The sequence below is a fragment of the Pituophis catenifer genome, unplaced genomic scaffold, assembly GCF_029215685.1.
Source record: "Pituophis catenifer annectens isolate HBS135680 unplaced genomic scaffold, rPitCat1.0.hap2 SCAF_14, whole genome shotgun sequence".
In the NCBI taxonomy this organism is placed as follows: Eukaryota; Metazoa; Chordata; class Lepidosauria; order Squamata; family Colubridae; genus Pituophis; species Pituophis catenifer.
Genome location: NW_027256894.1, coordinates 1,151,624 through 1,269,599, shown reverse-complemented (window position 1 = coordinate 1,269,599; position 117,976 = coordinate 1,151,624). Strand labels below are relative to the sequence as shown.

Sequence of the window (117,976 nt, the reverse complement as noted above, 5' to 3'; positions counted from 1 at the left end):
AAATACATACGTGGTTAGAAAAGATGATAGGAAAAAATGTAAGATTTTAAATCTGAACTTTTTATTAGGTATAATATCAAAAACCTGATAAGCAAACTATATATTTAATATTGCACATCTTAGTACCAACGAGGATTATATTTGCACAATATTGGAAAAATGAAGAAACACTGCAAGAGGAAGAGATAATTAGGAAGATACTAAATTGTGCATAAATGGAAAGACTTGCGCTGAAGATTAAACAGAAAGAAGACACAGAATATTATCAAACATGGACTTTATTTTACCAGTGGTTGGAAAAAAAAGAGGTGGAGATTAAGAATGTAATCTGTATTGTTAAGCAAATTGAATAACCCAGACAACATGATGTTTATTAAGCACTAACAAAATGTAAACAATAGAAAATCAATAAAATCTTTTTTTTTTATTTTCCTGGAATGTACAGGTAGTCCTCAATTTACAAGAGTTTGTTTACTGACCGTTCAAAATTACAACAGCATTGAAAAAAGTGACTTGTCATTTTTCACACAACCTTTGCGGCATCCCTATGGTCACATGACCAAAATTCAGGTAGTTGGCAACTGACTCATATTTACAACTTTGCAGTGTTCCAGGATCATGTGATCACCTTTTGTGACTTTCTGACAACCAAAGTCAATCGGGAAGCCATTGACCATGTTACTAACTTAAGAACTTCTGTGATTCACTTAACATGGTAAGAAAAATGAAACTGGGATGAAACTCAGTTAACACGTCTCACTTAGCAACAGAAATTTTGGGCTCAATTATACTTGTTATTATATCCGTACTCCTAGATCTCCAGAATTCAGCTCCCCAAGGGGTTGCTTTTGTTGGGCAAATTTTAGAGTCCCGAAATCTCCTCTTCCACCCTGGAGCTGTTCAATTTAGGCAAAGAAGGTCAGATATCAGTGAATGAGGATTAAGTGTCCAGCAGGCCCTGGATGCTGCTACAGCACAAGAGGGGAGTTATGATTTGATTGGGGTTAGAGCTGAGTTTTATTTCTTCATGTATTTATTACATTTTTATCTGGCCTTTATAAGTAATTCAAGGTGGTGAACATACCTAATACTCCTTCCTCCTCCTCTTTTCCCCACAAAAAAACCCCACCCTGTGAGGTGGGTTGGGCTGAGAGAAAGTGACTGGCCCAAAGTTACCCAGCTGACTTTCTTGCCTAGTTTGTTATCTTAGTAAACTGGAAGAGCTAGCTTGTGTAAGCAGCCTCTCTTCCATAAGTTAATTGAAAAAAGCAGGTTAATCACAGAATATCTCCTCTAATTTTTCTCTGTGGGGCGGAGGATGGATATTTGTCGGTTTGTTAAACAAGGCCTAAAAGTTGTTCCTGTTAAATCAGCTCTACAGTTTATAAACCATGGAAGGAACTGAAACTCAGTTCTTTCTAAGGGGACACTGACTTTTGTGGGGAAAATAAGTTTGCAAATGAATGAGAGAGTTTCAGAGAAAAACTAGTTTTAACAGAACATTCTCACTGCATCCCCTGAATTTGAAGATGCAAAGGTTTCTTCTAAGACCATAACTCATAACTATAGGCAACAGAATTAACCCGAGATCTATTATATTACTTGTGAATGCACAAGTGCGCATCCTTTACTCCACTTTCTGAAGTGTATGAGTGCCCGGGTGTGTCTCCCATTCTCCTTTTGGAAGAAAGAGACCCACCCCCTCAGGTGTGCGGCGTCTTGAGAGACCTCTGGTTATTTGCTTTGGGTTCTGAGTTTCCGTGCAAAACGCCCTGTCTGAGCCGAGCCCTTCTTCATAAAGACCCTGAACTGGATGACGCTGAGGCTGACAAACGGCCCGGCCATTGGACGCACAAGATGGTGGGCAAAAAGGTTAAGCTGTTGGGGGCTTCACTGCACCTCCGCCGGCAGGTTTTCCCAGCCTGGCTCGGTCAGCCCTGCCTTCCCGCAGCTCAGCTCTTGGCAGCCTCCCTGGAAGCCTCCGGGGCCGCAAGCAGCGCAAGGGCACGTCAGCCTCGCCTTTTAGGGACACCGCGTCCCCCGCTAAGACCGACCAGAGGCGGCGGCTTCGGCCTCTCTCCTTAGAGTCCTGCGACTGAAGCCTCGCATGGCAGCCTCCTCAGCCCACCGTTGCGGCAAAACACTTTTACGCAAACAACGCAAAAAGCGGGGAACCGAACGCCCGAGACTCCGAACGCAAAGCAACGCGCCAGCCTCGGGCACTTCATTCGAATCCACAGCGGGCCTTCTGCGCAAGCGCCTTCGGAGAGAGGGGCGGGGACGCTGCCAACCTTCTGCCCCGCCCCACGAGGGGGGGAGAGGCGGAAGCAAGCGAGGCGCAGGCGCAGAACCGCCTGGCTGCTGCTGCTGCTGCTGCTGCTGCTGCTGCTGCTGCTTTGGGGGGTGCTGGGGGGGGGGAGGCGGCCTCCCTCAGCCTCGTCTCGTCTCCGGGCCGCGCAGGCGCCCCCGAGTCCCCGACCCGAAGGGCCGATCCGGAGGGGCGCAGGGAGGCCGAGCCTTCCGGCCATGAAGCCCCCGCGGGTGCCGGACCCGCGGAAGCTGCTGGCCGGGCTGGCGGCCGCGCGCGCCGACAAGGGAGTCCCGGCGCTGGACGAGCAGCTGCAGGAGCTGGAGAGGTTAGGCGCGACCCCCCCCGCCCGCGGCGACCCCCCCCCCCCGCGGCGCCCGCCTGACCCGCCTCTCGCCCGCAGGAGGCTGCAGTGCCGGGCCCGGCAGACCCGCGAGCGGCGGCTGCGGAAGCTGATGGAGCCCGCGGAGCCCCCCGAGCGCGCCTTGACCCTCCGCGCGATGGAGCAGATCCGGTAAGGAGAGCCGCGCGGGGACCCAGTCCAGGCCCGTCCAGCCCCGCCTGACCCTCCGCCTCCCTCCGCAGGTTCCTCCGCCGCGCCTTCCCCGAGGAGTGGCCGGCCGGCCGGCTGGCGCAAGGCTTCGGCGTGACGCGCGAGGTCATCCGCCGGGTGCTGAAGAGCCGCTTCTGCCCGTCGGCCGAGCGGGGCCTGAAGCAGGACGCCCGCGCCGGCGCCCGCCCGAACCCCGCGCCCGCTGGCGGAACCGCCCCGGGGGCGCTGAGCCTGCCGCCCGCCCCGGAGCTCCACCCGGGCTGCGGCCGGAGACGAAGGCCGCCTCCCGGGACTCCCCGCCGAGGAGCCTTCGGTAGCGGCGGGCAGGCGGCCCGAGGGAGCCCGTGGCTGAGCGGGGAAAGAAGCGGCGCGGCGGAGCTTGGCGGGAGAGGCAACCGAGGAGGCGCCGTCGGGCCGGCCGCCTCTTGACGCTGCGCCTGGGCAGGGAGGGGGCCCGGCTGCTTCCCCTCTTGTCCCCTCAAACCGCTTCCTGGCCGGCTGAGAGCCAAAGAGCTTCGTAAACGAACCGGCCGAGGATGGGAAGGGAACCGCAGAGCGAGGAATGGAAGAGGCTTTTGAAACAAGGTGGGAATAGTTCCAGACAAACACCGATTCCCCCCCCCCCCCACCCAAGGAAGCATTATGGCAAGCGACAGAGGAGCCCCTGCGCTCCCTTGGAGGGAAAGCACCCAAATAAACTCCGTGATCCACAACTGTCAAGCGTCTCTTTTTTAATTCCAGCTTCAGTAAAGACCAATGTAGTCCATGTTTCCAGGGTCCCATGGCAGCCTTCTACCAACCTGGGATGGCTGCACCTTAAGCAAGACCTGGCAGTCCTGGGAAGAAGCTCTTCAGGACTGTTCCTGTATGCCACTTTAGAAGGGAATGATTTTTATGTAAACCTTTGTTGGGAGGTTGTGCTTAATCAGAAATACAGAAGTATACAGAATAATAGCGGTGCAAGGGACTTTGGAGGTGTTCTAGTTCAGGGGTCACCAACCTTTTGGACCTCAGGGACCACTAAATTCATAATTTTAAATCCCATGGACCACTAATACGAATCCAGTGCACCGCTCGCTGAAACACCTGGACTCCCAGTGATGGGATGGGGTCCTTCAGGCACTTAGCTTGGCTGGCTGTTTCTGCAACCTTAAACACTCTCTCAGTACCTTTTGCTTTCATCTCTCAGTATCTCTTTCGCATCTCTCATATCAGTATCTCTCATCTCTCAGTATCTTTCTCATCTTTCTCTCATCTCTCTCAGTATCTTTCTCTCATTCTGATTCTCCAGCGCGACCGAGGTATGCGCAGCACCAACAAGGGCTGGAAGAAACGCCCGCGAGACCCAGTAAGAGATCAAGCTTCACTTCCACTCTGGAATATGGAGCGAATCTCCATCCCTCGCCTTTCCCTTCTCAGGCGAGGCGAGGAGTGACTGGGTGGGTGAGGGGCGTGGCCAGGTTGTGGTGGGATCATCCAACAGGAAGCCACAGCAGGGGGACGAAAGAGCCAGGGGTTGCCATCATCTTGCTTCGGCCTGCCTGCGCCACCTCCCTGCCTTGCCGCAACAGCACCATTACCTTGTTCCGGCTGGTGAGGGCTGCGCTACCCCTTGCCACCACCTGAAAGTTGCAAGTTCCATGTACCTCCCTCTACAGCGGAGATTTCCAGCCCCACCACAAGCTGCCTGGCCGGTCCCATATTCCAGAGCTCTAGTCACAGGACTGGCCATTGGTCATCCCGGAGCAGCTCCTCCACCCGGGTGCACTGCAGACAACCAAAATTTTCTTGCGGACCACCAGTTGATGACCTCTGTTCTAGTCCAACCCCCTACTTGAGCAGGAGACTCTATACCCATGATGGCGAACCTATGGCACGCATGCCGGAAGTGGGATGCAGAGCCATTTCTCCAGGCACATGTGGAGTCCAGATGCACAGATAACAGTGATGATGTTACCTAGTTTGGTAATGAAACGTCTACAAGGAAACAGGCTCAGAGAGCAGCAAAGAATCAGATATCTTGATGATCTTGAGGGTCACAGGAAATAAAACATGGCATGGAAAAGAACATCTATGCTGTTGCCAAGAAAACAACCTGGATCTCCCTGTCTAGTCTGTGCCTAGGAGCTGAGCTCGGCTGAATTCTCCATTTTATACTGAACCGATGAGAAAGAATACTTTCCAATAACTTCAAAATGAAATGCACCTCATTGTGTACAAGTAGTAAAGATCTCATAATTTCCCTTTACATATATATAAATAATAAGATTCTTTCCCCCCCCCCCTTACTCTTTCTTTTTCTCCCCCCCCCCCCTCCCATCATATTTCTATGGCTGCACATCTCCCAGCAATGACTTTTGGCAGTGTATAAAGTAAAAACCAACAGCTAGAACAGCAATCCAAAGAATGAAACCTACATTTATAGAACAAAACCCAACTTACCTTCCACCTAAATGCGTAATGTAGACAGGAAAACAAGAGGCAAACAAGATGCGCAAAGACTGCGGTGACCACTTCTGGCGACTCAACTCATAAGTCTAAAATAGACACACACGGCCCCTATCTTGGCACAGCTGGATGGAAGGCCATCTAGCAAGGCTTTGGATATTGCCAACATCCCAAGATCTACAGTACATAGGGATGGCCATAGGAAACTAAACATGTAGGGACCCATATTTTCTTGTGATAGTCCTGAAATGTAGGCAGCGTTATAATCACCAAACCATCAAGGGGCGATGGGCTGAGGACTCAACCACTTAGGCTTCTCCTGCATCAATAGTGAAACTATTGGAACTAAATAGGGCCTGGTGGCTCAGCAGACTGATAGCATTGTGATTAACACCAGCTGTCTGCAATTACTGTAAGTTCGAATCTCACCAGGCTGAAGGTTGACTCAGCCTTCCATCCTTTCTAAGGTAGGTAAATTGAGGACCCAGTTTGTGGGGGCAATAAGCTGACTTTGTATAAAATATACAAAAGTATGAAGGCTATTGCTTAACGCATTGTAAGCTGCCCTGAGTTCCCGGAGAAGGGCGGCATATAAATCAAAATTTTTTAAAAAAACTGATACCATATTTCCCCAAAAATAAGACCTACCTAACCAGAAAATGATTTTTCAGGATGCTCTTAATAGCAATAGCACTTAGACTTATATACCGCTTCACAGTGCTTTTACAGCCCTCTCTAAGCAGTTTACAGAGTCAGCATTTTGCCCCCAACAATCTGGGTCCTCATTTTATCCACCTTGGAAGGATGGAAGGCTGAGTCCACCTTGAGCCCTACCCCCAAAATAAACTCAGTTAAGATGCCAGACAGTTGCATTTTAGTACTGTATTTCCCCCAAAATAAGACCCAACCAGAAAATAAGCCCTAATGGGTCTTGGAGCAAAAATTAATATAAGACCCAGTCTTCTTTTTGGGAAATACAGTATAAACCCATTACTTTATGGCGCAGAAGAGGCTGTACTTCTTGAGAATGCTCAGGAAGATAAATCTATCTCAGCATCTACTTCTGTCCTACTATCGCAGCACCATTGAGAGTGTCTTGACATACGGCATTCTTTGTATGGGAGCAGCTCTCTAGTGGACAAAAAAGCTCTACAGAGAATCATTAAAACTGCCCAGAATATCATCAGGCTCCAGCTACCAGCCCTGGATGACATCTTCGCATATCGCTGTTTGAGGAAGTTGCATAACATTCTCAGAGACTCGTCCCATCCTACTTACAATCTTTTTGGACTGTTGCCTTCTGGCAGAAGATACAGAACAATTAAAACTCGGACCACATGTTTTCTGAATAGTTAATCCCAGAGCTATAATTGCACTCAACAATGAATTAAAGGGCCACCATCAGTGAGCTGTTGGACAGCATTACTTGGTCTGTTGTGTGGGTGTTTGGGTGGTTTAGGGGTGGGAAATTTGTGGTGGGTGGGGGTGTGTTTGGGGATTGTTATGTGTGTTGGACCTGATCTTTGGGTGTTAAGTGAATTTCGTTGTATAGGTATACTCAGGGATGAAATCCAGCAGGTTCTGACAGGTTCTGGAGAACAGGTAGTGGAAATTTTGAGTAGTTTGGAGAACTGGCAAATGCCACCTCTGGCTGGCCCCAGAGGGAGGTGGGAATTGAGATTTTGCAATATCCTTCCCCCAGAAATGGGAGATCTTTTGCAGTATCTTTTCCCTGCCACACCCACCAAGCCACACCACGCCCACCAAGCCACGCCCACAGAACCAGTAGTAAAAAAATGGGTTTCACCACTGGGTATACTGTGTAAACACGTATAATGACAATAAAGTTATTATTATTCAGTAATGGTTTAAAATGGTTTTGGTTTCAAAATGCAACAGTTTAAAAAGATTGAAAACTGTGTGGTTATAGACTCCTGCACAGCTGAAACAGAAAGAGGATTGCTAACCTTTGACCACTCGGGAAGGAATAAAGAAGTGACCTCTTGTCCAAATGAAAGCTTATTCCCGCTTCTGTGAAAATGAAGATTGGCTACCAGGGGAGATGAGTGGTAAGGAGAAGGACTGGATGTTTCCTTCCCCTTCCAAGCTTACCTCTTGATAGCCATCACTGATGCGTTCCTTGCCTTCTTCACTGACATCGCTTTCATCCTCAGATTCTACTCTGAAAAATTTATTTGCAACACAGAATGTCCAGGGTTACCATAGGGACAGATATAAACACTTTTGAATGATTCCAGCTTTACTGATCAGACAGAGGTACTTGGCCAACCTGGATTTCAGGTTCTCATCCCTTTGGGAGAGAATTTTGGGGTGAAGGGGGGGGTGCCAAAACATTGCAGATGAAGAGATTGTCCATTTACCAAGGGAGGATTCCCTGCAAGATGCCTGAAGGTGCACGATCTCATCATGGTCTTCCAAAGAGTGTGAAATTTTGCTGTGGGATTAGAGAATACAATCCATTGAGACGAATCCCCCATCAACAATGGATATCGATCCAGACCCATGTCAGAAAAAGTAATCAACAAAGATTACTTTATCAGTACGTAAAGCTCAAAACTAATCTTAAAGCTAAGATCAAAACTAATCTTAACAGTTTAACAATCTTAAATCTAAAAAATCTTATATCTGAACATAGAAAGAAAGGGATTAAGATGCTGTCTTTCAGGGTGATTCCTGATATTTCAGAGAGAACCTGGAGAACCACTCACCTGTTTTCACTTTGGCAGATGAATCCAACCTGACTAGACGTGTCTGATCAGCTGCTGACGGAGGTGTGCTACCACCCAGCCAGTGACCTTGATGTCCCTTAGGATGTTCTCCAAAGTCATTTCTGCTTCGTTCCTGCTAGTCCTTACTGGCCTTGTATTCATCAGCGGAACCAATTTTGCAGAAAGTTCTCAAACTTGTAGGTTGTAGGCTGCCTGTTCTGATGCTCTGAACCAGGAATGAAGTTGTCCCTTGGAGAATGGTCTCCAGAGGTGGAAGACTGTCCTTTTCCCTTTTCTCGTAGCAGAGCAAGGGCAAATGCAGAGACTGGAGAAGTATGGAAACCTAAAAGTGGCTCACCTTTTGTTTGAGTGACCCAGTTGGCATCCTCCATTTATAGGTCCATCCTTCCTTCCCTCCCTCCCTTCTGTCAACTGTCCAATTAGCAAATCCAAAACAAGGAAACACTCTTGGGAGAATTGAATTCCCAAAAGTAAAACTTTATTGGATACACCATGTTGGTACTGAAGAAACAAAATGAGCTCTAGATTCCCGTGCAAATGCTTGGCCAGTTAAACAATATTTCTCCTCCTCCCTCTCCTGATGATCACATTGTCCAATTATGAGACTTTCTTTTGTTGTGGGAACAGTCCATCTCTTTCACAAGCACCTGCAGCAGTGACCTTGACACACAATATCCATATACATTCCCAGCCTTCCATGTCCCCCCTTCCCTCCCCCGATTTCGTTGGCAAGTTGAAAATCATTAGGGTTTGAAAGAAGCAAAGCAATTCAATCTTGACATGCTGGCCCCCTGAAGGAAAAGGGCACCTGGAAAATATTAAGCATAGATTCATTGTTTTTTTGTTTTTTTTTTTTATTGCAAAAGTTTTACAATTACATTTTCACCCCTTTTTTCACCCCCCCACCTCCCTCCCCAAACTTCCCATCCTCCCTAACCCTCCCTAACCCTCCCCCCCCAGACTTCCCTATTACATACTCATAACTAATAACACTAATATATAAACCTGAACCCATCCCTCCCCCTATATAATTTTTCCTCTTTGTCTCTTTACATTAAAATATTTCTAATACATTATTTTCAAATAAAAGCTATTTGATACTTTCTAGTTTGGTATTTGTTCTGAACATATTCTATCCACCTTTTCCATTCCCATTCATAAGTCTCTTGTGAACAATCTTTTAAATACGCTGAAATCTTCGCCATCTCTGCAAAACTGGCCATCTTCAAAGTCCATTCCTCGATAGTAGGCAAAGCTTCATTCTTCCAATATTTACCTATCAACAATCTTGCTGCTGTTATCATATACAATATTAGTTTTATTTCACCCCGTGTAAAACCCTTAACTATACCCAATAAAAACAATTGTGGAGAAAATTGAATTTTTTTCTTCAAAACATTCTGCATGACCCACCAAATTTTTATCCAAAAAGCCTTAACTTTCCTACAGGTCCACCATATATGATAATACGTAGCATCCAAACATTCACATCTCCAACATTTTGGCTGAACATTAGGGTACATACATGACAACTTTTTAGGATCCAAATGCCATCTATAAAACATTTTATAAAAATTTTCCCTCAAATTCTGCGACTGTGTGAACTTAACATTCTGAACCCAAATTTTTTCCCATGTTTCCAACATCACTGGTTCTTCAAAATTTTGTGCCCACTTAATCATACAATCTTTAACTAATTCAGTTTCTGAGTCCCTTTCTAACAAAACATTATAAGCCTTTTAATATGCATTGGACCTTTCTCTCTTATATGTCTAACTAATTCTTCCTCATGCAGTATAATACCAGTTTTTTGGTCCTCTTTCCATCTCATTTGTAATTGATTATATTGTAACCAGGTTAAATTAATCCCTTCGTCCAACAGTGTCTGCAATGTCTTCAGCTGCCATCTGCCCGCATCTGTAAAAAGAACCTCTTTGTATAAAAACCCCCCGAGTGACATTATATTTGTATTCCACAAGGTATGACCAAGATCCAGCCATAGCGGTATTTTATAATCCCATTTGAGTCGGTGCTTCTTCCAAACTCTCATCAAAGAGTCTCTGAGTATATGACTTTTAAATACTTTATCAACTTTATCATCATAAAATAAGTAAGCATGCCATCCAAATTCAAGATCAAAACTTTCTGCATTCAATATTCCAGCCTTTTTATTTCCAAACCAATCACTTGTTAAAGTTAAAGCTGCTGCATCATAATATAACTGTAGGTTTGGGAGTTTAAGGCCTCCTCTTTCCGGAACATCTTGCATAATTTTCAATTTCACTCTCGGCTTTTTCTCGTTCCAGACAAACTTATTCACACCAGACTGCCAGACTTTCATTGTTATTTAGGTGGTCTTAGCTTAATCTTAGGTATAAAATATGAGGGTATTTTTCATGGAACCATTTTACTAGCCTGTCTGTGCTAACATTGTGAGCACCCATTGGTACTCAGATGGAACCCGAACTAAGCCCCTGAGCAGACTCTATTTGTTGGATAAATTCTGGCCAAAATTTTGCTGTAAACTGCATCCCCAGGTAGGAAATAATGCACCTTGGGACTCCATGCAGCCAGTAAACATGCTGCACAAACATATTGGCCAGACTCTGAGCTGAGGGAAGCTTTAGACACGCAATGAAGTGTGCTTATTGGGGAACAGGTCAACCACAATCCAAATTACAGTGCTCCCATTACTTTCCAGTAATTCCACTATAAAATCCATGGCAATTTCCTTCCATGGTCTGCTGGGGTTGGCTACCGGTTGTAGGAACCTAGGAGTCTTCCCTGGCAATCACTTCAGGGATGCGCACGCTGGGCATCTGGTCACATAGTTTTCTATGTTTTTCTTCAGGCCACCAAAACACTCTTTTTGCCAAGTGAAGGGTCTTTACAAACCCAAAGTGATCAGCCAGCTTTACATTGTGGCTTCTTTGTGGGAGCTGATTCCTCTGGCTGGCTGGAACATACAGTTTGTCTCCCTTCCATGTCAGGTCCCCCCTCATCAGATCGGATTTGTGGGTTTTGAACCATTTGTTTTCCTTCAGGGCTTCCTTTAGTCATTGGGTCAGTGTACTGTCGGCTGGGGAGTAGCTAGCAGCCACCATCTTGCTGAGACTGCCAGTTACCAGGAGGAGATAATGGCACTATTTCCTCTTGGGTGCTTTTGTATTGGGGCATCTGAGAGAGCACATCAGTGAGGAAGGGAAGAGAAAATTGAATTAAAGTACTGAGCCCATCGCACTTGCCTAAGGGACACCTTTCTTGGGGTCTTTAAGCCTTCTAAGTTCTTGTGGTCAGTCCGTACTTCAAATGGAATCTTACTGCCATCCAGAAATTGTACACCAGGTACACCAACATCCTTTATACAGGTGTTCGTGCAGCACCTCATTGATTAGTTACATGAATACTGCAGGTGCTCCCAGCAGCCTGAACGGCATTACCCAGAATTGGAAGCACCCTAAAGGACAATTGAAAGTGGTTTTCCACTCGTTGCCCTATTTTATTCTCACTTGGTAATCCACTTCCGTCAAGTTCATCTTGGTGAATACCTTTCCTTGGCCAGGTATCTCAGCATGTCCGTCATAAGGGGGAAGGGGTACATTGTTTTAACAGACACCATTGATCCCACAAAAATCCACGCATAATCTCGGAGGCGTGGCCAGCGTCAGGAGGCGTGGCCAGCATTGCAGCGGTACGATGGACTCTTTGGGGGCTCCCATTGAATCATCAATATCCCCACTGTCCAAGGGTCCTCTGTGACCTAAGTCATCCTGTAGGGACGACCAACAAGAATAGCACGTACTGGTCAACACAGGGAGATTGCAAACTCCCTGGAGAGACCGGAAGAAGCTCTTCAAATCAGACACTGGAAAGCGACCCAAAAGTTCCTAAAAAGCTGGGGCGGCCTGTGACATCAAGGTAAGATAGATTCAATTTTATTCATCTTAGAAAGTTTCTCTTTAATCCACCTGGAAGATCTGTGGGGTGGAGAAGATTGGCTGAGAGTGAGGAGTGGGTACGGGTGTGTATTCACACCCACATCTGGAAATTTGGGCGGCAAGGAATGCGCGACTGGAAGCCTATTAAGCACTTACTAAATTTCCATTGAAGAAGATTTGGGGATTTTAAAAATAATTGGATATTAAGGCTTTGAATGGACTGAATGGAATATACTTTTTTTTTTAATGGATTGTTACAAATGCTGATTGCTTAATGATTTGAAACAACTTTAGAGAAGTAAAAATACTGAGCTGAAAAGTTAACCTGTAGTGCCACCTAGTGGCAGAAGAAAAAGTAAAAAAAGAGACATACCATATTTTTCAGAGTATAAGACGCACCTTAATTTTGGGGGAGGAAAACAAGAATTCTACCTCTGCCTACCAGCATTTCAGGTGGCGCTGCTTTACGCCGCCCTCCTCCTCCTCCTGCAAGCGAGAGGTGCCTCAGTGACTCGGCTGGGAAAGAGGGCGTCGATTACTGACAAGTTCTTTTCCAGAAAACTTATCAGGGTGCTCCTGCATGGTTCAATAAAGCACATGATCTCCACATACGTTCTCGGCATTCCATGTCCCCCTTCCCTCCCCCCAGTTCATTGGCAAGTTGAAAATCATTAAGGTTTGAAAGAAGCGAAGTGGCTCAATCTTAACAGAAACTTATTTTCCCCTCTTCTCCAGCTTTTGTTTTCTTCTTTTAGAAATTATATCATCTTGACTCCTTTGCAAAAGGAGTTTTCCCTTTTTATAAAATTTCTCGATTTATTGTTCAGGGATTTGGGGGAAAAATCTGGCTTCAATGGGCCTTGAAGGTGGCTGTCAATGAGATAAAAGCAACATTATGCAGACAGGCCAGGAGAAAGTTTGTGCCAAGGTTAGAGAGCAAGGGGAGAAAGCCTTGCTCTAATCTTGGCACAAATATTTTCCTGGCCTGTCTCCATAATGTTGCTTTTATCTTGTTGACAGCCTGAAGTCAAGATAAGCCATTGTAATTTTCTTATTAATCTTCTGTGCCTCCCCTCTTTGGTTGTGCTTCATCATTGGAGGTTTTCGAGATGAGACTGAACATCCTTTTGTCTGAAATGGCGTAGGGTCTCCTGCTTTAGCAGGAGCTGGACTAGAAGACCTCAAAACTCAAAAGGTCTTCTAGTCCAGCATCTCTCTTGCTCTTTTTCTTTCACAGAGGCGACTCATGTACTTGTGAATCCTTATTTTCACATCCCACGAGGCAGCCTGAGTGTGTGTGAGATATCTTAGGCAATGAGGCTTGGAGAACTGCAGAGGACAGGTACCAGAGGCAGGAGAAGCAGGCTAAGAGTAGCAATGGAGACAACATAGTTCATGATGTAAAGTTTTCTGCTGACTCCAGAAAGGGAGGAAGGATGGGTGGATGGAGAGCGCTTCACCTCAGTTGTGGGGAGAAAGCACTTGTGGTTGTCCAAAGGAAACACCAAACATTTGTTGATGCTCTTTGGGAATAACCACCATCCCACCAGCTTCTTAGTCATAGATTACAAAAGAAACTTAAACAGAAACATGTCCTCAAGACTCATCTTTAGATTGGTTTTTCCTTCTCTTTCTCCCTCCCAAGAAACAAATCAGGAATAAATCAGGATGGGAGGGGGGGAAGTCCAGCTTTGAACTCAGAACAACCCACCTCATTCTGCCAAGATTTTCCCCCCATCAGCTGCTGTTTTAACACAAAGATAAAAATTATAATATTTTTTCTGGGTTTTGGACACAAGCCAAACTGAAAGGAAGGATATTACTATGTGTGTACAGCAAGTCTAATGCTCATAATCCCCCCCCCAGGCAGTTTCCCCATAACATATTCCACTGGAGGGGCCACTTCATCCCTCACTCCCATCTCCAGTCAGCTGCCATTGCCAATATCTAGTATTTCCCTACCTTGGCAACTTTAGGACTTCAACTCCTAAAATGACCCCTGGTTGGGGAATTCTGGGAGTTCTAGTCACCCATCTTGAAGGTGCCAAGGTTGAGAAACTTTAGCCTAGGCAAATCCAGAGATGAGACATGGCTATCCCAAAGCAACTATTCCATCTTCATATGGGACATTTTGGACATTCCTATCAATAAGAACAGTTATCTCAAAATTCAGCAGGCCTTGCCTTTTGCTATCAAGGAAGTTTTTTGCTAAGGCATTCCAGGGAGATAGCTATCCAGCTTGTGCATAAGATAGCTAACAGTTTGCATGCCAGGCACTTCTAGTGTCAAAAGGCTCATATTGTTCAGAAGATGTTCCTGGTCTTTTGTTAAAATTGCTTTCTTATCATTTAAATTGTTGATTCAACTCTGGAGCAACAAAAATAAAGGAATTTCCTTCAGCTTGAACTGAGAGAGGCAGTTTAGTCTAGAGGTCATCTTATCAAAACGGTTTTAATCTAAAACTGAGGGAGGGGAGATAATCTTCACAAGCTTTAAAACCTAATTCCAAGCAAAAGCCACTAGCTCAGGGGTCCCCAACCTTTTGGACCTCAGGAACCAAGTAGTTCATAATTTTAAATCCTGCGGACCACTAATACGAATCCAGCACGCCGCTTGCTGAAGCGCCTGGACTCCCAGTGACTGGATGGAGTCCTTCAGGCTCTCTCCCTCCTCTCATTCTCTCTCTCTCTCCCCCCTCTTTCTGATTCTCTCATTTTGATTCTCTCTCTCTCTCTCTCTGATTCTCTCTTTCATTTTGTCTCTCTCTTTCATTCTCTCTCTGATTCTTTCATTCTCTCTCTCTGTCTCTCTCATTCTCTCACTCTCTCTCTGATTCTCTCTCTCTCTCTCTCTCTCTCTCTCTCTCTCTCATTCTCTCTCATTCGGTTTCTTTCTCTTTCATTCTCTGTCTCTGTGTCTCTCATTCTCTCTCTCTCTCTCTCTCATTCTCTTTCTTTCATTCTCTCTCTCATTCTCTCTCTCTCTCTCTCATCTCATGGGCCAGCCAGTGTCTTGGGGCTGAGACCGAGGTGCATGAAGCATCAACAAGGGCAGGGAGAAGTGTGGGAGCGAAGCACTACTTGAACTTGCGCAACATCAGCATTTGCCTCAGTATATTTGTGCCAGCTGGTGGCCCAAAGCAGCCCTCATCTCCTGCCATTTGGGACCCAGAGCAGTAAATGGCAACTGGTCCGGGGAGCAGCTGGATTTTGCTGTTCATTGTGAACGACAGATCGGCCCCCTGCAAGCTCTCATCTCTTGAGGAGCGTTCTCTGAAGCGGTGCGGGAAACTTTGGTTGGGCTCCTCGAGAGACGAGAGCTTGCAGGGGGCCGATCTGGTGTCCGCAATGGAGAGCAAAATCCAGCTTCTTCTCTCTGCTATAGTGAGGCATCAGGATTCTGCCTTGGTATATTGCGGAGCAAGACAGCCCTTGTTTCTTGTCACTTGGGACTCGGAGCGGTAAACGGCATCTGGTCTGGGGAGCAGCCGGATTTTGCTTTCCATTGCGGATGCCAGATCAGCCCCCTGCAAGCTCTCATCTCTCGAGCCCAACCAAGGTTTCCAGCGCCGCTTCAGGGAGCGCTCCTCAAGAGATGAGAGCTTGCAGGGGGCCGATTTCGGGTCCGCAATGGAGAGCAAAATCCAGCTTCTCCCTGGACCAGTCGCCATTTACCGCTCCGAGTCCAAGCGGCAGGAGACGAGTGCTGCCTTGCGCCACTGGCTGGCGCAAATATACCAAGGCGAAATGCTGTTGCCGTGCAAATGAAAACAGTGCTTTGCTCCCGCAGCTTCCAGCACCGCCCAGGGGCCATAGCTTGAGGATGAGTGCAATATAAAAAATGCAAAAATATGAAAATTTCTCCGCGGACCACCAGTTGGTGACCACTGCACTAGATAACAAATCACATATGGAAGTAGGGACTAAACAGAGTTCTAAAGAAGCTGGCAGATGTCATCTCAGAACCATTGCACCATATCTTTCAAAAATCCTGAAGCACTGGGGAACTACCAGAGGATTGCAAAAAAAGCTGATGTGGTTCCCATCTTCAAAAAAGGAAAAAAAAAAAAAAACAGACCGAGGAAACTACAGACCAATCAGACTATCATCAGTATCCAGGAAGATACTGGAAAAGATAATAAAAACATGTAGAAATGAGTAAAGTAACTCGGGGTCAGCCCGAGTTTGTTAAAAACAGATCATGCCAAACCAATCTTGTTTCATTCTTTAACATAGTGACTAAATTAGTAGACCAGCAAAATGCTGTGGACATAGGTATACTTAGATTTCAGCAAGGCATTCGACAAGGTAGATCACAACCTAATTTTTGGTAAGCTAGAAAAAAGTGGGATAGACAGCATCACCCACCAGATGGATTTGTAACTGGCTGACAATACTCAATGAGTAGTCCTTAACAATACTACGTTTACATGGCGGGAAGTAAGCAATGGGGTACCACAAGGTTCCATCTTGGGCCCAGTACTCTTCAATATCTTCATAAATGACTTAGATGAGGGAATAGAAGGGGAATTTAGCAAATTTGCGGATTTGGTGATGCTTATCGGTCCTTACTACGAGTAGCTGTGGGACACTCTGATCATTGCATGATTCACCTTGTACCTGCTTACAGGCAAAGACTTAAAACCAGAAAACCAACAATTAAATCAGTGAAGACCTGGACAGAGGAAGCAAAGTGCTTTGACTGCACTGCAGTGGTGAAATCTAAAATTTGTTATTACTGGTTCTGTGGGCGTGGTTTGGGGGTGGGGGTGGGGGTAATGTGACTGGGTGGACATGGCCAATTTCTTTTTTTTTTTTACTTTTAAAACCATTTTTTCTACAACCTCTTCAGCAAAGAGGTTGTAAAAAAATGCTTTCAAAAGCCTCTGCCAATCAGGGTTTTTTTCTTATAAAAGCCTTTGACAATCCCAGCTGAGCCGAGTGATCATCAGAGGCTTTTTTTTTTTTACTTTTAAAAGCATTTTTTGGCCAAAGAGGTTGTGGAAAAAATGCTTGTAAAAGTAAAAAAAAAGCCTCTGATGATTGTGCGGCTCAGCTGGGCATGGGGGGGGGGCAGGGATTTTTGCTACCGGTTCTCCAAACCACCCGCCTCCTTTGCTACCAGATTGGGTGATCCGGTCCGAACCGGGAGCATTTCACCCCTGCTGCACTGATTGAAATGTTTTTGAAAGTACCTCTGCATACTGTAACATCATATGTCAGTTTCTGTGAAGACCTATGTGTACCCACCAGGAACTTGCGAATATACAGTAACAACAAACCTTGGTTCACAGCTAAACCTACATTCACAGCAGCTTCGTTGTTTCAAAGAGGAAGCCTACAGAAAAGGTGATAAAATGCTGTACAATCAGGCCAGAAATTTATTAACAAGGGAGATCAGAGCAGGAAAAAGAAGCTACTCTGAAAAGCTAAAGAATCAGTTCTCAACAAATGAACCAGCAAACATGTGGAAAACTCTTAAAAATATCACCGGTTATGGCAAACCTCCTTTCCAAGCTGAAGGAAATCAACAACTGGCAGATGACCTGAATGTGTTTTACTGCAGGTTTGAAAGGAAACTACAGCCACCTATCTTCACAACCCCCATCTCAGCACACCAACAACAGCCAAACGTCCTACAACTGACTCCATCCCATGTCAAGCCCGTTGTTTCGCTCGACAACGCAGGGAAGGGAAGGACTGGTGGAGAAAGTGGACCTGCCTGAATGCAGAACAGGGTGTCGTTTTACAGGGTGTGGTGACGATGGCACTGGGGGTAGGTGGTCGGAGCCGGGAGAAAGGAGAACATTGGAGAAAGGAGCGGAGGGGAATGATGTTGACGGGGATGCCGTCATGAGACCGACGCAGAGGAAAGGTGGCTCGTTGGAAAGAGGGCATAGCAGGTGGGCGGCACAGCACTACAAAAAGCCTTTGAACTGTTTGAGCTCAGCGTTTCCTCGGATCTAGCTTACAGCAGCATTAAAACATCGTTACCAACTCGGATATTACTCGTTTCAGCGTGGCTTGTTTATGCTGACAAAGTTTGTCCAGGAAGGCTGAGATCCCATTGGGTTCACAACCCCTAGTGATCACAAAAAAGGAAGTGAAAGACCTATTTCACAAACAAAAACCAGGAAAAGCTCCAGGCCCAGACAAGATAACTCCTTCTTGCTTTAAAGTCTGTGCTGACTAATTGGCCCCCATCTTCACCCATATCTTCAATAAATCACTAGAGATGTGCTATGTTCCTTCTTGCTTCAAATGCTCTACTATCATCCCAGTGCTGAAGAAGCCCACCATCAAGGAACTGAATGACTACAGACCTTTAACATCTGTAGTTATGAAAACCTTTGAAAGGCTAGTGCTGTCTCACTTGAAAACCATCACGGATCTGCTATTAGACCCCCTGCAATTTGCATACTGAGCAAATAGATCAACAGATGATGCTGTTAATATGGCTCTGCACTACATCCTACAACATCTCGAATCTCCAAAGACCTACGCAAGGGTCCTCTTTGTAGACTTTAGTTCAGCATTCAACACCATCATTCCAGACATTCTTCTAACTAAGCTAAATCAGCTAGTGGTACCTGAACACACTTGTAAGTGGATCATAAGCTTCCTAATGAACAGGAAGCAGCAGGTGAAGCTAAGCAGAATCACATCAGATACCTGTACAATTAGCACAGGGGCCCCACAAGGCTGTGTGCTCTCTCCACTTCTCTCTCTATACCAATGACTGCATCTCAAGTGATCCATTTGTTAAACTATTGAAGTTTGCAAGATGACACAACAGTGATCGGTCTCATTTGAGACAATGAATCTGCATACAGACGGGAGGTTGAACAACTAGCCTCATGGTGTACCCAGAACAATCTGGAACTGAACACACTCAAAACCGTAGAAATGGCGGTAGACTTTAGGAGAAACCCTTCCATACTTCCACCTCTCACAATACTAGACAACACAGTATCAACAGTAGAGACCTTCAAATTTCTAGGTTCTACCATATCGCAAGATCTAAAATGGACAGCTAACATCAAAAACGTCATCAAAAAAGCACAACAAAGAACGTTCTTTCTGCGCCAACTCAGAAAGCTCAAACTGCCCAAGGAGCTGCTGATATAGTTCTACAGAGGAATTATTGAGTCTGTCATCTGCACCTCCATAACTGTCTGGTTTGGCTCTGCAACCCAACAAGACAAATCTAGACTTCAGAAGATAATTAGAACTGCAGAAAAAACAAATTACTACCAACCTGCCTTCCATTGAGGACCTGTGTACTGCACGAGTCAAAAAGAGGGCTGTGAAAATATTTACAGATCCCTTGCATCCTGGACATAAACTGTTTCAACTCCTACCCTCAAAACGACACTATAGAGCACTGCACACCAGAACAACTAGACACAAGAACAGTTTTTTCCTGAACGCCATCACTCTACTAAACAAATAATTCGCTCAACACTGTCAAACTATTTACTAAGTCTGCATTACTATTAATCTTCTCATCGTTCCCACCACCCATCTCCTCCCACTTATGACTGTGTGACTGTAACCTTGTTGCTGGTACCCTTAAGATTTATATTGACTGTTTTCCTATGACTATCATTAAGTGTTGTTGTACCTTATGATTCTTGACAAATGTATCTTTTCTTTTATGTACTCCGAGAGCACTAAGAGCCTTGGTGGTACAGGGGTTTAAGGCACCCTGTTATTAAGCTTATTAAGACCAGCTGCCTGCAATTACTGCAGGATTCGAATCTCGCCAAGGCTCAAGGTTGACTCAGCCTTCCATCCTTTCCAAGGTAGGTGAAATGAGGACCCAGTTTGTGGGGGCAATAAGCTGACTTTGTATAAATGTACAAAAGGATGAAGGCTATTGCTGAGCACATTGTAAGCCGCCCTGAGTCTTCGGAGAAGGGCAGCATATAAATCAAATTAAAAAAAAAAAAAGACAAATTCCTTGTGTGTCCAATCACACTTGGTCAATAAAGAATTCTATTCTATTCTATTCTATTCTATTCTATTCTATTCTATTCTATTCTATTCTTCTATTCTATTCTAGATACTAAGCTGGCAGGAATGGCCAACACCCTAGATGATAGGCTCAAGATCCAGGTGGATCCTGACAGGCTTGAACCCCGGGGCCTATCTAACAAAATGAAATTCAATGTAGAGAAAAGTAAAGTCTTACACTTAGGCAAGAAAAACCAAAAGCACACATATAAACTGGGGGAAACCAGGTTTAATAGCAGTAATGGTGAGAGGGATCTTGGAGTCCAAATGGACAACCAGTTAAATATGAGCCAACTGTGTGGCGGCAGCAAAAAAAAGGAAACACAATCCTAAACTGCATTAACAGAGGGATACAATCAAGATCAAGGGACGTACTAATACTCTATAAAGCCTTAGTAAGACCACACCTAGAATACTGCATCCAGTTTTGGTCACCACACTATAAAAAAAGATGTTGAGATTCCAGAAAGAGTGCACAGAAGAGCAACCAGGACGATTAGAGGACTGGAGACTAAAACATGAATGGTTGCAGGAACTGGCCATGGCCAGTCTAGTGAAGAGAAGGACCAGGAGAGACAGGATAGCAGCCTTCCAATATTTGAGGGGCTGCCACAGAGAGGAGGAAAGGGGTCAAGCTCTTTTCCAAAGCACCTGAAGGCCAGACAAGGAATAATGGATGGAAACTGAGCAAGGATTGATTCTATCACATGTAAATGCCTTATTCTCTAATATGTAAATAGTATATGAACGGGATATCAGGGGTTAATTTATTCTTCACTTCTTAATGTATTCATATTTCACCACTCCCATACCTAGCTCCACCCATTGTATATATAAGGAGCTGCACACACTCTCTTCTTTGCTTCTATCTGTGAATATTCAGTGAATATAGAATGCCTTATGTAAATAAAAGAAAATATATTTGAACTCTTAACTCTTATATAATTTATTGAGTCTGATCCTGAAAATATTGCAACAAGCTGGTAGCAGAGGATGGTTGAATTGACTCAATAAAAACTTAAATATGTCTAAGAGAGATAGGCCCAACACCAGGGCATACAGCAAAGAAATGGAAACGGATCAAGAAATAATAGATGAGTCCACAAATGCAATTTCGAGAGAATCCGAAGAATACACAACTGAAGACGAAGAAATAATAGATGAAGATGATGACCGAGAGGAAATTAAAATAGAAAACAACGAACTCAGGTCAGAAATATTAAAACTGTTAAAGAGCCAGAAAAACGATGAAAGCCTCATCGCGAACCTCCAAGACATGTTGAAAAACAGCGGAGCAGCGAGAGAGAAGCACATCGCTACCGAAAAGTCAAAAGACTCCAAAATAGTAAGTGATACGACTACAGAAAAGAACGCTATAAAGAAGAAAAATGGTGATCCCGCGCAAAATTTTGAATGGCAGCCATCTTGGTTTCAACAGACCTCCAGAGTGAGCGAAGCAGAGCCAATCAGAAAACTTGATTCAAAACTTCTGGCGCGAAAGGCACTACTAGATAATGAAAACGAAAAAGAAAAATCAAACACCTCAGAAGAATCAGAATCAGAAAGTGAAGGTGATTCAACAGATACTCAAATAAAGTCAGCAATGAAGACGCTTTTTGCTGCATTTGGACCAAAACTAAAAATTACCAAAAAGTCAACCAGAAAACGAACGAGCAAGCCAACGTCTCAAAATCTACCCGCTGCCATCCTGACGACGAGAGCACCGACGCCTGAACCAAGAGAGCCCTGCAAATACCGTCCCACACCGCAGACCGATGCAAGCACCAACGCTCTCAAGAGAAGAAAAAGAACAAACGCCATCGTCAGAACCCCTAAGATCGAGCCGGAGACCGATTCATCTGAGGAGGAGCTGAACGAGCGAGCCGCAACGACGAGAACCTCTCACGACGACTCCAGGAACGAAATGAGCAACGCGCATGCGCGAGACTACGCAGACGGCCCGGGAAGACAGGAGTTGCTGAAAGGACCCTGCAGACTCGTTGCGAGCATTCCCACGCCGTTTTGTAATTTCCACCATTTACAAGACCACGGACTACCTCCGGTTGTAAGTAATGGACCTAATAATGTCGGAAACTTGCCCAGTGACTTCCCAAAGCTGAGAATAGATGGCATTAATTTACAAGAATGGTATCAGCAGCTCCAGGTTGTCTTTATGAAAGAAAACTTACTGTTTTTCATCACTAATCCCCCAAAAAGACCTTGGACTTTAAAGTTAGACTGCTTACACCATAGAGCATTTTTCTTATTAATTTCTAGTGTATCTCCTGCCATGTATCACAGCATTAAGCAAAATCTGACTGTCTCAGAAATTATTCAATGCATGTTCAATTTGTTTCACAGTGATAGTGTAGCTACCACCACAAGAATGTCTAAAGATTTCTTTTCTTCTAGGATAAAACCAGGGGTTTCCATAAGTGAACATTTAATATCTTTAAACAAAATAAGAGCTGAACTGCATTTAAGGGGGGAGGTGATTTCAGACCAAACAATGAAAAGTGTTATCATCAACTCACTTGACCCATCATGGAACAATTATATGTCACATTTAGACACAATCAATCTAGGATACTTATCCATAGAAAGTCTATCCAATAAGTTAATAGCTGAAGACAATTCAAGGAAGAGTCGCTCTAACAATCACATAGAACACAAACCATATAGAAAAGTAGCTTTCCAAGAAAGATATAATGAAACATTCAGATGCCACAATTGTGGATCCAGGGAACACAATAGAAGAGATTGTCCCAAAATTACAAAAGAAAGACATAGGTCAAAACACAGAAACAAATACACCTATAGACAGTCTTCCATTGATAGACATAGATATAGAAGCCCACCAAATTACAAAGAGTATAGAGGGGGCAGAGATAATTCAAAGGACAGAAAATCTGGTTCACTAAATGGACTAAACAAGCAAGACAACACTAACATACAGCAAACTGAGGATAATAATTGGCTTATTGATTCTGGAGCAACCAATCATACTACTACTAATAAAAATATATTATCTTCATTTATAGAAGATAAATTTGTAATAAAGGTAGCTAACCAAGAAAAGGTCCAAGTATTAGGTAGAGGGAATGTAACCTTACCTGGTCTAGGAAAAATAGAGGGGGTATTACTGATACCTGAGATACCTCATAACATATTAAGTGCCATAAAACTAAGCAGAGATTCTGATATTAATATTGTGTTTTCAAAAGGAAAAGCAACTTTGGAGAAAAATAAAACAGATATAGGTACAGTAATGATTAAAGGAGGCCTACCTTATTTAATAACTAAGGAGAAATGGTTACACAACATTGATTCAAATATGGAAGATTGTATTGAACCAGATAATGGAAACATTAGCAACAGTGACAATGATGAATGTAAAATAGCTCATGATAACAAGGATGCACATAATGAGAAAAAACCAAAAATAGGTAAGCCAATTCATGATGAGTGTGCTCATGTCTTACATAGGAAGTTAGGACATGCCAGTTTTCCTGTAGTACAGAAAATGACTGAACACGCAGAAGGTGTTAAAATAAAAAATTGTGAAAACTATTTGGAATGCTCAGTATGTAAATCTACAAAACTAAAAACTAGTCCCAGGCCTAGAAAATCAACAAGGTCAACTAACAAAATTTTTGATTTAGTACACATGGACCTGGTTGGTCCACTAACTCCATCAATCATTTATAAAAAACGTTACTTCTTAACTATTGTGGATGACTATAGTCGCTATGGATTTGTTTACACATTAAAACACAAAGATGAAACCTTTCAGAAATTTAAAGAGTTTTACAAACGCATAGAAACACAACACAATATCAAAATAAAACAAATAATGACAGATAGGGGATGTGAATTCATGTCTAAGGAATTCTCCCAATGGCTGAAGGACAAAGGAATGTTACATTACACATCTAGCCCATTTTCCGCGTTCCAGAACGGAATTGCAGAAAGGAAGAACTCAACATTACAAACCATGATTAGATGCACATTGGAAGATGCTGGCTTAAGCAAACAATTCTGGTCAGAAGCCCTACAATATTCCAATTACACACAAAATAGAACTTGGTCCAGCATTGTAAATAAGACACCATATGAAGTGATGTATAATAGGAAACCAAAATTAGCACACATGCACATATTTGGAGTCACCGCAGACGTACACATACCTAAACAATTAAGAAGAAAGGGAGAAAATGTGTCTAGAAGACTTAGATTTATGGGATATGAGACAGGTACAAAAGGATACAGATTTTATTTTATTTTTTTATTTTTTTTTATTTTATTTTGAATTTGTATACCGCCCTTCTCCCTGAGGACTCAGGGCGGTGAACAGCCAAGTAAAAACATCAAGTACAAATATTAAAATACAGTTAAAATATACATATATAAATTTGGCCCCATTAATTAAAAACAATAAACAAAACACTTAAAAACACTTAAAAAATTAGGCCAGCCCGGCTTGCTGAAAAAGGAAGGTTTTAAGGGCACGGCGGAAGGCACCGAGGTCTTGGATTCTCCTTATCTCTGGAGGCAATTGATTCCAGAGGGTAGGTGCCCCCACAGAGAAGGCCCTCCATTCATTGATAATAATAACAAATTTATAGTTTCCAGAACAGCTGTGTTTCATGAACAGGCCAACTGGTCTAAAATACATCTTAATGAAATATTCCCAAGCAACAACACAGATACAAAATCCCAAGAGAAAAGAACTGTAGAAAAGCAAAATGACAACAAACATAGAAACAAAACTAAAACATGGACAAACAGTCAACACAAAATAAAGACAGATACATTAACAAAAAAGGAAGCAAGATATTTGCATGACAATAATAGTAAACCTGAGAAAACAATTAGAAACACTAAAAACCAAATGCCAAACAAATACAAAGATTATATAATGCATATGGATGGAGAATCTACGACACCTAACACATATGAGGAAGTGTTAAAACTTCCTCCTAAAGAAAAAGAAAAGTGGGAATTAGCAATGGCAAAAGAGATGGAAAGTTTACAAGGATTAAATGTATTTACACCTGCAATTGCACCAAAGGACAAAACAATTATTGGCACTAGGTGGATATATAAAATTAAAAATTTAGAGGAAGGCAATACTCTATACAAGGCTAGATTAGTTGCACAAGGTTATGCACAAAAATATCCAGAGGACTATACTGACACATACTCCCCCACAGTAAGAACTGAAAGTGTCAAAACGGCTCTAGTTGTAGCATCAGCACTCAATCTCGATGTATTCCAGTATGACATACAGACTGCGTATTTACACGCAAAATTAGATAAGGAAATATATGTAAGAGCACCTCACAGTCAATACACAAACAAGAATGAGATTTGGTTATTAAACAAAAGTCTATATGGGTTAAAACAATCTGGTAAACGATGGTATGATTGTTTAGTGAAAGTACTTAAAACTATGGAATTCAATGCTACTACTGCTGATAATTGTTTCTTTGTTAAAAAGGGTAATGATTACATAGAATTTGTATTGATCTATGTGGACGACATTTTATATATAGGTAAACATAAAGAAAGAAGAGAAACATTTGTAACAAAGTTAAATGAACATTTCTCATTGAAATCTTTAGGTAAAGTAAATAAGTATCTTGGTGTTCAAATTAATAAAACTAGAAGGGGATTCAAGCTTTCTCAGAAAGATAAGATCATAGAACTTTTGAACAAATGTAATCTAAATGATGCAAAACCCTGTGACACTCCAATGCAAACTGATTTCCTAAGAAATGCTGATGAATTCAAAGATAACACGTTCTATAGATCAATCATAGGTTCACTTCTTTACATTTCTAATTGGACAAGACCTGATATCGCTTTACCCCTCAATTTATTGTCCAGACATGTCAGCAAACCAACAATGTATCATTGGGAAGCTGTTAAAAGAATATTAAGATATTTAAAAAATACTTTAGATTTTTGCTTAATGTTAGAACCTAATAATGTCAAGGAACCGAAACTCACATGTTACGCAGATGCAGATTGGGCTGGAGACACTTCATGCAGAAAAAGTACATCTGGTTACTTATTTCTCCTGAACGGTTGTCCAGTTTACTGGTACACTGGCAAACAAGATTTAGTGGCCACTTCAACGACAGAAGCGGAATATGTTTGTTTATCTAAAGCAGCAAATAACCTTGTATGGTTTAATGATCTAATTTCTGATGTTTGGAAAAAACCTGCCCTACCTTTTGTCATGCATGAAGACAATAAAGCAGCCATTGAAATATCTAGATCTGACGCCATTGGACAGAGATCTAGACATATAGACATAAAATTTAAACATGTGAGACAATTATCTCAAGATGAATTTATTAAAGCAGTGCATTGTGAGACATCAGAACAATTAGCTGACATATTGACAAAGCCTTTGCCATCTAAACAACATAAATACTTGACTTCCAAGTTATATGTATTATATTGTTCTGAATCTGAGTGTAATAAATGTAGTATATCGAATCGGCATTTAGAGGGGGATTTGTCACATGTAAATGCCTTATTCTCTAATATGTAAATAGTATATGAACGGGATATCAGGGGTTAATTTATTCTTCACTTCTTAATGTATTCATACTTCACCACTCCCATACCTAGCTCCACCCATTGTATATATAAGGAGCTGCACACACTCTCTTCTTTGCTTCTATCTGTGAATATTCAGTGAATATAGAATGCCTTATGTAAATAAAAGAAAATATATTTGAACTCTTAACTCTTATATAATTTATTGAGTCTGATCCTGAAAATATTGCAACAGATTCAACCTGGAGATAAGGAGGAACTTTCTGACAGTGAGAACAATCAATCCATGGAACAGAAGTTGCCTTCGGAAGTTGTGGGAGCTTCATCACTGGAGGCTTTCAGGGAGAGACTGGACTGCCATCTGTCAGAAATGGTGTAGGGTCTCCTGCTTGGGGGTGGGGTTGGACTAGATGACCTGCAATGTCCCTTTAATCTGATGGAACCATTTGAGCAGCCCAGAAGGTGGCCCGGCCCCTCAGTCGAGCGCGCAGGCCCCACCCCGCGGCTTCCGGGCCTGCCTAGCTTTCTCTGCGCAGCGGCAACGACCGTCGCCCGCCTCGGGCTGCCGGGCTCTGTCGCGCGGGGGGGGCGGGGGGGGGGGGAATCGCCCCGCCGGCTGAGCAGGGCCGAGGCTGCCGTCCCCGACCGGCTCCTCGCAGCGAAGCGTCCGCCAGCCGATGCCTGCCGGAGGAATGGCGCCGGGGCCGGGCGGGGAGAGCGGCTGGTTCTGCTTGGGGTTCCGCTGGACCGGCGGCGCGGAGGGCGGGCCGGAGCCGCTGTCCGCGGAGGGTCTGGGGCCGGTGCGCCGCGTGAGGCCGAGCTGGAGCTTCGCGGCGGTGGTGGCGGCCGGCGGGCCGGGGCGGGTGCGGCTGCAGGGCGCAGTGGCGGCGGCGCTGCCGCGGGACTGCCTGGACGCGCTGCCCTCCGAGACGCACGTGCTGCTGCTGCGGGAGGCCGCGCTGGAAGCCTGGCCCGCCGCCACGGCGCCGGACGCGCTGCTGGAAGGCCGGCCGGACTGGCGGAGGGAGCTGCGGGCAGAGGAGGCGGCGGCGATAGGTGGGCGACGGCCGGGAGGGGAGGGGGGGGGCGGCCGCCTCCAGCTGACCCGCCCTTTCTCCCGCAGAGCTGCCCCTGGTGCCCGGCGGCTACGTGGCCCCCCGGCCGCCCTTCTTCACAGCGCTGCCCGCCGCCCTCCGGGCGCGCCGATTGCTGTTGGGCCTGGAGCACGCGCTGCTGCTGGCGGTCGGCGGGGCGCTCTTCTCGTGGGGCGGCGGCAGGTGAGCCCGGGCAGGCAGGCGGGCGGGGAATACGCGGGTGAGTGGGGGGCGGGCGGAGCGGGACCGAGCGCCCTTCCGTCTCTGCGCAGGCACGGGCAGCTCGGCCACGGCGACCTGGAGAGCCGGCGGGAGCCGCGGCCGGTGGAGGCGCTGCAGGGCTTGTCCGTGGCGGAGGCGGCGGCGGGCGGCTGGCACTCGGCGGCCGTCAGCGGTGAGCGGCGCGGGAGGGGGACGAGGCGGCCTCTTCCCTGGGCTGGCGAGCGAGGACCCCCCCCCCGACGGCGACTCACATCTCCCCCCCCCCAGATGCGGGCGACCTGTACTTGTGGGGCTGGAACGAGGCCGGACAGCTCGGGCTGCCCTCCAAAAAGGCCAGCGAGGCTGCAGTAGCAGCTGCCGCCGAGGAGGCCGGTTCGGTCCTGCGGAATCGCCCCCTTGGCGAGCGTAGCGTTTCCCCGGGCGGCGACAGGCTGGACGTGGGGGCTGCGGACGGGCCCGGAGGCGTCGAAGCGCCCTTTGTCTCGGTGCAGCCCTTCCCTGCCCTGCTGGACTTGCCCGAGGAGGCCGAGGTGCGGTGGGTCAGCTGCGGGTCCCGACACACGGCCGCCGTGACGGGTGAGCGGCCCTCCGGGGTTAGGAAGGCGGGCAGGCAGAGGCCGGCGCGAGCAAAAGGGCCACGCCGGGACTTGGGGGTTCCGCCCCCGCAAAGGCCCTCCTCGCAAACCGGGGGAGATGGTCGCTCCGGGGCTCCCGCGTGGGGGGAGGGGCTCGCGACAGCAGCCCTTGCTGCAAAGGGAAGGCCACACCCTGCTCCTTTCCTTTTCAGGTGCCGGCCATCTCTACACCTGGGGCTGGGGTAGGTATGGTGCTTGGGAGGGTGGGGGGCTTGGCCAGAGGTTTTGTGGGGCCAACAGTTGCTTTTGTTCCCAGGGAAATATGGCCAGTTGGGGCACCAGGATGTGGCCACCTCTGACCGGCCAAGGAGAGTTTGCTACTTTGTGGAGAGGAATCTCAGGGTGCAGGACGTGGTCTGTGGGCCATGGACCACGTTTGTCCAAGCTGCAGCTGCTGAGAGTGGGCCATGAAGAAGCCATGTCCAGCAGGCGTTTCTCTGGAGGCCTAGCAGCCTCACAAAGCTCCATCTTGATTCAACGGTCCCAAGACATCCCATGAATGAGAATTGGGGGAGGGGGGCAGTGGCCACCTCAGGTTTCCTCTGAGGTGAGCAGCACAGATGTTTCTTAAGGCAGCGCAGCCATGTTTACATATAAGAAGCACAACATTAAACGCAGAATAAAATTATCTTTTATAATTGGGGTACACCCACCACTCAGAGCTGTTCTGTTGAGCTGAGACACATTCTCCTTGTTGCGCTCGATCTGGCCTTTGGAAGGGGTCTTGGCAACCACACGGATGGGGGTCCGGACAGGCTGCAGGCAGAGAGGGGAGTGGCACTTTGGGCAAGGACAGCCAGAAGATTAAAGGAACGGGCACAGGAGGGGCCATGTTTAACAAAGCCATGGTGGAGCTATTCCGGGAATTTAGGACTGCCAATCTCCATCCTCCTCCAACAATTGCTCTGAAGGTATTTCCAGTCTTCCAGCCTCCCAGTCCCTAGTGCCATAGGTGTGCACCATGTGGGTTCCATGAGCTCTGGTGCTCTCACCTGGGCACAGCTGAGGGCAATGTAGGAATGTCCCAGCTATCATGTTGTTTTTGCCTTCTGCATAATTTTGTCTGCATTCCAAAACCTTGAGCTGCAGAAGGCCTGTACCACAGCTAAAGGGCTGGATTTGGGCAGCAGCCCACCCAAGGAGGCTAACCTCTATTTTGGCCAAGACCTCTTGCCAAGTACACCCGGAGCCTGTGTAGCACTTGGGTGCTGCAATGGTGTCAGGCCAGCTGACAACACACCAGGACCTTGAGCCCCTTCAGCTTCTCCAGGAAGCAATCTCTGTGTTCTCTCATTTCTAAGCAGTTTACGGTATTCTGTTACAGTTCTCCCCTAATTTTGTAATTTTTCCACTTCCACACTTCGCCACTTTTGCACTTGCCCAGGTCCCACTGCTGAGCTTCCTTTAGTTTCTCCTGCCTCTTGGCCTTCAGACAGAGCTGGAATGGGACGGGAGGCTGCCTCCCTCCCTCTTTACCTTGCCTCCAGACAGGGGTGGGTGGCATCCGGGGGAGTTTAACACCGAACCTCTCAGGGCTGAGTGGATGGTGCTGTCGTGGTGGTAGTGTTGAGCTGCAAGAAAAGTCCAGGTGTTAGGAAAGAAAGTGGTCCCGATGACTCATGGCGATATTGCGTGGTAAGAGCGATCGCTCCTTCCCACTGCCACTTAATGCTGCGTTTTGGGGACCCTTCAAGGCGTGGAAGCCTGGAGGGTTTCACGGATAATAGTGTGGCTTCGGTGAGTCGAGTGGTGGAGCGCAAACCCACCCGGCGGGACCGATATCCACTGTCAAACCAACGAGGCGTGTCTGCCTGTTAATGGCAGACCCGAAGCCATGATAGCTAACAAGACGGGAAGCAAGAAATTCCAGGAAAGAGTGTCTGAGTGCTCTCGTAACCACTTCTTCTAGAGCACGCTTGAGATCGGCACGAATTTCGCTGGCTGGGTCGGATCGAAAGATCCTATAGGAGGAAAAAGCGGCGATCGAAAGAAAGAGGAGGATTTGACAGCTGAGAGGATCGCAGACAGGCCGGCAAGAAATAAGGAGAGATTGGCAAGCGGCGCTACCTGATTTGGATGTAACTTGCTGTATGGATCGATCGAGAGAGCTCTGAAGACGTAGGAAAGAGATTTTGCTGATTGGAAAGGAGAACGACTGGAAATTAGGACCGGAAGTGCAACCATACTTGATACCAACGAGAAGAACAACGAAGAGCTAGAGAGGAAAGAAGGAGCACCAGGAAGAGATAAACGGAACAATTAAACTCATTTGCATAAGACTTTGAAGAAGCGAGAAATAAAACTGGTGATATCAAATTATTATACTTTCCTGCACAGACTCTAATAAGTGTGGTTTCTGAAGGGACTAAGAAGAACTGAATAAAAATTTGTACCTACATAGATTATTATTAGTTTAAACTTACAATATATTTATATCTATACTCCTTTCTTTATGTATTTAAAGTATTAATATAACATAGTTAATTAATATATTTACAAAGTTGAATATAAATTTTATTGCATCAAATAATTAGTATATTATAAGGTTATATATTTGCATAATCATATTAGGACCTATTCTCTTTTCTTGTTTTCCTTTTTTTTGTATGTTATGTGCATAGATAAGATAAGCAAAGGGCTAACATCTTAGTAAACTGCGAACTTACTAAAACCTTTCAGATCAGCAAAGGAGTGAGACAGGGATGCCCAATGTCACCACTTCTGTACATATAGCACTAGAAGTGTTGCTAAAAAAGATTAGAGTGACCAAATTAAAGGGCTAAAAATCAGGAAGGAAACATATAAAGTCCAAGCGTTCGCGGATGATGTTGTCCTAATCATGGAAGAACCGGTGGAAACAGGCATACAAATATTGGAAGTACTTGACAAGTATGGAGAAGAAGCAGGGCTCAAATTAAATAAATCTAAAACCAAAATGCTTACCAAAAATATGATGAAAGATCAGAAAGAAGCTCTGGAGGAATCCATGGGAATACAAATTGTGAAGAAAGTTAAATATCTGGGAGTGTGGATCTCAACAAAATATTCGGCCTCAAAGAGGACAACTATGTCCCTTTGGTAAAAAGCATAAAACAAGACCTAGAGAAGTGGGAGAAGCTCCAGATATCCTTTTTAGGGAGGATAGCGACAATTAAAATGAGTGTCTTACCTAAATTGTTGTACCTGTTTCAAACGGCGCCAATTAAATTAGATAAAAAAATTTTAAGGGAATTTAATGCCATCATTAGGAAATTTATATGGGGAGGTAAAAAGCCAAGAATAGCAATTAAGAGTTTACAAGATAAAAAAGACAGAGGAGGGCTTGGACTACCGATTTGGGAAACTTACCATAAAGCAACAATTCTAGTTTGGCTAAAAGATTGGGCGACCTTGGCGAACAAAAGAATTCTAACGTTAGAAGGGCATGATCTTCAGAAAGGCTGGCATGCCTTCCTATGGGAAACAGGGAAAAAAAACAAAAACATACTTTAATAAACACCAATTGAGGGATATATTGAAGCTAACCTGGGAAGAAATAAGACGAAAACACTATACTAAAATCCCCAGTTGGCTCTCAACTATGGAGGCGATAATATACCCAAACGTTAACGATAATATACCCGAACTTGGTAAAACGGTGAAATATAAAGAAATATTAGATGAGGCAGGAAATCTCAAAACAATAGAACAGTTAAAAGAACAAGGCACTCATATAGAATGGTGGACATACGCACAAATTAAATCAAGGTATAAAAAAGATAAAGAACAATATGGTATAGAAACAGGTAGCAAAGATTTTGATAAGATTTGGATGGGCACGGACAATAAATTACTGGCTAAATTGTACAATTATTCGGTAGAATATGATTTGATGGAGGAGGTGGTTAAAGACCCAATGTTAGCATGGGCCAAAAATACTGGGAAAAATATAAATTTGGAAGAATGGGACCAAATATGGAATAACAATGTTAGACTCACCAAGGCAACCACCTACAAGGAGAACCAGTATAAGATGATTTACAGGTGGCACCTAGCACCAGCTAGGATTGCCAAAATTTATCCCAATTTAAGTCCAAAGTGCTGGAAGTGTGGGCACCAGCAAGGCACTTTTTACCATTGCTGGTGGACCTGCCCTCAAGCAAAAAAATATTGGAAGATGATTGGCAATTGGTTGTCAGAAATAACAGGTGAAACCTTTGAATTAGATCCTAAAATATTCCTCCTGGGAATTCTGAAGACGGAAATGGCAAAAAAGAAGAAATATCTAGCAGTGCACATAACAACAGCAGCAAGAATCTCTTTTGCTCAACAATGGAAAGAGAAAAAAATACCAACTAAGGAACAAGTGATCGGTAAAATAATGGAATGTGCCGAGATGAATAAATTAACGTTGGAAATCAATGACAGAGAAGATACTGATTATTATAGCGTGTGGGACAAGTGGTACGGGTGGTTAGAGAAGAGGAAAATGAAATAAAAAATGAAAGAGACAAGATTGAGTATAAGAAATAGTTAAATGGTATAGTAAGATGAGATGTACTGCAGATTGTAGAAAGTAAAATGAAGTAAGGATAGGTTATATAGGTAAGTAAAAGATATGACATATATATTTATTAATTCACTTTTAAAGACCCATTATATATATATATGCATTAAGAATGATATAAGTAAATATTTATGAGTAGTATTTTCCAAACTAAGATAAATAGGATATACCATGTAATTGAGTAGCAAAGATTATATGTACATACATCTGTATCCTTATTTATTTTCTTTTCCTATACTATGTAACCGGATGGACAAAAATTGTACTATTATAACTTCTTAATAATAAAAAATTTTGAAGAAAAAAAAAAAAAGGAAAGAAAGCGGTCCCTGGTGCAAAGCAAAAAATATCTGATGGCCGTTTCCAGGGAAAAGTACTGCTAATCAGTTCTCACTTTCAGATCTGCATGTCTCTACATTGCAATACCTTCAGCTGCACAGAAAATGGATTAGAAACCTGAGCAAGGGCATAATTTTATTGTGTCTCACACTGGTAGACTCAGAATAAGAGAGTTGAAAAGGGACCATGGAGGTCTACTAGAAGGAGCAGGAGACTCTATACCACTCCAGACAAATGGCTGTCCAATCTCTTCTTAAAAATCTCCAGTGATGGAGACCCCAATGGAGGCGAGCTGGTCCTGTCAGGAAATTCCTTAGTTCCAGGTTGGATTCCTTCTGATGAACCTCCACCCACTGCTTCTTGCCCTGCCCTCACGTGCTGTGGAGAGTAGGTTGATCCCCTCTTATTTGTGGCTGCTGCCTCTCGGATATTGGAACATTGCTATCCTCTTACCCCTAGTCCTTCTTTTCACTAGACTAAACACACCCACTTCCTGCAACCGTTCTTCATGTTTTAGCCTCCAGCCCCCTAATCATCTTGGTTGCTCTTCTCAATTGTACCTTGAAATGTGTCCCTGTGCAAGGATGGATTGTATGCTTCTGGTGGAACCGGGTGCTGAGTTGCAAGAGGGTGGGGGCCTTTCCCAAGGAACTTGGAGGCAGATCAGCCTTGAGTCATTGGTGTGCAGAAAGAGGCCCAGCAGGGATCCTCCCTAAATCTTTCCAAGATGCTTTAGCCTGGCAAGATTTTCTTTATGGGTGAACAGCAATAAAGAAACTACCCTGAGCAAGCCATCGTTTCGTCCTTGGTACCTTGCACCTGATAATGCTGTTGGGAGGCATTTGTATCCTAGAGATGCCCTCCAACCTCCCCCGTTTTTTAAAACTACATTTGTTTAGAAAAAAAACCTTCTAACTGGGATATATAGCAAGTAACAAAGCCACCCCCTTTCTGGGGGTGGACCTGAGGTATCTTCAGGCACTCAAAAAGGGCCAGGAGTCTCCAGGCTCCAGAGAAAAAAGTCCACAAAGGGAAAAGATGACACTAAAGAGGAAAGGAAAAAAGCTGTCCTGCATTTATATATGCGAGGTAAAAAGGCAAACCCTGACTTCTGGGCAACCCCACTTACCTTTCGTGCTTTGCCAGGTGTGGCGATGCCCAAAGCCCGTCTCTTGGTAGGGGTGCTGCCATAGAGCATCTCCTCCTCCGTCTGTCGGGACTTTTTGAGTTGCTGAAAGACAAGGGAATGGAGTAGGCTAAACAGGACCTGAGATATCTGAGTGATCTCAAGCGAACTTTTTTAAAAAAAGGATTTAATTCATCAAAGAGATGGACCAGCTGCTTAGCTATCACACTTGGAATCAGAGGGCAGGTCAGAAGTTGGGGGAGGAAGACGCTGCAGGAGGGGTTGCAAGGCCTCCCAATTCACCATCTCTGTGCCAAGTGCTCTCAGCAGCACAGCTGGAACCGGCTCTGCTTCAACATGGGGAAAGGAGCCTTCTGGCATCCGGTGGTGGAGCCCTCCTCTGCGTGTCCCAAAGCCCACAAAAGACGGGATCACTGTGAAGAGACCCCAAGGTCTCTGATGGGTTTAGAGCTTTGGGAGGCAAAGGAATATCCATCTTAGAGCACAGAATCATAGGAGTGGAAAGGACCGCGGTGGTCTTCTACGTCCTGTGCAAGCAGGGATCCTAGACCATCCCAGACAATGCTGAGTCGCAACATCTTTTTTATATTGTGGCAACCAAAACTGGATGCAATATTCCAAGTGTGGCCTCGCTAGTGCAGTATAATGCAGTACTAACACTTCTCACAATCTTGATTCTATTCCACTGTTGATGCCGCCTGGGATTGCATTGGCTTTTTGGGTAGCTGCCAAACACGGCTGGCTCATACTTGGTCTACTAGGACACCTGGCTCTCTCTCACATTCACTAGGTGCCACCCATTCTGCACCTGGGCATTTGGTTTTCCTTGCCTAAGTGCAGGACCTGACTTTTCTCCGCCCTGAACTGCTTTTTGTCCCAGGTGCAGTTGGCGCCTTTGACACATCACTTTGCTCGCCTACTTCCTTTTCTAATTGTTTTCGGAAATTACTTGTTAGCTGCTTTTCAGCTACCAGGAGCCTTTGGATTGAAAGACTTTGCAGCACCAGGTGAGTCTCCTTCAGCATTAGCGAAAAAGTTTTAAATACAAATTTAAGAACTTAACTTTCTTTTTTTGGAATAAACAGAAAAAAGGTGAATAAAGCATTGATTTAGAAAGTCACAAAACAGGACAAGGAAAAGTTGAAATAAAATTTTAGAATTAATTATAAAGAATCTTTCCCATGAGAAAATGCTTTCATTTTGAATTCTTCGAAAAAAATAAAACTCTAAAAAATTGGACACTGGAAAGAATTAAAAATTACAATTAAAGGAGAACACTCAAACCTGACTTACTAATGTAGAATGAAGCAAAATATTTTAATATTAGATGTACTGAAGGATATTTTTGAACAATGGAGCCATAAATTAATATCTGCCTCTAGATAGACTGTGCTTCAAAGATGCCATGTAAGAAGAACAAACATTTCTTGGCATGATTGAGACTGATCTGAAAGTGGCTTTAAAAATGAAAGGTTACAAGAATGACAAGGAAAAGGATGCTTCACTGGACATACAAATGAAATCCGCTCATGCTTAATAATTCAAAGAATGACAAACCAAGACAGTAACCTGGGTAATTTTCCTGTATTGGATTTAGAGGATTGTTAACATTTTGAAGAATTTTGTGAGAAGGGACAAAGAAAAATGGAAAGAAATAATGTTTTGGATATTATTGGAAGACCATGATTGTTAAAAATAAAGGTTGAACTAGACATGTTCTTCTCCCTTCAATGAATCTTCTGGCTTCAGGACTGAAGTGACAAGACCTGATGGATTTGTTTACTTTATGAGTAACTTGATGGGTAGGATGAGGGGAGAAGAGATTATTTGCATATTTGCGAAAGTTAACTAAAGGGAAAATTGTTTCTTTACATATTACCTTTATTCTTATTTTGTATTTTTTCTTTTTTATCTTTTTTTCAGTTTATATTTGTTTTTAACTTTTTATGGTTTAGCTTACATGTAACTGTAACCTGTCCAGAGTTACACTATGGCAAGATGGGCGGCCAATAAATTGAGACCTCAACAACCGCAATCCTGGCACCACGGGCGATGGGGCTGGGGAGGATATGGGTCTTGGCATGGTGGAACATAGGCTGTGGGTTTGTGGAAACTCAGTGTGTGTGTGTGGGGGGGGGGGGAGTGCTTCAGGGATTCAGTGTGGCGAAAGCATGAACACACAGTGGTCTATGGCAGGGGTCACCAACCTTTCGGACTTCAGGGACCATTAAATTCATAATTTTAAATCCTGTGGAGCACTAATATGATCTGCCTAATGACCGTCTGGGTGGGTGTGGCTAGGTGGTCATGTGACTGGGTGGGCGTGGCCAACTCCTTGCTCCCCACCCAGGCCCTTAGGGCCCCAACAGGAAGCAGTTGTTGGAGCTAAGCAGCCACCACAAGAAAGAGTTGGCAAAACAGCTCAGTTCAAATTGGATCTGACTGAGGAGGCGGCTCAGCAGGAGCACATCACTGAGGACTACGAGCATAGGCTTTCCAAGTAGAGTGAAGACCTGCAGGAATGCAAGGCCAGGTACATGCGCCTGGAGGCTCAGTGGGCTGAGATGGTCAGCCAGTTCCAGGCCATGATGCAGTCCCACTGGAACAAGGCCCTCCGGCTCTTCATCACCAACAGTGCTCCCTCCAGCCTTTACCCAAAGCCCTGCACCAGGAGGCCAAAGCAGACCCAAAGATGGAATTTCTGCCCCCCTCTGACCCACACAAGACCCAGAAGGGGGCGTAGTTTGAGGACCCCTGATTTAGTGCAATATTAAAAATGAAAATGATTTTTCTGCGGACCACCAAAATTTTCTCACGGACCACCAGTGATCCACCCACCACCAGTTGGTGACCGCTGGTCTATGGAGATTCTCAATCATCCAGGTTATGGTTGTCCCAAAGGTCTGTTTTCAGAAGGCCACTGGACTTTGTTTTTCCTTGAAGATGTTTTGCTTCTCATCCAAGAAGCTTCTTCAGATAAGAAGCAAAACATCTTCAAGGAAAAACAGTCCAGTGGCCTTTTGAAAAGCACTTTTGGGATATTAAGTCAAGGACTACTTTTGATGGGTTTACATTTGGTTTTTCTTGCCTAAATGTTGTTGCTTTTCCCTCCATGTAGATGCAGAGGACTTACACATTGAGTGCAGTTGATCAGCCAGTTACAAATCCATCTGGTGGTGATGCTGTGGGCCGCAGCATGCCAGAAACCTGGCCGTGCAAACAAGCAAAGCCCCATCCACAGGATGCAAGCAGCACACGAAACCATGCGTGAAATGTGTGGGAGTAGGTATACAGATGAGAAGCCAAACTTCAAACAGCCATGTTTATTGCAGACAATGACTCAGTAAAACCAACATGCAATTTCCGGCTGATAGCCCCTTTTAAAGGAAAACTATCAGCCTTTAACCAATAACATTAAAGTATGTCCCACACCTGCTCACCCCTGCACGGACATAACACCCCTTCCCCCTTCCTCGGGGGAACTTTGTATACCACAAACATAATCATCCAGATACATTGGTCTACGGCGGCTTCGCGTCGACTGGCAGCTCTCCTGTATTTCTGTCGGGTCCTCGCACATTGACTGCATTCTCGACGATTCTTCAACTACATCAGATGGCTTACAAATACTGTCTCTCCCCCCTGAACATATCCCTCAGTTGGAGATGGGGAAAAACGAGATGAGCTCCGTGACACTGGACCCTCAATAACAGGTGTTTCATTCTGCACTGACCTCAGCCCCTCAGATACCCTTTCACTGCGTTGTCCCTTTCGCTCTTCTGGATTCCCACCCGGTTCCCCAGCTCCCTAACAGCTGTCCCCCTCACTCGGCTCCGAAACTGATCAATATGTTGGCACCACAGGCGCCCATTCTCGAGTTCCACCTGGTACGAACGGGGACCCGTAACATCTGTAATCTGTGCTGGCACCCATATGGGTTGACCAGTATAATTCTGGGCGTATACTAGATCACCTTGCTCAAAGGTCCTGACCATACTTTCCCAGTCTGTGAGGATTTCTGTCGAATAATCGGGGTGTATTCTATCTAAATTTATTTTCAGCCGGTGACCCATAAGTAATTCGGCTGGGCTCTTTCCGGTGGCTACACAAGGAGTGATGTGTTGGTTGAACTTATCAAGTTTCTCCTGATAGTCCCCTGGACCCATTCGAGTCAAGGCCTCTTTCGTCGTTCGCACCATTCGCTCCGCCTGCCCGTTACTTGCGGGGTGAAATGGCGTGACCAGGGCATGACGTATTCCTCGGTTTACTAGGAATACCTCGAATGCCGTTGCCATAAATTGCGGCCCATTGTCCGATACCAACACGTCCGGCAACCCATGTGTCGCAAACATTTTGTTTAATACTCTCAGAACAGCGTCCATCATGGTTGACCTCATTATGGCCACCTCTAGCCATTTGGAATAGGCATCCACAACAATTAAGAAGGACAACCCCTTTATTGGCCCTGCAAAATCAAGATGTATTCTAGACCAGGAGCCTTTCGGTGTTTCCCAGTCCCGTGGTGCTGCAAGAGGTGGCGGTCTCGATTCCTGGCATGCTTGACACAACGCCACCCACTCTGCAACATCTCTATCTATATTTGGCCACCACAGATAACTACGGGCCAACGCCTTCATCCTTACAATTCCCGGGATGGCCTTCGTGTAGAGTCTCTAATAATGATTTCCTTAGCCTTGAGGGTATCACTACCCAATTCCCCCACAATAGGCAATCCTTCTGCACTGAAAGTTCGTATTGCCTTGCCTGGAATGGCTTAAACTCTACACTCCCTGTCTCTTTAGGCCATCCCCTCCACACCCAGTTTAACACTTGCATGATCGTTTGATCTTTTCTCGACTGGGTTGCCACTTCTGCGGCCGTAACAAGAACAGACATGGCATGGTCTCAATCAGCAGTACTGATGCTGCTGGAGCTGGATCCTCCACTAGATTAGGTAGCGGACATCATTTTAGGCCATCAGCATGGCTCAGTTCTTTGCTGGGTTGATGTATAAATTGATAACTATATGCTGCTAAGAACTCTGTCCAGCGTGTCATTCTTGGGGACAGGACCTGCGGTGATTGCCGGCACCTTTTCCCCCAACAGTCGATGTAGTGGTTCAGTGACAGATGCCTTTTGTCGCAAAAACACACTATAGAAATTGAGGAGCCCTAAAAAGGCCTGGAGTTCCATCTTATTCCTTGGTGTTGGCGCAGCCTGTATTGCTTGTACTTTGTCCTTGGTGGGGTGCAATCCAGATGCATCGACCAGGTATCCCAGGAACTCAACTTGATTTACTGCTACTTTACACTTTTCTTCCTTTACCTTTAGTCCAGCCTCTTGAAATCTTTGTAGCACTAGTCGTAGTCATTCAAATGATTCCGTTTTATTGGTAGCCGAGATGAACACGTCATCAAAATAGGGCACAACCCCAGGGATGCCATATAACAAACGTTCCATCAGGCTTTGAAACAACCCTGGGGCCATGCTCACCCCAAACTGTAGGCGGTGACAACAGAATTCCCCTCCGATGCATTATGATTGTTTGGGCTTCAGCAGTGGCGTCATCTACAGGGAGCTGCTGATATGCTTGAGCAAGATCTAACTTTGCGAAGATCTTACCCCCCCACCCCCCCCCCCAATGAATGCTGCACCACTGGTAACGGATAAGCATTATGTTGAAGAGCTCTATTCAACGTACATTTATAATTCACACAAATTCGGACTGACGCGTCTGGTTTCACTGGCGTCACAATAGGGGTCTCCCACTTGGCGTGGTCCACTGGTTCCAGTACACCTTGCTGAATCAATTTATCTAGTTTGTCACAAGTGTATCAGGAAAAGGGGAAACGAAATGGGAGGAAGGGGGAGGAAGGAGAATTAGAAGAATACGGGGTTGAAACTCGTTTAGCAGCTAAAACTAAAGGGACCAATAGATAGAGATGGATCAAGGAGTGAGACTTTTGACAGTAAATGTCAATGGCCTCAATGCTCCGGCAAAGAGGAGACGTATACTAACTAAAATTGTGAAAACTAATGTGGATATAGCCTGTATGCAAGAAACGCACATCAAACTGTTACATGTTAATTTACTGAAATGTCCTAAAGCAGGGAAATTGTTTGTAGCAGCCTCAGAGGAGAGAAAGAGAGGCGTTGCAATGTATGTAAAGGAATATCTCTCCCCGAAACAACTTTTCGTAGATGAAGAGGGACGAATATTAATATTAGAGATGGAAATATTTCAGAGTAAAGTTTTACTGATAGGAATTTATGCCCCAAATACTAAACATAAACTGTTCTTCTGGAAAACACAAAGAGAAATCCGTGACTTGGAATATGAGCAGGTATGTCTTCTGGGCGACTTTAATGCAGTTGTTAATAGGACACAGGATTACAAAACAGGGGAAAGTCAAAAAAGAAACGGAGGACAAGTTGGAAAATCTTACCAGTCATTTGTAACGAAATGAGAGAGGAATTAGGACTGAAAGACACATGGCGTGAGCACAATCCGACCAAAGAACAATTTACTTATTATTCATCTAGTCATAAATCGTGGTCCAGGCTGGACATGATTTGGTTGACACAAGAATTTAATTCTTTAGTAGCAGAGACTAGAATTATGCCGAATGACTGGGCAGATCATAATCCAGTACTAGTTATACTAAAGAAAGAGGAGAAAAATAGAAGGAGGTGGATGATGAGATCAGAGATTTTAAAAGAGGCTGAATTTATACAGAAGCTTAAGATAGAAATACCCCTTTTCTTTCAAGAGAATAAAACACCGGGAATGCCACTTCAAATAATCTGGGACACCGCTAAAGCTTTTATAAGAGGGCTTAGCATTAAATATATGGCCAATAAACATAAAAAAGAAGAACAAGAAAGAGGTGAGCTAATAAGTAAATTAATAAAAGCTGAGGAACAATTACAAGATAGCCCACTTTCTGCAGGGGCAAAAGAACAGATACTACTACTAAGACATCAGCTTAATCTCCTGGAACTGGATAAATTGAAAGATAAAATAAAGATAGCAAAACAAAAACACTTTGAATCAGCTAATAAATTAGGAAGATGGCTTACATTCAGATTAAAAAAAGAAAAACAGATTAGACGAATCGACCAATTAGAAGACAAGGAAGGGAATTTATTAAAAGATAAAAAAGGAAAAGAAAAAATTGTAGTGGACTTCTACAAAGAACTTTACAAAAGGGAGGAGATTTCATTAGGTGCAATAAAAAATTATATAGAAAATTTGGACTTACCCAAGATATCTAATTTAACGAAAGAGATACTAGAGGAGGAAATTACCTTAATGGAGATTGAAAAAGCAGTAAAGAAACGGGGGAATCAAAAAATGCCTGGCACAGATGGACTTCCAGTGGAACTATACAAAACAATGTTTGAGGTTATGGGAGAGCATATGAAAGATCTATTTAATGAAGTAGTGGGAAAAGCGGAAATTCCCCATTCATGGAGAGAGGAAAATATTAGTTTGATTCCTAAGGAAGATCCCCCCTCATCAGATATTAAAAATTATAGACCAATTTCCCTTCTGAATTCAGACTACAAAATTTTTATCACAATCTTAGCAAACAGATTAAAAGGGTTTCTGAATGAATTCATACATATGGACCAAAATGGATTCCTACCATCACGACAATTACGGGATAATATGAGATTTATGTTAAATATATTGGAATACTATGAAGAACACCCAGGTAAACAGGTCGCATTAGTCTTTATAGATGCTATGAAGGCATTTGATAGAGTTAATTGGGACTTTATAATATTACAACTAGAATATATGGGCTTTGGGCAGAGGTTTATAAATGCGATTAAAGCCATCTATTCTAAACAAATGGCCAGATTATTGATAAATGGGGACTTGACGGAAGAATTTCCTATTGGCAAAGGCACAAGACAGGGATGTCCCCTATCTCTCTTACTTTTTATCTTATCATTAGAAACTCTATTACATAAAATAAGGAATGAAGAAAAAATTAAAGGCCTTAGAATTGGACAACAGGTATACAAAACCCAGGCCTTTGCTGATGATATGGTTTTTATCCTGGAAGAGCCTACAGAATCTTGTTTATACTTATTAGAGACAATTGAAGAATTTGGGACGGTAGCAGGGTTATTAATTAATAAAAATAAAACAAATATATTAACTAAGAATATCCTAGAAGAATCTAAGAGAGGTCTACAGGAGGTAACTGGACTAAAAGTAGTTAATAAAGTTAAATACTTGGGAATTTGGCTAACTGGCAGATGTTCGAGTATACAGGAGGACAATTACAATAAATTACTAATTCAAATAAAAAAAGATTTAGATAGATGGGGTAAAATACAACTCTCACTACTAGGACGAGTAACAACCGGAAAATATAAAAAGGGACTTATGGTATTTGGCACTACATATCATTACAGCGGCGAGACTGACATATGCTCAACTCTGGAAAAATCAAAATATCCCAACAGAGGAGGCTATTATAAAAAAATTTTTAAAATGTGCGGAAGCAGATATGCTAATTAAAAAATTACAGGATAGAGAGCAAACACAAGTAGCTTTAGCTTGGGACAAATTCTATAAATGGTTAGAAAAGAGGAAAGTATAACCCACATTAGATGAGGAATGGTATTTAATGAGAAATTTATATTATATAGGGTAAGTGTGGTCGGATAGACCTAATTGGTGTATTAAGGTATATAAGCTGTTCTGTCTTCTCCGGAATATAATTTAGAGTTATAGTACCGAATATTTGTTCATTAAGGTACTATATGGAAGTACGTATGTTTATTGTTGTATTGTTTTTTGTGTGTCACTTTATGTTGTGTTGTTTTTTCTTTTTAACTGAAATGTAAATAAAGATTATTATTTTTTTTAAAAAATTATCTAGTTCAACTTTGGGCTTTAGTGCAAATGGCACCCTCCCCAGTTTCATTCTTATTGGTGCCACCTTGGGGTCCATACCGAAGGATATCGGGGTACCCCTATATTCTCCCAACTTTCCATCAAACACATCGGCAAACACTTTACTCAACTCTCTGATGGTTTCTCCCTGGATTTTATGAATCCCAGTAATCTCTAACCCCAATGCTGCAAACCAATCCAGTCCCAGGAGGTTAGGCAGTGCACCTTCAACAACAACCAATTTAAGTGGCCCGGAGAAGTCTTTATATTCTATGTGGAACATTCCGCTACCCTTAATAGGGATGTTATTTCCTTGATAATCTCTCAAACGAATACGACTACGTATAAGCTTCCGCTCGGCTCCGTGTGGCACCAATTTCTGTAGTCTGCCAGGATACAATTGTTGTTGCCGATCCTGTATCCACTTCCATCCGGGAGGGAGATCCCGCAATAAGGACAGTAATGTAAATTTTACTACTTCCCGGAATCCCGGTTTGATTGCTCACCCTCTCTGAACGACAAGCATCCGTATTAATAGTAAAACACTCATCCTCTGGGGTTCTTAAACCTTGATGGCCCATGCTTTCCCCCCCATTTTGAATTGAAGTCTGTCCAATTGGGGGGGCAAGCAACGCGGCACGGCAAACTTGTGCTAAGTGACCCTTCTTCCCACACCGTCTACAAATGGTGTTTTTATGGCGACATATAGCTCTTGGATGGTTTCCGCTGCACCCTATACACGAGAACAACTTTCGATCCTCTGTCCATCTACACTCCTTGCTAGTCGCTCTCAACCGATGGACATCATCATGATTTTTTCCCTCATCTTCAGTGTCCTCCCGTAATTCCGCCTCTCCCTGATGGACAGTTTCCCCCCTTCTAGCCCCCAGGGGGCTGCGTGACTTCTGTATTTCTTCCGTCGATCTATTCGATGATTCAGCGGCTTGCGCCTCCTCTACTGCTGTCTGTAGCGTTAATGTTGGTTTCGCCAATAATCGCCTCTGTAACCGAACCCCACAGACCAATCTGTCTCAAAGGGCTTCATCTAAGTTGCTAAATTCACAATAGATAGCTGCTTTCCTGAGGGCTGCCATATAACAACTGATAGACTCACCCTCTGCCTGGTCCCTATGGTAAAAAGCATGTCTTCTAGCAATACAAAATGGTCGAGGAGCATAATGTTCCCTCAATTTGCTTAATAATATGTCCCAAGGAACTGTCTGCAGGGGTTGGGGCGCAATGAGGGCCCTTGCTGTCTCAAACACTTCTTTTCCACAAATGCTCAAAAAAAGTGCTCGTTTACGATTGTCTGTGTTATTTGTATAGTCATTAGCTTCCAATATATATAGTCAAAAAGGATTAGATAAGAATCCCACATCTGTGTTTCAGGATCAAACAGAACCAACTGTAGTGAGTTAGCCATTCTCTTTCCAAAACAACAGTCTCCACTCACACGTGCGTCTTTTCTCTCTACATTGGCTCAGGGCCCAGCGATCCCATCCTCGTCGCCAATGGAATGTGTGAGAGTAGGAATACAGATGAGAAGCCAAACTTCAAACAGTCATGTTTATTGCAGACAATGACTCAGTAAAACCAACATGCAATTTCCGGCTGATAGCCCCTTTTAAAGGAAAACTATCAGCCTTTAACCAATAACATTAAAATATGTCCCACACCTGCGTGGCACCTGCGTGGCAGAAGAAAAGTCTCTGCTCACGCCTGCACAGACATAACAATGTAAATCATGGTTCACGGAAAAACCTCTCTCCGCAGAACAGGTTCCTGGTGCCCAAAAGATTGGGGGCCACTGATCTAACCTACATTTTTCTATCTTATCAAGTAGTAGGTTGTGATCTATTTTATCAAATGCCTTATACTGTAGCTGGTTATGTTGCCAGACATGTTTAGATAAACTTGTGTGGGTATCTATTTTGCTGTTTCTTTTATTTTTCTGGATTGTTGCAATGCATTTGTAGTTATCTGAATAAATTAGTTATGCAGTTGTTACTTTGCTAAGGTAGCTTGTGTTTCTAATTTGCTGCCATTTCCTCTGCTGAGGATGTCCAAGTCAAATTCTTGGTGACAATACTGAAGCTGTGGCCACTGGGTTTTTACCCAAGAATTGCCCCTCAAGTCCTCCAGGAGAAGCACAGATTGACCCTTTGGTGTCCCCCATTCAAGGAAGCGATGGCCTTCAAGATGTGGGTCCCTTCTCCTCGGAATGGGACGGCTTGGCCGGCACCACCAGCTCAGCGCGAGCACCTGGGTGCGGCCTTAACACTACCGCCATCTCAACATGGGAAAGCCACGGTGGAGACGCTACGGGTGGTCAAGCAAGCCGGCTGTAAAGAGGGTGATGGCCTTTCTTTACTTCGAGAGAGAGGCGCATCGGGACACCTTGCCCAGGGGTGGTTTGTGGCTTGAGGAAAAACAAATGTGCAGATGGGACGTGCAGAGGTGGTGGCTTCAAAATGGGGAATGGGAAGCAGCCAAGTCTTCTCTGCAAGGGTTTTTTTTTAGCCACAAAGCACTCCACCAACTGGGAGGCCCCGTAGATCATCTATCCAGCACCAGAACTCACCGCCGCTGCCCTGGCAGTCTGCCCCCTTGCTCTCTATCCGGGGCCCGCAGCGAATCGCCGGTGTTGAGATATCCTGCAACAAGATGGCGGCAGCGAGAAAGCTGCCCCCTGCTGGCCGCGTGGAACTGCCGACGTTGAGCCGCCCCAGACCCCACGTCCTTCTGGACAGTCACCTGATCCGGGGAGCCAATAGGGGGGAAGAAGGGCAGGACTGTGGTCAGGAGTTGGCGAAGGAGGCCTCGCCCCAGGCAGGTTAGTTGAGTTAGTGAGGGTCTCTTGTATTTAAATGGCATTTCAATTTCTGCAGATTTCTGTGTTTCTGCAAGCCGCTCGGTGTCACCTGAAGGTGGCCACATAGATTTTCTTAATAAATTAATACATCAATGATGCCTTTGGATTTTGGTTGACCAGGCTGAGCTCCCAACTCCCACAGTTGCCGCTGGCTTTCCCTTTTTCCTTTCAGGCTCCTCCTCCGGCTCCCGAAGTGTTGCATGTTGAAAATCCCTAACTATATGTACATATTTAAAGTCATGTAAGGGTTAATCATCTATACATCAATTGTCCCACCGACTCCTCCTTACCATTTGACTCCTCCTACTGTGTATATATTCTGATGTCCTGAACAGTTCCTTTGACTTGCCTGATGATCTCCTGCAATAGAAACAAAGAGATAAATACTGTTTATGTTCTCATGACTTGCATCCTGATTATTGGGCCTGTATAAAAGAAATAAAAGAAACACGAAGTGGGGGAGGGAGGGGAAGCAGCGGCGGCGGCACTTGAGGGTCTTCCCTCCCCCTCCAACCCCAACCGCCTACGGGGAACTCAACCCAGAAAAAGACCTGCCGGAAGCCCAGGCTCCTGGCGCCCGCCCACCTTTATGACGCCACAAGCCAAACACGCCCGAAAGAGGGAGGGGCGTCTCCTTCCTGCCCCGCCCCCTCTCCCCGATTGGCTCTATTTAAAAACGGGGCGGTGCAACGGATGCTGGGAAGTGGAGGGAACGTTTGAACCGCTCTGGGCGAGAGGTCGGGGCGGCGCGATGAAGGCGGCGGCGTAAGTTTTCCCCGCTCCTTTCGGAGGGCCGCGGTGGGCGATGCGGCGCGTAGCCCGAGGCTTCTTCCCCGACGGAGCTGCTTCACCCGGGGCTGCTCCGGCCTTGGCCTGGGGTTCCGGGGGAGCAGCGGTGCGAAGGAGTTGGGCTGTCGGCCGTCGCGGAGGAGAAGCCCGGCCCGACTTCCCTGGCCCTGTGGGAGTTTAGATGGATAGAGGGCCTCTTTCTCTGGGAAGGGAAATCCCGGCTCGCCTTCTACCATGCGTATAGCCAGGCCTCTTTATCCGCTTTAATGCCTGTTTCTCTTTTATCCTGTTCCCATAAAGCAGTTGCCAGGAAAGGGACAGGTCCCGCTTACTGGGATTTTGAATTGCTTGCTTCTAGGCAGATTTTACTGGCCTGTCAGTTTGGGGGAGTCAGGTTAAGGCTTTTGGGAAGTGTGCTACATTTGCAAAAGGCAAGGCTTGAAGCTGTGTATGATTACCTTCCCCAAGTGATGCTTTCTAGATGTAGAAATAAAATTCCTATCTCCCCCCCCCCCTTTCACAACTGGTGTATTTACTACTTTATGTGTTCTTCTAAACGAAAGCAGTGGGATCTGGCACAATAGTCAACTGCTGTACAGGTATAGGAATGGAATCATCAGCCTTTTCAGATAAAGGGTACAGTATTAAGGTACACACTGATAGGATTTTCACAATTAAAGAGATTTGGCCTTTGTGAGACAGTAGAAGAATGGTGGGTTTTAAATCTACCAAAATTCTGGTGGAAAATAGACCAATCTTCCCAGCTTTCATTTTCCTTCGTTTACTGTCTAAGGATTTTCTCTGTGGATTTGGATTTTCTGTTCACAATAGTTAATCCAGAAATGTGGAAAAATTGAGCAATTTTTTTCTTGCAAGAAGAGTGATTAAAGCAAGAGTGGTGACAGCACTCTCAAAAAGAAGATTTTGCATGCAGTTGTTATGGATATTAGAAGGCATCTTCTAAGTAACATGTCCACACATTCTTCACATTGTTCATTAATATTAATAAAGTAATACCACTTGTATTAGCTGCTTTTAAAAGCCTCTGTGGCTGCTTTGGTCTTCCTCTGCATTGCTGCAATAGAGCATTTCATAGATCAGTTGAGTTGATTGCCTTGTGTAGTGTGCATCTTTGATTTTATTTGTAACTTATCTGACATTTATTAACTTCCAGAAGAACTAAAACTCCTAGGAAACATGCATTTAAAAAAGCATCTAACAATAGTTTGAAGGATCCTGTTGGGGTAAGTGGCTGATTTACAGCAGAATTAGCTCTTTAATCTGTTCTTGCATATTATGGAATTTGACTCTGAAAGCTGCTTGCTTCTTTATTTTATTAATGCATTATTTCCTTGATTCTGGGTAAGTGGTTTTTCACCCAGCTATGATAAGGTTGTTTTAAACCCCAGAAACGTCTGGTATCAAGGCAATTTCAAAGATTGCCAACCTAAAAAGATCGATGCCTTAATCGAAGCACATATGAGCTACAAACCATTGGACTGATCTTCTGATGCTAGTTCAAATGGTCCTCAATTTAGGACCAGTTGCTTAGCGGCTGTTTAAAGTTACAATGTATCCCCCAAAATGGGACTTACTACTGGTTTTAAAATTCTAAAACTAATAAAATAATAGGGTTGTTTTATGGGTGCTGGTTTGCATAATGACCATTGCAAAAAAGGTGGTAAAAATCAGGTAGTCGTGTGACCCAACTTAAAACTGAAATTGTGGGTTCAATTGTGGTACGTTGAGGACTAGTTGTAAAGACTTTCCATTTTGATATTTGCTCCGTAAACAAGGAGGACAGTCTTAAGCTGGTGTATCTAAATAGGGCACTTTTTTCTCTGTTCAGGTATATTGCCGGGTCCGTCCAGTCGGTGTATCAAACCAAGAGTGTTGCATAGAAGTGATCAGCAGCACGACAGTCCAAGTTCACTCACCTGATGGGTACCGTATTGCCCGTAATGGAGAATATAAAGAGGTAGTTTTCGTTGAAAATGTGCTATTGTTAACTATGGGTTTCAATCTACAATTTTATTAGGATTGTGTCATTTAAGGCAGCTGCATTTATCATAGTCTGTATGCATAGGATTGGAATTCCTTTTTGAATTACCGTATTTTTCAGTGTATGATGCACTTCCCCCCCCCAAAAAAGTGGGTTGAAATGTCTGTGCGTCTTATAGAGTGCATGTTGCTGAAGCCCCACCCACCTGGCGGCCCCCACTCTTCGGCCTCTGCCTCCTAGCAATTTGACTCCTTGCAGCAAACAGCCTGGTCAGCTTCAGCACAGCCTTTGGCACGAGCAGCTGATTGGCGGTTGGATCTGCCTCCCAGAATACTGGCAATCAACTGTTCCAGGCTGCAGGGATTGCTTCCGGGTGCCCCATTTTTGGCCCATTCCAGGTGGCGGGGATAGGCGGCAGCGGTGGCATTGCCTGCTACCTGGAACAGGCTGAAAACGGGACGTGAGGAGGCCAAAAATGGGGTGCGAGGCGGCAATGGGCAGCAGTGATCCCCGCAGCTTGGAACAGCTGATCGGCAGTATTCCGGGAGGCACTTTGGCTTTGAAACAGAGATGAGCACCACCCCCTAAAGTCAGGAAAGACTACCACATATGTGCATGGGGAACCTTTACCTTTTAATCATACTAAGGTTCTTCACTAAATCACTAAAAAGTGATTCTGTTGCTGGAAATACATAATGCATGAAGAAAAACGTGCTTTTGGGAAGACTGTTTAATCTACCAAATAGCATTCAACATTATTACAGGAAAATAAAAACTTTAATATATTTTTTTTGTACTAGTTACTTTTTCCCAAGAAAATAGGAAAAGGACCACAGTTATTATTGTTGGAGCATTAGATAAATTGACCATGAAATAGTTGTGCATTCAAAACTTTGATGCAGTATGAAAGTAAATGAGAGGATTAGGTGAAACAGCAAATAAGAAACTGCTGGTTAATTGCTTCCTAACTGTTAAACTTTTTTTCCAGGTTCAGTATTCATTTAAAGAAGTGTTTAGCACAAGCATTTCTCAGAAACATGTATTTGATGTGGTTGCTAAACCTCTAGTGGAAGATCTTATCCGTGGAAAAAATGGTATGATGTAATTAAGTTATTAAGACTGAATTTCTCTGGACTAGCAATATGAATCTTCCCCCCCCCAACAAAGAATTACATTAGTTCATATAATTGATTCAAAATTCCTGCTTCCTATTGCAGTTTTTAATTTAATTATACTGACAGCAAGTTCAAACAATGCAATTATAGTAATATAGCAATAGCACTCAAATCCACAGTGCTTTACAGTACTCTGAGCCATTTATAGAGTCAGCCTCTTGCCCCCAACAATCTGAGTCCTCATTTTACCAATGTTGGAAGGATGGAAGGCTGAATCAACCTTGAGTTGGTCAGGATCAGTATAGCCTGCAATACTGCATTCTAACCACTGTGCCACTCTATATTATAGTATTAAGCAGCTTGCAAAAATTGTATTATATTAACAAGATACAGGTATTTTTCACTTACTGACCAGTGACCGTTAAAAGTTACGATAACATTGAAAAATTAGACTTATAACTGGTCCTCAAAGTTGTGTCCATTGCAATGTTCCAGGGGTCATGTGATTTAGGTGCTAGTAATGGTTATAGTAGACTTCAATCAAATAAAATATATTTGCAACCTTCACAGTTTGCTTCCAATGAACAAACTTAATGGGAAAGTCAGCAGAAAGTTGCAACTCATAGTCCTGTGATGTTGCACTTAAGAACCACTGATTCATGTAACTGGTCAGACCTGATGTGAGTTGGCATGATCACTGATGTTGTGTTCAACAACTGTGCCATTGAAAGATGGACTTGCTGATCTCAATTGCAGTTAGTAAATAAGGACGTATCAGTAGTGGAAATCTGTTTCTGTACTTGGAATTGCCAAGCACCACTCCATCATTTCCATTTTACTGTCAACTTGGTCCATTTTTGTTTCCACATTTTTTATTCTCTGCTAGATTTCTATCATTGCTTGTTGAATAATCCCAATTTTATCATTCATGTTTTAATATCACCTTTCATTTCTCCAATTTCATTTTTAATTTCTTTATGATGTGTTTTCGTCTCTTCATGATTGTCCACTGTTGCCTCTTTTAGTCTTCATCATTGTTTCTTGGATCATTTGCAGCGTAACTTGCATACTCTGAAAATCCAATGCTGGATCTGATTTTCCTTTTCCCAGCATAGTCTCTATCGTTCTTTGGTTTGAAGGTGACGCTGTTATGTGAGTGGGATTTGTGACTATTTTTCATTACTATACTACAGATATTTTCTCAATTCAATTGCTTATTATACTTATTCAGATATTTATTATAATTATTCAGATTATTCAGATATATTAATTCATTGCCTTCTATCACTCCAATTTTTATATCTTATATTTATTAACATTCTTATATTTTTTCCCCCCCGGGCCACTCAATCTCTGCTTATTATCTATCTGCTGCAATGTTGCATCAGTCTTATTTTTCTTTATACTCAGTTCTTTAATCAAATCCACAAGATGGCGCCTCTTCTTCCTTTCTTTAACCTCTATATGTCCAATATTCCATTGTTCTTGTTTGTAATATTCCAGAAGTTCCATCCTTTCTAAGGTAGGTAAATTGAGGACCCAGTTTGTGGGGCAATAAGCTGACTTTGTATAAAATATACAAAAGGATGAAGGCCATTGCTTAGCGCATTGTAAGCCGCCCTGAGTCTCCGGAGAAGGGCAGCATATAAATCAAATTAAAAAAAAAAAAAGTTATAATAATATTCAGTTTCCAAAACTAGAAAAGGGTTCAGTAATTTATGTTAAATTTCTCTGTGTCAGTGGTTCTCCACTCTCTGCTTCCTACTCATGCAGCAATCATTGCTCCAGATCAACCTTAAAGGCCGATTCCTTCACCGTCGGTTTTAAGGGGATTGCCCCTATCCGCTCGAGTGATTACTTTTCACTTGGTGTCTTCAGAGCTTCCTCTTTAGTTTACCGATCTCTCCGGGATCGATAATGCCCTTAACGGGCTCGTGGTGGAGAATTTTCGGGATTCGGGTATGAAGCTTCGTTCCCTCTCCCGCCCCATGATGATGTCACCGTCGGAAGTCCTCCAAGCATCCCAAGATATTTTTTTAATGGACAGTCCAAACATAGCAAGAAGGGCCCACCTTCTTCCAACTGGGTAACCTTGAGGCAGCATCTCTTTTATTTCCTGAAGCATTGCCCCTTTCATTCCTCCCTCCCCACAGTCTGTCAGTGTAGAGTAGTGAAACACAAGCTAAGATGGTAGCCGACAGGTATAACAAATATTCCAGTTTGAGCAAGATGAATCTTTGGAGGCTGGGGACAGCAAAAAACATCACTTCCTGTCCAACCTGGAGTTGGGAAATGGGCCGTTTCAGGCCTCCGGAGGGCCTCTGAGGGGGTGGGGAAGGCTGTTTTCGCCCTCCCCAGATGCATAGAGAGGATCTGGAGCCAGGTGAGAAAGAAAAATGAGCCTTCCCCACAGCCCCTCTCAGGCCCTCTGGAGGCAGGAAACAGCCTGTTTCCCTACTTCTGGTGGGCCCAGAAGGTCCGAAAATCAGCTGGCCGGCGTGTGCATGTGCCACAGGTTCACCATCATGTCTCTAGAACCTTTGCTTTTTCTTCCAGTAATTCATTTACTCTACATTTGTCACATATGTAATTTGGGTACTCCATTGGCATAAATACATATATGAAACATATTGTACAAGTCATAACAGTCAGTTTCTTTTTCCATGAGTATGTTTCTTTTCCCTGGTTCTTTTAAGGATTAATTTTTTAAAGGATTTTTTGTAATTTTAAAACTTACAAAATGTTCAAGAAATGCATAAGATATTTCCCAGAAATAAATAAATAAAATTCAATATAAAATTTAAAATTCTAAAATATTGTTAAAAATTTCAAAACTTAAAAATTTTTAGTTATTTTTTTTAAAAAATAAAATTTCTGGAAGTTCTTCCAAAATTAAAAACTTTAAACATTTTAAAAATTCCCAAAACTTTAGAATAATTTTTTTTCTTATTTTTATTAAGCCAAACATTTTATTCAATGTTAGTCTTTTGGTCACTCCTATAGCTAATGTTGAGTAGGACTTAAATGCAGGTTGTCCTCTAGATTTAACTTGTAATATGCAAATGTATAAAAATAATAAATTAATTTGAATTGATATTAAAAGTGGAAAAAAATAGTTCATATTGAAAAGTTAAGAAAATGCAGATGTTATCATACAAAGGAGGAGAGAATAAATGCTGAGTCGGTTATCTCTTGACAGATCACACCAACTCAGCATTTATTATCTCTTTCTTTGAGTGTGGTAAGAGTGGTAAGCACCCCTGGGGATGGTTGGTGGCTTGAGGGTGCTCTTTCCAAAACACTATTTTTGAAAGGGAGGGTTGTGGGGTTTTTTGTAAGCCGCTCAAGAGTCACTTAGTGAGATTTGATTAATAAATAAATAAAATAAATAATGAAATAAAATATAGCTTCCTGACTCCTGTTTAAGGTATAAGGATTTCTTAATTTTTCTTATTATTTTAATTTCTTAAATTTGAATGTTCTCCCTGTTCTAGGCAAATTAAGGAACATAACCTAAAATTATTTGCCGTATCAAGAATAAGATAAATGTGAATAAGATGCTCAAAATTAAATTGTGAGGTGTTCTATGTATTCCATTATTTACATAAATTGATACAAAATTGAAATGAATTTCTCTATGCAATTGTCACTACACAGATGCTGTTTGCATGGATACACTTATTTAAGGTTACCATTCAATTCTTGCTACAACTGAGGGCTGGAAAAGTTTCAAAAATTTAACTCTTCATTGGACTCAGCTTGAGAATTATCGTTTGTTCCCATTGCTTAGATCTCAGTTTCAGGACCAACATTTAATAGTACAATTTATATACACATAGACTATTAGGTTGTGGATTTAATTCTGATTCTTCTACCAATGCAATGTATTATTTATGGCATAATGTACTTTAAAAATAGCAAGTAAGTCATACGTTCAGGGAGTAAACTAGATTTGCCATAATACTATTACAGTGTAGAATAATAAGGCTAGAAGGACTTTGGAGGTCTTCTACTGCTTGAGCAGGAGACCACCTGCCAAGTTTTTTTTTTTTAATGTTGGATTTGAAGTTGGATTTACTTCATAATGCTTTATTTTATTCAACTTAAAACAATTTCATGCAATAAAGGTAGGAAAAATCTGATTTACATCGGTAGATTTTTAAGAAGAGATTGGATAGCCCTTTGTCTGAAGTGGTGTAGGGTTTCCTGCCTAAGCAGAGGGTTGGACTAGAAGACCTCCAAGGTCCCTTCCAACTCTGTTAGTCTAAGTTTCTAAGATTGATTTGTGATGGTCAACATTTAATTTAGCAAATTATTTTTTCCCCTCAAGAGTTAGGGAAGAAGACTTGGGTAATTACTCAAAATTTAAATATTCCAAGCCATTTTTCTTTTAAATTCTAATTTAATTAAGTTATTTTAGATTGTTAATACACTTATATGTATCCTTTCCCGTTCTTGCTTAGATGCAATAACTAATTAAAAAAACAACATGAACAACTTATTTCCTGCTATACTACTAACTATTAGCAATAATAGTGCATAATGGAAATTTGTCAAAGAAGGGTTACCATAAGTAGCTTAATCATAGTGCTCAAAACTATGAATAAAGTTCCCAGAACACATATATACCGTAATTTTGAGCTCAGGATTACCTTTTCAAATTTGAAAAGAGGATTGAATATGGTAGTAAAAGATCTCATTTGTAAGACTGAAAAATTAAAAAAAAAAAAACTTGGAAGAAGGCATTAGGAAAAAACATATCTGATTCATTGCCAAGACGACCGCATGGATCTTCTTCAGTCTGTTCCTTTAGAATGAAATATGCCTAAATTACACTGCTCAAAAAAAATAAAGGGAACACAAGCAGAAGACATCCGAGATCTGAATGAATGAAATAGCCTTATTAAATACTTTATTCGTTACATATAGTAGTTTTGTGTTCCCTTTAGATGTTTGAGCAGTGTATAAACTACTGTATGTAAAGAACAAGTATTTAATAAGACTATTTCATTCATTCAGATCTCGGATGTCTTCTGCTTGTGTTCCCTTTATTTTTTTGAGCAGTATATATTGCTCAGGGCTTGAAAACATCTGTTTATAAACTATCTCTAGTGCTGATGCAGTTTTGAACACTTGGCACAATTTTTAAAAACTACTGCAAGTTCTCTTTCATGCCAATTTCTTCAAAAGAAACTTAAGAAAATAATTTTTCAACCTCCCCTTGTTTAATGTTTTTCTGAGAATTAGGTTTTAGACCAGAAGATCCATCTCATAACTCTTTCTTCATGCACATTGATTGTACTTGTTAACTGCATTGCAAAGTCCATTGACAACTGATGATTTGGACATCTTGGTAACTTGTGCTATGTTTAAAAGTTTCTCATTAGATGGCAAAAAATGATGGTAAAGTATTTTCATACAGTATATAACAAAATTGTGTCTCTGTGCTTTTGAATTCTAGGCCTCCTTTTTACATATGGAGTCACGGGGAGTGGAAAAACACACACTATGACAGGATCACCTGGTGAGGGAGGTCTGCTTCCTCGTTGCTTGGACATGATCTTCAACAGCATAGCACCTTTTCAGGCCAAGCGCTACGTGAGTTCAGTCTCCAAGTCTTGGGAATTGGCAGGTTAGCACAAATAAATACAAGGGCTTAAAAATTGACAGCCATAAGACCCTGAGGAAAAGAAGGAGAAGAAAAATTGGGAAAGAGAAGGGAAAAGCAAGTGGAGATGAAGAATCCCCCCTATTTCCACAAACAGTTTTCTGAAAATAGGTTGTTCTGAAGGTAGTATCTGATTGTATTTGATGCATTTTGAACTTGTTAAAATTGTGGTAGTGAGTTGAGAGAGTGAGGCAGGTCTGCCAGCCTCAAGTAAAGTCATCCCTTTTCAACTGAACTCAAGAATTCTGGCCAGGATCGGGGGCTTAACTGCTTTCATTACTGTCGCATAACTAGTTAAATAACACTTTCTGGGTATCTCTTGGCAAGGAACTCCTTATTTTTCCTGTGACCTTTAATCCCCAGGTCTTCAAACTTGATGATAAGAATGGAGTTGAGGTACAATGTGAAGTGGATGCTTTACTTGAACGCCAGAAAAGAGAAGCACTTCCAGTTCCCAAGACACTGGGCAAGTAAGTGGCTCTGACTGACTGGGATAATTCAGGAATGTTATAGATGCTTCATTGAAGCAATAACTGCAGATGATTCTCACCTTGGCAGGCGACAAGTAGACCCTGAAATTGCTGACATGATCAATGTGCAAGATAATTGTAGACTGGAAGATGTTGATGAAGACAGTGTCTACAGTGTGTTTGTGTCTTACATTGAAATCTATAACAATTACATTTATGATCTTTTGGATGAATCTCCGCTTGATCCCACAAAACCAAAGTGAGTAGTTTTTCTTCGATCGGGAACTATGCTAACAAGCCAGTTATAGTAAATGCATGTAAAATTGTGGTTCGGTGATTTAGATTCAAGGAACGGTAATGTATATATAGTAGATTATAGATAGTGGTTGATGGCTTGGGAAAAACAGGCTCTGTCTTAGCCCCTCTGGAGACACCAGTGCTTCAAATACCCCTCGACACTCCTGTCTTCAAATACCCCTCAAATACTCCTCGACACTGTCCGGTTCTAAGCCTATCTGAACAGTAGCATCCTACTGTTTTGAGCTCTAAATTCGGAGAGATGTAGCTTTCCCATGTTCATAGCCTTTGGAAATAGCCTTTTAAAAGTCTGCTTTATCAAAAGACATTGCTAAGTAGGACTTGCTTTTAAGGCTGTTGTTTCTCCTGCTGACACTCTGGTTTAGCCTGGTTTAATTATCAGTTGTTGCCAAAATTTGGACAATTCTTTAACAGGGCACAGGAATGTTTTCTGAGACTTAGTAGCTGTCATGATAACAGTGGTTCTTAGGAAAATGCTCTTCAGCTAAATATTTAGTAACAAGGAAAGTCACTGGGGGAAATTATTTTCTTTGGTAGGTGGAACAACTGTGGTACTCCACTGCGGAATGCTGACTTCACGTATGTGGACATTACCTTCCCTACCTTTGTAGTAATCAGTGGTTGCTTTCTACCTTGTAAAGCTTGTAATGTGACTATTGCTTGCTAGTAGTTTGCATGGACAAGAGAATATGCTTGTATCCCTGTGTGTAATCTGGACAGTCTGTGTTTCCCTCTGTCCTCTTCGCTTGCCTGGATAAAGCTAATGGTAATGGTCAATTAGTGGCAAGCTAATGGTAGCTGTCAATTAGTCTCAGCAGAAACTAGAATGCATCTAAGTCAACATTGTCTTAAGTAACTGTCAAATATTGATATCTGATATCAGCGGCTTGCTGAGGCAGTTGCCATTAACTGAAGCCCCCCCCCTTGTGCATGCAGAAACGGTTTTATGTCAATCTATGCCTCCCATGGGCATAAGGCCATTGGTTGCTTTCCTGCATATGTTATAGGCTTAATTAATGCTCTTGAGGCTGATTTCAACTGTGTTATTGTAATGTAGGTGCTGATGAGTCAATACGAAATGCTTGCATCTACCGCTGGTCGTCTTTTGGCTGAATTGTTTAAATTATTAAAAGGAACTAATTGTTTTAGATAACTGATATCATTGGAATATCCCTGTTGCAGGTTTCCTCAATCCAAAATTCTCCGTGAGGATCAAAATCACAACATGTATGTTGCAGGTTGCACTGAGGTAGAAGTTAAATCTACAGAAGAAGCCTTTGAAGTGTTTTGGAGAGGTAAGAAATGGAGTTACTTCCTGAAAATGTCACTTTAAACACTCCATGTTAAATCACTTTGAAGACAGAGTACTACTGAGTAAAAGAGCCATGGGGCGTGAAAGGAAACATGTTTTATTCAGCATCTTGTTTCTGTATTAGTCAACCAGATAATTGGCTGTCCCCTGAAAAGCCCCCAATAGGACCTGGCCACTGTATTGAAGCCCCCCTAAAAGTCATGCTGAACTGTCCCATTGATCTGCTTTGTCCTTTTTAAAGCCTTGTGATTCAAGTGATTGTCATTATAAAATAACTCATCTATAAGGTGCAGCATTTCTCTTTTGTCTGTATTTGCAGGTATGAGTTTCAGTGGTAATTTACAAGTTTGGAAGGGTGTATTTGTAACAGAATACATATTCATTAACTGTAATTCTTTTCCATTTAGAATTTTCTAGAAGCTTGTGTCACATTGGGTCATTATTTCAGAGATATTTCCTTACCTAAACAGAGAAACAGAATGCCCACAGATGGACAAAAAAGCAGTGGGAGTGACTTCTAACTTTATGCTGATTTCCCCATTGAATTTTCTTATGGAAAGCTGATGATGCATTGGAAATCTCCCCCTGTCCCCATTTGCTTTGCTTTTGAGAAGTTTGCAGAGAAAAAGTCAGTGGGGAAGTTGACAAGAAGTTGTGAGTTCAAGGCCAGCCCAAAATGGCTGCTGCTGGATGGGGGAGGTGTGATGTGTGTGAAAGGTGCAGCATGGATTGGGAAGGTTGCACGAAAGTGGGCATATGTTGGGATGCATATGGTGTGTCGTGGGTCAGGGAGGTGTAAGGATCGCCTCTCCTTCTAACTTAAGAAAGTGAGAACTCTTGAAATGTGGTTGTTCAAAAGGATTTCTTTTATTAAGCAGAAGTGACAGCCATCCAGTTAAAGCAAGATCTGAATACCCTTAGGCAAGGCAGTAGGATTAAAGTGGTAGAGACCCCTCCCTTTAAGTCAGAATGCAGATTTTAGCCAATACACAAGTGTGAAGATGTTTTCTTTACTAGTTTCTCTGAGACCCTGAACACACATGCATTCCCACCATTATCCTTTAAAATGAAATAACCCACATGGCTATCATAAAAATTCCTGCAGGTAAAGGGGATCTCAGGGCTCTTTGGTGCCAGGATATAGGTTGTAAATTATCTGTTGACACAGGCAATGCCAGTAAATCGAATCCAAGTGTCCCCCCTCCTCCAATTGAATGGCAGTATCACTTTTAGGGATCTGACATGCTACCCACCTTAGAAAGTGAAAGGGTCCACCTGAAAAAAACAAATATACACAAGATTTCATGATAGTACTTCAACAAGGTTTGTTAGGGTATTGGGAGTGAAATTTTCTCAGTAAGATTGGAGCCCTAACGTGGTGTTTAGCAACCCATTCATTGTGTGCTGATGGTAAATGTTTCCAAGCAACTAAATACTGGATTTTCCCTCTGTGGATTCTAGAGTCAAGGATTTCCTTGATTTCAAAGTGTTGTTCACCTTCAATCATGATGGGCACAGGTGGTGTAGATGCAGGTGGTCTGAAGGATGAGATTACTTCTCGCTTGAGTAAACTAATATGGAATACTGGGTTGACTTCAGTGGTGGGTTTCTCCCGGTTCGGCCCGGTTCCCGCGAGCCAGTAGCGCTGATGATATGACATCACCGAACCGGTTCCTCCCCCCCTCCCGCCTACCCCCCCCCCCACCCACCTGCATTATTCTTACCTTTTATTTGGCCCCACTCCCAATCTGTTGCTGCCTCCTGAGTCCCAGCTGATGGCTAGAGGGGAAAAAAACTGTTTAAACTCTTGACCTGGGCCTTCAAATGGCCGCCTTACAGCTGATCAGTGTTAAAAGAAAACAAATGAGTAGACCGGTGTCTGCAAAAATAAATGAGTAGACCAAGTGTGGGATTCTATTTTGGTAGAACCGGTTGTTAAGTAGTTAAGCCAGTGGTTCCCAAAGTGGGCGGTCCCATGCCTAAGGGGGGCAGCAGGGGGGCGCTAGAGGCAAAAGGGGGCAACGGGGGCGCTAAGTGGCAAGGAGGGTGGCCCCCACCCTTTGGCCTGTGCCTCACAGCAGTTACCTCCTTGCAAGCAAACAGCAAGAAAAAACAACTCCTTTCAGTTTCAGCATAGGCTAATTAGCCCATTGATTAGATCTGCCTCCTGACTCTCAGCTGATTTGCTCTCAACTGTTTTGCGCAGGGCTCAGCTGCTTGCTGCAAAGAACTAAATTGCTAGAGCAGATTTTTTTTTCTCCTTATGCAAATCAAGCTGAAAACGAAATTGAAAATAAAGCAGGGTGTTGGCTGTTACGTTGGAAAATTAGGCAGAGGTAGATTTCTTTTTCCTCATGAAAAAAGGTAGGTGCAAACAATGGGAAATTTAGGGCAAAAGAGGAGAGTTCAAGATTTTAAAACACAAAAGAAAAAAAGCTCTATTTAACTAGGGAATTGTAATAATTGAGATACTATTAATTGTATATTGTGTTGAAAGCAGAAATGGTTAAATTGTGGTTTGGAGGAATATATGGGGAAAATTATTTGGTTTATTATTGGTAAATATAATTAATTGATTTGTAAGAAATTGAATTGCATGGAAATAATTGGAATATTCATGTTCATATTGATTAATATACAAAAAGATAGTTATAAATTGATTTATATTAAAATGTTGAATTTGTATTAAACAACTGTAATATTACATAATTAACCAATGTGAGGATAGATATAAAAATAGATGACAATGGGAAGGGGTATAATATAGAATAGAAGGAAAAAATTGAATTTGATTAAGATTAGAGATGAGGATGAAGGGTAATATTGGTTTTTTTAAAAAATAGATGAATAAATATGGCAAAAAGGAAATATAGAAATTGTAAATTTAATTGAAATGACTAAACACTGTTTAAATTTGTGAACCGGCCAAATACTCTGTTCAAAGAAAATACATTGTATGTTTGTATGTGTGTTTCTAATTATTGCTATTTATTCATATTTGTTCTCTTTTATTCTTTAAAGTTTAACAATTCATTCTTTATCTTAATATAAAGAATATATTTGTTTGGGGTTGGCTTTCTTCCCTTTCATCTTTTTTATTGTACAGCAATCTTTCTCCTCAAACCTACTACCTCTCTCTTTTCTTTCCTTCTTACTTTCTCTTCCTCCCCCTTTTCTTCTCCTCCCTACTTCCTCTTCTTTTCTCCTTCTCCTCCTCTCTTCCTCCCTCTCTTACCCTCACTCCTACTCTAATTTCCCTTCCCTTCCTTTATCTCTCTCTATTGCTGTATCCTTTTATGCATATGGACTACTCAGAGGGCTGAAAAAGTTATTTCTGACTGGTCCTTGCACTTTTGGCCAGTCCTCGAACTTACGACTGTCCTCACATTTTACGTTTTTGCCCTATCTTGTCACCATGGTGAAGAGAAGCAGTTGTGAAATGAGTGACACAGTTGTTAAGAATGCTACAATGGGCATAAATGATGACCAGTGTGAGGACCGGTCAAAAGTGTGAAGACCTGTCAGAAATCACTTTTTTCAGCCCTCTGAGTAGTCCCTATACACATAATCATGGCCACCCAGTCACATGACCAGCTAACCACACCCACCCAGTCATATGACATGCCCACAAAATAAGCTAGGCCCACAGAACCGGTAGTAAAAAAATTTAGGACCCACCCCTGGTGGACTTGCCTGAGTGTCTTTGGAAGAAGTAGTTCAACTGCTACTGAATTTATGATTCTAGTGATGGGGAAAGGTCCAATGAACTTTGGCCCTAGTTTTTCGATGGTTGTAATGATTTCAGGAATTTTGTAGATAAGTATACTCTGTCTCCAATATGAAAAGGTTTGGGTTCCATCCTTTTCTTGTCAGCTTGAACTTTAAAAGCTTCTCTAGCTTCCTTTAAAGCTAGTCTAACCACTGGCCACGTGTTTTGCAAATTATCCATCCATTCCTTAAATGAGGGGATGGTGGGTTCTTCTGTGGGTAGTTCAGGCATGGGGCTGAAATCCTGGCCTGTTGCTACTCTAAAAGGGGTAAAACCAGTGCTTGAATGGACAGCATTATTAAACGCAACCAGCAAAAGGCAAAAGTTCGGTCCAGTTATCCTGTTGAAAATTAATGAAACATCTTAAATATTGTTCTAATACCGAGTTCAAAATTTCAGAATTTCTGTTAGTACACGGGTTATATGCCGAGCTTAACCCCTGGCCACTACCAAGTAAGTCCAAAAATGCTCTCCAAAAGTTGGAGGTGAATTGAATCCCTCTGTCGGAAATGATCTTTGTAGAGCACCATGAAGTCGATAAATGTGTATTAGGAATAATTTATTAGAAATAATTTGGCTAAACTTTTAGCAGTTGGGATCTTTTGGCAGGGTATAAAATGTGCCTGTTTTGAAAATAGGTCTGTCACGATCCAAATAACAGTATTTCCCTCACTGTTTGGCAATTCTACAATGAAATCCATAGCAATCTCTCCAAGGCGCTGAAGGTTCAGCTACCTTCTGCAATAGACCTGGGGATTTCCCTTGTAGTCTTTTTTGCTGCTGCACAAATGGGGCAGCTAGCTACATAGCTTTCTATGTCCTTTTTTACTGATGGCCACCAAAATTGTCTTTTAATCAGGTGCAAAGTTTTCACAAACCGAAAATGTCCAGCTAATTTGGAGTCGTGGCACCATTGAGCATAGTCTTTGGCTGGCAGGAACATACAACTCCCCCCACCCCCACCCAAGCCAAGTCTTCTTTCATCAGACAGCTGGATTTTTGTTCAAAAACCATTCATCAGTGGCCAATGCTTGTTTAAAATTTTGGGTGGTGTCATTGCCCGTCAATGTCTCTTGTTTTGCCTGGGATCTGGTGACTAGCAGCTAGTTGATTGTTTTGTACTATGGGTTTGATTAATGGCTTTGCAGTATTGTACTGCGGTTTTCTGGATAGCGCATCCGCCAGAAAGTCGTCTCCCCCCCCCGGGAGATATTTTAGAGTAAAATCAAACCGTTTAAAGTACTGAACCCACCATACTTGTTTTGGGGAGAGTTTCCTTGGGGTCTTTAGGGCTTCTAGATTTTTATGATCAATCCAGACTTCAAAAGGGGTCTTACTGCCTTCTAGGAAGTGCCTCCAGGTTAACAACGCCCAACAAACTGCATAAGCCTCTTTCTCCCAAATAGCCCACCTTTGCTCAGTCTCTTTCAACTTTTTGGATGTATAAGCGCAGGGTTGTAGTTGGTCTTGCTCATTCTTCTGAAGCAGGACCACACCTATTGCCACATCGCTGGCATCTGCTTGTATGACAAATGGTTTCTCTGTGTCTGGGTGTTTTAGAATTGGTTCTGCCGAGAACAGCCGTTTTAAGTTTTTCAAATGCCGCCTGGCATTCCAGTTCAATGGCTGCTTTGGTTTTGGATTGTCCTCCCTCTTCGTTTTTAAGAGCTTGGTGATGGGGAGGGCAATCTGGACGAAAGCAGGGATAAACTGGTGGTAAAAGTTGGCAAAACCCAGGAAGCTCTGTAACTGTTTACGCGTGCGTGGAGGGTCCCAATCAAGTACAGCCTGCACTTTTAGAGGATCCATCTCAACCCCCTGGTGTGAAATGCGGTACCCCAAATAGTCAATCTTCTCTTGGTGGAATTCACATTTGGAAAGTTTAGCATAAAGTTTGGCAGAGGAAGTTTGTTTAAAACCACCCTGACTAGTTTTACATGTTCTGCTTTGGTCTCGGTATAGATTAAAATGTCGTCCAAATAGACCAGGACCCCCTTATATAAATGCTGATGCATTACTTCATTTATTAACTGCATAAACACTGCAGGAGCTCCTTGCAACCCAAAGGGGAGCACTTTGAATTGGTAGCAGCCGAGGGGTGTGTTAAATGCCGTTTTCCACTCATCCCCTTGCTTAATTCTGACCTGGTAGTAAGCCTCCCTTAAGTTCAGCTTTGAAAATTTTTTCCCTTTAACGAGGTGTGTTAGCATATCTTTCATAAGGGGGAGGGGATACATGTTCTCCACACTGATCATATTCAGATTTCGAAAATCAACACATAGACATTTTGAGCCATCTTTTTTCTCTCTAAATAGCACTGGGGCTGTGATTTTTGGTCGGGCTGGTTTGATGAAACCCTTGCTAGCTTTTTCTCAATAAATGTTCTCAGCTCTTCCAACTCCCTCGGTGACATGCTGTACATCTTGGGTTTAGGGAGTTTCGCGCCGGGTAAGATTTCTATCGCACAGTCGGAGGCGTGGTGTGGGAGGAGCTCATCTGAGGCTTTTTCACTAAAAACCTCAGCCAAATCCTTGTATTCTATGAGTATGCCCTCAGTTGGTATGGCATGACCAGGCATGGCTGTTTCTTGATTCTCTGCCCCCTCCGTTCCTTTATGTGGATTCTCAGGAAAAGTCACATTCATCTGAAATTTTATGATGCCTTTTTCCCAGTTGATTTTTGGGTTCCATTTTTTCAGTCATGCAAGGCCCAGAACCAATGGCCATTCCATGCCAGGAGCCACTATAAATGTAAGCATTTCTTCGTGGCTTCCGATGCCTATATGTAGAGGCTCGGTAGCAAAAGAAGCTGGTTCCCCTCCTGCTATTGACCCATCTAGTTGGCAGAATGTGATGGGATTTTTCAGTTTTCTTACGTTAATCCCTAACTTCCCTATTAGGGTTGGGCTGATCAAACAACGGGTGCACCCTGAATCCACTAGAGTAGAGATATTTATCTCCCTGTCCTGGTTTGGGATAAATAGTCTTAAGGGGAGGGTAAGCGGCTTAATTGGTTTGCTTACCAGTGGTTCATCACCTGGATTGCTTCCGAATGAGTGTGATTCCTCCTGTTCAGATGCCAGGGTTTCCTCCCTAAAGAGGTTAGAGGATGGAATTTCAACGGTCTCCCTGCTCCTCAGGGCAGTCTCCTTCCTACGCCGACCCGGTTTTGCAGGGTTCTCCCCTGGTGGGTGGTTCCAGGCGGGTGTTTGCGAACGACACTCTGCAGCTCGGTGCCGCTTTTCCACACTTGAAGCAGGCTGAAGATCTCAGAGAGAATGCGGTTTATGGTTTGAGGGGCTCGTGCTTCCATTGGGGTGCGGATTTCTTCCATGCTCGCCCCGCTCGATACTGGTTTCTGGCCATATCGATCTCAGCTTCTTCGGCGGTGACATACCTTTCATGTAGGTGATTCGGTGCACCTCGGGCCATGTAGGCATTGTATAGATCATCACTCAGCCCGTCCTTGAAACAGCTCACCAAAATATCTTCCGGCCAGTGCACACGAAACGTGAGGTCCCCGAATTCTTCAATATACTCTGCTACTGGCCGTCGCCCCTGCTTCATCACCTTAATGCGGTCGCGTGTTTTGCGATCCGCTAGTAGGTCCTCAAACCGACATCGCAGGGCCATCATAAGACGGTTGAAATCCTGCAGTTCTGGCGCGTTGGCGTTATGCAGGGTTGCCATCCATCTGGCAGCGGCACCCTCTAGGGCTAGGGTCACAACTCGCACTCGGGAGCCTTGGGTTTGGAAATCACACCCGTACTCTTGCATGTAGGTGAGCACGTGTGCCACAAAGAATCCTAATTGCTGCGGATTCCCATCAAACTTCACCCCAAGGGGGGGGAGTTTCTCTTTCCAGTTGCGGGACTCGGAGGTGGTTGGGAGTGGGCGCCGGTGTGCATGCAGCCTGAGGGGGAGGGGTTGCTGGGTCTTCTCCCACTGCTGCTGCACCATCTGCTCGATAGGCAGGCTCCAGGAGGGGGGGTGCCTCCCGTGGCATCATCCGCAACTGCTGCCCTTCCCGCACCCTTTGGTTGTTGTCCTGGCTCCCTTTGGATGTTGAGGTTTTCCAAAGTTTCCATCAACAATTGGGTTATATGCCTCTTCAGACAGTCCTCCCTCAAGGGTGCTTCGGTCAGTCCCCCCCTAGTCAGCAAGGGCTTCTAGTTCCAGTTTCCACCCCAGTTTTCGGTTGCCATGGCTGAGGGTGACTCCTCTGGTTCTCTCATCCCAGCCATCTTTCTTCCCGATGCCAATTGACCAGCGGGGCTTTTCAGGATTCTCCAGGGTTACCTCATCCTCTCCGATGGGGTGTATGAAACAGGCATCTGACTGGGTGGCGGTTGATGTCTCCCCCCAGCAATTGGTTTCTCCCAGCTCTCTGCTTTGTTCAGACATGGTTTGCAGGGTCCCCTCAGTAGAGTGAAGATTGCTTCTCTGGGTTAACCGTTTTGCAGATCGTGCTTTGTGTAAGGATCGCCTCTCCTTCTAACTTAAGAAAATGAGAACTCTTGAAACGTGGTTGTTCAAAAGGATTTCTTTTATTAAGCAGAAGTGACAGCCATCCAGTTAAAGCAAGATCTGAATACCCTTAGGCAAGGCAGTAGGATTAAAGTGGTAGAGACCCCTCCCTTTAAGTCAGAATGCAGATTTTAGCCAATACACAAGTGTGAAGACGTTTTCTTTACTAGTTTCTCTGAGACCCTGAACACACATGCATTCCCACCATTATCCTTTAAAGTGAAACAACCCACATGGCTATCATAAAAATTCCTGCAGGTAAAGGGGATCTCAGGGCTCTTTGGTGCCAGGATATAGGTTGTAAAATATCTGTTGACACAGGCAATGCTAGTGAATTGAATCCAAGTGTCCCCCCTCCTCCGATTGAATGGCAGTATCACTTTTAGGGATCTGATAGGAGGGCATGCAGGATTGCATGAGTGACCAGTTCCAGTGGGGAGAGGTTGGGGAGGTTGTGTAAGTAGGAGAGACTTACCCAAGGAACTTGCGACCTTCACTGCCAACTTCCCCGTTGCCTTGTGGGAAGCTGTCAAGGAGAGTTAGAAATGATCATGTGACCACAATGAAGTCGATGGCTGAATATCCATAAGTTTCCCAAATTTCGTTCCCACGGGAGTAATGAATCCCTACATTTGATAAGTTTGCCTATTTAAGGTATCTTGGTTTAATAATCGTTGCTCTGTTGTAAACTGCTTTGCCCAGTTAAAGATTACAAATAAACAGACATGAGTTTTAATAGTATATGGATGGATGGATGGATGGATGGATGGATGGATGGATGGATGGATGGATTGCATTTGTGTGGCTGCTTATCTCCCTAAACTCACAACAAACAGCAATCCAATAAAAAGTTAGAGCAACATACATACATGAAATAAATAAAACATAAAATAAAACAAAAACAACTGTGTTCATCAGCAAAATCCATCCTTGCATCAAGCTTATCAAAGCCATTGTAAAAGCTGTCCCCACTCCCCCACCCCACAATTGCCAATCTGCCAAGCACAGTGGCCCAGCCATGCGGTTAGGGCCTTCCTAAAAACTAGCAAGTTGGGGCCAATGTAAGTTGGGGGAGGGGAAGATGTTACAAAGATCATGAAAATAGCCTAAATGTTTTTGCCTTTTCTTGATAGGGAAGGTGCTCCTATCTTCTGTTGTTGGATTTTTTTTTTCATTCATTCCAGGTCCACAATATTCTTTGAGAGATAATAGCTAAAATTCTGCCCTGACTGCATTATGATAGTTGATCTAAAAAATGTTTTTTTCCCTTTTAACAGGCCAAAAGAAGAGGCGCATTGCACACACTCAACTGAATCGAGAATCTAGTCGTTCCCACAGTGTATTTCTAATTAAACTGGCTCAGGCTCCTCTCAATGCAGATGGAGATAATGTTCTGCAGGTAAAATCAAGGTTGGCTAACAAAGAGATGATTTCTTTCTTTAGTCAACTTTTCAAAACCTGAAAAGTTCGACCAGTAGCAGAAGTCATAAGTGTTGCTGAGAAACCTGGCTGTAACTTAAGCTTTTCCTTAAAAAGTCCAGAAATTCTCAGCTTGATGTATGTATATGTAGTTTCCTGATTGAAAACCATAACATCTCTTCTCTTGCAGGAGAAAGAGTTAATATCCTTGAGCCAGTTATCCCTGGTTGACCTAGCAGGGAGTGAGAGAACAAACAGGACCAAAGCCGAAGGAAACAGACTCCGTGAGGCTGGTGGGTGCTTTGATACCAGTGAATGGGTGTGTGTCTTCTTTCAGTCAAAGATTTCTGGTTTGGATTCAAGTGGACCGTTCCTTCAAGCAAGCAGGAGATACTCTTTTAAATTGTCCTTCCCAGCAGAAAGAAACAGGGCTGACTGACATGTGAGGGAAGCCACAAAAGGGCCCACCAGAAATATGGACGTTTCTTTGAAAGATTCTTCTTTAGCCAGAAGGTTTTTCTGGCTCTTGGTTCTGTATGTTTTTTCTGTTATACAAGAGCTAAGATAGGTCTTGTTTCTTATTGTAAGCGATAGATAAATCTTGGAGGAAAATTAATATGGAATTCCTTTAGTTTTGAAAAACTATTCAGGTGGAAAATATTATTTGAACTTTAATTCTAATATAATATTTTAACTTTAATTGCAAAGGATTTGAAACATTCTCAGTCCCTGCTTTTACTAGGCAAAAGTAAAATAGCATGTTTATCTATACATTATGCTACCTTCCAGGCCTCCTTTCTTCAAAGATGGATATGCATTGGGAAGATTGTTAGGATTATTTGGGTGGAGTTTACCTTGTGAAATAGAGTTCCTTTCTAGTCATGTTTAACTTGTGGTGTCTTCTCAGAGTTAGAAAAACGAATAGTTTTCTGGGCAACTGTATGGAAGTGGTTTGGCATAGTCTTCTAGAATTTGTTGTACTTTCTAGTTTAGTCTAGTGTCTTGGGATTTCCTCATAATCCAGTGCTGAACCTGCCAAGATTGGCCTGGTGTGGCCCCTGTCATAAACCTTCTCCTTATACTTTCCATAGTAGTAATTTAGCTAAGGCTTTTGACCACTGTCCAAAGTTTAGTTAAAATGGTCCTTATATTGGAAGTGGAAATTTCCCTTTCCCTGTCCTTTGCAAGGATATTGAAAATGCAAAGTGGCTGTTTCCTTTTCATAGGAGAGGTGATCCCATGTTCTTTCAAAAACAGGAAATTAAGAAATTCTTACAAAGACAAACTGTTTTATGAGTAGGCATCATATCAAATGGTTGTCAGACAAGTGCCATTCACTCTTCCAGGTAATATCAATCAATCACTGATGACATTAAGAACCTGTATAGAAGCTTTGCGAGAGAATCAAACTTATGGAACCAATAAGGTATGTAGTTACCTATTTCTGTAGTTTTTCCTCCTTTCCTCACTTTCTCAGTTCCTAAACTCTGAAAATGTTTTGTTCTGCTTAATTCTTCAGATGGTCCCTTATCGAGACTCCAAATTGACTCATCTTTTTAAGAATTATTTTGATGGTGAGGGTAAAGTCCGTATGATTGTCTGCGTGAATCCAAAGGCAGAAGACTATGATGAGAGTTTGGTAATTTAAGTTTGTTGTTTAACTTCAGATGCTTGAATTTATAAAAACTGGTAGCACACTCTACTTTGCTACTCTACCTTGCTGCTGAGGTAGCTGTCCTTTATAGAAACTTTTTAAAGTGCTGGAATATTCTTCCTATTCACATTTCAGAATATGTGTGCTGTTTATCAAACTTATATGGTAGCTCATCTCACTCAAAGTGACTTTTAGTGGCAGACAATAAAATCAAAATTAAAAATATTCAAAAAAATCAGTTAAACATTAAACATGGATAAAAATAGAGCAAAGTCACTAGGAGAGATAAGTATAATATAGTGGTACCTTGGTACTCGACTGCTTCAAAACTCGTTGAATTTGGTTCTTGATGCAAATTGATGTGAAAATGTCCCAGTACTCGACCTTTGTTTAATACTCAACGCACTACTAGGGGAAGAGGGGGATGGCTATGGGGAATGAACAGGAAATCAGCCATGCTGGGAAGGTTGGTGCAAAAGGACAGGGATGGCCACAGAGGATGGACTGGAAGTCGGCCATGCAGGGAAGGTTGCTGACATAGGAAAAGAGACAGGCAGTCTGTCTACATACCAAGGAATGTAGATGATGAAGGGGTTACATTAAGTCTCATGGTTTGTTTGGGACTTGTCCTCTTTACTACCCATCACACCAAAACGAATTAATGTCAAATACCAAAGTACTACTGTATAGCCAGCACAGACTCCCTCTCCCCAGGGGATCCCCAGGCTTGCAGAAAATGCAGGTTTTGAGAAACATTTACAAGAAAACAAGCTCAAAGAGCACCAAGGAATCGACAGGTTGTAGTTCAAGCCTGAGCTACAAATATACTCTTCCATTCTTCTAATACTCTTTTTTTTTTAAAAAAAAAAATATTCGATAGCAAGTCATGAGATTTGCAGAAATCACCCAAGAAGTAGAGGTTGCACGACCTGCTGACAAGCCTCTGTGTGGACTAACTCCCGGTCGGCGATTTAAGAACGAGGCTTTCAGAGAGGAGCTCTCCCGACAGCTGGAAATCCGAGGTGGACCAGTTGATGGAGGTAAATCTTTAGGTTGAGACTAATAGTTGAGGGTCTTGCCCCAAGAGAGGCCACTGCACCTCAGATAGTGAGTCTCTCCTGGTGAAGTGGGGACAAGGGAGGCAGATGGGCTTGCTGATTACGTACCTGGCTCCCTGTCAGGTGTCGGCTGCCCTGCCCAAGCTACTCAACATGATTGCCGAGGTGACAGTGGAGACCCCCAGGCTTATGGTCATGGGGGACTTCAACCTGCCATCTGTCGGCGAAACGTCTGAGGTGGCTTGGGAGTTCATGGCTTCCATGACGGCCATGGACCTGACCCAGCTAATTCATGGACCCACTCACACAGGAGGGCACAGTCTGGACTTGATTTTTGTCTCTGGGCAGTGGATGAATGATCTCGAGATAGGGGCAGTAGCGATTGAGCCCTTGTCATGGTCGGATCATTCCCTTCTTAGGCTTGACTTTCTAACCGCTACACCCCGCCGCAGGGAGGCGGAACAAACTAGATGGTTCTGCCCCAGGCGCCTGATGGATCCTGATAGGTTCCAGATGGAGCTTGGGCCATTTCCTGAGGCTCTGACTCATGACTCGGCCGAGGAACTGGTGGCTGCCTGGGATAGGGCGGCCGCTGGCGCTTTGGACCGAGTCGTGCCTTTGCGGCCTCTGACCCGTCGCCGAGTCTGCTTGGCTCCTTGGTTCTCTGAGGAGCTGAGGGAGATGAAGCGCCGGAAAAGACGCCTAGAAAGCAGTTGGAGGTCTAGTCGGTCCGAATCTGACCAAACACGGGTAAGAGCTCATATTAAGACCTACCTATTTAATTATTTAATTTATTTTAAATTTAAATTAAATTTAAAAATTTAATTATTTTTCCGCTCTTATCGCATCGGCAGATAACCGCCCAGCCGCCCTGTTTAGGGTGACCCGCTCCCTCCTCCATTCGGAAGCACGGGAGGATCCCTTGCAGGGTTGTGCTGAGGATTTTGTTCAGTATCTGCACGATAAAATCACTCAGATTCGGGAAGGCCTGGTCTCCGACTGTGTAGGTACAGACAGGATGATGGAGGCCGGTCTTGAGAATGACATTTGGGAGGAGTTCAATCCTGTTGCTCCCGAGGACGTGGACAGGATACTGGGGCGGCTGAATGCGACCACATGTTTATTGGACCCGTGTCCCTCCTGGCTGGTACTGGCCTCCTGGGAGGTTACGCGAGGCTGGCTCCAGGGTATTATCAACGCTTCCTTGGGTGAGGGTGTCTTGCCGTCAGCCTTGAAAGAGGCAGTGGTGAGGCCCCTCCTCAAGAAGCCCGTTCTGGATCCAGCTGTTTTGGCTAACTATCGTCCGGTCTCCAACCTTCCCTTCCTGGCGAAGGTTGTTGAGAGTGTGGTGGCACGACAGCTGCCTGGGTACCTGGATGAAGCTGTCTATCTGGATCCACGCCAGTCCGGCTTCAGGCCTGGGCACAGCACGGAAACGGCATTGGTCGCGTTGGTGGATGATCTCTGGAGGGCTCGGGATAGGGGTTGCTCCTCTATCCTGGTCCTATTAGATCTCTCAGCGGCTTTTGATGCCATCGACCATGGTATCATGCTGCGCCGGTTGGGGGGGCTGGGAGTGGGGGGCACCGTCCTACGGTGGTTCTCCTATCTCTCCAACCGGACGCAGTCAGTGTTGGCAGTGGGGCAGAGGTCGACCCCGAGGCGCCTTGTGTGTGGGGTGCCGCTGGGATCGGTCCTCTCACCCCTTCTGTTCAACATTTATGTGAAGCCGCTGGGCGAGATCATCCGTGGCTTCGGGGTGGAATTCCATCAGTACGTTTTGTTTTTTTTTATTGTAAAAGTTTTACCATTACATTTTCACCCCATTTTCACCCCCCTAACCCACCCCAACCTCCCCAAGCCCCCCCTCCCTAGCCCCCCCTAACCCTCCCCTCCCCCCCGGACTTCCATAGAATGTACCCCATCATTATCCCCTTTATATAAAAAAAACCTTGAACTCTAAACCCCCCCCAACCCCCATATCATTTTTCATCTTCACATAGTTCAAATATTTCTATCTTAATATAATATAATATAATATAATACTATCTTAATATAATACTACTTTCAGTGAAAAGCTATTTGATACTTCCTAGTTTGATATTTGTTCTGCACATAATCTATCCACTTTTTCCATTCACATTCATAAGTCTCTTGCGAGCGGTCTTTTAAATATGCTGAAATCTTCGCCATCTCAGCGAAACTGGCCATCTTCAAAGTCCATTCTTGAACAGAAGGCAAAGCTTCATTTTTCCAATATTTACCTATCAACAATCTCGCTGCTGTAATCGTATACAAAATCAATTTTGTTTCATCCACTGTAAAACCCTTAACTATACCCAAAAGAAACAATTGTGGAGAAAATTGAATTTTTTTCTTCAAAACATTCTGCATAACCCACCAAATTTTTATCCAAAAAGCCTTAACTTTCTTACAGGTCCACCAGATATGATAATATGTAGCATCTGTGCAATCACACCTCCAACATTTTGGCTGAACATTAGGGTACATACGCGACAATTTCTTAGGATCTAAATGCCATCTATAAAACATTTTGTAAAAATTTTCCCTCAAATTCTGCGACTGTGTAAATTTAACATTTTGAACCCAAATTTTTTCCCATGTTTCCAACATCACTGGTTCTTCAAAATTTTGTGCCCACTTAATCATACAGTCTTTAACTAGTTCAGTTTCTGAGTCCCTTTCTAACAATACATTATAAAGTCTTTTAATATGCATTGGACCTTTCTCTTTTATATGTCTAACCAGCTCTTCCTCATGCAACATAATACCAATTTTTTGGTCCTCTTTCCATCTCAATTGTAGTTGATTATATTGAAACCAAGTTAAATTAATCCCTTCGTCCAACAGTGTCTGTAGAGTCTTCAACTGCCATCTGCCCGCATCTGTAAAAAGAACCTCTTTGTATAAAAACCCCCCGAGTGACATTATATTTATATTCCACATAATATGACCAAGATCCAGCCATAGCGGTATTTTATAATCCCATTTGAATCGGTGCTTCTTCCAAACTCTCATCAAAGAATCTCTAAGTATATGGCTTTTGAATACTTTATCCACTTTGTTGTCGTAGAATAAATAAGCATGCCATCCAAATTCAAGGTCAAAACTTTCTATATTCAATATTCCAGTCTTTTTCCTTCCAAACCAATCACTTGCTGAGGTTAAAGCTGCTGCTTCATAATATAACTGTAGGTTTGGAAGTTTAAGACCTCCCCTTTCTGGAACATCTTGCATAATTTTCAATTTCACTCTCGGTTTTTTCTCGTTCCAGACAAACTTATTCACTCCAGTTTACCAAACTTTCAATTGTTTATCACTTTTAAGCACCGGAATCATTTGAAACAAAAACAGAAATCTTGGCAAAACGTTCATCTTAACTGCTGCTATTCTCCCAAGTAAAGACAGCTGCAGTTTTTTCCACATCTCCATATCTTTCTGTACAACTCGCCACAGTACTTCATAGTTATTTTGAAACAATTTAATATTTGATTCTGCAACCTGAACTCCTAGATATTTAACCTTTGGTACAATCTCAAAACCTGCCTTATTTTGAAATTCATGTCATCGATCTTGTGTCATATTTTTAACTATCATCTTAGTTTTTTTCTGATTCAATCTAAAACCTGATACTATACCATAATCTTGTATAATGTCTTTCATCTGGATTATTGATTCCATCGGCTGTGTTAGGGTAACAACCAGATCATCTGCAAATGCCCTTATTCTGTAATCCTCTTGCCTTATCACTATACCTTTCAAGTTATTCGAATCCCGTATTGTGTTCAACAAGACTTCTAGTGTTAAAATAAATAACAATGGGGATAACGGACAGCCTTGTCTGGTCCCTTTTTCAATATTAAACTCTGATGTCAAACTTCCATTAATAATAATCTGTGCCTTTTGTTCTTGGTAAATTGCTGAGACCGCCTGTATAAATTGGTCTCCAAATCCCATTTTTCTTAAAGTCTTTAGTAGAAAATTCCAGTCCACTCTATCAAAGGCCTTCTCCGCATCCAAAAAAACCAGCACTGCAGAGATCTGTTTATTCTTCTCAAGATATTCCAATAAATCTATAACTTGCCTTACATTATCCTTCATGTATCTGCCTTCTATAAATCCCGCTTGGTCATCGTGAATCACCTCTTGGATTACTGGCATCAATCTGTTGGCTAATACTTTTGCATAAATTTTATAGTCATTATTTAAAAGAGATATTGGTCTATAATTTTCCGGTTTTTTTAGGACCTACTTGTTCTTTTGGTATCAAAGTGATATATGCTGATTTCCATGATGGGGGTATTTTACCCCCTTGTTGTATATTGCAAAATAAATCTCTAAGTTGTTCCACCATTTCTGCTTGTAAAGTTTTATAATACACTGCAGTCAATCCATCTGTTCCAGGAGCTTTAGCTGATTTCAGTTGTTTAATTGCTGCGATTATTTCCTCAACAGTTATAGGATAGTTCAATCTTTCTTTTTGTTGGCTAGTAATTTTTGAAACTCTTTTCTCTTCTAGATATTTTTCTATAAGTCCATTCTGTATATCATCTTTAGCATATAATTTAGTATAATAGTCTACAAAAACTTCTTTAATCAATTTTTGTTGAGAAATTTCTTTCCCTCCAATATCAATACTCTCAATAGTCCGCAAGCTCTGCTTCTTCCTTAAAGTGTAGGCCAACCATCTTCCCGGTTTATTAGCATTACAAAACGTATTATGTTTCGCATATTGTAAATTTGTTGCAGCTTGCTCCGCCAAGAGCATTTGAAATTGATCTTTCAAAAGTTTTATAGCACCAGATATTCTTTCATCTGTTGGGTTTTTAATGAGTAGCTGTTCCTTATTCTTTATTTCTACTTCCAATTCGGATCTTTTCTTTTGTCGATTCTGTTTGTGTTTAGAATTCATATAAATGAGTACCCCTCTCATATACGCTTTACTCGCATCCCATACAATTTCAATTGGGGTGCCTTTATTCAAGTTCATCTCAAAAAATTCTTTCATCTGTTTTTTAAGTTCTGTTATATTTTTTTCATATCTAAACAAATTTTCATTTAATCTCCATGACCTTCTCTCAGTCTTTCCCATCTCAATTTCTATCCATACAGAACTATGATCGGTTAAAGTTCTTGGAAATATCTTTGTTCTTTTTGTTTTAACAAGTAAATCGTCTGATAACAAGATAAAATCAATCCTGGAAAAAGATCTATGTCTATCAGAGAAAAAAGTATAGTCCAATTCTTTTGGGTTATAAATTCTCCAAATATCTTTTAATTCCAAATCTTCTTTCATATCAAAAAAAGTCTGTGGTAATCTGATCCTTACTTTCGCCAAACTCTTTTTATCTAGTTTAGAATCGATTACTCCATTCCAGTCTCCCATTATTAAAATAGATCTGTAATCCCATTGCAATATTTTATTATGTAAAGTCTTATAAAAATGATCCTGTTGTTGGTTCGGAGCATAAATTCCAATCAAAAGAATTTGACCGCTTGCCGTATGCAATTCAATTGCGATAAACCTACCACCTTCATCTGCTTCTATAATTTTAGCAGACAATCTTTTATTTACATAAATAACCACACCGTTCTTTTTTTCCGAAGTTGAAGCTATAAAATGTGTTCCTAATTTAGAGTTTATCAAGTATTTGTGATCTTGAGTTCGAATATGAGTTTCTTGTAGACAAATTATGTCATTATTAAATTGTCTCAGATATGTAAATAACTTCTGCCTTTTTTGTGGTGAATTTAATCCGTTAACATTCCAAGATAAAAGCCTAATTGTCATCTTGACCTTTCTGAAGCGTTGAGCTGCCTTGCCTCGCTTCTTCTGAGGTCTTCAGCCTCGCTCCCCCCATGGCTTCACTTTGTGTGGTGCTTTTAGCTCCCCTTTTATATTGACTTTCTTGTTGTTGTTTTTCTTTTATTTGCTTAGAAATTGCACGAGTTATGCGCTGGTCCTTAACTTCAGGGGTCCGAGCTAGATCCAAAGCGGCATCTCTTGTTGACAAAATTGGTGAAGATTCTAACAGGGATTCCTCCATAAAACCTCCTCCTCCAACAGCTCCCTGCATTTCCACTAATTCCATCTGCTTGGACTGTTGTTCCATCTCATGCTGAGGTTGCTTTTCCTTGTCACTTTTTGTCTCCAACATTGTAGATGTACGTGGGGATGATGATCTTTCTTTAAGAATATTATAATAAAAATATTCCGCCTTCTGAAAAGTATTCAATCGATGGCTCTCTCCATTATATTTCAAAATTATACCAGTTGGGGCATCCCACCGGAATGGTATTTCTTGCTTTTGCAATTCATTCACTAGAAACCTATATTCTTTTCGATCTTTTAACATCTTAGGTGGTAATTCCTTGTAGATTCCAATTTGAGCTCCCTCCACTTGCACAGAGGATAGAAAGGATCTTTGCAAAATATCATTTCTTATTCTTCTGTCAGTAAAATATATCACCACATCTCTGGGCAATTTTCTTTGTCTAGCCACCCATGAGTTCACTCTGTAAATTTTGTCTATTTTATAAACCACGTCTGCTGGATCAATTTGTAACAATACAGCCAGGGCATCCGAACAAATCTGTCTCAAATCTTGCCTATCATTCTCTTTTATTCCTCGAAGCCTTATAGCAAATTCCATGGATCGAAACTGTATCATTGTAATTTCATTTTCAACTCTCTGCACTTTATTGTCCACATCAACAATTTTAGAATCAGTATCCTTCATTTTGACATTAACTTCTGATTTAAATTCTTCCAGTTTGGAATCCACTTTGGTAATGGTTTCTGCCAAATCAGAAACCACATTTGACAATTTGTCAGACACCTTGTCATAATTCTCTTTCATTGCCTCTTTAAATTCATTAATTTCTTTCTTCATTTCCTGTTGTGATTTTTGAAATTTATCATCCAGAGCCTGGGTAATAAAATCTTTCAAACTTTGAACATCAAAATCCTTTCCCTCACTCTGCTGACTGGGAGGGGGCTGCTGTTCCGGTTTGTGAGTGGGAGATCCCTCCCCTGCAGCCTTTCCTTCCTGTTTCTTTGAAGCCATTCTGCCAAGTAAATTAACTTTTCTGAAAAAAGGAAGTCTTTTTTTTCCCCCCCCCCCCTTTGCACCTCCACAAAGTCCTTTAAAAAAGTCCCCCAGATTTGATCAAATTAGAAATTAAGTAAGCTGGAGCAAGCTCAGGTTTATTTTAAAAAGGAATTTTTCTTCCACTCGACACTCAGCTGTACATCTCCACCCCAGGCCATCCCAACGATACCCTTGAAGTGATGTCCTGGTGCTTGGAGGCCGTGCGGATCTGGATGGGGAGTAACAGGCTTCGACTCAACCCCTCCAAGACCGAGTGGCTATGGCTTCCGGCGTCCCGATATAACCAGCTGGCACCATCGCTGGCTATTGGGGGCGAGTTATTGGCCCCCACGGAGAGGGCTCGCAACTTGGGTGTCCTCCTGGATGCACGGCTGTCTTTAGAAGAGCATATGACGGCCGTGGCCAGGGGGGCTTTTAATCAGGTTCGCCTGATTTGCCAGTTGCGTCCCTTTCTGGATTGGGACTCCTTACGCACAGTCACTCAGGCACTCGTCACTTCCCGCCTGGACTACTGCAATGCTCTCTACATGGGGCTCCCCTTGAGGTGCACCCGGAGGCTCCAGCTGGTGCAGAATGCGGCTGCACGGGGGATTATGGGAGCGAGAGGGCGCTCCCATGTGACACCTCTCCTGCGTGAGCTGCATTGGCTCCCGGTGGACTTCCGGGTGCGCTTCAAGGTACTGGTTACCACCTTTAAAGCGCTCCATGGCATCGGACCTGGGTATTTGCGGGACCGCCTTCTGCCGCCAATAGCCTCCCACCAGCCAGTATGCTCCCACAGAGAGGGACTCCTCAGGGTGCCGCCAGCTAGGCAGTGTTGGCTGGCGACCCCCAGGGGGAGGGCCTTCTCTGTGGCAGCACCTGCCCTCTGGAACGATTTGCCCCCGGAGATACGAAGGATATCAGATCTCCGGGCTTTTCGCCGTGCCCTAAAAACTTTTCTCTTCCATCAAGCAGGGCTGGCGTGAAACCACCCCCCCCACCCCCCACCCCCGTTTTTGAGATATTAGATTTTTAATTGTTTAATGGGTTTTAGTCGTAAGGTTCTTAAATTTTTGGCCAAAGAGTATAATTCTTTTAAATTTTTAAATTTTGTATTGGATGTTTTTTACTTGGCTGTGCACCGCCCTGAGTCCACTAGGAGAAGGGCGGTATACAAATTTAAATAAAATAAAATAAAATAAATAAATAATAACAATAGAAATTTCTCCTAGCAATTGCCTTATGCAGTTCTGCCTTTACTAACCATGCAGACTCTGATCTTTGTGGATAGTCTAAGTGGCCTGTTTTGTTTGTCTAGAGAGAGGCCCCTTGGTCAGAGAATTGCTCCTGCAGAACTTCCCTCCAGTGCCTTCCTGTGAACTTCTGGACATCAATGATGACCAGACCCTGCCTCGGCTGATTGAAGTGCTTGAAAAGCGGCACCACATTCGGCAGAATCTGTCAGAAGAGTTTGCCAAAAATGGTAAGTACTTGGCACCAACTTGTTTTGTCCTGGCTGAAAGTGAATAAATTGTGAGGTTCCTCATGGGAGGGAAAGAATTGGGTGATTGCTTACTGAAATCAGCAAATACACAGTAGCCTGGAAAATAATTAGAAGAGGTGGTAAATCTTCCACAAAAAGGTCTTAGAATGTGTGTTTGTTCAAGATCCTGTACCTGGATTTTCCATGTTACACCTGTTGTAAATTGGGGGCCTTTGCATACCTTAGGGTTGTGCATCAGTTATGCCCATTCTTGGATTGGAGCCTTTGCTTACAATCACTGATGCCCTCATGACTTCTCTGGATTACTGCAATGCACTGTACATGGGGCTGCCCTTGAAGAGCATTCAGACGGTTCAACTAATGCAGAGTGCAGCTGAATTGAATGGTATTGAATGGTGTCAGATATTTGACACATATAACATCATTGCTGTGTGAGCTGCATTGGCTACGAGATGCAACTCAAGGTGCTGGTTGCTACTTTTAAAGTCCTTTAAGGCTTGGGCCAGATTACCTGGTCTTCTCCCAGTCATTTCTACCCATCAACTCAGTCTGGCAGGTTGGGCGTGCTACGGTTCCGCCAACCAAGGAATGAAGATGATAGGTATTAGGACGTGTGCCTTCTCTGCGGTAGCCCCTCTCCTCTGGAACATTCTCCTTTCAGAAATGCGGATGACTGCACCCCTGTTGGCCTTTCATAATGCCAAGGAGACCTGGTTATGTGCCCAGGTCTGGGGCCCCAAGAATGTTAAGGACACATTTCATGGTTATAGTAACATGGCAATAGTTTTACTCAGTGACCATATATATTTATTTTATATTGTTTTAATGTTTCTATGATAAACAGAATCACTTGTTTAGATAGGCAGAAATCAAATATCTTTTTCTGTTTTAGTTCTATGTGTAAAGAACATGTTGCAAGAACTTGATGCCAGCATTGTATCCAAGGAGAACTTTGCACAAGTGAAAATAGCTGAAAGAGAAAAAATTATAACAGGACAGAAAACTGAGATTGAGCGACTAGAGAAGAAAGCAAAAACTCTGGAATATAAGGTTTTTATTTACTGTTTGAAGTAAAATCTTGGATTGCTGAAGTAGTTCTCCATTTGTTGATGGATTGTAATTTCTTGACATGAGGCAGACCTGAGAGTTAGCAAGCTTTTAAGATAGTGGGCAGCATCATGAATTCTGTGCAATACCACAAGGGCTAACAAATTTTGAACACTAAAAGAGATACCCCAGTTTACCCAACAGGTTTGAAAACATAATTTTTGCAAACAATGGTTAACTACTGTCTTGTGATGGTTGCTAATTACTTTTATGATATCAGTTGCAACGCAGGATCTCGCTTTGCCAAAAAAACAAAAAAGTTGTGCTAAATTTTGTGGAGGTGAGTTTTCAGAATAGCAATAGCACTTAGACTTATATTTGCTTCACAGTGTTTACAGCCCTTTCCAAGCGTTTACAGTGTCAATATATTGCCCCCAACAATCTGGGCCCTCATTTTACTTTTGTTGAGAATTGAACTGCTGGCAGCCAGCAGTCACCAGAAGTAGCCTGCAGTACTGCATTCCAACCACATTGCAATCTCTCATACCAGATTGACATCCTGGAGAAAACAACAGCAATTTATGAAGAAGAGAAGCGCAACCTGCAGCAGGAACTAGAAAGCAAAAGTCAAAAGCTGCAGCGTCAGGTTTCAGACAAGCGTCGACTAGAAGCTCGTTTACAGGGCATGGTGACAGAGACGACAATGAAATGGGAAAAGGAATGTGTGAGTATGACTGGTTTACTGAACCACAGGGCTGGGAAGAAGCAGTTTCCTTTTCACAGTAGAAGACATAGCTGGAAGGGTTTAATGCTAACTCTGGAAAGTCTGGCTAACTTACTTGATTGCTGGATAGGCAGCTAAACACTATAAGGTATGTCTCTGTGATTAATTTTTCCCACATAAGAGTGGGGACATTAAACTGTAAATGCAAAGATGTACAATGCTGCTTTGGGCTGTTCGTTAAGCATTTCTGGGAACATCTTATGTTCATTCTTGCATAGGGGGCAAGTTGATCTTCCAGACTGCATTAGAGAAGGTTGAGGCTTTGTGTGGGCATCTCCCTTTTCTTTCCTGATGATGGTTTTCTCTACCAGAGGAGTACTTTATTGCTATAATTTATTCATGCAAGATTTAAGTAAACAGTTGGCAGCAATAATTTTTTAAAAATAAAGAAAGCCTAATGGAAACATACAGTAAATGTTGTAATTGCAGTAAATGTTCAGGATAACAGTTGGAAGGGACCCTGGAGGTCTTCTAGTCCAACCCCCTGCTCAAATAGGAGACCCTAAACTATTCCAAACAAGTGGCTGTCAAATCTCTTCTTAAAAGGCTCCAGTGATGAAGCACCCACAATTTCTGAAAGCAAACTATTCCACTGGTTAATTGTTCTCGTTGCTAGAAAATTTTTCCTTAACTGCAGGATGTTTCCTTGATTAGTTTCCATCCATTGTGTCTTGTTTTCCCTTCTAGTGCTTTCGAAAATAGGTTGACCCTTGTGGAGGCCCTCCCACCATTTTGGAACACTGCTACCGTGTTTTCCCGAAAATAAGCCCTAATGCGTCCTTTGGAGCAAAAATTAATATAAGACCAGTCTTATTTTCAGGGAAACACGGTATCACGTCACCGCTAGTCTTTCTTTTCACTAGACTAGACATACCCAATTCCTGCAACCATTCATCATATGCTAAAACATATGCAGTATTCTAAGTGTGGTCTTACTAAGGCTTTATAAAGTGGTACTAGTACTTCACATGATCTTGATTATTTATTTATTTATTTATTATTTATTTATTTATTAAATTTCTATAACGCCCTTCTCCAAATAGGACTCAGGGCGGTGCACAGCCAAGGTAAAAACAGAGCATACAAAATTTAAAAACAGTATTAAAATAATTAAATATTTGGCCGTAAATTAAAACAACCCAATTTAAAATCAATTTAAAATTTAACTCAAGCCAGCCCAGCTAGTTGAAATAAATAGGTTTTCAGGGCCCGACGAAAAATCCGGAGGTCTGTTATTGTACGTAACTCTGGGGGAAGGTTGTTCCAGAGGGTGGGCGCCGTCACAGAGAAGGCTCTCCCCCTGGGGGTCGCCAGCCGACATTGTCTGGCGGACGGCACCCTGAGGAGGCCCACTCTGTGCGAGCGTACTGGCCGGTGGGAGGCTATTGGTGGCAGAAGGCGGTCTCGTAAGTACCCTGGCCCTAAGCCATGGAGCGCTTTAAAGGTGGTCACCAACACCTTGAAGCGCACCCGGAAGACCACCGGAAGCCAGTGCAGCTCGCGCAGGAGAGGTGTCACATGGGAGCGCCTCGTCGCGCCCATAATCCCCCGCGCGGCCGCGTTCTGGACCAGCTGGAGCCTCCGGGTGCACCCCAGGGGGAGCCCCATGTAGAGAGCGTTGCAGTAGTCCAGGCGGGAAGTGACTAGTGCCTAAGTGACTGTGCGTAGAGAGTCCCGATCTAGAAAGGGACGTAACTGGCGTATCAGGCGAACCTGATAAAAAGCCCCCCTGGCCACGGCCGTCATATGCTCTTCTAAAGACAGCCGTGCATCCAGGAGGACACCCAAGTTACGAGCCCTCTCCGTGGGGGCGAGTGATTCGCCCCCAATAGCCAGCGATGGCGTCAGCTGGCTATATCGGGACGCTGGAAGCCATAGCCACTCGGTCTTGGAGGGGTTGAGTCGGAGCCTGTTTCTCCCCATCCAGGCCCGCACGGCCTCCAGGCACTGGGACATCACTTCAAGGGCATCGTTGGGATGGCCTGGGGTGGAGATGTACAGCTGGGTGTCATCAGCGTACTGATGGAACTCCACCCCGAAGCCACGGATGATCTCACCCAGCGGCTTTACATAAATGTTGAACAGAAGGGGCGAGAGGACCGACCCTTGTGGCACCCCACAAGCCTCGGGGTCGACCGCTGCCCCCCCGTCAACACAGATTGCGACCGGTCAGAGAGGTAGGAGGAGAACCACCGCAGAACGGTGCCCCCCACCCCCAACCCCGCCAACCGGTGCAACATGATACCATGGTCGATGGTATCAAAAGCCGCTGAGAGGTCTAACAGGACCAGGATAGAGGAGCAACCCCTATCCCGAGCCCTCCAGAGATCATCCACCAATGCGACGAATGCCGTTTCCGTGCTGTGCCCAGGCCGGAAGCCGGACTGGAGCGGGTCTAGATAGACAGCTTCATCCAGGTACCGCGGAAGCTGTTGCGCTACCACACTCTCAACAACCTTCGCAACGAAGCGAAGGTTGGAGACTGGACGATAGTTAGCCAAAACAGCCAGATCCAGAGAGGGCTTCTTGAGGAGGGGCCTCACAACCGCTTCTTTCAAAGCAGCCGGCAAGACCCCCTCACTCAAAGAAGCGTTAACAATCTTCTGGAGCCAGCCTCGTGTCACCTCCCGGGAAGCCAGTACCAACCAGGAGGGACACGGGTCCAATAAACATGTGGTCGCATTCAGCCGTCCCAGGACCCTGTCCATGTCCTCGGGAGCCACAGGATCGAACTCCCCCCAGATAACACTCTCAAGACCTGCCTCAGTCATCCCGTCCGGACATACCCAGTCAGAGGCCAGCCCTTCCCGAATCTGAGCGATTTTGTCATACAGATACTGCACAAAGTCCTCAGCTCGGCCCTGCAAGGGGTCATCCCGCACTTCCAGATGGAGGAGGGAGCGGGTCACCCTAAACAGGGCGGCCGGGCGATTATCTGATGACGCGATAAGAGCGGCAAAATAGCTAGATTTCGCCGCTTTTATCGCCACTAGGTAGGTCTTAATATGAGACCTCACCAGTGTTCGGTCGGATTCGGAGCGGCTGGTCCTCCAACTACTCTCCAGGCGTCTTTTCCGGCGCTTCATCTCCCTGAGCTCCTCGGAGAACCAAGGAGCTAGGTGAGTTTGGTGCCGGGTCAGAGGCCGCAAAGGCACGACACAGTCCAAGGCCCTGGCAGCCGCACTATCCCAGGCGGCCACCAGGTCCTCAGCCGAGTCATGAGCCAGAGTCTCAGGAAATGGCCCAAGCTCCATCTGGAACCTATCAGGGTCCATCAGGCACCTGGGGCGGAACCACCTGGTCGGTCCCGCCTCCCTGCAGCGGGGTGCAGCGGTTAGAAAGTCCAGTCGAAGGAGCGAGTGGTCAGACCATGACAAGGGTTCGATGACTATATCCCCTGTATCAAGGCCACTCAACCACTGACCAGAGACAAAAACTAAGTCCAGAGTGTGTCCCCCCGTGTGAGTGGGGTCATGAATTAACTGAGTAAGGTCCATGGCCATCATGGAAGCCATGAACTCTTGAGCCACCTCAGACGTTTCGCCGACAGATGGCAGGTTGAAATCCCCCATGACTAGAAGTCTGGGGGTACCAACCGCCACCTCAGCTATGACGTTGAGCAGCTCGAGCAGGGCTGTTGCCACGCGGCAGAGAGCCAGGTACGTGATCAACAAGCCCATCTGTACTCCACGACCCCACTTTATATCCCTGTGTTAATACAGCCTAGGATTGCGTTGGGATTTTTGGCTACTGCCACACAATCCTGGCTCATATTTAAGTGATTGTCCATTAGGACTCCAAGATGCCTCTCACAGTTATTGTTATTGAGCCAGGTTTCACCTAATCTGTACCAGTATATTTGATTTTTCCTGCCTAAGTGTAAACTTACTTTTCTTTACATTGAATTTCATTTTGTTAGATAGGACCCAGTGTTCAAGTCTGTCAAGATTCATCTGGATTTTGAGCCTATCTTCAGGGGTGTTGACTACTCCCTTGTCAGTTTAGTGTCATCTGTAAATTTGATATATTCCCCTTCTATTCCCTCATCTAAATCATTTATGAAGATCATTTATGAAAAAGACACATTTGAAAACTGTCAGCCAATTACAAATCCATCTGGTAGTGATGATGTCTATCCCACATGTTTTTAGTTTATCACGAAGTAGGTTGTGGTCTACTTCGTCAGATGCCTTACTGAAATCCAAGTATACTATGTCCACTGCATTTCACTGGTCTACTAATTTAGTGACTTTGTCAAAGAATGAAATAAGATTTGTTTGGCATGATCTGTTTTGGACAAATTGGTGTTGGCTTCTGGTTAGAACTTTTGCTTGCATCTAGGTGTTCACAGATCTGTTGCTTGATTATCGTTTCCAGGATCTTCCCAGGAGGCCAGGGTCTGTTTTCTGGATTTGTTTCCCCCCCCCTTTTTTTTTTTTTGAAGATGGGAATCACATTAGCTCTTTTCCAGTCCTCTGATAGTTCCCCAGTACCCTAAGATCTATGAAAGATATGGTTCAATGGTTCCGAGGTCATATCTGCCAGCTCCTTTCAGAATTCTGGGATGTAATTTAATTTGAAGTCATCTAGAGCAGATATGTGTTCTCTTCCTTATTTTAATTTGTATTCCTAGCCTGTCTTTTACAGTTATGTTTTGGTAAGTTGGACTATTTTTTGTTTTTGCATGAAAACAGATGCAAAGAATGAACTAATCAGCTCTGCTTTCCCTCTACTGCTCATCACTTCATCTCTCATTAGTGGACTGATTGTTTCCATGACCTTTTTTTATATGTTGAAAGAAACTTTGTAAATTATTTTGTCATTTGTTGCAAGTCTTGCTTGATTGTTTAGCTTTTCAGAAGCAGAGAACTGTGAAGTAGCCCACACTTGGAGCCCCGAGGTGAATTAGAGTTCATGCTGTTTCCTGTGGCTGGAACATTCAAAACATTCCACGATTTTCTCCAGAGGAATATGAAACATACCAGTTATTTCACGTTTTGTTTTGTCACTATGCTTAGACGGTTAATCAAAAAGCTTTAAAATGAATTGTATAATAATAGTTTTAGAATGCCAGGTTGATGTAGTAGTAACTTTGAGTTCTAATCTGCTTTAGAAAGGAAATCAAAGTGGATGAATTTCAGCCAGTCTCTCTTAATCCTAGGGAAGGACAAATCACCACTGAAACTTTGCCAGGAAGAATGAGGGACTTCTCTAAGCATTTGCCAGGAGTCAAGACTGACTCAAAGGCACTAAAATTTGTATTTACTACAGGTTGTTCTTGACTTAAAACCACAATTGGGACCGGAATTTCTGTTGCTAAGTGATATGGTTGAATGTCACATGATTGTATGGCTTAGCGGCAGCAGTGCCTGCACTCCCTGTTGTCATTGTTAAACAAACTCTGCTGGTTGTTAATTATGGACTCACCCCAGTTCAATCCATTCCAGGCTTGGTCCCTCCCAGCCCAGAGATTTGGTAAGCTAAGGGACTGTCTCCCACTCTTTCAACCCACCTATCTCCCCCCATCAGTGCTCTTTTGGTCATCCTTCATCTACCTTGTGGGGCAGCAAGCAAGTTCAGGACCATACAGGAGGGCTTCTTGGTGCACTACCACTCTGGGGCTTCAGGAACGCCCTGAGCTGCAGGGGAAAGCCTCAAAGCCCCCAGCCCAGCCAACAGTGTGGTCCAAGGCTCTGACCACCTATACTCCGAGAACTCTGGTGACCTCACTTCTGGTGACCTTTGGCATTAACTTCCAGTGCTGATGAGGTGTGGCTGCCCGCCCCACTTTGCAAGGCAGCTGCTGGCCCTGTGCGGCTATGTTCTTCAGGTCTCGCAAGGAAAGTGCCACGTGCAGTCTGGGCAAGAAAGCCTCTTGTGACCAGTAACTGTCTTGCAAAGGGCTGGGCTTCGTCAGCAGTAGGAGAAAGACGATGGCAAAGGCAGCAGGGCCCACAGAGTGCAGGGGGCCCAAAGGTCATATATGGGTAGGGGATAGGCTATGGGGGGGGGCGGAATTGAAGTGCTCCTGCAGTTGTGAGTTCAGGCAGGTTGCCAAGTGCCCAAATGTTGATCATGAGATTGCAAGGATGCTACAATGGCCATTTAACTTTGTGACCCTTGTTTGGCTTAGTGCCACCAATAACTTTGATTGTTGAAGAAATGGTTGTCAATTATCTCTGTATGCACATCTCCATTTTGTCTACTCCACTATGTCCAGAAACCATTATGTACCTAAACTGGAAAGTGAGAACTTTTGCATTCCTTGAACTGTTCTCAAGTATCTTAACAAAGGAGCTATTGAAGTTTCAATGTGTTGTTTCCCCAAATATATAATCCTAATTCTTAATAACCAGTTATAGCAGCCAATAGTTTGGCAAATATTTTAAAACTGGCAAAAGGGAATCCCATTTGAAATCCTTTTTTTTTTTGGTCTTTTCTGAGTTTCAGTATCTTTAGTCAACTTTAGAGTTCTGATACCATAGGAAGTAGCAAAACTACTCAGAATCCTTATGATAGAGTTGGTATACAAAAAATGTAAAGTAAAGTAATAAAAACCTCCTTCCTTATCATACCATGAATATTTTTCATTTGGTACTTTTGTAATTCTTTGTGATCCATTTTTGTTTTAAAAATTCTAAAGAATAACTTGGATTTCTTGCTGCTAATTTTTAATTGGCAGGTAGGAACACTTTTTTTTTTTTAAATTGCTGACTCTTTGGTGGAAAAGCCTTTTGTTACCTCTTTTATCTAAACTAATGGCACTTATATAGATGGAATTCAGTAAACTTGGGGATTCCACCCTTTCTTTTATAGCACCAGATTCCTCAAGATTCACTTGCTTTATGGTAACACAATTTTTCTGCTTTGGGACAGTGGTGGATAAAATTAAGTGTTCTAATCAAGTCTTTTCAGTAATTAAGCTTAATGTACTCTAATATTTTAACAAAACAAAAAACTCAAGAGACACCTGAAATAAAACAAAATGGCTGAAGATTTGCCCTTCTTATTGTGGTTATGTTACTGCATCCTTGCTGTGCCTGGGCAGTTGTTTAAGACTTGAAACAGCACTGCTGAAAATTTAGCCATTCAGTGATTGTCAACCAGAATGTATCCCTTAAGATGGGACGGGCAACAAGTTGCCATTCGGATGTTGCCACTCTATCTTTTGTCATGGTGGTAAGACCATGATTAGGCATTCATTAATGTCTAAAGAGGGAGATATTGTGGATCTTATTTTAAGGCAAGTGTAGCCAGCATTATTGAACCATAGGTTGCCTTTCCTTGAAATACAAATATGTGGCCACGGCTGGAATCAGTAGGTGTCAACCCATGCCTTAATTTTCTGAAAACTGGTATGTGGTATTCTTACCACTTAACTAAAATTACTTTGAAAGAAAAAGATCTCTTTATTTTTGCCCATTAAAATTACTGGTGTTTCTGTTTTCCTGCCGTAACATAGCTGATAATTTTTCAGAATGTAATATTTCAGCAGGCATCTATTTTTTTTTTTTATTTGATTTATATGCCGCCCTTCTCCGGAGACTCAGGGCGGCTTACAATGCATTAAGCAATAGCCTTCATTCTTTTGTATATTTTATACAAAGTCAGCTTATTGCCCCCACAATCTGGGTCCTCATTTCACCTACCTTAGAAAGGATGGAAGGCTGAGTCAACCTTGAGCCTGGTGAGATTCGAACCTGCAGTAATTGCAGGCAGCTGTGTTAATAACAGGGTGCTTTAGACCACTGTACTACCAAGGCTCCTATTTCACTTTAGAGACATGTCCTTGGAATCAAAAACTCGCCAAATAATATTGCATTGGTTAGTATACCGTGTGTAATGGTAGCCTTTCTTTCTTCTTACCATGCAGGAGCGGCGTGTGGCAGCCAAGCAACTGGAGATGCAGAATAAACTTTGGGTGAAAGATGAGAAACTAAAGCAGCTCAAAGCCATTGTCACAGAGCCTAAGAGTAACAAACCTGAGAGGCCTTCCCGGGAAAAGGATCGGGAGAAAGCTCTACAAAGATCATTGTCTCCTCCCCCAGTACCTGTAAGCTTCTTTTGAGAGTGAATGTGCACCTGTCTCTGCACATATCCACCACTGTGGCAAGTCAATATGAGAAGTCAAACTCCTGTGGCTGGGAGACTATAGTTCAGCCAGGAGAATTCTCTGTGAGCCACCTCCTTGAATTAGCTTTGAATCTTTCTATTTGTGCATGTTTTCTCTTTCTAATTCTGCTTAGTATAGGAGATGGGGCTGAATTCTATGTCGGTTTTGTGGTAGTGTTCTTTTCTTTTTGCCTTATTCACTAACTGCACTTTTCTTCAGTTTTCCAGTAACTGTATCCCTCACCTGCCTAACAACTATGATCCTCCTGCCAGAAGCCAGCCAAAGCTGCATAGGCGTTCAAATTCTTGTAGCAGCATTTCCGTGGCTTCCTGCATCTCGGAGTGGGAGCAGAGAACACCTACTCAGCACAGCAAGCCTCCTGACAAGGGTGACAATGGCCTCCCTAGAGCCAGGAGTAGACTGCAGGAGCCAGAACAAGCCAGGCCCTGGGTTATGTCAGAGAGAAGACGGGGCATGTGCTGGACAGGACTTCTGGCAGCTTCCAGCACTAGAGGGCCCCTAGAGCTAGAAGAGGACTTGTGCTGCAGGGTCAGTGTTCTGTCGCAGCTGTGGTTGCCCCTGATTGAATGGCTGGTAATGGTGGGCACTGCCATTCATGGCTGAGAAACATACTTCCCCACCATGGGAGTTGCAGACACAGAACAAGAGAACGGCTATCATTGGTAGAGCCGTAGATTCACACTTTTAAAAGCCAGGGACTAATCTGAAGTAGCCTCTTGCTGCCCAGGCCAGCTTTCTCCCTGGGGTCAAGGTTCTCCATCAAGGCTGAACGGTCGTCCTGTGAGGTTCTGTTCTCTCTTCTTGCCATTTGGACACTATCCTGATGTCTTCACGTTAATTGACAATGTGTTTGTGCTTACATACTTGTTTACATGACAAATCTTTAATTTTGGGTAACTAGTTTGAATTAAACTAAGTAGAAATTAGCTTTTCAAATAAATCTCAAATTAAAAAAAACAACCCCTTACTTTGGAATTTCAAAGAAATTCCGATATCTTGCAGTGATGCCCTTAATAGTAAAGGCTGCAAGTCTTTAGTAAAAATACTAAAGGCCACTTAGGCCTGAAGGGGTTTACTACTTTGCAGCTTGGGAACGGCTTACTATTCCCTGCCTTTTTTCTATGTTCAGAATCATCATATGTAGAAAGTGCACTATTTTGTATTTTATGTATGTGTGCGTACATAAAATGATCTTTGAATGACTTCTGGGCCATCCCCTGCTATTCTGAATTGCTGGGAGATGCAAAGTGCATAAAAGCAGAACCTTTGGGGTCTGGCCTCAAAATGTGGCATTCTTTGCTCTCTTGGTGCTTCTGATTTCTTTGATTTTTGCCTAGTGAAGCCTGGAATGATCCTAAACTACTGACCCAAATTTATTGGTAGAAGGCTTTGGCTAATCTGCAGTTTGTGTGCTTGTTTTTCTCCTTCCTATAATACAAATAATTATATTGGAAGTGTATATAAGATTTCAGCAAATGTTGGGTTAGAGTTAATTTGCTCGACTATCCCTGGAAGATGCACTTCCCAGGGATAAGCTTAGGAAACTTGCCTACTAATTTTATACAATTCCTTTGGTGATCTCCCAGAATGCTCCTCCTGTTCGCCTTCGTCACAGACGGTCTCGCTCAGCAGGAGAGAGGTGGGTGGATCATAAACCTCCTTCCAATATCCAGACCGAAACAGTCATGCAGCCACAAGTCCCCCATGCCATCATGGTAACCTCTGCAAACGAGAAGGCACTGGCAAAGTGTGACAAATACATGCTGACCCACCAGGAGCTGGCCTCGGATGGGGAGATTGAGACAAAGCTGATCAAGGTAAATTGTTAGGCTGGCAAGGAGACTTTTGTTAAGAGTGCTGCCCTGGGAGCATCCTGTGTTGGGCATCCAGTTTCTCCAGAGGTCCTCCAAGAAAAAAGCACCTGTTTCTTTATTCTGCTACACATTGCAACCAGGGATGCTTCCCTACAATTTCTGGGGCTGTTGGGTGGAAGTGTTAAACTGGAGCAAGACTGTCTATAACAGTGTTGGCGAACCTTTTTCTTGTGGCGTGCTGGAAGTGTGTCTGTGCGCGCGCAACAGCTCGCGCGTGTGCCAGCACCCATAATGCAATGTGAACCCTTCCACATGTGCATGCACCCACGATCCCCGCACTCCCCCCGCGCATGCGCCCCACATTGTGCATGCGCGTCCTGCACATGCGCTTTGCCTCCCGCGCCCTGTTTTGGGCTGGAAAGTCGTTATTCTGAGGGCGGTCCGGGGCTTCCTTGTCTCCCCACCCGAGCAGACTTCTGGCATAGCCCCAGGCCCCCGGGGGAGGGGAGGGAAGCTGCTGCTCCTGCCGCCGCCACCCCCCTTGCCCCCAGCAAGAGCGGTTCTTGTGCTGCCAATTCTATGGCAGCACCAGGAGCAGATGGCAGGGCAGAGAGGGCGGGGGCAGGCTGTGGTGGCAGGCCGTTCTCGCCGGGTAAGAGACAGGCTGCTCCTGGAGCAGTCAGGAGAAAGAGAAGCCGCCAGCGGGGAGGCGAGCTGCCCCAGGAGGACCAGAGGACAGCGCAGCTCCTCACTCATGGAGATCCACCGGCGGGGAAGTGGTCATGAAAAGCAGTAAGAGGTGCGTGAGCCAGGAAGTGGTCTGTTCTGCCCCAGCTATGGACCCCAAAGAACACAGCACACACAAAGTCTGTACAAACCTCAGTTTACTAAAATAAAATCAGTTTTTTTTCCAAACAAAGGCTGTTAATTAACTTTCTTAACAGCCTGCAAGAATCCAAAGAATAAATAATCTTAATCTTGCTTTGGTTGGCAGAAAGCCCAGAAGCAATTTGCAAAGAAATAAGATCGAGGTACGAAGGAGAGTGAACGAAGTTGTTCCCTGCAAATTGCTTCAGTCGGTGTTCCTCCTTAAATAGGCTAAGGGAGTGGCCAATTAGCCCCAAGCCTTACTCTTGAGGAGACCTCCTCCTGAGGAGCCACTCCTGCCTTTTGGCAGCTCTGAGTGCCCGTGCATTGAGAAGAGGCTCCTCCTCTGTGTCCTCTTCACTTAAGGGAGGTTCTGAAGGCCCTGGCTGAATCCCTGCCTCTGGCACCACATCTTCTCCAGCCTCATTCTCCGACTCGAGTGCCAGCTGCACAGGCTGCTGTCGCAGCACCATACCAGCCTCCTCGCTGTCCGAATCAGCCACCAGCCGCACAGGCTGCGTACGGACCACAACACGGTCATGCTCCATGGCATGGAGAGGGTTGCACGTTTACGCTGCCGCCCTCCCCACCGGTTTCAGTGACAGCTCTAGCAAGCAAGTAATATAAAGCGGAGGCTGACACTGAGACTCTGCTTTCCTTGGCAAAGCGCTTCATTGCAGCACAGGGGACGTGGGGAAGTGGTCGCGGTAAGAGGTGCGCCGGGCAGGAAGCAGTCATGTTCCCTGGCGGGAGAGGGTTGCACAAACCTTTCCTGGCGTGAATGTGTAACCCTCTCCTGCCAGGGAGCATGACCACTTCCTGGCTCGCGCACCTCTTACTGCTTTCCGCGACCACTTCCCCGCTGGTGGATCTCCATGAGTGAGGAGCTACGCTGTCCTTTGGTCCTCCCGGGGCAGCTTGCCTCCAGGAGCAGCCTGTCTCTTACCCAGCAAGAATGGCCTGCCACCAAAGCCTGCCCCCGCCCTCTCTGCCCCGCCAGCTGCTCCTGATGCTGCTGGAGAAGCGGCAGCACAAGAACCGCTCTTGCTGGGGGCAAGGGGGTGGCGGCGGCAGGAGCAGCAGGCCGGGGCTTCCCTCCCTCCCCCTAGAGGCCTGGGGCTATGTCAGAAGTCTTCTCGGGTGGGGAGACAGGGAAGCCCCGGACGGGCATCCTTGGCACCACTGTCCCCTCGCCCCCAGCGGCAGCGGTTCTCGCACAGCACTCCCTGGCAGTGGCAGGAGCAGCTGGCAGGGAAGAGAGGATAGCAGCAGGCTGCGGCAGCAGGCCGTTCGCACCAGCTAAGAGGCAGCGGCGGTTCCTCCTCCTGCCAGCCTCGAACTCTGGGCAGCGTCCAGCCAGCCATACATGGCCTCCCCCTGCAGCAGCCCAGGTGGATCCCAGGCAGCGCAACTTCGGGGCCTTTCCTCATGGTGGCAGTGACCAGGCAGCCGGGTGCACAGGAGTGACTGGCGGCAGCGCTCCTGACTGACAAAGCGTGGAGTCCCAGGGCTGCATGCGGGCGATGATGGCATGGCCGGTGCGCACGAGCGCTAAGACATTAAGGCCAGCTGATCGTCACATGCGCATGCGCACCCAGTAACCAGCAGACTAGCTGGCTGGTGCACATGCGTGCCCTGGAAACCCAGAAGAGGAATGGGCAACGCCACGTATGCCGAGCAACGCATCCACTTCCGGCACGCATGCCATAGGTTCGCCAATACGGGTCTATAATTTGTTACTCAGGGGTGTAGGCAAATAGTGGCAGAAACCCAGTGGAGCTTTTGACTGACTGTGGGATTTATCCCTGTAACTGAGCTGCTTTGTACTTCTGGGGGCTCAGAAAAAAAGCCTTTTCTTCTAGCTTTACTTACATATGTATAAGAATGTAATGAAAATAGGTCATTATATTGTCAATTGTACCAATAAAAATTCTCTGTTCAGAGATTTTCTTAAACAGATTTTGTTTTCAAAAGGGTGATGTTTTCAAGACCAGAGGAGGTGGACAAGCTGTTCAGTTCACTGAAATAGAGACCTTGAAACAAGAGTCACCAACAGGGTGAGGAGTCAAGTTCAACCCAATCGGTTTTGCCTTTTCATGTCTCAGTTCAATGGGAGTGGAAACTGATGTGATTCCTGGGTGTTAGTGGAGATGATGACCAGGCTTTAATCTTTTGTGCATGACTAAATAATCTGGGTTCAGAGAACGGCCAGGACCTCCCGTGGGTATATTTTGCTTCTGCCTCTCCCCTTAGTCTGTGCCTGGGTACTTTCAAGCAGGGGATTGACCTCAGAATTTTCAACCCTGCCTCTGAACTGTTTCAAATCTTAACAACCTTTTCCTTTTCTATACCTAACCCACCGACTCTTCCAGACGCAAGCGGCGATCGTCTCCCTCAAGCCCTCGCCCCCCTGAGGAGGCTTCCGAGTCAGAATGGACTGATGTAGAAACACGGGTAAGTCAGGAGTATCTTTGGCAGAGGATGGGATGGGTGCCCCCGAGTCGCCTCCTGACAGCTTTGCCTGCCTTTTTTTTTTGGCCAGTGTTCAGTCGCAGTGGAGATGAAAGCAGGTTCCCACCTTGGGCCTGGCTATCAACATCATGCTCAGCCCAAGTAAGTTCTCCGTGTCCCTCTCAGCCTGCAGGCTTTCTCCAATGTTGCTGAGAGAGGCTGGGTACTTGATAAGATCTGGGTGCTGGTGTGGGAGATGGGTAAAGAGCTAGTGCTTAGGACTGAAAATAGACTTCACTATTGAGGTTTGGCCTCTTGCAGATAAGTGCTGGCTATGCTGTGGAAGTGATCTGTTCAGCTCAGGGAAGAACGCTGACAGTTGTGCAAGGCAGGAAAGAGGGCATCCGAGGTAAAAAGAGGTCAATGCGAGTTCTTTAAAGTAAAAGGCAATCATCAGCATTCAGGCAAACCTTCCAGTTAATGGTTTTCTAGCTACAGGGAGGGCTGGCTAGTACAACCTGCTTGTCTTCCATGCAAGTCTCTCTGGTGGGCCCGAGTTTCTGTTTCTCACACTCCTTTCACTCTATTATACAGCGGTTTGGACTCTAAGTCTTTCTGGGATGCTGACTCTTCTTGGCACATTATTCCATTTGTCTCCCTGAGCCAAGCTATGACCTCGGGACAATGTTCAGAGAACACAAGGCAGTAGAAGATAGATGTGTTGGTGACCAAACACTGAGGAACAGTGCCCACTCCTCTGAGGGAAGAGAGTCCTGTGCCAGAGGGTTGCTCTGAGAATTGAAACACCTCTCAGGGTCACTGCTGGGAGGGAAAATTGGATTTCAGTCCAATTTTAAGCTCTCTGTTTGTATAGAACTGCAGACTTTTTGATCATGATTGGGGATAACAGTCTTGTCCTTTCTTTGCAGACGCAGGAAACCCTGAAGCTTTGAGATTTCTGCTGGAAACTTTTTCAAATAAAGTTTCAGGCTACATAGCTGGCTATGCTAGAAAGTGACAAAAGGGAAATTAAATAAAAAGTGCCTCTCTTGATCCTCATCTACATCATGACTTTGAGGAAGATGGTGACATCATTTTATTATTTTATGCATTTCTCTGTCTCCTTGCAAAATTTTTACTCCATTTTTCTTCTTGTACTTCAACACTTGTTTCTATGCCTGCTTTTAGGGGACAATGTATTAGACTGTTGCTATTTATTTGTCATCATGCACTTTAGTATCTCTGGGTAGTGTTTTGAATTTTGCATTTAGAAAGAGCTGTCTTTTGGGTTTCCTTTAAAACCTAGGAGCTTTCCCCAGGAACGTTGTATATAGGAGACAGCTTTGTTTCCTGTCTTATAATTGAGCTAATAGGAAGATTCTTTGCTATACAGAATTTCAGTGTATTCACGATGATTAGAAACTTTGTAGTGACAGATCCACAGCTGTTGTGACTTTTTCAACTGAATTTGCAAATAAAAAATTCATAGCTTTCTACATTCAGTGCCCTTTCTGATCTGCCCTGGCCATATTAAGAGGAAGGATCTCCATTTATTCAGAGCATGGAACGGGTCCTGTTCCTTTCACACTCATTCTGTGTAAACACATTCTGAAGGCCAAAATATTCACAAGTTTATGCAATGAAAAAGTTTTAAAACTTCAGGTAGCATCCACAAGCCACACCATTGAAAGGAATTGTAACTGTGCTGCTGCCATCGTTACGAGGGAGACCTTCTGTGTGAACCAATCTCCCATTTGGATGCAGCCTCCTCTTGTCCCTGACACAGATGCCCAGGCTCTCTGCCCCCAAGGCTTGATAGGGAGATAGGTTTGAGAGTGATGTGTAGTCCTCCTAATAGGGAACTTGAATCTCAAAGGTTCTCTACTTTGCCTTGAAAAACAACTGATGGCCCAGTTGAAGACTGCCATTTTGTAATCTTTCTAGTTGCTCCAATCTCAGTAGAAGACTAGATCAGGTAACCCAACGGTCGCCAACAGGGCTCCGGCCTGTTCAAAACAGGCTGCAGTAGAGATGGGCAAGCACGTGTAAATGAAGCTCGATTCGTGCAAGCCAAGGGGACTTACGCTGCACACACAGCTTCCATTCGTGCAAATAGCTGAAACAATTGATGAAATGCTTGTTTGGGTTATTTCTATTAAATACAATCTTTAAACTATTCCTCTGATTTCCATGTCATGGTGACGTGTACTGCCAAATCTTTGAAAGCCTGATTTTTAAGTGTCACAAAATAAAATCCTTGACTTGGTTGTAATCTAAATAAATTGCTCCAAGTAGCCTCAAACCACAAAATGGATGGCATTTACAACCTCTCAACATTAGCAATATATTTCATATGATGTAGCAAAATGCAGCATAATTCATAAAATTCACAGAAATAACATAAAATGTGTATCAAAATATAGAACACCAGAATAGTGTATTATTTTAAAAACACTGTGAGTGATGAATGAAATTACAAATAAAATTAAATTATGTATGAGCAGTTACTAGAGTAACTTAACCTATGGCCAGAAATTTAGACCGCTTAGCCCACCGGTGCCAAACTTGCTGCGTCACGTCATCACATGACGTTTCGTGATGTTTTTCCCATTCACGGAGCTGGGGGGAGGGCATGCCCTGCGCATGTCACATCTGGCCCGTGGGTTGCCAGTTTGACACCCCTGGTTTAGCCATTTAGCCAGCAATGCCTTCAAGATGATGTATTTCATGCATGGATCCAGGGAACCTTCTCAGGGTGCTTTCTGCTGCAATATGATATAATTTGTGGGACATCCCCATAGTCAGGATTATCAATCAGTGCCCATTTATATTTCCAATATTGGCATCTGCCATGGTAAGTTTGGACCTGGTTGAGCACTGTTCAGATTTTCTTTGGGAGATCAAAGCTGAAGGGGCATTTTAGTGGATCAGACAATTAAACAACTGGGTTAGCAGTTGCCCACTCCTGGCGCCATGCTTATCTCAATGTCAAAGTCTTCTCTGAATCATTACTGTTCAGGTTTCCATGGCAAAGACCAAAATTTGGGTCTGAATATTTGATTGTGACAGTCCTCGTGTATAGGTGATAATCAGTTTGCCTCATATTTTGCCATTCCCTTTTTAAGGCTGTCTCCTAAGATGTGGAGGTGGTATGTTAGATAATACTGGTAGCCATTTTGAAGGCGTCTGTAATGTCCTGCCCCAGCTGCTTTCCCTCAGGAAAGCAAACCTCTTGACTCCATTGAGTTGAATCAAAAGAACTTTTACTGAGAGAAAGTGGTTGCAGTAAAGTCAGGCAGAATCTGAAGGTCCCGCGCAAAGCACAAAGCAATCCTTCCATTTCCCCAAATCCCATCCCCCTGACCAGTCCACCGGCAGCCAATGTGATGCCACAAGATTGCTTTCAGAACTGCAAGGGGCTAGGCAGATAACAGTTCACTCTCAGGGCACAACGGCCTTGGAACCAGGCTGGGATGGAGTCTATTCTGTTTCCACAGACAATCCTCCTCCCTAATTCCCAAACAGTTACAGCAAAAGCATCCAAAATTTGCCATCAAGCCTTTCTCCTTCCAACAGAATGGCAAGACATAATACTGGACCTGACATGTTGCTCCCCTGAACAATAACACTAGCCCTGTAGAACAAAACAAACAGAGAAGAAACACAACAGGAAAGATGTCATTTGGTTTTGTCAGATTAGGGAAGAATTTTTAGGGGCTCAACGTACTCATTGTGAGCTGTTGGGAAATCTTTCCAGGCCACTAAGTACTGAAGGGTACTTAGGAATCCAGTGTCTCTCAGATTTCAAAATGCTGCTGCCCTTCTATCATTAATGGATCAGAGGTAAGCTGAAGCTTAGGTCTAAGGGTGTCAGCTGTCCAGCTAGCAAATCCAAATCAAGAACTCTTGAGCCATTAGTTCTTCCCAAAAAGTAAATGTTATTAAATACACTATTGGCACAGTAGAAGTGAAACCAATTCTAAAGTTCCTGTGCAAAAACCTACATTGTTAAAACTTATTTTCCCCACTGCCCATCCCCCTCAGTTCATTGCGTTGTCCAATCAAATAAGCTCCTCTTGTTATGAGAATGGCCTGCCTTGTTCAAACACCTGCGCATCATGACATTGCGGTTGGTAGCAGGGTCTCGCGATCTGCAGATAGTCATGGCATTCCTTCCTCCCCAGACATTCCAACATTCCTGATTGTTGTCAAGCTGAGAGCAAAGAAGTAACTAGGTGAAAGAGTGATTTACTCTCGACATGCTGACCCCCCAGAAAAAGGATGCATTTGTAACCCATGTAAATATACATAATCATGAGAAATTCCCCATTGTACAAAGTATTCATCTCACTGGCCGGTTAGAGTGGTGTAGTCAGAACAATCTTGATCTGAACACACTCAAAACTGTAGAGATGATAGTAGATTTTAGGAGAAGCCCTTTTATTCTACCTTCACTTGCAATACTAGACAACACAGTAGCATCAACAGTAAAGACCTTCAAGTTTCTAGGTTCTATAATATCTCAGGACTTAAAATGGACATATAACATCAAAATGTCATCAAAAAGCACAACAAAGAATGTTCTTCCTGTGCCAGCTCAGGTAGTTCAAGCTGCCCAAGGAGCTGCTTATATTCTACAGAGGAATGATTGAGTCTGTCATTTGCACCTCTATAACTGTCTGGTTTGGCACAGCAACTGAACAAGACAGACACTGATTTCAATGGATAGTTAGGACTTTCAGAAAAAAACAGTTGCAACCAGCCTGCCTTCCAGTGAGGGCCTGTAGAAAAAGGGATGTGAAAATATCTACAGACCCCTCATATCCTGGACATAAATTGTTTCAAATTCTTTCCTCAAAATGGGGAGGGTCGTGATGGCGAACCTATGCCACGCATGCCAGAGGTGGCATGCAGAGCCCTGTGGGCATGCACACCAGCCAGTTGCTCCCTTCCGGGTTCTGGTGTGCACATTCCAGCTGGCTGGTACACATGTGTGCACCAGAACCCAGAAGAGAGCAGCTGGCCAGTGTGCAACGGAACCTGGAAGAGCAGCTGGCTGCTGCACGCAAGGGCACCGGCCAGCTGCTCTCTTCCGGGTTCTGGAGCTCTGGCGCACATGTGCATGCTCTAGTTTCGGCATTTGACGCCGAAAAGGTTAACCATCACTGCTATAGAGCATTGCACACAAAAACATCCAGACAAAAAGACATTTTTTCGCCCATGCTATAACTATTAAGAAAACAAATTCCCACAATACTGTGTATGCCCTGGGATGTCAAGCCATCTAGTAGGGCTGTATTATTTATTATCCTAATCTGTCCAATTACCTATTTCCTTAGAATCTTATGACTATAACCTGTTCTATCTCATGGTTTATGTCGATTGCTTTTATTTAGTATCCTATTATATTTTATGTTGATTGTTTTAGTATCCTAGGACTATCACTGAGTGTTGTATCTATGATTTATGTTGATTGAATTTTATGATTATGATTATCACTTGTTGCTTATATGTACACTGAGAGCTTATGCACCAGAGACAAATTCCTTGTGTGTGTCCAATCACACTTGGCCAATAAAGAATTCTGTTCTGTTCTGTTCTGTTCTGTTCTGTTCTGTGCTACTCCACTCCACTCCACTCCACTCCACTCCACTCCGCCTAACATCAATACCTGGGAAGATACTGGAAAATAATAATAAAAAACAGATCTGCAATCTGTTTCATTCCATTCTTCATATGATCTTGATACTATGCCTTTGTTGATGCAGCCTAGGACTGCACTGGCTTTTTTAGCAGCTGCTGCACACTGCTGGATCCTACTTAGGAGGTTTTCTTTTTTCTCTATGTGATTTCACTCTTGCTTTTCTGCCAAGAAGCTTGGTTTTACCAAGAACTGCCACAACACTTGTGCTGTACTAGATTCTCCATTCTTTCCTCTTGGCATATTACTTCTCAGAACCATTGTACTATATCTTTCAAAAATCCTGGAATACCAGGGAAGTACCTGAGGATTGAAAAAAGGCTGATGTGGTTCACCTCTTCAAAAAAAAAAAAAAAAAAAGTGGTGGGGGGGGGGAACAGATCCAGGAAACTACAGACCAATCAGCCTGGGAAGATACTGGAAAATAATAATCAAAAAACAGATCTGCAAACATCTAGAAACAAATAAAATTATAACTAGAAGTCAGCACGGGTTTGTTAAAAACAGATCATGCAAACCAATCTTATTTCATTCTTTGACAAAGTGACTAAATGCTGTCACAGCGAAATGCTGTGGACATAAGTATACTTAGACTTCACCAAGGCATTGGACAAGGTAGATCATAACTTACTTCTTGGTAAGCTAGAAAAAAGTGGGATAGACAGCATCACCACCAGATCGATTTGTAACTGGCTGATAACCATACTCAATGAGTCGTCCTTAATGGTAATGTAAGGTCCAATAATAATATGTTTAAGGTCATTAATGCAAACAAGAAACTTAAACAGAGACTTGAATAACATAGCATTTAATTTTGATCAAGCTTAAATGGTTAGCTGTTCCAAACATATACAAGATACATGCAGGAAAGAACTACAGAAGAAGAGAGGGAATGTGAATCCCTTTTATATTGTTTAGGAATGTCATAAACCTCCAATTCTGGCATCTTTGATTTGTGAATCCCCTGGAATTTGGTTTGTGTATCCCCTGGAAAAGGGTAGAGCCTCTTAATGAGCATCATTACCTCTTTCCTTTGTTCTCACAATTGACCCCTTGACCCCTTGATGTGAAGCAGTGGTGAAATCTGAACCAGTTTATTACCGGTTTGCTGGCTGCACATACGCAGTGTACACCACACACCAAATGTGAGGTGCGCACACGCAGTTCAGCCCAAAAGGAGGCATGCGGTAAGGGGTGATCAGCTGTGGCACACAATCTTTTTTTTTACTTTTAAAAGTAAAAAAAAAAAAGCCTCTGACGATCGCGCTGCTCAGCTGTGATCGTCAGAGGCTTTTTTTTATCTTTTAAAAGCATTTTTTCTAAAACCTCTTCAACTCAGCTGGGCATGGAGGGGGGGGGCAGGGATTTTTGCTACCGGTTCTCCGAACCACCCACCACCATCACTGCCAGATCCGATCCAAACCAGGAGCATTTCACTCCTGGTGTGAAGGGAATGGAACTCAACACAGATTGAGTGTTAGCATCTCCAATATGATATGTTCTGGGCGGGGGGAAGGGGGGAGAGATAAGGCTCTGATCAAAAGGTGGAACGTATAGTTTGACAAATGGCAGATACTTCACAACAGACCCCAATAACAGTTCAGGAAGTTAGTCAATGTGGCATGTTTGTGTTATAACTACAAAGGGCATAATATATATGTCTGTGTCACAGGAAACAAATATTTACAGCATGCAGATATATAAAGACATCATATATCATATATATATATATATATATACACACACACACACACATATATATATACATATACATATAATATATATATATATATATATATATATATATATATATATATATATATATATATATATATACACATACATATATATATATATACACATACATATATATATGCATATTCTTTCTAGCCAGGTTTTACCTACGTAAACTAAGTTGTTCTACAGCCCTGGTTCTGTGAAATCTCATTCACAAGTTTTTGGGCCTTTTTTCTGCTGACAAACTGCAACTCTGTGTTGCTCTCTGGGAGACTCAGATTTAATGTGGAGAAAAGCAAGGTTTACCTTAGACAGGAAAGTAGGTGAAACTTGGCTCAAAAACAATAATTGTGAGAGGAACCATGGAGACTCCTGGTTCAGGATCAGTTAAATATGAACCTTGATTGCTTGATTCAGTAAACCTGTTCAAGAAGTTCAAAAGAAATGTAGAAAATTGTCATGTCACCTTTCATGAAGCCACAGAAACTTCAAAAGATGGCAAGCAGATTTGGACAGGTACATGAGAGAGGGATCAGCTTTTGCAAATGTTTCTCTCTTAAATTGGCTGCAGATGGCTCTTTGGGATTCCTGCAAATCCATTAATCTGCCAAATTGAACTGGGCCCTTCTGAGCAACAATCTCCCCTTCTGCCCTGCTGTTTCCCCTTTCATGAGCATCCAGGTATCTTTCTCCTCTGAGTCAAGCAGAACTTTCAATTATCATAGTATGCATTCAGGCAGCATCTGTACTAATTGCTTTCTTTTACAAGACTGGCCCAGTTCTGGGCAACTCACAATAAAAATATAAAAAGACAATTCTAAAAGCTCAGTAACAAAAAATAACAAAACCACCACAGAAAAATACAGAGCACTATCTTCCTAAAGGCTATTGACCTTGGTTGTATAAACATAGGCATAGAATCAAAATCACCTGTATTAGTACAACTTTATAAAACTTTAAGTACTGCAGTACTGCAGGCTACTTCTGCTAACTTGGCAGTTGAAATCTCACCAGGCTCAAGGTTGACTCAGCCTTCCATCCTTCCGAGGTGGGTAAAATGAGGACCCAGATTGTTGGGGGCAACTGGCTGACTCTGTAAGACTGCTTAGAGAGGGCTGTGAAGCACTGTAAAGTGGTATATAATTTGAAGTGCTATTGCTATTGCTATGCCATATAAGGCCACACCTGGAATATGGCATCCAGTTTTGGTCATTACATTACAAAAAAGATGCTGAGACTTTGGAAAAAGTGAGAGAAGAGGATGATTAAAGGCCTGGAGACAAAAACATTTGCAGTTGCAGGAATTGGGTATGGCTAGTTTAGAGAAAAGGAGGACTGGGTGTGTGTGTGATATGATAGCAGTATTCTAGTATTTGAGGAGCTGCCAGTCAAGAGTGAAACTTTGGCAGCTCATCGTTTCAACTTGCCATTAGAGGAAGGGTGCAAGGGTTGGTTACAAATGGGTTAACTAGAGAAATGAAAGTTCTACAGCTCCACTGAATCTTCTGAGAGTCTGGAAACTTTTCAAGGACATTTTAGCAGATGTGTAGTTGAGGCAGATGGTTTCCATAAGAAAGAGAACTTGTTTACTTGGTCTATGTGGACGCCTGGGGGTTTGGCTTGGAAAATCATTGTTTAATACTATGAACTGGGGCCTGAAGATCTCAGAATTAGTTTTACCTCAACATCACTAGACATCAACATCGCTAATAAATGCATATTTATGAGGCCATTTATGTTTCATGTGGAAATGATTTATTTCTGAGGGACATGCTAGCTTCTTTCCTGTGAAACTTTCTACATTGTCCTGGTAGATGAAGTAATACTTTGTGCTCATGAAAAATGTCTGAATCCTAATATTTGCAGGCTTTCAATTCAAAGTCATCAATGTACAAGAGATTGAAGACCTAGTAGATGAGGTAAAAGGTAAAGGAGCCCTATAGATTTTGCTCCGCTAGTCATTGCCAACAATAGGTGGCAGTGCGTGCCCATCTCCGTTTCAAGGCCATTGAGCCAGCGCTGTCTGAATTCATTTAACAGACTAACAGAATTGGAAGGCACCTTGCAGGTCATCTAGTCCAACCCTCTGCCCAAGCAGGAGACCCTACTCCATTTCTGATAAATGGCTGTCCAGTCCCTTCTTGAAAGCTTCCAGTGATGAAACTCCCACAACTTCTGAAGGCAACTTCTGTTCCATTGGTTGATTGTTCTCACTGTCAGAAAATTTCTGGGATTGCAATTAATTTCTTTTCTAAGGATTTTAAAATTTGCTCTTTTGAAATTTAGCATGGATATATGATTATGTTCCAGATTCCCTCTGTTGTGCTGCAAATCCCAGTTGGTGCTCATTCCTTTTACCTCTTCAACCACTTATGATCAGGTCTAGCAGAGGCACCCTATCAACTCCTTGCAGTTCAGAAATTCCAGCAGAGGATGGCGCTGTTCAGTTGACATTCAGCTACTGTCCTTCATTTGATGTTCAGTGGCCTCAATTGATGTGCTTGCACGCATGTAGCAAAGAGAACTTGGATCTCCCTGACATTCCAGCTAAGAAAGCTGAGCCATCGTTCCTTATTGTCTCCCTATCTGGAGACTGGCTAGCAATGTGATTTCCAATCCCACTGAAGTCAAACCAAGAGATGAGGCAGCACAACATACAGAAAACCATGTCCAATGTTATTGCACTCCTAGCCTACTATTATGCTAGCCTCCTAGCAGGCAATGACTGAACCATTTCCCTACACCTCTCCAGATGGATCAAGAGTGTACTAGTGACACTCATGTCAGGGTGTCTGCACAATCTGGGGCTAATCTTGGAGAGGCAAAAGGAGAAGGGGACAGCAGAAGATGCTTAAATAGTGTCACTGATGAAGTCGGCATGAGTTTGGGCAGTGGAGGATATGGAGGGACTGGCATGCTATGGTCCATAGCATTGCGAAGAATCAGACATGATTTGGATTGAACAACACTTGGGGATGGGGGGCTCTGCTTTGCCTGCAAAAATACCTGACTTCATCAATCCTGGTACAGCTAGGAATGTTCCACACTCTGGATGCCTATTGATTCAGGCAAAGCCAAATAGACTACAGGGAAAGTACTTTCCAATATTCCACACAGGATGGGAATTGCACACCACTTGTTCCATCTTGCATTTCTCACAAACAATACTCCATCATAACACACAACACTGTCCAGGAATAAATCAGGCAGTCCTTGCCTTCCTGATTTATTACTTTACAATTTTAATTAATTACCTGGGGGCATATGTACATATTTATATCTACTGTCTTTATTTCCAAGGATGGCACTAGGCTGCAGGAAATCTCAGGCTCTTAGAAAATACAATTATAGGAGCCTGCTGTTCAGCATTCAGACCAAAGTAAATGAAAAGCTCAAGGGCAAACCAGTTGGCAATCTTGAATTGTCTGTCTAATTAAAATTTCTAAACATGGCAATTTCCTTGGGGTTGGCTTGTAAATTTGAACGAAATCTCTTGAACCAGAAGAAATGCAGCCATGAGCTTCAAGGAAGATGTTTATCTTTAAAATACCAAGAGAGTATTTTGAATGGATGGTGGTCCTCCACAATAATAACTCTCCCTTGCTGAGGAATTACAACCTGTTCATGGGGGCTCTTAGGAGGCGGTTTGAAGACCACCTAGCTGAGCGGAAAGCGAGACTCAGAATGAAGGGTATCCAGCAAGGCCGGAGATCGGTGGCAGAATACAGCCAAGAATTTCGCAAACTGGCACCCTACATGACAGGGTGGTCAGAAGCGGCCCTACTGGAGAGTTTCAAGGACGGACTGAATGAAGACATATACAAAGACTGTAGAGCACGGGGGGTCCCCGAAGACTTGCAGAGTTGGTACATAGTAGCTGAGGATGTGGAAATCGAGCTGGCCTGAAGCCGACTCTGAGGGGGCTGTGCAGGGGAGCCGTCATCCCCCTTCTACCGCAAAGGAGCGCCAAAGGCGGGCGCGGGGAGAGCGGAATTCAAACCAAAATCGAAGCCCTTCACGTGTTTCAAATGTGGAAAGGAAGGCCATCAGGCCGCCAAATGTTTCTCTAAGCCAGTGCCAAAATTTACCAGCTCGGGACCAAAGAAGGCTGACAAAGCACCCACAAAAGCTCGCGAAACAGCCCTGAAAGGAGAAGTCGTTGAGTTCGCTCCCCGAAACCAGGGTGAGTTGGAACTCTGACCACCGCAGACGACAGCGGGACGGACTCCGACTCCGATGATCTGGTGAGTCACACTGAGGGCCCCATGCTCATCCCCATAGAAATAAGGGTGCCGTCCACAGGGGCACATGTGCAGATGTTAGCCCTGTTAGACTCTGGGTACACCAGGTGCATAATCAGCCCGAAAGTGGTGGAGAAAATGGGCCTGAGGCTAAAAACGTTAAAAAGGCCCATTGCGTTCTGTCAGTTGGACGGATCGATTGCAGGAGGGGGCCCAGCCAGCTTTGTGACCGAACCCATTGAAATGCAATTGGGGGATCACGTAAAGGCCCTCAGGTTTATTGTGGCCCCTGGCATGGAACGACCCCTCATACTTGGACAGCCCTGGCTCCGTAGATGGAACCCACGGGTTAACTGGAAAACGGGGGTTTTGAGCATTTGCACTGGAAAACCGAGACTAGAGAGGGAAGAAAACCCCCTGGAGAACAGAGTAGAACACAAAAGGGCGGAAGTGGCAATAGGCCACATCGAACGGGAGGAAAAGATTCCAAAGAAGTAGTGGGATCTCCGAGAAGTTTTTAGTGAAAAGGCCTCGGATGTGCTACCCTGCCCCCACAGAGCTATGGACAGTACCATTGAAATACTCCCTGGAGTGAAGCTCCCTAAGCCAAAGATCTACCCCATGACCCCTCGAGAACTAGGGGAATTGCAAAACTTAATTGATAAAAACCTAGAACGGGGTTTTATCCAACCAGCCAGACCAAGGGTGGTGGTGCCTGTAATGTTCCGAGAAAAGAAAGATGGCTCCTTTCGTTTGGGAGTTGATTATAGGAATATCAACGCTATTTGCGTGGAAAACATTTACCCCCTGCCGCTCATGAAGGACATGCTAGCACATTTAGGAAAGAAGAAAATTTTCACCAAACTGGACTTATGAGAGGCATAGTACAGAGTGAGAATTAAGGAGGGGGATGAATGGAAAACCGCGTTTAACTGCCCACTGGGATGTTTCTAGTTTCGAGTGCTCCCTTTTGGACTACAAGGAGCCCCTGCTGTGTTCATGCAATTGATTAACGAAGTACTGCATGAGCACCTGTATAAGGGGGTGCTGGCTTACTTGGATGACATTCTTATCTACTCTGAGAGCATGTACGACCATGTGAAATTGGTGCGAACTGTCCTGAAAAAACTCAGAGCTGCTGAACTATATGCCAAGCTCTCTAAATGTGAGTTCCACCAAAGCAAAATTGACTATCTTGGATATCGCATATCGCATGAGGGAATAGAGATGGACCCTGGAAAAGTTCGGGCAGTATTGGAATGGGCCGCACCACGCACCTGCAAACAACTACAAAGTTTCCTCGGATTTGCTAACTTCTATAGACAGTTTATCGCCAAAATCGCGCTGCCAATAACAAATCTTCTGAAAACAAAAGGTGAAGTAAGACCAAAGCCCTCATGAGCCCTTGAATGGACTATGGACTGTCAGGCGACATTCGAAAAATTGAAACGGTTGTTTGCTGCTGAACCAGTCATCAAACATCCGGACATGGAAGAGCCTTTTGTAGTACAGGCTGACGTGAGCGACGTGGCAGTAGGAGCAGTACTTCTGCAGAAGAATGCAGAAGGGAAATTACAACCCTATATGTCCCACAAATTGTCAGAGACCAAAAGGAGATGGATGGAAGAAGGAAGCTTTTGCAGTGCGATGGGCATTGTTAACGTGGAGACAATTTCTTGAAGGAGCTAAGCATCCTTTTGAAGTTTGGACTGACCATAAAAACTTGGAGGCTTTGAAAACACCGCGTAAGCTGTCACCAAAGCAAGCTCGCTGGGCTCAACACTTCAACCATTTTAATTTCACTTTACACTACCTTCCTGGTGGAAGGAACTTCATGGCGGATGCCCTTTCCAGATTGCCTCAATACAACAGTACCAAGGAGGAAGTGGTTTTGCCTATCATATCTGTGACACAACTAGCAGCGCCAGTAACTACCAGAGCACAGACGAGGGCCGATCCAGCCCTCTCAGGTGATTTGCTTCAGAAACTACAAGAAGTTCTAAAGACTGACGAGTGGTTTCGAACCCACTCGAATGAATGTACATTCCGTGATGGACTAGGTTGGATTGGGGCCAAATTGTATGTTCCAGCCAGTTTAAGAGTAGCGGTGTTGCAGCACGCTCATGACGCCAAGATAGCAGGACACTTTGGATTTGTTAAAACTCTACATCTCGTTAAAAGACAATTCTGGTGGCCTGTATTCAAAAAGGACATAGAGGCATATGTAGCTAGCTGTCCTGTGTGTGCCTCAGCTAAGAGACCTCTGGGGAAGCCACCTGGTTTACTTCAGAGTGTGGCAAGGCCAAATGCCACACCTGACAGTGTGCTTTTCTTGCTTTTTAAATGTGTATTATGTTTCTTTTTGTACTGTGTATTTTAATCTTTGGAAATTTAATAAATATTATTTTTTTAAAAAATGACCTTGTTCCATATTTAATAGAACCAGAGAATTGGAAGGGGCCTTGGAGGTCTTCTAATCCAACCCCCTGCTCAGGCAAGAGACCTTATACCATTTCAGATAAATGACTGTCCAGTCTTAAAACCCTCCAGTGATGGAGCACCCACAACTTTTAATTTCAGCAGCTGGGCTCTATTTAAATTGGCCATTTCAGCCTCTTTCATTCTGATCTACACCCACAGCTGAGAATCATTAGCTGATCATCATCCAGAGTGCTTACCCAGGCATAGGCAATTATTTCTACAGTGGCACCTTCCCTCTTTTTAATAGAATCATCAGCTTAGGCTGCTGCATCCAGGTTACACTTCGGTCCATACCAGACACAGAGCCACCGATCACTGATTGGTCGAGACGCAAGCCGGTGGGAGTATATAAAGAACTGTCAAAATACTAGCAAGCTGCTGCTCCTGTGAGCCGAGCAGCCGCCGCTAGCTGTCAGAGTTAGCGATTATTATGTTAGCTGTTTACTGTTAGAATTAAACCTGTTAGCCTTGCAACCTGTCTCGCCTCAGTCTGTCAGTCCCTTCCAGCTGGTGATGAAGGTGGGATCCATCCTGAACTGAGGTGCAGAGACGAGAGCTGACATGAAGTGAGTCACTGAGCTGAACTGTCACTACAAGAGCTGAAGCCTGCAGTCAGTGACAAGAAGTCGCCCAACGCTTCTACAAGAAACTGAGTCCCCCCATCTGTAGAGAATGACAGCCTTGCCCATTTTTGCCGCTTTCAATCCCATGACAGAATCCCGGGGACACCTATTTAGAAAAGTTCGAATGCTTTTTATTGGCTAATGAGTATACCGGCATTTTGAACAATAGAAAGAAAGCCTATTTTTTTATCCTACTGTGGGAATGAGGTATTTGAAACAGCAAAAAATTTACTGGCCCCTCAGAAATTACATACTGTATCTTGGTATTAACAAAAGTTTATTACTCTGTTAAAAAATCATTACTCTGTTCCCTCTGTGATAGCAAGGAGATATGCCTTCTATCACAGAAATCAAAAAGGGGGGGAAACTATCAACCAATATATCTCCTCACTCTGAGCCGCAGGACAATGCCTTACGAGACACTGTAAGGCCTGTCTGTGGCTTGTCTGCGGCATCAGAGATTTATGCTTACAGTGCCATCTGCTGACCAAAATTCCACAATACAGATTGCCTAAGAAGGATCACCTGGCAAGAGTATGCAGAGCCCCCCAGCCCACCTCAAGGCCCTCAGATAGAACACAATTTTTTATAAAACCACCTTTTAAAAATTCAAACAGGGGAGAAGACTGCTATACCATTAACAGAGATAGCTGAAGAAATAATTGGCCAAGCCAACAGTGATAGGAAGAATTTTTTTTATTACTATTAAATTAGAAGGTTCTCCATGTAAAATGGAGGTGGACACAGGATCATCTATGTCCCTGATGTCCTGGAGTACCATCAAGCAATTGGTTCCCTCAATATCAAAAAAGGCCATCAAAACATGCCATATTAAATTATGTGATTACCAAGACAGGCACATTCCAATTCTGGGAACCTACAAGTTCCATAGTCAATATGGTAACTTCACAGGGGGTCTTCCATCTTATCAGAGTGGAAGACTCTCTTCCCAGCCTTTTAGACCTTGAATGGTTCCACTCACTGGGCCTCTCCATCGCAGGCATTCACCACATCCACAAACCTATCATGTCAGACCTGATCAAAGAGTTTGACACAGTCTTCACTACTGGCCTGGGTAAGTACACAGGAAAACCCCTTTCCTTTAACCTAGATCCCCAAGTAGCTCCCATACGGCTGAAGCCCAGGCAAGTACCTTTTGCCCTCAGAACCAAAGTAGACGAAGCCATAGACAAGTTACTAGCACAGGGCATCCTTGAGGCAGTTGACCACTCCAAGTGGGAAACGCCTATAATCACACCTGTTAAACCTGATGGGTCTGTGAGAATCTGTGTTGACTACAAATGCACAATTAAAAAAGCACTCCAAAATACAAGATCGCCTTCTGCCACCGATAGCCTCCCACCGGCCAATACACTCCCACAGAGAGGGACTCCTCAGGGTGCCGTCGGCCAAACAATGTCAACTGGCGACACCCAGGAGAAGAGCCTTCTCTGTGGGGGCACCTGCCCTCTGGAATGAACTGCCCCTGGAGGTTCGCATGATCCCCGACCTACGTACCTTTCGCCGTGCCCTTAAGAATCTTTTGTTCCAACAGGCCGAGCTGGCTTAGAAAATGAATTTTAAATTGGGTGTTTGTAGCTTTTAACATAAGGGCCAAATTTATATATTTATTTTAAATTGTTTTTAAATTTTGTGAGTGTATGTTTGTTTTAATATGGCTGTACACCGCCCTGAGTCCTTCGGGAGAAGGGCGGTATAGAAGTTTAATGAATACAAATACAAATACAAAATTGTGCATATCCTGCCCTGGTAGTGCAGCATTTGCTTCACTCCCTGGGTGAAGGCAAAATATTTGCCAAATTAGACCTTACTCAGGCCTATCAACAAATCTCTGTAGATGCCACTACAGTGGATGCACAAACTATAGTTACACATAGAGGGGTGTTTAAGTGCCATAGATTTCAATTCCATGTCAGTATAGCCCCAGGGATATTCCAATGCTTGATGGAATGGCTTGTCCAGGGCATCTCAGGGGTTGTACCCTATTTCGATGACAACAGGTACCATGCCTGGAGGGTTTGGGGAGATCACCGGGATAAGGAAGTGTAATAGTTCTTTGCTTACATCCTCTTGGAATTGGGCTATCAGCAGGTGTTGGGGCCATTCTCCTGGCCAGCTCCTGGCCATCTGGCAGAACTCCTAGATATGCTCCGCCACTAGCTGCTTCCCTTGCTTGATGTTTCAAATGTGGGTCTCTGCTTGTCGGTTCACAGAGGGGACCCACTGCCTTTGTAAGGCCCACATGTCAAAGTGCCCCAGCTCAGCACCTTCATCATTGTGGAGGGCCACCAGCTACTCTGCCATTGTCTCCATCTAGCGTGAAGGCCACACAATCAATGCGGGCATCGTTGTCTGGGCATGTGGCCATATAGGGCACTTCCTCCATGTTGTAAATCTTTTAGCCTTGTGAATTTTTCAACTTCAATTCTTACTTTTAACTTGTAAATTTCAATGTTGTTTTTAATTTTGTTTTTAACTGGTTTTAGTCATATATTGATATTACTGTTGTTATAAACTGCCCAGAGGGGGGGGAGAGGGAGGGGGGGAGGGAGGGAGGGATGCAGTGAAGTTTCATTTTGCCCTTGCCAGGTGTAGCTCAGGTGGCTTATTTCCTTTTGGGGAAGAATGGCCATGATGATCCAATTGATTCACTTTTAAAAAAATCATTCAACATAAAATTGCTCCTATCTGTTGTAACCTGGGCTTCTTCCAGGCAGGATCTGACAGTTGTGTAACGGAGGTGTGACAGTTATAGGAAGGTTCATTTCAACTGAAAGTTGGGAGCTAATAACATAAGGAGAAAATCTCCAAGCTTCCCTTCATTGGATGCATTCCATCTGGCTTGATCTGGGTTGCTGATATGAGCCAGCGATTGGACTCAGTGATTTTGGTGGCTCCTTCCAACTCTGTGTTCTTCTTTTCCGAGAACCTTTTCCCTACCCTTTTATGCAAATGGTCAGCCATTCTAAACTCTCAGGTTTATAAACAGATTTGAATTTCAAAGCTAGAAGAATGGGAAACAAGAAGCAAATGTGTGATATTGCATCACACTGCTTCCAGGAAGGCCTTGGCTTGACTTGAACAAAACAGCTTTCTTTACAGGAATCCTAAATGAAATGCACTTTTTCCTCTGTGTTAATGATAGCTACTATGGTTATTTCCCTTGCTTAGTAAATTGCTACTTGTATTATTTCAATGTGTATATAATTATTCAGTGTTTCTAGACTCATACTTAGCAACTCTCTGCTAATTTTCTTTTTTTTATTATTATTATAACAAATAGTAATACACTCAATACATTTTTGGTTCAGTGGTGCAAATACATACATACATACATACATACATACATACATACATACATACATATATATATATACATGCTTTTTTACTTGTCTTTTATTTGATATTGTTTCTTAAAGTTAATTTTAATTTTAAGACAATTAAGGATAATAGTGCTCCAATCTCAAAAAATACATGTAATAGTGTTCATTTCTCTATGGTCTTTGTTGATTAATTAATACTTAATCTCTATACTCTATTTCCTTCTTTATTTCTTTTCTCTATCCATTCATACCACATGTCCCACACACTATAAAATTCCGAATCTTCTCTGTCATTAATTTCTAAAGTCAATTTGTTCATTTCGGTGCACTCCAGTAGCAAGTAGCAATCAAAGCTTTTATGCAACTCTATCAAAAATCAGGCTCCCACCTGAATCACCCTCTTACCCATCCAGCATCTCAGAAAGTCTGCCGGAATGGCTGGCATCAAATGGAGCAAAACCTGAGCCTAATTTTTTTCCTACCATTCCAACACACTGCTCTAGAGAGCAATTTCCCAAGTTCTGGTTGCTTCCTCTCTTTTAATTGCTCTAAGCCAGCTGTGTTAGTCACCGTGTAATGTACTTAGCAAATGTGGCATTTAATGAATCGTACTAACTCTGCAAATGTTGTATCTCCTGACTTCCGGTTGGCACCGCAGGCTCCGTGGACGGTCTTTTAAGACCGCCAGCCCTGTGCCGCTTTGACAGCGCAAATTGGCTGTCTAGCGGCTGAAAAACTCTCCTTCAGGAAAAGAAGGAGAGGAGAGCCGGTGGGCGAGAGTAGAGCCCCCCGAAAGCCGTCTGGAACATTTCCAGAGGCTTGGAGGGTGAGAGCTCCTCAGCCAGCCCGCCGAGAAGCTCCGGAGCCAGGACGACTCTGCGAAAGCAGAGCGAGAAGCCACGATCCGATCCTGCTTTTAAAAGTGAGTTTGATTGACTACAAGCGCAGGCAGAGCAGAAAACAGGAGAACAAGCCTTAAAAGTACAGAGCTTAACTCCGAAGTTACTTTGTTGCAATTTGAATCTTAAGCTGGAGGCAGAAGACGGCGTCTTTGTTATGGTTTTGAAAGTGAAAGCCAGAAACGAAAGTGCTTGAGAACTTTGCGCTGGGAGAGTGGATCAGCTGCCTATTAACTGCTGGGAACTGAGAGTTTGTGGAGGAAAGAGGAAAAAAAAACCTACTCTGCCTGGCAAATTAGAGACTATAAATTACAAACATCTTTAAAGACTTTGTGGCTTTTAAAGAAAAGAGGGGGGAGAAAGGGGGAAAAATGGCTTCTAGACAAGTGAAACCAGGAGTTGTTAAAGGAGGGGGAGGTCCTCCAGTTGTGTCAGTGGTGACAGGATTGGGACCCATTCACAGATGAGCAAGAGATGCCAGGCTGGGCTGCCCAATGGGTAAAAGAAGGTCAAATGGCCCAAGGGGCCCAGCAGAGAAGCCAGTGAGCTTCTGGGGCCTCTTCAAGAGAAGACCAAGGGGAGACCTGATGGCAGTCTTCCAATACTTGAAGGGCTGCCACAGAGAAGAGGGTGTTGATCCTCCAAAGCAGCTGAGGGAAGGACACGGAGCAGCATGTCGAAGCTCATCAGAGAGAGATCCAACCCTGGAAATAAGGAGGAATTGAGGGACATGAACTTCAAACTGGCTGGCACTCTTTTATGTGGGACGAAAGATATAAAACACATTCATACTTCAAAAGACATACAATAAGAAACTCATTACTACAAATTTGGTTTAAAATTAAAAAACAACACTATATGAAAATACCAAGTTGCTTATGATCTGCCCAGGTGTTTGTACTCATCTCAACTTTCTTAATTTCCAATCCTAGTTTTCTAGTGGTCCATACCATGTCAATTCTAGACCAGGAGTTCTGTGAGTTTGAATAAAAAGTATATTGGGAATCATAAGGGTGTAGAGTATGCCACATATCAATTAAATTTATTTCATCCACCAGATCAAAAAAGCTTTTTGGCAGAGGTAACCTTTTATTTTTTTTCTTTTCCCCACTTTTATAATCTTTATCTGGATTAACAATACCATTAAAATCACCTAACATACATATTTCGACATGAGCCCAATTTCCTAATTGTTCATGTAATTTTTTGTAAAATTGTCCCTGTTTTTTATTCGGGGTATAAACCCCCACCAACATCATTTTTGAGTTACCTCTCTTAACTTCTATCATTAGGATTCTCCCTTTGGCATCTTTATATTTTAATTCTGCCTCAATTCCTTTTTTCACATACATAGCCACTCCCCTTTTCTTTTTCCCTGCTAAAGACATAAATACTTTGCCAAATTTAGTAAATTCTAGGCAGTTTGACTCATCTTTTTTATATGAAATTCTACAATCTTCTATTAGGCGAGGACAGGGCAGAAGGAATAGCCAGAAACCAATTAAATATTTGGGAAAAAAAACATTGGTTATAGTTTAAATTTCAATGACTGGGAGCTGGCCTGGAATAGAAACTACAGTTTGACTAAATCAGCAACTTATAGGGAGAACTATTACAAAATTTTCCATAGATGGTACCTAGCGCCAGCTAGATTAGCGAAAATATTTCCCAGTGCTTCAGCAACGTGTTGGAAGTGTGGAAAGGAGGTTGGCACCTTCTATCATATGTGGTGGTCCTGCCCTGAGACAAAAAAGTTTTGGATAAGAATATGAAACTGGTTACGAGAAATAGTGGAAGAAGAAATAAAATTATCCCCTGAAATCTTTTTATTGGGAATGATCAGAGATGGATTTTCTAAAGATAAGATACATCTTATAATACATATCACAACAGTGGCCAGGCTAGTTTTTGCAAAGTACTGGAAAGACAAATCAACTCCTCCAGAGGAAATACTAATAAACAAAATCTTAGAATGTGCAGAAATGGCAAAATTAACAAGTGATCTTAATAATGATGTGAACTCAAAATTCTATGCAGTATGGGAAAGGTGGTACAAATGGTGGAATAATAGAATGAGATTGTTATGTTAGGATATGTTTATTTTTAGTAATGGTAGTTTCGAATTTATTTGATATATATATTTTGTAAATATGTAAATACACGACACCTCTGATGTTAACAGAGATTTGATGTTTTCTACAATTTTAAAACCAATAAAGTATATTTAAAAAAATAAAATAAAATAAAATACCAAGTTGGTTATCACCGGTAGAATCAATTAGACACCCAAATCTAACATATAGGAGAAAAATAATTAGATATAAAGATTTAATTGACTATCAAGGTAAATTGAAGACAAAACAACAATTGGAGACAGACTTAGATAGGGAAATAGATTGGTGGACTTATACTCAAATACAATCTAAATATAGAGAACACATAAAAATAGATGAAATTCATAAACAAAAACAAGAAATAGACAAAATTATATTAGATTCAGAAAACAAATTAATTAGCAGAATCTACAAATATCTTTTACGCTATAAAATGGAAGAAGAGACAGTCAAGGAAACAATTATTAAATGGGCTCAAAACGTCAAACATACAGTGCTCACTTCGGCAGCACATATACTAAAATTGGAACGATACAGAGAAGATTAGCATGGCCCCTGCACAAGGATGACACGCAAATTCGTGAAGCGTTCCATATTTTTTAAAATGTTTTATAGATGGCATTTAGATCCTAAAAAGTTGGCTTGTATGTATCCGAATTTACAATCTAAGTGTTGGAGATGTGATTGTGATGATGCCGCTTACGATCATATATGGTGGACTTGTAAAAAGGTTAAAGCATTTTGGATTAAAATATGGTGGATTATCCAAAATATTCTTAAAAAGAAGATAAAGTTTACTCCACAATTGTTTTTGTTGGGTATAATCACAGATTGTACGGTTATAGAGACTAAATTTAATAACTGCAGCTAGACTTTTGGTGGCACAATATTGGAAGAAGGAAGATTTGCCTACTATTGAAGAATGGACATTAAAAGTAGTGAATTTGGCAGAAATGGCGAAGATTTCGGCATATTTGAAAGATCACTCACAAGAAAGATATATATCGGAATGGAGAAGATGGATTGATTATATTCAAAACAAATATCGGACTAAAAAGTATCAAATAGCTTATGAATGAATAGAAAAATACCCAACTCATGGTTAGAAGCATATATTACACTTATTCCAAAAGAAGATACCGATCTACAACAAGTTAAAAACTATAGGCCAATATCCTTGCTAAACTCAGACTATAAGATCTTCGCTACAATACTAGCAGAAAGACTTAAAAGATATTTGAATAATTTTATACACCCGGATCAAAATGGATTTCTGCCAAAAAGGCAGATTAGAGACAATTTGAGGATAATTTTGGATACATTGGAATATTATGATGCGCACCCAGAAAAGCAAATGACTTTGATGTTTTTAGATGCGCAGAAAGCCTTTGACAATGTGAATTGGCGATTTATGATACTACAATTGAAACAGATGGGCTTTGGAGAGAAATTTGTCCAATCTATAGAAGCTATATATTATAAACAAACAGCAAAAATAATGATGAATGGAGAGTTGACAGAATTTATTGAAATACAAAAAGGAATGAGACAAGGTTGTCCATTGTCACCATTGTTGTTTGTGTTAACATTAGAAGTACTAAATAGAAATATCAAAGAAGAAAAAGGAATAAAAGGAATGAAAATTCAAAATCAAGAATATAAATTGCAAGCATTTGCTGATGACCTGGTGTTTATCTTGGAAGAACCACTTCAATCTGTAAACAAATTGATAGATAAAATAGGAGATTTTGGGAAAGTGGCTGGTTTGAAAATAAATAAAGATAAAACAAAGATGTTGACAAAAAATATGTTAAAAAAACAGAAAGAAGAATTGGCGGAAGTATCAAGGATGCAGGTCACGAATAAAATTAAATATTTGGGAATACATTTGACAGCAAGATGTGGTACTCTTAAGGAGAATAATTACGATAAGCTTAAACAACAGATAGCGACAGATCTAACAAAATGGGAGAATTTGCAGCTATCATTGATAGGGAGAATATCAACTATTAAAATGAATATACTGCCTAGACTTTTATACTTATTTTAGACAATTCCAATTAAGTTGGGGAAAAATATTTTGAAGATTTAAATAAAATGGTGTTAAAATATATATGGCAGGGCAAAAAGGCAAGGATAAAACTAAAATTGATGCAAGATGTCAGATCAAGAGGAGGTTTTGGTTTGTCGGATTGGGAATTGTATTATCAAGCTTGCAACTTGACGTGGATTAAAGAATGGATAACGCTAAGGAATATTAGATTGTTGACTTTAGAAGGACATGATTTATTGTTGGGTTGGCACGCTTTTATGTGGTATAAAAGTACAAAAGTACAGGGTTATTTCAGAAGACATATGATACGAGAGTCTTCGTTATTAAACTGGGAGAAGATCAAACAATGTTACTATTTAAAAATTCCAGTCTGGTTATCACCTATCGAAGCAGTCTCACACGCAATAACATTTAGAAAGGAACAAATTGTTAGATATGGTGAATTATTAAATGAAAGGGGTGAACTTAAGTCAAAGCAAGAACTAGAAGAACAAGAGCTTGAAATGGATTGGTTTTCATATATGCAAATACAGTCTAGATATGATGAAGATTCTAAAAAGGAGGGTTTTTATAGTAACTTGACAAACTTAGATAAAATCTTAACAGGTTCTGATGA

General features: G+C 43.3%; 3 protein-coding genes, 1 long non-coding RNA gene and 1 other non-coding gene across 9 annotated transcripts; 4 read left to right on the top strand and 1 right to left on the bottom strand.

The window, feature by feature from the left end:
• Positions 1-2,386: 2,386 nt before the first annotated feature.
• NGRN (neugrin, neurite outgrowth associated) lies at positions 2,387-3,574 on the top strand. The gene is made up of 3 exons (XM_070953577.1): positions 2,387-2,636; positions 2,712-2,822; positions 2,894-3,574. Exons 1-3 carry the CDS (start codon positions 2,527-2,529, stop codon positions 3,288-3,290), a joined length of 618 nt encoding a protein of 205 aa, XP_070809678.1. The 5' UTR covers positions 2,387-2,526; the 3' UTR covers positions 3,291-3,574.
• Positions 3,575-27,185: 23,611 nt separating this feature from the next.
• On the top strand, positions 27,186-31,095 carry RCCD1 (RCC1 domain containing 1). 5 transcript variants are annotated; one of them, XM_070953869.1, is made up of 7 exons: positions 27,186-27,638; positions 27,706-27,859; positions 27,949-28,070; positions 28,166-28,428; positions 28,686-28,715; positions 28,790-29,080; positions 30,443-30,529. In XM_070953869.1, exons 1-6 carry the CDS (start codon positions 27,260-27,262, stop codon positions 29,030-29,032), a joined length of 1,191 nt encoding a protein of 396 aa, XP_070809970.1. In that variant the 5' UTR covers positions 27,186-27,259; the 3' UTR covers positions 29,033-29,080; positions 30,443-30,529. The 5 variants fall into 5 exon arrangements, with proteins under 5 accessions (XP_070809970.1, XP_070809972.1, XP_070809973.1 ...); XM_070953871.1 differs by lacking the exon at positions 28,790-29,080 and having other exon boundaries at positions 30,443-31,095; XM_070953872.1 differs by lacking the exon at positions 28,790-29,080 and having other exon boundaries at positions 28,166-28,474; positions 30,443-30,534.
• LOC139324171 (uncharacterized) lies at positions 29,180-46,876 on the bottom strand. The gene is made up of 3 exons (XR_011601049.1): positions 46,642-46,876; positions 34,548-34,649; positions 29,180-30,104 (listed from the first exon to the last, which is right to left on the bottom strand). It is a non-coding gene; the product is annotated as an uncharacterized lncRNA (long non-coding RNA).
• A 226-nt stretch (positions 46,877-47,102) lies between these two features.
• KIF23 (kinesin family member 23) lies at positions 47,103-95,406 on the top strand. Its single transcript, XM_070953867.1, has 24 exons — positions 47,103-47,116; positions 48,315-48,384; positions 48,990-49,118; positions 50,131-50,236; positions 55,719-55,855; positions 56,289-56,395; positions 56,484-56,654; positions 57,251-57,292; positions 57,896-58,008; positions 67,598-67,719; positions 67,930-68,032; positions 69,086-69,165; positions 69,259-69,378; positions 70,274-70,433; positions 78,885-79,049; positions 79,963-80,120; positions 80,668-80,841; positions 88,775-88,954; positions 89,234-89,563; positions 90,622-90,852; positions 93,691-93,773; positions 94,089-94,170; positions 94,259-94,329; positions 95,097-95,406. Exons 1-24 carry the CDS (start codon positions 47,103-47,105, stop codon positions 95,110-95,112), a joined length of 2,964 nt encoding a protein of 987 aa, XP_070809968.1. The 3' UTR covers positions 95,113-95,406.
• Positions 95,407-115,800: 20,394 nt separating this feature from the next.
• On the top strand, positions 115,801-115,907 carry LOC139324222 (U6 spliceosomal RNA). The gene has a single exon (XR_011601058.1). It is a non-coding gene; the product is annotated as a U6 spliceosomal RNA (small nuclear RNA).
• The last annotated feature ends 2,069 nt before the right edge of the window (positions 115,908-117,976 follow it).

Bases quoted from the DNA above. Each gene is read 5' to 3' on its own strand.
- KIF23 (XM_070953867.1), top strand. The intron at 69,166-69,258 runs GTATGTAGTTAC...TTAATTCTTCAG, and splicing joins AAACTTATGGAACCAATAAG to ATGGTCCCTTATCGAGACTC. The intron at 69,379-70,273 runs GTAATTTAAGTT...AATATTCGATAG, and splicing joins AAGACTATGATGAGAGTTTG to CAAGTCATGAGATTTGCAGA.
- RCCD1 (XM_070953869.1), top strand. From the start codon at position 27,260: ATGCCTGCCGGAGGAATGGCGCCGGGGCCGGGCGGGGAGAGCGGCTGG. The intron at 27,639-27,705 runs GTGGGCGACGGC...TTTCTCCCGCAG, and splicing joins AGAGGAGGCGGCGGCGATAG to AGCTGCCCCTGGTGCCCGGC. The intron at 28,429-28,685 runs GTGCGGTGGGTC...TTTCCTTTTCAG, and splicing joins ACTTGCCCGAGGAGGCCGAG to GTGCCGGCCATCTCTACACC.
- NGRN (XM_070953577.1), top strand. From the start codon at position 2,527: ATGAAGCCCCCGCGGGTGCCGGACCCGCGGAAGCTGCTGGCCGGGCTG. The intron at 2,637-2,711 runs GTTAGGCGCGAC...TCTCGCCCGCAG, and splicing joins CAGCTGCAGGAGCTGGAGAG to GAGGCTGCAGTGCCGGGCCC. The intron at 2,823-2,893 runs GTAAGGAGAGCC...CTCCCTCCGCAG, and splicing joins CGCGCGATGGAGCAGATCCG to GTTCCTCCGCCGCGCCTTCC.